This window comes from Salvelinus namaycush, chromosome 6 (assembly GCF_016432855.1).
Source record: "Salvelinus namaycush isolate Seneca chromosome 6, SaNama_1.0, whole genome shotgun sequence".
NCBI classification, from domain to species: domain Eukaryota; kingdom Metazoa; phylum Chordata; class Actinopteri; order Salmoniformes; family Salmonidae; genus Salvelinus; species Salvelinus namaycush.
In genome coordinates this window covers 34576608-34704185 of record NC_052312.1, presented here as the reverse complement: position 1 = coordinate 34704185, position 127578 = coordinate 34576608, and the positions used below count along the sequence as shown (strand labels likewise).

At 44.4% G+C, this 127578-nt stretch overlaps 8 protein-coding genes and 1 non-coding gene across 14 annotated transcripts; 5 read left to right on the top strand and 4 right to left on the bottom strand.

Moving 5' to 3' along the window:
- Window positions 1-8116: 8116 nt before the first annotated feature.
- On the top strand, window positions 8117-9847 carry LOC120049348 (electron transfer flavoprotein regulatory factor 1-like). 2 transcript variants are annotated; one of them, XM_038995603.1, is made up of 3 exons: window positions 8117-8423; window positions 8801-8872; window positions 9042-9847. In XM_038995603.1, the coding sequence occupies exons 2-3, from the start codon at window positions 8828-8830 to the stop codon at window positions 9285-9287; spliced, it is 291 nt and encodes a 96-aa protein (XP_038851531.1). In that variant the 5' UTR covers window positions 8117-8423; window positions 8801-8827; the 3' UTR covers window positions 9288-9847. The 2 variants fall into 2 exon arrangements, with proteins under 2 accessions (XP_038851531.1, XP_038851530.1); XM_038995602.1 differs by having other exon boundaries at window positions 8119-8423; window positions 8798-8872.
- Window positions 9848-10447: 600 nt separating this feature from the next.
- Window positions 10448-12044, top strand: LOC120049346 (electron transfer flavoprotein regulatory factor 1). 5 transcript variants are annotated; one of them, XM_038995598.1, is made up of 3 exons: window positions 10448-10573; window positions 10984-11060; window positions 11213-12044. In XM_038995598.1, the coding sequence occupies exons 2-3, from the start codon at window positions 11016-11018 to the stop codon at window positions 11444-11446; spliced, it is 279 nt and encodes a 92-aa protein (XP_038851526.1). In that variant the 5' UTR covers window positions 10448-10573; window positions 10984-11015; the 3' UTR covers window positions 11447-12044. The 5 variants fall into 5 exon arrangements, with proteins under 5 accessions (XP_038851526.1, XP_038851529.1, XP_038851527.1 ...); XM_038995601.1 differs by having other exon boundaries at window positions 10453-10573; window positions 10987-11060; XM_038995599.1 differs by having other exon boundaries at window positions 10469-10824; window positions 10987-11060.
- Window positions 12045-13927: 1883 nt separating this feature from the next.
- On the bottom strand, window positions 13928-21199 carry slc5a8 (solute carrier family 5 member 8). The gene is made up of 15 exons (XM_038995331.1): window positions 20849-21199; window positions 20215-20280; window positions 20046-20097; window positions 19855-19922; window positions 19525-19679; window positions 18350-18490; window positions 16482-16611; window positions 15885-15973; window positions 15492-15601; window positions 15254-15321; window positions 15072-15158; window positions 14742-14956; window positions 14418-14521; window positions 14232-14320; window positions 13928-13954 (listed from the first exon to the last, which is right to left on the bottom strand). The coding sequence occupies exons 1-15, from the start codon at window positions 21197-21199 to the stop codon at window positions 13928-13930; spliced, it is 1752 nt and encodes a 583-aa protein (XP_038851259.1).
- Window positions 21200-22057: 858 nt separating this feature from the next.
- Window positions 22058-45413, top strand: utp20 (UTP20 small subunit processome component). Its single transcript, XM_038995330.1, has 58 exons — window positions 22058-22199; window positions 22501-22581; window positions 22690-22756; window positions 22891-23023; window positions 23268-23456; window positions 23606-23687; window positions 23770-23907; window positions 24057-24212; window positions 24452-24607; window positions 24872-25084; window positions 25271-25679; window positions 25827-25932; window positions 26159-26309; window positions 26416-26475; window positions 26646-26813; window positions 26954-27030; window positions 27141-27220; window positions 27309-27567; window positions 27773-27937; window positions 28053-28143; window positions 29964-30049; window positions 30769-30894; window positions 31048-31214; window positions 31452-31660; window positions 32652-32875; window positions 33087-33325; window positions 33608-33752; window positions 34204-34291; window positions 34699-34842; window positions 35021-35074; window positions 35171-35323; window positions 35659-35814; window positions 35899-36039; window positions 36282-36419; window positions 36533-36672; window positions 36756-36844; window positions 36953-37335; window positions 37451-37590; window positions 37729-37885; window positions 38609-38707; window positions 39019-39186; window positions 39346-39512; window positions 39612-39756; window positions 39974-40090; window positions 40176-40346; window positions 40936-41067; window positions 41279-41389; window positions 41550-41629; window positions 41720-41789; window positions 42007-42189; window positions 42354-42485; window positions 42624-42756; window positions 43130-43335; window positions 43569-43640; window positions 43758-44048; window positions 44174-44300; window positions 44570-44715; window positions 45085-45413. Exons 1-58 carry the CDS (start codon window positions 22149-22151, stop codon window positions 45235-45237), a joined length of 8514 nt encoding a protein of 2837 aa, XP_038851258.1. The 5' UTR covers window positions 22058-22148; the 3' UTR covers window positions 45238-45413.
- On the top strand, window positions 42848-42975 carry LOC120050185. The gene has a single exon (XR_005477186.1). It is a non-coding gene; the product is annotated as a small nucleolar RNA ACA64 (small nucleolar RNA).
- A 58-nt stretch (window positions 45414-45471) lies between the features above and the next one.
- LOC120049906 (ADP-ribosylation factor-like protein 1) lies at window positions 45472-50583 on the bottom strand. The gene is made up of 6 exons (XM_038996401.1): window positions 50496-50583; window positions 47875-48012; window positions 47564-47645; window positions 46954-47065; window positions 46610-46788; window positions 45472-46359 (listed from the first exon to the last, which is right to left on the bottom strand). Exons 1-6 carry the CDS (start codon window positions 50497-50499, stop codon window positions 46329-46331), a joined length of 546 nt encoding a protein of 181 aa, XP_038852329.1. The 5' UTR covers window positions 50500-50583; the 3' UTR covers window positions 45472-46328.
- Window positions 49821-60241, top strand: LOC120049905 (DENN domain-containing protein 11-like). Its single transcript, XM_038996399.1, has 10 exons — window positions 49821-49944; window positions 51145-51569; window positions 52353-52452; window positions 52870-53028; window positions 55074-55230; window positions 55373-55511; window positions 55724-55855; window positions 56159-56309; window positions 56416-56484; window positions 56666-60241. Exons 2-10 carry the CDS (start codon window positions 51179-51181, stop codon window positions 56859-56861), a joined length of 1494 nt encoding a protein of 497 aa, XP_038852327.1. The 5' UTR covers window positions 49821-49944; window positions 51145-51178; the 3' UTR covers window positions 56862-60241.
- Window positions 60242-71437: 11196 nt separating this feature from the next.
- LOC120049083 (FYVE, RhoGEF and PH domain-containing protein 4-like) lies at window positions 71438-78130 on the bottom strand. The gene is made up of 12 exons (XM_038995329.1): window positions 78019-78130; window positions 74909-75762; window positions 74646-74791; window positions 74238-74394; window positions 73918-74056; window positions 73616-73674; window positions 73258-73404; window positions 72560-72744; window positions 72422-72452; window positions 72241-72318; window positions 71838-71963; window positions 71438-71653 (listed from the first exon to the last, which is right to left on the bottom strand). Exons 1-12 carry the CDS (start codon window positions 78128-78130, stop codon window positions 71438-71440), a joined length of 2250 nt encoding a protein of 749 aa, XP_038851257.1.
- Window positions 78131-80586: 2456 nt separating this feature from the next.
- Window positions 80587-110127, bottom strand: LOC120049082 (protein bicaudal D homolog 1-like). Its single transcript, XM_038995328.1, has 10 exons — window positions 109912-110127; window positions 90987-91199; window positions 90457-90609; window positions 89790-90270; window positions 86799-87826; window positions 86322-86516; window positions 85872-86023; window positions 85389-85599; window positions 81162-81247; window positions 80587-80713 (listed from the first exon to the last, which is right to left on the bottom strand). The coding sequence occupies exons 1-10, from the start codon at window positions 110125-110127 to the stop codon at window positions 80587-80589; spliced, it is 2862 nt and encodes a 953-aa protein (XP_038851256.1).
- Between the last annotated feature and the right edge of the window lie 17451 nt (window positions 110128-127578).

Genomic DNA, 127578 nt, shown 5'->3' with positions numbered 1-127578 from the left:
TATGGAGGAGATGGAGCATGACATTGTGAGTTCTTGCCGTGATGGTGAGCAGGGCAGAGTCCTGGCCCAGTGGTCTGAGCTCCCAGCTGTGGAACGGCATGTTGGCATACGAGTCCTGTAGCAGCGTGAAGGCGTAGAACGAGTCCATCTTGAACGAGATCTTCCGCTCTGCCTCGTCGTACGTCTCACTGATGCAGTCTGTCTTCCAGTGCTGACCTAACGCACAGCTCTGCAAAGAGCTCTTAATGATGGCGGCATATTCAATGAACTGATCAAAACTAACCAAGCGCTCCAGGACAGGTTGTCTACAGAAATAAAGGAACTTAAAAATCAAGAAATTCAACCAAGACAAAAAAAGACAAGGCCGAGGACAAAGTCTACTTCTGGAGAAACCCTGACAAAAGAGGTCCTGCTCCTCCTCTCCATGACAGACGCAGGAGGGATGCCGCTTCCTTCTATCCACTCCTGTGACCAACGCTCTACAACCAGCGCCTCATCCACTTCCAGTACCAGTTTCTTATCCAACGAGAGATTGGGTTGAAGGAAGGGCGGGGGTGGCCGCAGGCACGCGCACCGACGAGATGCCGCACCGGACGGGGTAAGAAGGAACGACTACCAGAGGCAGAGGGGACGGTCCCAGAACCCGCGGGTCTGAGTGTCTTTAATTTATCAAGCAAGATATTGAGCCCTGCCCATGTCTCCTTGCTTAATAAAGGGGTATATTTTATGCCTGCAATGATTTTGATGTTAAGGTAGACATGTATACGTTTTTATTTTTTTTAGAAACATCCATTTAAGGGAATACTTTATCGCCCCCTAATCGTTATATTTCTACTGAACAAGTAGGTTGCTCACCTGCACATACTCCGACTCCTTTCAGAAGCACGATTTATTTTGTACCTCCAGCCAATCGCATTCACTCTATTGATACATATTGCAGACTTGTTGAAAAAGATGTTGCTCATCCCCTTAAGAATAAACAGGAGTACATATCTTTCGAAAATGTACATAAGAATGAAAAACAAGCTTTGATACCTCAGGTCCGATACCTCAGACCTTACCCGCCCTGCTGATAAGAGTGGGTCAGTTGTACTCATGGATAGGACAGTTTATGTAAATGAGTGTCATAGACAACTGTTTGACAACACATTTTACAAGAAACTCAGAAGTGACCCCACTGCCCAATTTCAGAACACGATCTTTACTGTCCTAGATGGGTATTTAAGTTCTGGTCAGATAACGAAAAAAGAACACGACTTTTTGGCTATTCAACACCCTAAAATTGAAAAAAAGAAAATTAATGGAGAGGGGGTACAAAAATGGTCAGATTAATACTGCCATTGAGAAAATTCAAAACGAGACATGACCTTTTAAGGTCAGTCTCGCAAAAAGAAGCATACTTGCGTTCTAACTACCCGCTATTCAAAGCGCTCTGAACAAATTAAGGAAATCATTAACAAACATTGGCACATTCTAAATCCGATGATAGTATCGGTAATGTGTTTTCGGACCCTCCTTTGGTCATACTCTCGCGGGGCAGAAATCTCAGAGATCAATTGGTACACTCAGATTTTTTTATTTTATTAACAACAAATCAATTCAGGAAGTACATGTGGGAACACAAGTATATATAAATAATATACAAAGGACAATTGTACACAAGGACCTTAAGGGACATACATACACTTAACTCTAACAGCTTTTTTGTTAGAGTATTTAATTGTCTTAAAATACAGTTCAATTTATTTTTGTAAGGTAAGAAAATGTGGTGTTTTGTTTGTAAATTTACATATGTGAATATGAAATTTGGCCAAAAGAATAATGAAATTAATTACATAAAAATGTTTCAGCTTATTTCTATCGTAAGTAAAGAATCCAAGCAGTACATCTCTCCACAATAGTGTAAGATCTTCGTAAATGTGTTCAGTTATAAACCTACTGATGTCTTGCCACAGTTTTCTTACATGTATACAATGCCAAAAAAGATGTAACACTGTTTCTGGGTGGTCATTACAAAATTAGCAATTTGAGTTGATGTTTTCCTTAAACTTCTTCATATAGTGGTTGGCAGGATAATATTTATGAATAATTTTAAAGGAAACTTCCTTAATTTTGTTAACAAGTAGGTATGTGTGTGGCAACATCCAAACTTTTTTCCCAACAGATATTATCAATAAATCCATTCCAATAAGGCATGACATAAGGTATAGATACAACATCCTGCTGAAACAAGGTTCGTATCGCTCTGTTGTTGAAAGGACCAAAAGAGAAACAAATCTTTCCTACTGATGAGTCAACAGGGTCAACGGAAGGTAGGTTCTGAGGGTCAGGTCTTGACACGTTCCTGAATAATAAAGCAACACCTGAGGGAATGGCATCTAAAACAATTGCAAAATCTTTAGGTGTTACAGGGACCTTGTAAAGTGATAAGAATTCCTTATAACTAAGTAAAATACACTCTGCATTTACTAGTTGGCTCACCAATAGGATATTATTTCAGAACCAATATTCTAAAAACAAAAAGGTATTTTTATACAATATATCCCGATTATTCCATGTATAATGTCTGTGTGGAGAAAAATGATACTTATAAATTAAGGACCATGCCAAGAAAACTTTCTGCTTTTCATCAGCAGGTTTCACTGGAAATTTGTCAATATTATAATTGCAAACCAACATGAAGTTAAGGCCACCAAAAGTAGAGAAGACATGAGGAATAAAATTCCACATAGAAGTGGGTCTTCTTAGGAATTGTTTTATCCAATTGATCTTAAAAGCCCACCATTCTCATAAGTGTTCATTACAACAGTTTTCCTAATGTAATGGGTACGGTTTCTCCACAGAAAGTTGAAAAGCATCTGGTCTATCTCCTTGCTTATTTTACTGTCAAGATATAAAGATAGAGCGCCATATGTTAGTCGAGAGATACCTTCAGCCTTGGTTATTAGGACTCTACCTTTTAAAGATAAGTCCCTCTGAAGCCATTGATTTAGTTTCTTCTGTTTTTTTTTAATAAGAGGGTTAAAATTTAGTAAGACTCTAGACTTCTGATCCTTTGTAATGGTTATGCCTAAATATGTAAGTTCTTCTTATACTGGAATACCATAATATGGTGTCACACAATCTGACAGCCATGAGTTCACATTTATTAATGTTAAGATATAGACCAGACGCTTTGGAAAAGGATTGTATCACATTGATCATATGGGAATTTGGTTAGCATCTTTCAGAAAAAGTGTAGTATCGTCAATAATTTCTTTACCGGCTATGGAAATACCTTGTACAGGACTATTATTTAAAGAATTTGCAAGAAGTTGGGTGATTAATAAAAACAGGTACGGAGAGATAGGACAACCTTGCCTAATTCCTCTCTTTAACTCAGATCTAGGTGAGGTGCCATATGTCAATTTGATAGAGCTGTTACCATTTGTATAGAGAGTCTAATAGCCTTACAGAAGAAATCCCCAAAGCCAAGTCTCTCAAGGGAGTGGGAGAGGAATACTGTGTCAAATGCTTTATAAAAATCAAAAAATCTAAATGTAAAATTCCTTCTTTAGACTTGAGAAATTTCACTCTACAAATAACACTATACATAAGTTAAACATTGATGGTGTTATTACAGATGACCCAAAAATATTGTAGCCTTTTTTACAGAAAACTGTATAGCTCTACGTACTGTCAGGAATCCACAGATATGTTTTTTGACTCACTGAATAATGTTCACTCTATCAGTGGTATAGAATCTAAACAGTGTGATGAACCCATCAAAGTTGAAGAGATTATAGAGTCTATCAAACATCTAAAGAACAATAAATCACCAGGTGTTGATGGAATTACATCAGAATTTTACTAATTATTTTCTGAACAAGTAGCTCCCTTCCTATTTGAAGTATTTTTAGAGAGTATTAAAAACAATGTTCTCCCTCCTACAAAGAGTCAGGGGTTAATAACACTGATACCTAAGCCTAAAAAAGAAGTGCTGCTCATCGATAACTGGTGTCCAATTTGTGTTCTTAATAATGACTATAAGATATTAGCCTTACTACTTGCAAAAATATGGATGCAATCATTGATGAAACACAGTATGGCTTTATGAGGAACAGACATATTTCTAACAATATCAGACTAGTATTAGACATACTTGACTACTCAGACCTAATAACCGAGGATAGCTTCATATTATTTTTAGATTTTTATCAACTCTGATTTACCACCCCAAGATATCCCTGCACAACATCTATTTGCGCCCCTACTGAATGGCACTTATAAATGTAGATCCTTTAAACACCCCCAAACAGGGAAACCGATCCCAATCAAAGGTGTTATCACGTGCTCCACTAAGGCAGTTATTTATCTTAACTTGTCCTTGTGGTAAAAATTATGTGGGTAAAACAAAGCGCAAATTAAAAGTACGAATTTCGTAGCACCATTAGGTGCAAAAACTCAACTTGCCCAGTTGCGGCCCACTTTTTGGAAGCAAACCCCTCGATTCGTCTCTACGTTATATTGGCATCGAACATGTCAACCTCCCTAGGAGAGGGCTGACCTCGATAATTTATCGTTAAAACGAGAGGCTGCCTGGATATTTAATTTAAAGACCCTTGCTCCCTTCGGTCTCAACGTAGACTTTGATCTGATGCCATTCTTGTGATTATTGTGATTTTGCTGTTGTAAATGTTTGTAGGTTTATGTAGCCAAATTGTATCTATGATCGTACGCTATCCATTTGTTTTTTGTATGCTATTTTAATATATGAGAATTAACCAATGATATCAGGCCACACCTGGCCATGATTACAGACACCTGTGTGTCTTTTGACACTATATAAATGAGTCACCCCGCAGTGTTTGTCATTATACCCTGATGAAGACAGCTTGTCTGTCAACATTGGACCTGACGTTTTTGCATCTGGGCTCCTAGGGTGTGCGGCTCTCCTTTATTTTTCAACTGTTCCACTCTGCTAGCCAGCACCTCGCCTAAATAGGTATGCGTTTCCTTCCTCTCTAGATTATTCTGACCTATTGATTGACATATAATTTTAGACATCATGGCTCTCAATAATGTAGAATAGGGAATCATGTCAACTCCACTCATTTTTATCTGTAAGTTCTGTACTTTTTGTGAAGAGTGCCTCCCACAAGGTAGGAACTACATTCAGATTCTGGGATATGTTAAAATACATGTATTTAACAGTATCACTATCAGTCCCTGTCAATGTGGGGCCCGTCCAGTTCTCCTCCAGGTGTCTCTCACCTTCAGGGTCCCAGCGGGCCACCTGTGGGTCCTCCAGGAACAGGACAGAGTCAGGCAGAGTGACTGTGACCCCTACAGGGGAACAGGTCAGGACCCCACTGTCCTCCAGCTTCATGGAGGCGGAGCCCTGGATCTGGGACTGCTCCGTGGGGTAAGGGAACGGCTGCAGCCCTGTGTCCAACAGCTGGGGGTTGGGGCGAGAGACCCATATGTTAACTTAGAGAAATAAAGGCAGAAGTGATTCTTACTTTCCTTAAGGTTATCTAGTCCCCTTGATTAATGCATCATATCGAACAACTTCAAAGAGTAGTTTACACATTCAGTAACCCACAGAAGGGGTGCCCAATGACAGTCCATGGAGTACATTACACTGAGCGGTAGGAAGGGAAACTGCACTTTCTGAACTATACTGAACATAAATATAAACCCAACCCATGTATGCACGTGTTTGAGAGGATCATAACTACAATGTACTGTATCTTATTGTGCTTTCAAGGGAAATATCTGGGAAATACAAGGTCAAATCATGACATCGGTGAGCTTCAGAAAAGCTGAAGTATGCAAAGTATGCGCTCTAGAAATAGGCCTGAGTTCCCGACATGGAATTCCGAGTGGGATCACAGTTCAAAACGATTTTTCCAAGTTGGAGGTCGTTTTTTTTTCAGTTGTCTTGAATGCACTGAAGTCTGAAGGCGGATTTTCTGAGTTCCCAGTTGTTTTGAATGGAACAATACATCGGATGCATATTGTCTCACGTCAGATCAGATGGCGTCACGGAGAGTGATGCTCCTCGTGCTATCTGACGTAAGACATTGGCCCTGTTCGAGAGGATCAAAACCGTATCATAGGTAAACTGTGACTGACACTGATCTACAAATAATAATGAGTAGTTACTTATGATGAAAGGTGACTTGTAGATCAGTCAGTCGGCAGTCAACTGCAGTTGTTTTGGTGCTCTCAAACACGGTCAATGACATAGGGTCTCCACCCACTCACCCATTTTACAAAGATAAGTATGATCGTTCAGTGGGCTCTTTCACATTTTATTGACATTATATCCCAAAACTCGGATTTCGTAACCAAATACATCTGGTAATAAGCACTGAGCTTTGTTGACATAGCAGTGCATGTTTCTAGTAACATCTTTTGAAGATTTTACATTTTGCGGTCGTCGTCCTCAAAATTGTTTCCGCAGGTCTCTAAAAGCAAAATTAGGATGACACGAGCTGAATTAAATGTAAAAGGCTTTGAAAATAACTTGGTATACGCTCAGTTGACATTTCACAGAGATATGCTTGTTTTTGTGAGAAATCTTTGAAAAAGAACAGGTGTAAAAACGGCTAGCTGGACCCGTCTGAGCAGTTGGCTGAAGATGCCCTCACCCGCTAGTAACTTAAGCTGACTCTAATTTGGTCAGACCTACTACAGGCGGTCGGCAAGAACCGGGCAGATGTGTCCATATCCTTAGTTTTATTTTCTAGTTCACCACCACACATTAGCGCACATAGAAACACAAGATCACTTCTTATTGCAGATGCATGCACAAACACTTCTAGAAAACACACTGAAAACTTGGTCCTCATCAGCTAAAGATGACAACCACTTTGAGCTAGAGTGGGAGTGGGAGAGGCCGGAGTCCAAATGTCCATTCGTGCACACCGGTTGGCTGAAACCAGGAGTCCGTGATAGACAGCTGATAAGGGAAGAAATCACCTAATAGACTACCACAGTATGAATCATAATACCCATAAAAGCTAGCAGTCAAACAGGGAAATGGTTCCAATCGTTTTTCCACCATTCAGTTTTCCCATAGAGGATTTTTGAAACACTTCAAATAAGGGCCGTGTTTCATGTAGAAGTACCCTGGTGTGACGTTTTGATAACTGTGTAAGCCTCTAGGTCAAATGTACCCATGATACAATACCGTTTTATGCTCTTGAACAGGGCCACTGACTGACTCTACAAATAATAATGGGCACGTTCGGCCGATCACGTTTGTCAAGTCGCTGACCAAAGCGTGTTGCAGTATGGGGGGGAAATGTGTCCGACTTGCGCCTACATGTCGACTGCATGAACTTTACAAAAATCATGTTGATCATGACGTTTTGACTGCAAGTTTCTGCAGTTGCTCTTCACCAACTTCATCCTGCAGCCACCACCTGCATTGTGGGAGGCTACTGTACATTGTTAACCAATCATTAGTTGTTTTTTTACTCATGCAAAAGTAACCAAATACATAATTGAAACAGGAATCAACTTTACTGTGAGTAATGTATACAGTGGACAAACTAATGTGATGTTTGAGGCCCCCGCACTAATTGATTGTACAATGTACACACATACGATTTCAGTTTGTAAGTGTATGATATGGGGTTTGAAGACATGTTCATTTCGACATTATAAAGAAAAACATATAAACAATGGCAACACTGTTATATTAATATCAGAGTTATTTGAAAACCAGATTGGTGTCTGACTTCCGCTGTCATAGATGCACCTCCCCCGACATCACTCATCGACTTTCCTTTACAGTCGGTTGCTTTAGCCTTACCACTCAAACGCGCCCAATGAGTAGTTTTTTTTTTTGAATGCGTAGAACTACTGATGCAAGGTTCTTTGTAGATCAGTCATGCTGCAATAATGTGCTAGTTGGAACTAAGAAACTCTAAAATGTCCGACTTGCTAACAAGTTGTAGTAATACACGTGCCGCATTCAACGAATCATCAAGTCGGAAATGTTCGAGTTTCCTAGTTTCGACTAGCATGTGAACGGGCATCAGACGGCAGTTGCCTGCACTGTCGGTTGCCTGCAACATCGAACAAGCCCAACGTCTAATAGTCGGAACATGTCACTCCTATGCGACGCTCGTCCCTCAACCAGCTATAAGCGTGTCATGGCTAGAAAGAATCCAACTTTTGTCAAATTAATAAAAAAAAGAAAAGAAAATTAAATGTCATTTTAGTTCATCCTAACCCGTTTTCTAACCGTATCCTGACCTGCTGCGTAAATTATCCTAAACTGCTATGAAAAGTCAAATCTGATGTTAATTTGACAAAAGCTGGATCCCTTCTAGCCGTGACACTGGAATCGACGCATTGTTTGACGTAATGCTCCCATGTAGCCAGTTTTCAGCAAGATAGATAGCGTTCAGCACTGCGAGGATTTATCGGTAAGGGAGCCTAGATACAATGTAATGAAAGCTAAATTATATCGTGTGAATAAATCACAAAGCTAATTAATGTTTTTATAACCGAGGGTGTTTAGCCAATTACGTTACTATTAGGTAGCTAATCATTCGCTTTACCAGAGCTTTGCTACCTAGCCGCAGACTTTGTACTGTTACCTAAACTACCTGCTATGTGAACCAAGGTAAAATAAGCTAAAATGCACTATGCATGACACATAGCTAGCTAAAGATTGTAAGCTCACGGTATATGTGATGTGACAATCAGACATAAGCATATTTATTTGAGCTGTTTTACATCATTAGCTGCTGAATAGTAATTCACCTGTTGTATCTTCTGTTCTTTTCTTCCATCCCAGTAGTGAAGGCTGATAGTCTCAGGCAGTGACATGGCAAACCCTTTAAGGAGAGAGGTTAGACAGCTGTACAAGAATGTAAGAATGTAACACTGGCTGACTGCTGTCAATGCACCCAAGCTTTTTTGTTACCCACACTTACTTCCAATATAAGATTTGCCACTCATGCAATCTTTTGCTATCTGTCCTAAACAATCCCCAAAGCACTGGGATTATCACTGGTAACCTGCCCTCCTTCCACTGACAGCTACTGTATCTGGGACGGGAATACCCCCAAGGAGCAGACTACTTCAGGGAGCGTCTGAACAGTGCCTTTATGAAGAACAAAGATGTCACAGACCCTAAGGAGATCAGAAAGCTTGTCGACTGTGGAGAGGCTGTGATTAAGGAACTGGGGACCCTGTACTATCTGAGGGAATATAGAGCCATGAAAAAGCGTTTCTACGAAGAAGAATTGTTAGGCCTGCTGAATGTAGGCAGACCGACAGACTGATAGCCCAGATGTTTGGCAACTGAATCTTCAGTATGCCGGTTCCATGAATTGAGGACATTTTGGGTTGTTTAACTTGGTCCCTCAAAAATAATGATTTCACCTCATTTTAACATGCTGTCATAAAGAGCACATGTTTAACTTTGTAAAAACTTATTTTTCCATGTCAAGGGCTGAAATAAAACTAATGACTAGTAAGTGCTATTAAAGTAACAGGTTTGAAGTTTATCTTAAACCTTCCATAAATCCCCTTTCGATAGGGAATTGGAACTTGTGAGCAACAGGAAGGGGGATTTGAATGCAATCTTCACAAAAATGTTTAATGTTTTAAAAATATTTCTAACCCATCTATGGGTTGACATGTTATGCTCGATGCGCTCTGATTGAATGAAATGAGAAGTTCTAGAGTACCCTCTTCCTTTTGTCTTCTCTCACCTATTCTTTCTGAAGTTGCTCCTTTTCAGACTTGATGAGCTTGCCTCCTTTCTTTTTGGCAGACTTGAACCAAATCAACAATTCAACTTGATGAACATAAATGTGATCATAAACAAATGTGCAAGCTACTGTATGCTTGTAATTTGTGGGCATTGGAAAAGTGAGTAAAAGTAAAGAACATATCTACAAACTAGACTCGGGTTGCTTGGGAGAAATTGAAACATGTTATATTCAATTTAGCTAGCTAGGCTTTAATCTACTAGATCTAATATCTCTCATGAATCTAATGTAGAGAGAGATATGCTATTAATAACAAAGTTAACTTTGCATCATTGGGTAGCTTACAAGGAAAGAACATAGAGAATAGAAAGTTAGGAGATATAGTATTTAGTTGTAGCAAGATAAGGCTGAAAGAACCAAACACAGACTTGCAGCACGCTTCCAGTAAAAAGGAAGCTGATTTGCAGTCACTTGCTCACCTTGAGTCCTAGCTAGCTAACTGGTAATCTAATTTACTCTGGCTAGTAACTTATGCAACTAGCTACTTGGCTTGTAAACATATCAACCTAACCACAATATTAATTTTCTAACTGGTTAGCTTGCTATATAAGTAATGAAATAACATTTGTTGGAAAACTGGTTACTATCTTCTCTTGGTGGGATATCTTTCAACTCTTTTCGCGTCCAAGTTACCATGGAAATGCCACCGTACGCACGCACGCGCAGTAGGTCAATGTTTTGGTTTGCGACATGTGAAAGGGTTTACGGCGTTGTTTATGAACTCCCGGAGGGCAAAGTAACCAGCTATCGACACTACTTAATTGCAAGGATTTATTTATAAGGGACTTTATAATGTAATGGAATCTTGATTATATCGTGTGAATTAATCACAATGGATGTTTTTATAACAGAGGGTGTTTAGCTACAGCCAAGATTCTTGTGCTGGGAGACAACGTAACTTTTATCCCAGCACAAAGACAATTATTGGTTAAATTGCAGCTGCCAATTATCTAGCCACCTAGCTAATCATTCGCTTTGCGACCTAGTCGCATTTTGGCCCTTTTGCACTGTTAACTAACCTACCTGCAAAGTGAACCAACGTAAGGTAAAATGTATGCATGACACAGCTAAGATTGTGAGGCTAGGCTCACAGGATATGTGATAGCAATCAGACATATGCACATTTCTGAGCTGTTGTTTTACATAATCAGCTGCTGTATGCTAAATCACCAGTTGTATGTTCTGTACGTTTCTTCCATCCCAGTAGTGAAGGCTGCTACGGTCTCAGGCAGTGACATGGCCAACCCTCTGAGGAGTGAGGTTAGACAGCTGTACAAGAACGTAAGTTAAACGCTGACTGCTGTCAATGCACCCAACCGTTGTTGTTACCACACGCCAGATTTGCTTCCAGTCATGCAATATTTAGCTATCTTTCCAAAACAATCCCCAAAGCCTGGAATTATAATTGGTAACCGGTCTTCTTCCATTGACAGCTCCTGTTTTTGGGACGGGAATACCCCAAAGGAGCAGACTACTTCAGGGAACGTCTGAAGAGAGCCTTTATGAAGAACAAAGATGTCACAGACCCTAAGGAGATCAAAAAGCTAGTTGACCGGGGGGAATTTGTGATAAAGGAACTGGAGGCCCTGTACTATCTGAGGAAGTACAGAGCCATGAAGAAGCGTTACTACGAAGAAGAATTGTCCGCCGTGCTGAATATAGGCTGACCGATAGATTGATAGCCTAGATATTTGGCAGTTAAATCTTCAGTATGCAAGTTTTAGTTTAGCCGTCCATGAACACGAGTGTTATTAGCAACACAAACATCCTTAGACACAAATGTTAGCTATGTATTACAGATAAAAGTAACATTTCTATTTTACTTAAGTCAGTTAAGAACAAATTCTTATTTACAATGACGTAGGAACAGTGGGGTAACTGCCTTGTTCAGGGGCAGCACGACAGATTTTTACCTTGTCAGCTCGGGGATTCGATCTTGCAGCCCCTTGGTTGCAATCTTTCGTTTACTAGTCCCACGCTCTAACTACTAGGCTACCTGCCACCCCAAATGAGCTACACTTGCCTCTCTTACCCACCTCGAGCTGTGGAATGACATCCACCAAATGACTACATGCAGTTCAAATGCCTAGAGTTCTCTCGTGTACTAAATCGTAAATAATACATTATAGAATGTGTTGATTACTTGTAGAATGTAATTTAATGATATAAGTATAAATATGACACAGCTATTTTGAATTAATATTATTTTTTAAATGTACAACACTGATAGCACTATGTTTTTAATAAATGGGAAACATAAGTCAAGTCAAAGATATTTCATTATAACAATCCTAACTCTACTTGTCTTTTCAAGTTGATGTGATGTAGGCTACATACAGTGCCTTCAGAAAGTATTCACACCCCTTCCACATTTTGTTATGTTACAGCCTGAATTTAAAATGTATTACATTTAGATTTTGGGTCACTTGCCTACACAAAATACCCCATAATGTCAAAATGGAATTATATTTTTTGAAATTGTAACAAATTAATTAAAAATGAAAAGCTGTCATGTCTTGAGTCAATAAGTATTCAACCCCTTTGTTATGGCAAGCCTAAATAAGTTGAGTAAAAATTTGCTTAACAAGTCACATAAGTTGCATGGATTCTGTGTGCAATAATAGTGTTTAACATTGTTTTTTTATGACTACCTCATCTACGTACCCCACACATACAATTATCTGTAAGGTCCCTCAGTCCAGCAGTGAATTTCAAACACCGATTCAACCACAAAGACCAGGGAGGTCTTCCAATTCCTTGTAAAGAAGGGCACCTATTGGTAGATGGGTAAACATAAAAAATCTGACATTGAATATCCCTTTGAGCATGGGGAAGTTATTAATTACACTTTGGACGGTGTATCAATACACCCAGTCACTACAAAGATACAGGTGTCCTTCCTAACACAGTTGCCGGAGAGGAAGGAAACTGCTCAGGGATTTCACCATGAGGCCAATGGTGACTAAAACAGTTACAGAATTTAATGGCTGTGATAAGAGAAAACTGAGGATGGATCAACAACATTGTAGTTATTCCACAATACTAACCTAATTGACAGAGTGAAAAGAAGGAAGCCTGTACAGAATACAAATATTCCTAAACATCCTGTTTACAACAAGGTGCTTAAGTAATACTGCAAAAAATGTGGCACAGCAATTCACTTTTTGTCCTGAATACAAAGAGTTATGTTTGGGGCAAATCCAATACGTTACTGAGTACCACTCTCCATATTTTCAAGCATAGTGGTGGCTGCAACATGTTATGCATATGTTGTATGTAATCGGTAAAGACTGGGGAGTTTTTCAGGATAAAAAATAATTGGCACAGGGAAAATCCTAGAGGAAAACCTGGTTCAGTCTGCTTTCCACCAGACACTGGGAGATTAATTCACCTTTCAGCGGGAGTGGCGCAGTGGTCTAAGGCACTGCATTTCAGCGCTTGAAGCGTCACTACAGCTTGAGGCGTCACTACAGACGGCGTCACTGGTTCAAATTTAGGCTGTATCACAACTGGCTGTGATTGGGAGTCCCATAGGGTGGAGCACATTTGGCCCAGCATTGTCCAGGTTTGGCTGGTGTAGGCAGTCATTGTAAATAAGAATTTGTTTTTAACTGACTTGCCTAGTTAAATAAAATACATTTTTTACAATTAAAACAAGGCCAAATCTACACTGGAGTTGCTTACCAAGAAGACTGTGAATGTTTTGACTTAAATCTGCTTCAAAATATGTGGCAAGACTTGAAAATGGTTGTCTAGCAATGATCAACAACCAATTTGACAGAGCTTGAAGAATTGTAAAATATTGGCAAATATTGAACAATCCAGATGTGCAAAGCTCTAAGAGACACACAGCTGTAAAGACACACAGCTGTAATCACTGCCAAAGGTGTTTCTAAAATGTATTGACTCAGAGGTGTGAAAACTTATGTAAATTAGATATTTCTGTATTTCATTTTCAATCAATTTGCTAACTTTTCTAAAAACAAGTTTTCACTTTGTCATTATGGGGTATTGTGTGTAGATGGGTGAGAATAGTTTTTTTAAATTCAGGCTGTAACACAACAAAATGTGGAATAATACTTTCTGAGGACACTGTATATAGAAATATGAGGATATAGATGAGATATTGATACAATCTGTAAGGACATTCATGAGTCACGTGAAAAACAGCGGCACTGGGGAGGGAGAAGTATGAGAAGAAAGAGCAACTGTTAAGTCATGTTTTTATCAGTATGTTATGTAGGAAGACTGCTCTTTCTGAAATCCAACTCGTGGACATTGCAGAAGCCGGGGTTATTGTTTCCCAATTTGTTCTCTCTGGTTTTTGTGAGGTCCAGCTCTCCTGCTCTTCTCATGGCCTAGGTATGGATGAAAGCTAAATTAATACCGGATAGTGGTTGAAAGAGAGAGAACGTCGTGGAGGTTATTTATTGAAACACTCAAATCACTTACCCTTTCTTTAAAGAGCTTGTAAAAGCAAAATAACATTGTATCTTCTTTCATCAAAGTCACCCTTGGTTCCAAATTCAACTTCATACCCCCTGGAAAGAGACACGTTTTAGTGTAAAAGAAAAACATGTTAATTAGATACAACATGTAATATGGTAAGAAGCAACACTACCATTTGGGGAAGAGTACCTGAAAGTAGACTGACCACCAGTCCAACAGCCAGTGTTGTAAGTGTCCCAATAGGACTGAAGTAGAGATAGGACAGGGAGTACCAGTTATCAGCCAGGAAGGGTCTGTAGAGGAGACAAACATAGTGGCATCCAACAGTTATAATGTTGCATATATTGTTTACAGCTGATGCAGTTCGCTATTCTAACATGACAAAATTATTCCTGTTCTACAGTACATTTCTAACTGAATATTTGTTTCAACTGTGCCCATAACAATATACTTGTTCCCTTCAGCAAAAGTGTGTCCTGTCCTTAACCAAAGATACTGAAGCCCACAACGTACCTCTCTGCTGTATTTTGCTGTAGTACTGTAGTGTATAGGCTTGGTTCTGTTGGGGATGCGGTCCAGTTGAACGCATCGGCTGCGGTTGTGAAGTTACAGCCATGTGTGGTCAGACCCAGAGGCCTGCTCTGCTTTGGTAGAGGAGGGTAAAACTGGGCCCCTATCCCCACCCACAGAGACATAACCACCCCAGAGAGCAGACCAGCCAAGCCCCCCTGCAGCACAGAACACACAGAAATAACACATCAACACTTCAACATAAACATTCAGAGAGGTTAGCTAACAGTTAGATGCTTATAATCCTGCTTTTGTTAAAGAGACTGTACTGACTGTGGCATTGGCGTATGGACAGAGGATCCCCAGCGAGAAGAGACCCAGTAAAGGCCCTCCGATGATCCCAAAGATACTGATAGCTGCCTACAGGAGGAAACAGAGACATATTTTAGAGTTGCGAACCTCAAGACAACATATTTTTTTGTAGAAAGACATACACCTTTTGTTGTATCGCATACCTGCAGCAGACTTCCCATGAGTGAGGCTATGCCAGCCATTCCAATACAGAGAGCCCCATACAGAAAGCCTAGAATGGAGCATAGGGATAGCAGTTAAAATCATGATAAATCATGGTTTATTCATTTCTAATATCAGCAAGAATATATCAATAAGAAGATAAATATATCATCAAACATGAATATAGCTCTCTGAGTTCTGTGGTAAATGCAAAGACACCTATTGATATTATACACTCACTGAGGCCTTTAGAGGTCCAGGACAGGTGTTTCTCTGACATGTGTGTGTATGGCTTGATCAGGTCTTCAATAGTCACGGCAGCCAGAGCATTGACACTGGACGATACCGTGCTGTGGACAAGAGAGAGCAAATATAATGCCATTATTTACCTAGAAATATAACAGTGTGTGTGAGTGCTGTGTAAATAGTAATCTTTGTGTCCCACCATAGGCTGCGAGAGTAAATATTTAGTCATAGTCGTGATATTATGAACCATGAGATATTGCATACAGTACAAATAGTAACAAAAGGGTACTTAATCTAGTGTGTATATAACATAATGTAACATACTGACATAATCAAACGTAAGATCAAGTTTGACATACAGTATAAGTACTAGATGGGAATAGTAACCTTAGGGTCCCACTGTAGGCTGCAGCCACAAACAATCCTGGCAGTCCAGGGTAGTCTCTCAGGATGTCCATCACCATATATGGCATCAGCTGTACAGAGAAAGAGGGCGTGGTCAGTAGTCAGTGTCTCTCTGAGTGGTAGCACTGGGTTTTGGTTATTTGAGATATTTTCCTGGGAACAATCTGGATGTGTGGCCGATGAGGGGGGGGGGGGACTGTTTTCCCACAAAAAATAGTTTAAGGTGGTTACACTTAGTGGCGGTGAATGTTATCAGTTTAAACAAATATTTTAGAAAATATATCCGTAAAGTGACAGTCTGGCAGAATAGTAATATTGACTGTGCCTGGTATTTATGTAGGTTAGCTTTTTTCTTCATGAGTCTTGTTCTGGAGGCAGCTTTGCAGAGGGTTCGCTAACAGACACAGCCACAAAATCTGTCATAAAATCTCAACCCTAACATTCACCTTAATATACCTAACCCTAACCTGGCCCATCTATCAGAAATCGCTCAGTTCTGCCTCCAGGACAAGACTCATTCCAATAAACGTCAACCTGCGGTCCTTATTAAAGTGTTATTTCCTGGTTTGTGTCCTCAACCTGATCTGGAGCAGACACCATGCCTGCTGTCCAGGGGTCACAGTGCTTGTAGACGGAGTACAGACACAGCCCCGCAAACACAGAACACAGCATGATGATCCACAGTCCTAATAAGTTAATGTAGAGAGACCTGGGAAGAGAATACAGAGAGAGAGAAAGAAGAGTGACAGAAAGAGGGGAAAGAGAGAGAAAGGAGAGAGCGAAAGAGAGAGAGAACGGGGAGGGGGAGAGCCAGAGTTTGTGTTATCAGAAGGACGAGTAGGTTGCACTTCCCCATCGTTTGTCAGTGCAATTTTGGCGGCCAACTATCAGAAAAAGGGGTTTATCTAATGTTCCTTTGTTAGATTTTTAGCTCATCTTGCTCTGGCTACTATTAGTTGTTGATCTTGTTGTTGTTGATGTACATAACTGAGGGAGAGAGAGCCCACATTTTCAGGGTTGTTTGATGAATAAGACTGTTGGGTCCCAAATGTAAGAGGACTCCCATGGTGTTTACATATTTGCAGAAATCCATTCAGGAGTATTTTGTGGCTTTTGGCGAATGCGTTCTAGCTAACAATCTAAAGTTGCGCTGTTGCAACTGCCTGTAAACACCAGTGGTGTAAAGTACTTAAGTGAAAATACTTTAAATTACTACTTAAGTCGTTTTTGGGGGTATCAGTACTTTACTATTTATATTTTTGACAACTTTATATTTTACTTCACTACATTTCTAAAGAAAGAATGTACTTTTATTACCATACATTTTCCCTCACGCGCAAAAAACTTGTTACATTTGGAATGCTTAGCAGGACAGAAAAATGGTCCAATACACATCCCTGGTCATCCCTACTGCCTCTGATCTGGCGGACTCACTAAACACAAATTCTTTTTTGGTAAATTATGTGTGTTGGAGTGTGCCCCTAGCTATCACTAAATTTTAAAAAAAAACAAGAAAATCGCACCATCTGGTTTACTTTTGATACTTAAGTATATTTAAAACCAAATACTTTCAGACTTTTACTCAAATGGCTTGTTTGTATAAAGCCTTACTGTAGCTCTGCTTTGCTATAGCGCACCGGTCTGTTCTAGACTTGGAGTCTTGGACGAGACAGATGTTTTTATTCGATTCTATTTACTGCAGTGTCTATTAATAGTCAAAATGCTCGCCCACTTTCCCACTCTATATTATAATTTTTTCACTTTTTACCCCTAATTGGTAGTTACAGTCTTGTCCCATCGCTGCAACTCCCTTACGGACTCGGGAGAGGCGAAGGTTGACAGCCACGCGTCCTCCGAAACACGGCTTCTTGACACACTGCTCGCTTACCCGGAAGCCAGCCGCAATGTGTCAGCGGAAACACCGTCCAGCTGGTCACAGAAGTCAGCTTGTAGGCGCCCGGCCAGCCACAAGGAGTCGCTAGAGTGCGATGGGACAAGGAAATCCCAGCTGGACAAACCCTCCCCTAACCTGGATGATGCTGGGCCAATTGTGCGCCGCCTCATAAGTCTCCCGGTCAAGGCCGGCTGTGACACAGCCTGGGATCGAACCAGGGTCTGTAGTGACGCCTCAAGCATTGCGAAGTAGTGTCTTAGACCGCTGCGCCACTCGGGAGGCCCCACTCTTTATTTCTATAGAATTTTCACAAATGCCTTAGTATACGTGATTTCCAAACATTCTAAGAATTTATCAATGTTAAAATGACCATATCTAAGTGCTCGCTTGCCAGATAATTTTTTGTGTCATGTTCTTCCTGGGGGTGTAGATGAACACATTTGAATAAGATTTCATGTTGCTAAAGTGCTGTCACTTCCACTATTAACACTGGGGCAAACAGGAAATAGATCTTCATGCTCTACTCTATCCTTCCAGGAAGATGATGACTCACATTTTGGCCTGAGTCATGGATTTGCAAGAGATGTATCTCTGCACCTGGGCTTGGTTGATCCCATAGATACTGGTCCAGACAAATGTGCCTCCAATTGTGATTGTCCAGAAGGTGTGCCTCCTCAGTGGACTAGCATCAAAGCTATAAAGGAGAGACAGAGACAGAGACAGAGACAGAGACAGAGACAGAGACAGAGACAGAGACAGAGACAGAGACAGAGACAGAGACAGAGACAGAGACAGAGACAGAGAGACAGAGAGAGAGAGAGAGAGAGAGAGAGAGAGAGAGAGAGAGAGAGAGAGATTCATTACGCCCTTTTGCAATGTCTTTTATTTTGTGCCAACATACTGCACAATGTCCAGGTGCAGACTCTTCTCCTGCTCTTTTACATCTATGATCTACATTTTTTATTTATTTTATTTATTTCACCTTTATTTAACCAGGTAGGCAAATTGAGAACACGTTCTCATTTACAATTGCGACCTGGCCAAGATAAAGCAAAGCAGTTCGACACATACAACAACACATAGTTACACATGGAGTAAAACAAACATACAGTCAATAATACATTGAAAAATAAGTCTATATACAATATGAGCAAGTGAGGTGAGATAAGGGAGGTGAAGGCAAACAAAATATATATATAAACAAATAAAAATATAAAAAGGCCATGGTGGCGAAGTAAATACAATATAGCAAGTAAAAAATAAAAATAAAAGTAGAGATAGTAGAGATAGAAAAAGTAGAGATAGAAATAATGGGGTGCAAAGGAGCAAAATAAATAAATAAATAAATACAGTAGGTAAAGAGGTAGTTGTTTGGGCTAAATTATAGATGGGCTATGTACAGGTGCAGTAATCTATGAGCTGCTCTGACAGCTGGTGCTTAAAGCTAGTGAGGGAGATAAGTGTTTCCAGTTTCAGAGATTTTTGTAGTTCGTTCCAGTCATTGGCAGCAGAGAACTGTAAGGAGAGGCGGCCAAAGGAAGAATTGGTTTTGGGGGTGACCAGAGAGATATACCTGCTGGAGCGCGTGCTACAGGTAGGTGCTGCTATGGTGACCAGCGAGCTGAGATAAGGGGGGACTTTACCTAGCAGGGTCTTGTAGATGACCTGGAGCCAGTGGGTTTGGCGACGAGTATGAAGCGAGGGCCATGACAATGACAATCTACTCACTCCCAGAAGTTGAGTCGTCCTCCGAACTCTGCGTGGTTGAGGATGTTGGAGACTCCTCCCTGCAGGACCACGGCTCTGATGATGACAGACAGGAAGCCTGCCACCATGATGCCCACCTGGAACACATCCGTCCACACCACCGCCTTCAGACCGCCCTGTCACAATACACACCACAGCCGTGTTACATACATGGTTTAAAGGTCACCACAAAGGTCACCACAGTGCTACACAAATCATGTCTCAACCTAACCTCCATCCGTATTTCCCTTACATCAGGGGATAAATGGTGTTTATAGCATTATTTATTGACATCACTGCCATGTCCAGTACCATAGTGCAGTAAAAGGTGCAAACCACTCCTGTTGAAATGACAGCACCCCAGAGATCCATCCCAGTCACTAGAGAGAGGAGGAAAAAGAGAGAGAGCGGGACGTCATTTAGCAGAGGAGTGGTTTCAAGTGCACTCAATGCCGATGGGGCATGAAATGAAATTCTTTCATGACTTTTAGAGACTACTGCACCTTGGTTTAATGCCAGAGCTGGAGCATAAATGACTATTCCCGTGTAGAGTATCTGGGAGACAGAGAGACATAACATGTGGCTCTTATAATCATCCGTAGCACAAGGTTTGTTCTCATGTTCATGTAATTCATGATATGAGGGGTGGGAGTGTTGTGATAAGGTACTCACAGTCTGAACAATGAACATCACTGTCCCTAACAGACGGGTGGCTCTGTTGAACCGTATCTCCAGATACTGCAGAATGATGACAATGAGGAGAAAAAAGAAATATGACACTTTTCTGTTACATTTCCCATGGACAGGACAGTGACATGAATTAATGTGTGAAGCCCAAAAGACAAAGCAAAGAGTATAGTCAGTAAGAGGATGAGATGACAAGACTGTGCCAGGATTGTTTCAGTCAGCTAATGAAGATAAAACACTGACTCATATTTTAGCTGTTTGAATCATAATCATAATCTAATCATCAGCCTCTCAACAAGACTAAGGAATGGACATGTGCAGCGATATTAAGTAACGGAACGGTGACTACTATGATTACTATACCTGAAACAGCAATCTGTTTGTTTTATAGAAAAATTACACAATTAGGTCAGCATTTTATTTCCTGAATAGATTGCATTTGTCAATTGGTCACTTTTGAACAAAACGTTGTGACCCCCAAGATATTTATTTCAGGGATTTAGAATTGCTTAGAATTTGCATTGCAATTAATCTGGATAACATCTACCAAACATGTTATACTATTTCTGTTGAATAGAATAGAACACAAATCAACTCAACAGGGTGGATCGATTCTAACCTCATAGGTACTTGTGATGCCCAGCCTGTAGAAGACAGGGAGGAAGACCTCTGAGCTGACCACCACCACCAGCACATAGGAGAGGCTGAAGAGGCCGTAGCTTGCCCCGTATCGGTACACCTCGGCTGGGGTGGCCAGCACTGTGATAGCCGACATGAAGCTGGCAGTCAGGGACAGAGCCACAGGTACGGCTGTCATACTCTGGCCCCCCATCAGAAACTCTCTGGTGCTGCTCTGGCCCTTTCCGGCGATGGCATAGTACACCCCGATGGCTGCAGACACCAGCAGCATCAGAGCAAAGACAGCATAGTCCGCAGCGACAAAGGATCCAATCACTGGAGAGACTGCCATTGTAGTCTTCTGATTGTGAGGTATAGGTGACTGTACTCAATAGAATTGTCCTATTCCACAACTTGTAGTCCCTTGTGGTTTCTGTTATTGGAATGCAATGAACAGCAGATAATTCTTTTTTCTCTATGAAATCTATGATAGCTCACAGTAGGCTGCTGTGTTTTCAGAAAAAGTGGTGTCCTTGTCCATATGTCCTTGTCTCAAAGACATTACTAGCAGGTAGCAGTGAGCACACCTCCACCTCTCCACAAAATCAAGAGCTGGGATTGTTCTGTTGGCTGAACCAATAAGTACCCCTGTCATCAGCCCTACCCCCTGGGTGGCTGGTACAGACTGACACACACAGAGGCATGCGTTCACACACACACAAGCATGCACACACACTTCTGAAAATTGTTGAACCACAGAGAAAATATTCTAACATATCTTTATACTAACATGTCCAGTCCAGTATAATGTGTCTAGTGTCCAGTATGTCATGTCCACTAGTTAGTACATGTATGGACCACAGGAGGTTGGTGGCACCTTAATTGGGGAGGACGGGCTCGTGTTAATAGCTGGAGCAGCATAGGTGGAATGGTAGCAATACATCCATGTGTTTGATGCCATTCCATTTGCTCTGTTCCACCCATCATTATGAGCCGTCCTCCCCTCAGCAGCCGCCACTGGTATGGACACTGTATGGACACTGACTGAGCTGTAATTGAGAAACAAAAGTATCCAGGAAGTAATCCTTGAAGTTGTTGCAAAACTACGCCCCCTTCTGTGTCTTCTCACCACGTGGAAAAGCAAAACGTTCCCATGATGCTTCATCCAATATGGCTGCGCCCGGGCACAAGGCATGTGTGTAAACACAGTTAGTCTATACATTGTCGTTTTCATACAAATTTGAAACGTGGATTACATATATTTTTTTTTAACATACATCAGAAAAATAGACACGTCAAAAATGAAGATCAAATCCAAGTCGTCGTATCATAAATCTGAGAACACATTCAGGGTGAGTGTTGTTGGGAATCTGTGTAGCACAGTTGTTAGCATAGCTAGCGACGACTGCTTAGCTATTGAATTGAAAATAACTAAATATTTGTGAATATGCATAGCTATCTCTCATGCCTGGTTTTCATAATGTCTGAACAGTTTCAAATTAAACATGTTTTCCCATTGCTACGATTAATGAACCAACAAGCGTAGCTGCTTGAATATGTTAAATATCACATGTAGCCTAGCTAGCGAGTCATTTTATTACTGTAACGTTAGTACACAACAGAAAGTAGCTAACTCGATCGTTTGCTTTACAGTTTCTCACGTTTGCTGAAAGGCTTGCCAATGTCAATATCGATGTCATCCATCGCATTGACAGAACTGGAAGTTATGATGAGGTATGCGTTCCCTGTTAGACTGCAGATCCCCTATTAAACTTGTTTAAAATTACGTTTTTGTCGTTGTTAATATCATTCCATGGCATGTAACACTGTTTTCCGTTGTAGGACGTCGACACTTACTTTTCAGAAGGACTGACAAAATGGAGGGACCTGAATTTGACAGAGCATTTCAGTAAGTACATAACTCGTCACACCAAGGAGCTTCACTACTACTATCACATCTGGCCCAATACATGTCCTTGTCAAGCTTCCAAACATGTCCCCATGAGCAGAACCCAGTGACTAATCTAAAAACCTGTTCCTCAGCCACCTTCCTGAGGGAGGTGTCCAACAAGAGCCAGTCCTTCAACCTTCTGGTGTTCCATCAGAGCTCTATCGTGGAGAGCCTGAAGACTCACCTTAGTACCAAGAGCAGCCTTGCCTGCCAGCCTCTACTGGAGTATGTACCTGAGATTACTGTGTGTGTGTGTGTACCTGAGATTACTGTGTGAGGCTGAGGAGGAAGATACAAACTATGAATAGGAATATGTTCTGTAGAATGTTCCCTAAATTTGCCAATAAATAGTGCACACAAGCTTCATATCATGTGGAAACAAATGTCATGGTTGTTCTTCATTGGCAAGCTTGTTGCTTGCAGTGTGTGTGTGCTGCAAATCACAACTTCTTCCTCCGTTATGCATCAGCCTGGTGGTCCAGCTGGCTAGGGACCTCCAGATGGATTTCTACCCCCACTTCCCTGACTTCTTCGTCCTCATCACCTCTCTCCTGGAGACCCAGGACACCGAGATACTGGAGTGGGCCTTCACCTGCCTCTCCTACCTCTACAAGTACCTCTGGAGACTCATGGTCAAGGACATGACCAAGATGTACAGGTGAGACTGGGCCTTAGGCCTACCTGGCTGCAGTAGGAGTAGACAGACGGTGCTAGAAGCTCCAGCGGTATTGTTGTTATCGTCTCCTATCTATGTCATATTGGCATATATTACATCGGTGTTTACTTATCTCTCCTTCTCCCCTACAGCTTGTACAGTACACTGTTGGCACACAAGAAGGAACACATACGAAAGTTTGCGGCAGAGAGTTTTTCTTTTCTGATGAGAAAGGTGTGTTGTGGTCTTACCTAGTTTGACATCCAGTGGCGATGAAATCAGATCTCGTTGAATAAATTGTATTGATACCCGCCAGGTGCCAGATCTTGACGCCCTTCTCAACCACATGTTCCTGGACCTGGAGGAGCACCCTGGGAAGGCAGTGGGGGTGGGACAGCTGCTGTTTGAGATGTGTAAAGGAGTCCGCAACATGTTCCACTCCTGCGCTGGCACGGTGAGTTCATTAGGTTATACAGTAGGAAATAGGAGATTAGACTCTTTGCGAAAAAGGTTAACAAAGTGGAGTCTTATGCATGTATATTCAGTTGAAAGATATTTCATTCACAACCCTTTTCTGTTGTATCCTTCTTCCCTCTCCTCCAGGCCCTCCCAATTGCTCTGAGGAAGCTTGGACCAAGTGCTGACCAGGAAGTATCTCTACCCTGGGATGCTGTCAGAGATGCACTGGATCAAATGGCCCAGGCAGCAGCCAATCACGTAGAGAAAGAGCACTTCCTGGTTCTGTGGGAGTCTCTACAGGTTACGGAGCATTTTTACCTCACAACTGGTTCTGCATAGTGCCAATGTAAACTCTTTGTAGGTCTGTGTGGCTGAATGATGGGTTGTCTTGTCTGTCTCAAGGCCTGTGTGACAGATGGGTTGTTGTCATCTGTCTGTCGGATTATTTGAGTGCTACTGTTCATTATCCTGGTCCAGGGCTGTTTAACTGTGACTGAAGACGTGTCCCGTGTTTTAATCATGTTTTTGTCTTTCTCTAGACGTGTGTGAGTGAGACCCTGCGGAACCTGAATAAGACAGATGTTGATGAGAAGGGTCAGGCCTCCGAGCACTTGGAGCGTCTGCTCTTCATCCTCCATACCCTGGTGGGACACCGCAACGGAGCCAAGATCACCAAGCCAGACGCTGTCTGTCAGGTAGGGCATGAATAAGTAAAACTAAGAATAAGCATAGAGTTTGTTCTGTGTTCAGATGCTGTGTGTATCTCTGTATGTATTTGACAGTCTCCATTTATACGGTATACATTTCAGAAGAAAAAATCAAATCAAAAAAGAAGAATACTTTGTGTCCATTTAATTTTCAGATCACACTTTTGCCTGAACCCAGTTTGGTTTCAAATCTGACTGTTGGTATCATGTGTATTGATTCCTCTGTTTTTGTCCTTCTCTGTGCCTCTGTAGGCAGTTCATGAGTTGCTCCAGACCCCAGCCCTGCCAGGACCCTGCTGTAGGCTCGTGCTACAGATCATCTCCTCTCTACTGCTGGGGGAGAATGTCTCCCTGCCTAACACCCTCACACAGGACACTGTCATAAAGGTGTTCAGCAGTGGGATGGACCAGGGCCTGATACTGGAGTTCACTAAGGAGATGTTCACCATGAAACGGTTTGAACAGGTACATCGACTAATCTTATCAATACACCAGGCAATTTCATCCTAGCTGACTCCGGGCAGAGTAAGCTTCCTTCACTGGACGTAGATAACATAATCTCTCTCTCCTTTCTGCCACTCCATACGTCTCTCTCTCTCTCTCCATCTCTCCTCACCCCTCCCTCTTCTCTCTCTCTCGCTCTCTCTCCAGTTCTTCCTGCCCAGCCTGCTACAGTACCTAGAGGGGTTTTTCTCCAGTCTAGACTCTGTGTCTCGTCACTCTGCCATGGAGGTGCTGGTCAGTCTCATCCTGGCTAAAGCCCCGCCCCCTACAGACGGCTCCATGGCCTTCGAGACCTACCCCCTGGTCTTCACCGGAAAGACCCCCGGTAAGGAGCCAGGTGATGGGACAGAGAAGGTGTCAGTACCAGAGTTGATCCTCTCTCTGATCAGCCTACCGCAGGACCCGACCCAGACCATCACTGACCTGTCCCTGCCCTGGGCAGCCCTGGTCCTCCTGCCCCACCTCAGACCACTGGCAGCAGATTGTGTCGTTCCCAGTCTGACAGCCCTCCTCAATCGCCTGCTACTGAATGTGGAGAGTGAAGCGCTGGGGAAAGGTATGGGCTACCCTTGTTTGCTCTTATCTGATATACAGATGAATGTTGTGTTCCATTCCAATGCACATATTCTAGCTCCTAACCATCCCTCCAGTAGTAACCCAGGAGCTGGTCAAATAAAGATCTCTCCCCTTTTCTGTCCTCCAGGCGGTCTGTTTGTGGCCAGGCAGGCCCTCAGCTCCCTGCTCAGTCTGAATGGATCTGCTGAGGTTCTCTCCCTGGTGCCAGTGGAGCGGGTCAAGCCCATCATCCAGTAAGTACTAAAAGTAGAGAAATATCAACAGCTCTTAGAGACTAGTTCCCATTTAGTGGGAATAACTGCTGTGACCAGAGATAAAGCTTTGGATTGGTACAGTAAATCTGTGTGAGTTTGTTGGTGCCATTTAATGTTTGGTTATATAATCTGGTAACTGGTTTTGTTCTCGTAATTGGTGCACTTTGACCCTGATCAACTTCCTGTGTTTGTGTGTGTGTCACAGGAAGTTCCCTACAGACATGTCGGCTCTGTTGCTAGGAGACCTCTACTACACCCGGCTGTCAGTCAACGGATGCTCCGAGCACCTATCCCACGGTGCACTGCTCGACCTGCACCAGATGCTGCACGTCAACCTATCCTCCAACAGCTCCAAAGTATGGAAGTAGATTTAATTATTTGTTTAGATTGAATTATTTTGGGTACTTTGTTAGTTGTGTTTAAACTGTGACCTAACCCTCTTCACCATGCTTCCTCCCTCAGATCCGCTTGCTGTCACTGAGGATTCTGACCCACTTTGAGGCTGAGCTCAAACCGTCAGAGGTTGGTACAGAACAACCAAATGATGTCTTGTAAATTGATAATTGTGACTTTATTTGCTCAAGTTAATTGAATTTGTTCACATGGCAGAAGGTAATTGAGAGAACTTTCCATTTTGAGCCTAAATGGACAATAATAACACATTTGAACTCTGATTCTCTCTGTGTTCTCAGAGTGAGGAGAGTGTGGAGGTCCAGCCTGTGTTTGCAGTGTGTTTTCAGGCTGAGTTGGTCCCTGCCTCCGTGCAGGACTACAGAGAGAAGCTGCTGCACCTCCGGAAGCTCAGACATGACCTGGTAGAGAGATCACTACCCCGGGGGCCACAAGGGACCTTCCAACAGGTACCTAGAACATCAAACTTAGATTTGGAACCTAAAACGTAGATATGGGAACCTAGATTTCGAACAGGCTTGGGACCTTTGATTAACGTTTGATTATCTTAGTGGATGATTAAGTTACGTTCTGCATCTTCCATTTGCAGGTGCCTCTACGCTATCTTATTTCCATGCTGTTCATCAACTTCAAACCCCTGTGGGACCCAGTCATTGAACTCATAGTGTAAGAGCACACAACCACAATAAATCTAAAGGAACATACTCTGACTTTTTAACCCCCCCCCCCCCAATAACGCAGTTCATCTCTTCCTCGTGTTGTGTCTCTCTCTCCAGGACCCATGCCAGAGGAATGGACAACAAAGACTTCTGGAAGGTCTACCATGAGCAGCTGGAGTTGGTGGCAGGTCTTGCTGGTGAGTGCGTGCTCATTTGTGATCTGTTTTTTTAATGAGCCATTTGTGTCAATGTATAAAACGATCAAGAAAATGTTCTGTCCAACAGAAAAGGAGCTGCGTGAAGGCGACGATGATGATGATGAAGATGGCGGCTCGGTGCTGCAAGGGGAGCCGGGCTGTGATGTCATCGAGAGCGGGGACGTGGGGGTGCTGTTCCTGCAGCGTCTGAAGATGACCTCTGACCCCAGCGAGAGGACAGACTTCACTAACTTCAGGGGCCTGCTGTGGAGGGCCATGGCTCTGGTCCCCGAACGCGTAGAACCACGCAGCAGGGAGCTCAGTCCACTGCTGCTACGATTCATCAGGTTCGTCCTAAACTACACCCTACACACGACTAGATACTGCAGCCTTACACACCACTGCCCTCCTACGGAGAGGAACCTCAGGTCTTTTCATTTTGAGGAGGAGGCGAGGAGACAAGACACAATACATCTAGGAAAGGCTTTTGAGAAAGAGCACCATTGTCCACTCTTAACTGACCCTATGCCCCTCCCCTCTCATGATTGGCAGGAATGAGTTCTACCCAGCTGACCTGCTGGTGGCGCCTACTCAGGACCTGAGGAAGAGGAGCAGTCTTGCTGCCATGGAGGCTAGCATGACGGAAGAGGAGGACGGGGAGGAAGAGGAGAAGGCTAGACCAGAGAGGAAGATGCCACCAAAAAGAGCAGCAGCCAAGTAAGAGATGATCACGTTGATCACATTTTATTTTTGTTCCACAATACATTTCCAGTGCTATTTTTTTTTTAAAGCAAATATAGCATTTTCTAAAGACAATTAATTTCTTTCCCAGGCAACTCATCGCTCACCTGAATGTGTTTGCCAAGTTCACCAACCCTCGCTCTCTGTACCTGGAGAATAGCCTCAATGAGCTGTATACTCAGGTAAACTTACCTCTCTCACCTATCATCATCAAATCTAATTGTATTTGTCACATGCACCGAGTACAACAGGTGTAGACATTCCAGTGAAATGCTTACTTACAAGCCCTTAATCAACAATGCTTTAAGACGTTTTATGAAAAATAAGTGTTGAGTAAAAGAAATTGGAAAATGAAAGTAACAAATAAGTTAATGGCAGCAGTTAAATAACAATAGCTAGGCTATATACAGGGGGTAACGGTACAGAGTCAATGTGCGGGGTCACCGGTTAGTCGAGGTAATATGTACATGTAGGTAGAGTTAAAGTGACTATGCATAGATAATAAACAAAGAGTTGCAGCAGCGTAAAAGAGGGGTCTGGGTAGCCCTTTGATTAGCTGTTCAGGAGTCTAATTGCTTGGGGCTTTTGGACCTAGACTTGGCGCTCCTGTACCGCTTGCTGTGCAGTAGCAGAAAGAACAGTCTATGACTAGGGTGGCTGGAGTCTTTGACAATTTTTAGGGCCTTCCTCTGACACCGCCTGGTATAGAAGTCCTGGATGGCAGGAAGCTTGGCCCCAGTGATGTACTGGGCAGCACACACTACCCTCTGTAGTGCCTTGCGGTCAGAGGCCGAGCAATTGTCATACCAGGCAGTGAGGCAACTAGTCAGGATGCTCTCGATGGTGCAGCTGTAGAACCTTTTGAGGATCTGAGGACCCATGTCAAATCTTTTCAATCTCTTGAGGACGAATAGGCTTTGTTGTGCCCCCTTCACGACTGTCTTAGTGTGTTTGGTCCATGATAGTTTGTTGGTGATGTGGACACCAAGGAACTTGAAGCTCTCAACCTGCTCCACTACAGCCCCGGGGATGGGGGTGTGCTCGGTTCTCTTTTTCCTGTAGTCCACAAACATCTCCTTTGTCTTGATCACGTTGAGGGAGAGGTTGTTGTCCTGGCACCACACGGCCAGGTCTCTGACCTCCTCCCTATAGGCTGTCCCGTTGTTGTCGCTGATCAGGCCTACCAATGTTGTCATCTGCAAACTTGATGATGGTGTTGGAGTCGTGCCTGGCCATGCAGTCCTGAGTGAACAGGGAGTACAGGAGGGGACTGAGCACGCACCCCTGGGCGGCCCCCATGTTGAGGTTCAGCGTGGCGGATGTGTTGTCAGGAAGTCCAGGATCCAGCTGCAGAGGGAGGTGTTTAGTCCCAGGGTCCTTAGCTTTGTAATGAGCTCTGAGGGCACTATGGTGTTGAACACTGAGCTGTATTCAATGAACAGCATTCTCACGTAGGTGTTCCTTTTGTCCAGGTGGGAAAGGGAAGTGTGGAGTGCAATAGAGATTGCGTCATCTTTGGATCTGTTGGTGTGGTATGCAAATTGGAGTGTGTCTAGGGTGTCTGGGATGATGGTGTTGATGTGAGCCATGACCAGCCTTTCAAAGCACAGCATGGCTACAGACGTGAGTGCTACGGGTCGGTAGTCATTTAGGCAGGTTACCTTGGTATTCTCGGGCACAGGGACTATGGTGGTCTGCTTGAAACATGTAGGTATTACAGGCTCGGCCACGGACAGGTTGAAAATGTCAGTTGGTCAGCGCATGCTCGGAGTACACTTCCTGGTAATCGGTCCCTGCGGCCTTGGGAATGTTGATCTGTTTAAAGGTCTTACTCACATCGGCTACTCACATCAATTCACTCTCACTATATGCCTATTTACCCTGCATTAACTGTATACTCAATTAAACATACTTATCTGACCCGTTATCTGCCTATCTACCTAAACAGCAAGTAGTCTCTGTCAGTGTACTGCTATCAGTGTGTGACTGTGTGTCTGTTCAGTTGCTGTGTCACCAGGACCAGCAGATCCAGAGGGCAGCATTGGAGTGTGTTCTGACCTACAAAGACCCCAACGTCCTCCCCTACAAGTAAGTTTGCTCTCTGGCTCGTTTCCGAACGACACTGTCGCGCGACGTCTCGTCTTATCTCTTGTTGTAACATACCTTCAGTCCTTTTACAGTCTGCCAGGCATAGAACGTACTTTCCAAAAGTCCCCATTTAACATTTTTGTTCAGATGATCGGAGTAAGAGTAAGGGATACTGTAATAACCGTTATGGACTCCCGGTCTCTCAATGGGAGTCATTGTTACCAGTGCTGATAGAGATCAGAGACATCACTGGCCCTCTCCGGTTCCACTGAGCAGGAATGTTAACCTCCACCCAGAACCACAGATCTGACGGGAGTTCCTCTATTCACTTCCCTTATTAAACTATCCGTTTACTAACCATCTAACGGCACTGAAAACAGAATGATGGAAGGAAATCAGAGTTGTTCTGTTATTTCATTTCCCATAATGTACCACTGATCTAGTTCACAGAATCAGCCTGGAGACCCTGTGTAGACCCTGTCAACAACATTGCTCTGGTGCCTCTTTGAAGCTGTACAGGCCGATAGGCTTAAAGTTGCTAAAATATCTTGATTCAGTATCTGGTGGCAGGCCATTTGATACACTGTCTTTCTGTGTTTGATGTGATATAGTAATACAATGTCTTCATCTGATGTCTTTTTCTGTCTCTGAAATGTCTTGTGCTTTTGTACCTAATGTCCTGTGCTATTGAATGTCTTTGACGTGACTGTTGTGTTCAGGGAGAATCTGGAGAGGCTGCTGGATGACAAACACTTCAAGGACGAGATCGTCCACTTCAACATCTCAGAGGAGCAGGCCGTGGTGGACGCCTCGCACAGGGCCCAGCTTATCCCGCTGCTTATGAGGTGTGTGTGTGTGCAGTTACTCTCGTTTGTTATTATTCGTGTGTGTGTGTCACATCTTCAAGTGAACTTAAACTTGTGGCCTATTTATGTGTCACCTTTACCACTCCAATATAACCAACCCATCCCCCCCCTCCTCTCCTCTAACCTCTGTAGGGTTCTGTTTGGGCGGATGCGCAGTAAGACTGGCAGTAAGTTCCAGGGCAAGTCTGGCGCCGTGCAGCGTTCCTCCATCGTGCTGAGGTTCCTGGCAGGATGCCAGTCTGAGGAGCTGGGCATGTTCATTGACCTCCTGCTGGAGCCCGTCCGCCACCACGGACAAGGTAGGGCGCCCTCCGCCATGTGATATGCAACCTGTATGGGAGCAGAGTGTTTCTCGTCTTATTCCTCACTGAATGGCTCTGTTGCCCTCTGTCTCATTGGTCTATTCGGCCATTATGTTGTAGCTTTAGCCTAGTTGTGTGTGTGTGTGTGGACTTGTGTTTGTTTTAAAAGTGTGACATACGAACACTTAGAACTCCTTTCTCTCTCTCTTTTTTTCTCCCCCTCCCTCTCTCCAGGTCTGTGTCTAGCTGCAGTAGACAAGGCGATAGCCGAGACGGACCCCTCTGCCGTCCTTCCTCTGGGTCGGCAGCACAGCCTGCTGAACATAGTCAACACAGTCATCAGTAAACTGGGCCACCTCATCCACACACACCTGTCCAAGGTGCTGCAGATCCTACTGTGTGTCACCGCCTCTGTCTCCACCATCCTCAACCAGAGAGAACAGGTATATACACAGCCGGAGGGTCTCACTGTCTCACATAAGCTAAGTAGCCTAGTGGTTAGAGCGTTGGACTAGTAACCGAAAGGTTGCAAGTTCAAATCCCCGAGCTGACAAGGTACAAATCTGTCGTTCTGCCCCTGAACAGGCAGTTAACCCACTGTTCCTAGGCCGTCATTGAAAATAAGAATTTGTTCTTAACTGACTTGCCTCGTTAAATAAAGGTAAAATAAAAAATAAATGTAACAAGAGGCTGCTGGATGAGTAGGAGTGCTGATTTACGTTCAGTTTTGCCTTTTTAGATCACAATTAATATGATTATTTCTACAGGGGGCAACCTGATCCTAGATCAGCACTCCTACTCAGAGAAGCTTGATAATAAGCTCCTGGGTTCTATGCATAGTCACTTTAACTCTACCTACATGTACATATTACCTCGACTAACCTGTGCCCCCGCACATTGACTCTGTACTCGTACCCCCTGTATATAGGCTCGCAATTGTTATTTTACTGCTGCTCTTTAATTATTTTTATTTTTTACTTAACACTTATTTTTCTTTAAACTGCATTGTTGGTTAAGGGCTTGTAAGTAAGCAATTCAATATTGTATTCGGGCGCATGTGACCATTTTTTTTTGATTTGATGTCTCTTGAGAAAAACGTTTAGTAAAGTTTCAAGTCAGTAACTCTGGTCTTGGGCAGGAGCTGCAGTGTAGCCATTGTAGCAGTATGCCGCAGCTCACCCTCTGAGACCTATACTAGAACAGGAGGCTCAGAGAGGCCTGCCCTGGCAGTTGCAGGTGTGAGCATGTATAAAGCATGTTGATGTTCATGTATGATACTGCACACAAACATGAGTTTTTAGGACAAGTCAGTAACTCCTTAAAGTTGTTTTGTTACCTCTTGTTTTTTTTAATAATCTTTGCAGGTGAAAGGCTAAAAATAGATAAACAGGTTTTAAAAACTCCTCAATGTTTTTTTTCTCTCTCTCTGCCCAGTTAAAGGCAGGCTGTATCGCTCCTCTGAAGAACCTGAGGCGCCTGGGGGTCCTGAGGATCCAGGACTTCTTTGATGGCTTCGACTCGTACAGCTTCACCCCAGATGAGCTAGATGCCGTCTTCCAGGCTATCGTCTGGCCCCAGGTCTGCCGTCTGGCAACAGAGAGCCCCTACTCCCCCACCCCCCTCCTCAAACTCATCCACGTCTGGAGCAAGAATGCCAGGTAAGCTTATCAAACAGTCTTTGTGTTGAGACTTCAGCTACACTAAGGCCAAGTCCTTTCACAATGAGATCACTATATTAATGGGAGAATGTTTCTGGCAACAGTCCCGTTTCCAGTATGGAACTAGGAGGAATTTGCCATGACCCAGTGGTAGGTGACAGATTCAACCCGCCTGAAAGTGGCCACCTTCTTTCCTCTCCTCCTCTCTCAGGTACTTCCCCCTCCTGGCCAAGCTGAAGTCCGGTCACCCGGAGTGTGACGTCCTCCTCAACGTGTTCGCCCTGCTCTCCGCCAAGAATGTCTCCACCCAGACCGTTGCCATGGTGATGGACATCGCCGAGTCCTTGGTGGCCACGAAGGACCTTCTGGTTTCGGAGGGTGAGGAGGCGGAGCTGAGCGTCAACGGCAGTGTGTTCCCCCAGCCACCAGAGGGAGCCTACGTCTCTTCGGGTGAGGCCTATGGACAACGTATAGAATACGCAAATGCAATGTTTACAGGGCCACTGCTAGAATATGCAAATGCTACTAATAAAAGTAAATACTAAACAGTATAACGATGGACCAGACTATGGACCAAAACTATGGGCTCTAGTCGGTATAAGCAAATGCAAAATGGGTTGTATACAAAGTTTAACGTTTGTAATAAATACAAAAATCCTTGTAATAATAGCAAATGCAAAGCGTGCACATTGATAAAAGTGCAGAAATGAATGGTTTGTTTGTGTTGTTCAGAGCATCTGACCCAGGGTGCCAGGCTGCTCCTGCCTCACATCTCCACCCTGCTACAGTACCTCAGTGGCATCGTACGCAACTCTGTCAGACTCAAGAAGAAGAAGTTTAGATCCCAGGTGGCCAAGGAGCTCAGAATCCTCTCAAAGTAAGTCCTTCGCTCCTCACATCCTTCTGCGTCCTGTATGAAGCGTTGACCACTGTGCTGTGGTGACGTTCTGACTTTGTGATCATTGTAGACCAGGGCTCTCCAACCCTGTTCCTGGAGAGCTACTGTACCGTCCTGGAGGCTTTCACTCCAACCCCAGTTGTTTACTAAGCTGACTCCGCTTATCAACCACCTAGTTATTAGAATCAGATGTGCTAGATTATGTTTGGAGCGAAAACCTACAGGACTGCAGCTCTCCAGGAACAGGGTTGGAGAGCCCCGTTGTAGACAGTCGAATATCTCTAATGCCAACTGATCGTAGATGGCGTATTCTAGCCTCTGCTCTTTGTGATCTTATCACAGCTCTCCTTCTCAGGTTTACGGTCGTTGTATGGTGATGATGATAGTTATGGTTTCTACAGGCTAATGTGATGATCTCTCTCCTCTCCAGGCTCAGCAGGTTTGTGAGTGATAAGGACCAGAGCTCAGTGCTCATCCGCCTGCTGCTGCCATACCTCCAGAAGGGCCGCAACCCACAGGTACAACAACGTGTTACTGTTCTAGTGATATGTTAAGTCTGTGTTGTGGTTATTTGTTTATGCGTTCGTGCCGTATTGGATTGTTCGAAGGTAACGTCATGCCAGGTTGCGTAATGTTACGGTTGTGATACGTTATGCCATGGTATGTGTTACATGAGCTCCCACTCATTATTGATATGTCATTTCCTTGCGTTGTGGTAGGTTATATGTTATAACGTTACACTCATGAGTATTTGCCGTGTAGCTCAGTTGGTAGAGCACAGCTCTTGCAGCGCCAGGGTTGCCGGTTCGATTCCCACCGGGGACCGGTACGAAAATGTGTGCACTCACGACTGTAAGTTCGTCTGGATAAGAGCGTCTGCTGAATGACTCGAATGTAAATGTATTTCCCTTCCCTTGTTTTTCAGGAGACCGAGATTGACATCCTGGCTACAGTCCAGAACCTGCTGAGACAGTGTTCTAATCCCGCCTCCTTCCTCAAGCCTATCAGTCGACTGTTCTCCATCCTCCACAACAAGCTGCCCAGGCAGGCCCTCACCTCCGTCTTCCAGGTAGGACCTCAAGCCCCCGTAGCCTGACTCTGGATGTGTGTGTGTGTTCTGTTGCGCTCGCTCATTTTCACATCTTTAGCTGCTGAAGCCGGGCCTTACATGCTTCCCGCTACTCATATCTAGTGGTCCGTATGATGTGAATAGCAGAACGTTTACCTGTGTTACTGTCTCCCAACAGACTCTGGGAGAACTGGATAGGGGACTGAAGTACATCACAGATACAGCTGCTAAGGTAAGGCTCGAAAAACCACACACACACAGGACCAAACAACCCGTGTTTATCACACACACAGCCATGTATAACCATCGGCCCTTTCTCTCCCTCCAGTTGAATGCGTTTGACAGTCGTCACCTGGACGAGGTGTACTTCGACGTGCGTCTCACAGCCTTCCAGGAGGCCACCAGGAGGATCAACGACATGGACACGCTGGATATGAACTTCATCTACACCATGATGCACAACTGTTTCGCCTCCTTCGAGGTGAGACCCAACACACGCACGAGCAAACACACAGGAGAGATCAGACACTACAGATGGGGGTTGCGCTGCAGTCTGGTGTCTTGACTATTGCGTCGACTTTGGTAGTATTTTGGAACGCTCCCGTCTTATCTTAGATGTCAATAAATGTATCCGTATGTAGCTTTTGACAAAACATTTGTGTCGCATATTGCTTAACATGTGTCCGTGCATGTCTGTGATTTTTGCTCTTGATTTATTTGACGAGTTGTGGAAATAATTGAATCTTCAAAGGAATATTAACAGCATTGTAATTCGTCCATTCATTAAATTCAACCTTCTTCCTTCCTGTGTTGTAGATTGGAGACATGTCCCTGGCAGACAACGCCACCTTGTGTCTGTCTGCTGTCCTTACACGTCTGGCTGCAGTGGGTCGTGGAGAGGAGGACTACAAGGAGATAGTACAGTACACCATACTGGACGCAGTCAGGAAAGGACTGAGGAGCAAGACTGAGGTTAGTACACACACACACGCAGACACACACACACACACACACTAAAGTGAACTTGGGTCCAGTGTGTGTCTCCTGTGTTCTCAGAGTGTGCAGCAGGACTACACCACAGTGCTGGCGTGTCTGGTGAAGACCTTCCCCACCCGTAGAGACTTCAGAGATCTGGTGCAGCTCACCGACTACAACGACCCCGAGTCTGACTTCTTTGAACACATGAAGCACATCCAGGTAAGACTTCAGTCACTGTTCCAATATTCACACCGGCACACTCCATGGATTGTAGCAACGTGTTGGGCGTGCGTTCTAAGTGGTATGCTGGTATAGATTTCGGAACATAGGAGTTGTCCCTGGGAAAATGCACCGTTTCAACTGGTTTCGGGGCAACTTGGATTGTAGCCGTACAGCCGGCGCCCTTCAAATGAGTCAGGACGCGTGGCGTTCAGCCCAGTGCTTAATGTTGTGTCTCTCAGATCCACCGTAGAGGTCGCGCTCTGAGGAAGTTCGCCAAGCAGCTGACGGAGGGTACGGTTGTGATGTCATCACGTTCCCTCCAGACCTACATCATGCCCTACGCCATGACTGCCCTCTTCGACGAGAAGATGCTCAAGGTCAGTTACACAACACACTGAATAATGTTGTCCTTCATTCTGGTGTGTGTGTGTGTGTGTGTGTGTGTAGCCTGTGTGTGTGTGTAACCTGTGTGTTTCTCTCTGTCCTGCAGAACGAGGGTATGACGTCAGCCTCAGTAGAGGTGATAGGAGCAGTGTGTAGGAGACTGACCTGGTCTAAATACCTCTACTACCTTAAACACTTTGTTCACATACTGCAGACTGGACAGGCTGAACAGAAACTGGCTGTCAGGTAGGTGTCTGTGTGTATCAGAGGGTGATATACATGTTTGTTTTCCAGTAGCACTGTTGTCTCATACCTGTGTCCATCCACAGTCTGTTGGTGACTGTTCTGGAGGCGTTCCACTTTGACAATGACACTCTGGAGAGAGAAATGGAGGCCGCTAAGACCAGGGCCAAACAGGGTGAGTGAACAGACTGGATATCGGTGACCAAGAGGTCCCAATGAAGTAGATTATGATTTCCGTCCCAAGCGTGTGATATATTGATCGATGTTGCCTCTTTCTGTTTAGTTGTGAGCACTGTCGTTGATGAAGAAGGTGACGAGGAAGAGGTGGCAGCTGTCGAATCAGAGGAGAGTGACACTGAGGAAGCCATGGAAACTGAAACTGAAACCGACACGAAAACAACCACCATAGACACGGCCGAGGTTGTTACTATGGAAACGGGCGCCGCTGAGACCGTTGAGGGTGTTGCTATGGAAACGAACACCACAGAATCTACAGCGGAGCCTAAAGCTGTTCCGGTGAGGAAGCCGAACCCCTCCACTAGAGCCCCTGCGGCTCCCAGTGGATTACCCCAGAGCAAAGCAGAGCTGGAGGCCCTCATCACCTCTATCCATGCCACTGTTCAAAATGCTGTCCTGCCCAGGCTACACAAGTGTCTGACCGCCAAGGTACACACACGCTCAAACACACACCAGTTGTACTCGCTGTCAGGGATCTTTTGGAATGTGTCACCAATGCATGTTTAGTATTGTCGCAGAGTGATGACATCGTGTGTGTGTGTAGGTGAAGCGAGATGAGGAGTGCAAGGCGGTAAGGTCTAAGGACGTGAAGGAGGAGGAGGTGGCCAGAGTTCCTATAGCCTTCGCCATGGTCAAACTGATGCAGACACTACCCACGACTGTCATGGACGTCAACCTGCCTGGGTATGTATACCCAGTTAATGTAAACAATGTGGCACACCCTGTACATGTGGCTGTATCGCGTGTGTGTCGGTGTGTGCGTCCGTGTCTCTGGGAGTGTGTGTGTGCGCAGTATATAATAAACACTGTGTGTGTTGACAGCATCCTGATGAAGATGTGTGTGCTGCTGAGGAATCGTTTCCAGGAGATCAGAGACGTGGCTCGTAACACCCTGATTAAGATCGTCGAGACTCTGGGGGTCAAATACCTGCAGTACCTACTGAAGGAGATGAAGTCCATTCTGGTTAAGGGCTACCAGGTGAACACTACAGCTGAATAGGTTCCTCTGTCTTGTCGTACAGATGGACCTAAGCACTGGTCTCAGACCTTGGGTACGGGGTACGGGGCCCAGGTATGCGTCCCAAATGGCCTCTGGTCAAGTAGGGCACTACAAATGGAATAGGGTGCTATTTGGGAGGCTACTCCAAGACTACTGTTACGGTGCCTAGTGAAAGTCTAAAAAGGGGATAGCTTTATTTTTCAGTGGGATAATTACATACATTTTTATGCCAAAGACACACCAGAATGGGTTTCCTGTAGGTGTTGAGTGGTCCAGTCTCAGTTCTAACTTAAATTTATTTGGATGTCAGAGAAAAGGTCATTGCTGTTCATAAATGATTTCCAACCAAATTTACTGAGCAAGTTTGACAAAAACAATGGATATATGTTGCCCTAAGAGTTGAATGATTTATACTTGTACTGCCTGTCGAAGCTGCTTCCACCAAGTATAAACTCTGGGGTGTGAACATATATGCAATTAAGACGTTAGATAAAAAATAAACTTTCTAAATGTGGAGAGGGTTGTGTAGATCGGTAGGGAAAAAAATCTAATGTCGTCCATTTTTTATTGTTTTACACTACCGACTGTGTATGATTTTGAGACTGAGACTCCATCTCTGTCTGTGTAAATGTATTCAATCATTAAGTGAATTATTCTAAATGATCTGACTTTGTTTTGATCCACTGACTCTCTCTCGCTCAGGTCCATGTGTTGACGTTCACCGTGTACCAGCTCCTGTCTCACCTCGCCCCTATCCTGAAGCCTGGAGACTTGGACCACTGCATGGGCATGCTAATAGATGTAACGATTCTAACCTATACATGTCCATTTGTGTGTGTGTTTGTATGTTTATGCAGGTTTGTGTGTTTGTCCGTGCGTGTTTGTGCCCATATATATATATGTATGTGTATATGTATATATGTGTCTATATATGTATGTGTATATATGTGTGTGTGTGTGTGTGTGTGTGTGTATATATATATATATATATATGTGTGTGTGTGTATATATATATGTGTGTCACTGTGCATAATCCATTTTGATACACAAACTAGCCAGCTCTCCTTTCACACGTCTCATACATCCACCATTGTTCCACTCCTCTCCTGTAGATCTTCAACAACGAGCTGTTTGGTGCAGTGGCTGAGGAGAAGGAGGTGAAGGGGATCGTCTCTAAGCTGATGGAGGCTCGCCACAGTAAGAGTATGGACTCCTATGAGTTCCTGGGCCAGTACTCTGGCAAGGACAGAGTCATACAACTCATACTGCCAATGAAAGATGTAAGTATCACTTAGATGTGTCTGAAATTCCTCAGATAGCAGGGACATCAACAGATTACTCTGCAAACGGTGTGTATGTGACTTTATTTATCTCTCGCTCTCTGTCTCTCTCTCTCTCTGTCTCCACCTCTCTCTCTCTGTGTCTCTGTCTGTCTCTAGATCCTGGAGAACACAGCCAATCTGAAGACAGCCCGTCGTGCCCATGCAGTGTTGAAGAGGATAGTGTCAGGTCTACTGGTGAACCAAGCCATGGACCATCAGGCTATACTACTGCTCAGCCACGGCCTGGTCTCAGAGAGTCTGCCCCTCGTCACCAAGCGGAACAAGTATGTACAAACTCACACTGCATGCATGCTCCCTTCTCCTTGCTCTGTCTCACTGAGTCTCACGCAAATATTTGACGTTGTGTCTATATTTGTGTGTAGGGACAAAAAGCCCCAGGCGCCCCCGGACCCTCGCCTGCCTCCTCCCAGCTGTCTCCTCTTGCCCCCCACCCCAAAGAGAGGAGGACTTAAAGCCCTCGTCAGCAGCCGCACCAACATGCACATCCTAGTGGACACTGGACTCCGGGTAAACCAACCGAGCTACCCTCCCTAAAACTTTCTCACAGGCTTATACACAGTTTGACTAGAAGATGAAATAGTGTTTTGCGGCAGGCAGGCATTAAGATAAACAACGGACCAGTCCCGTGAACAGATAGTAACCCATGGCTGAATAGTGGTTTACTGTTCATTCATCTGTGGTCAGTTGAATGTTGGTTGACTGTTGTCGCTCCTTCTCTGTCTAGCTGCTCCATATGAGTCTGAAGAAGTCCAAGGTTAACTCCTCTGAGGCCTCTGCTCTTGAGATGCTGGATCCCTTCTTTGCTCTGCTACTAGACTGTCTCAACTCCATGCACGTCAAGGTCAGTAGTGTGTGTGTGTGTGTGTGTGTGTTGAGAAGTGTGTGTGTCTGTATCTGAGTGTATTTCTCTCTCTCCGTGCCTCCAGGTGATAACAGAGGCTCTCTTAGCTTTTACGTTCCTGTTGCGGTTCCCCCTGCCAGCTGTAGAGCAGAATGCAGGCCAGCTCACTAAGCAGCTGTTTGTCCTGCTCAAAGACTACTCCAAGGCTGGCGCTGCCCGCGGAGAGAACTTCCAACTCGTCCAGAACTGCTTCAAGGTAGCACAAGTGTTTGTTTCTATCCTGGAAATGGTTGAATGAATACATTTTAATATAGTATCAATTATAAACGGGGCCGTTCGTGCCCTGGATTCTGATTGACTGAAAGCCGTGGTATATGAGACATTGTAAACTGGGTGGTTCAATCCATGAATGCTGATTGGCTGACAGCCGGGGTATAACAAAACTTCTTTTTACTGCTCTAATTACGTTGTTAACCAGTTTATAATACCACTGCTAAGGACTGTGTCCAGGCACTCCGGGTTGCGTCGTGCTTAAGAACAGCCCTTAGCCGTGGTATATTGGCCATATACCACACCCCCTCAGGCCTTATTGCTTAAATATACCACGGGTATGACGACTTGTTTACTGTTCTAATTATGTTGGTGACCAGTTTATAATAGCAATAAGGCCTTCCGGGCACACACACCCACCCCCCCCCCCCCCCCCCCCCCCCCCCCAAGGTGCCTTATTGCTTAAATAAAATATAAACAGTACATTCATTCCGCAATGCAAAAACATGCCATGTTTTAATGATTTGAAATGTGGCTATGACAAATAATTGAATGATCCTTCTTTTCGCTGTCAGTCCATCACCATCCTAGTAAAGACCACGAAGGCACACAAGATAACTGAGACGCAGCTGCAAGTGCTGCTGGGATACGCCGAGGAGGACATTTATGACCAGTCACGTCAGGCGACAGCCTTCGGTCTGCTAAAGGTAGCCGTCGCCCTCCCCTCTCCACCTGTCCAAATCTAGGAGAGAGATGGAGTTGAAGACCATACTTTATTGCTACTGCTAATGCATCAGACCCCAACATTTTCTATACCTTTATTTAACCAGACATATAGATGTATTTGCATTCAAAGTGTATAATGAAATTCTTCATCTGTCCTCCTCTGTACTGTATCCTCTCTATCTTCCCCTACAGGCCATCCTGTCCAGGAAGCTGGTAGTACCAGAGATGGAAGAGCTGATGAAGAAAGTGGCCAAGCTGTCTGTTACCGGGCAGAACGGCATGATCAGGGTCCAGTGCAGACATGTACGGTTTTGTTTCTTTTTATATTCATTTTTAAACCTGTATATTACCATTTGCATTTTATTTTTGAGGGTGCCTTGTTAAAACAGTGATTTAACTGTGCTTAATTAAGGCAACACATTTTTGCATTTTTAGATTCTTATTTGAGTTTTTTCACCTGTAGATTTACCAGAAGTATATCCTGGATTATCCTCTGGGGAAGAAACTCAGATCACATCTGGACTTCATCGTGGCCCAGCTCAGGTAGGATATATTTGTGTTTAAAGGGATTCGTTATTTTAGATGTAAGTCTAAAAGTTTGTAACTTTTGATACTAATCTCTCTCTGTGTTAGTTATGAGTTTGACACAGGAAGAGAGGCTGCTCTGGAGATGATGGCCTATATCTTCCAGACCTTCCCTCAGGTATCCACAACAATCCTCCTGACACACACATCCCATAAGTTAGAGTTGCAGTAACTCTGGTCGCTTTCTATACCCACTGTTCCTGGTAGAAGTCGCCTATAGAAACAGATCCCACATGCTAACCATTAGAGGGAATAAACTCAAAACTGACCTTAGATCAGTCCTTTGGGACAACCTAATTCTACTCCTGTGTGTAACTGATTCGTCTCTGTCCTAGAACCTGCTGCTGCAGCACAGTGGGTTGTTCTTCGTCCCTCTGGCACTGGCCATGGTGAACGATGACTCGGCTCGCTGTAAGAAGATGGCCGCCGTGGCCATCAAATCACTGCTGAGTCAACTGGACCAGCAACACCAGAACACCCTGTTCACCCTGGTCAACGCTTGGCTGTCTGGAGACAAGGTATGGACGCACACACACACATTAGTCTTGTCTTTCTCTACGGGTCTAATAAAGCAATGTAAATGACTGATGAAGTGCAAATAAAGGAAAGGAGGGAAATCCACTTTAGACTATTGAGATGCACCCCATGTCCTCCTGCTGTAACCTCTGACCCCTACCCCCAGGTGTCTCTGCGTCGTCTGGGGGCCCAGGTGTGTGGCCTGTTTGTGGAGGTAGAGGGGGTTCAGTTTGGCCGCCGTTTAGATGCCCTGCTGCCCCTCATCGAGAAAGAGATTCACCCCGACAACTTTGAAGACGTGAGTCGAACATGAACTATTTTATCTAAACTATGTGAACAGTTACACTTTCGAAAGCATTACCTAAGCATTTTGTATTTGATTGACTATTTTCTATAGCCTGTGCTAACAGCTGCTCTATATCTGTGTGTCTGTCAGATTGAGGAGGAGCAGGATGAGAAGGCAGCAGACAGACTGCTGTTCAGCTACCTCACCCTGGTCACCAAACTCACCAAGGACTGTAGCCTACTGGAGCTCAGCAAGCCTCAAGACACACTCACTAACATCCTGGGTAAGACACTACTACCTCTAGCCTGGATCCACGTCTGTTTGTGCGGTCTTGCCATGTCGTAGATCAAACATCACGTATCTATCAGATGGGCCCAGTCTGAAAATCACCTCCGGCATCTCCGTTGTCTGGGGTGAGATAAATAGGCCTACAGTACTGTGGTATGTTAAGCTTATTGCCTGCTCTGTATAGCAGTGTGATTAAACCCATGTGCCGACACGTTTTCCCCTGAAATGTCTCTCTTGTTCTATGGGTTGATGATAAAGTCTAGAACCTATAGATCTACATCAATTCATCGATCGTTGAATGTAATATTTTACCCTCTTAACTGCTGACTTCCCCTTTGTGTAACGGAGCAATGCGTTCCCCCCACCAGGTCATGTTGAGACCCACCTGCGTTACCCTCACTGTTGGGTGTGGTTGACCGCCTCTCAACTGTTTGGTCAGCTGTTTGCTGCCCACCGGCCAGACCAGCTGGTTGCCCGCTGGAGAGAGGAGACCACAGAGAAGGGCAGTGCCAACAACACCACCGCACCAGAACCTGTGGCGACCACGTTCCTTACTACCAACCTAGACAAGAAGGTGAGACGGGTCTGAACATCACTTAACCAAAGATGCAGACCGATGACTTGACCTGCTTAGAGTGACCAAGGTCAAACGTGTCATCTAGATGGGCGGAACAGGGAGAACAACTTTTTGGGGGTTTGAATAACTGAATGCGTTGTATTGTAAACAAGGGTGTGACTCAAGTGATGTTTAGCGATACTGATTTATGTGTCTTTTACCTGGCGTCCCCCTCTCCTTCCCTCCACCAGATGAGAGAGTTGGTCCTGACTTTCTGTCACCAGCTCCAGTCGAAGTACCTGGACACGTCAACGGGAGAACAGGTAAGGACGGCGATATTACACTGATGATGTTGCAAACAGACTATTTAAGTCTGAGGTGTCACCCGTCAGGCAGTAGTTCGATTGACAGGTTGGATGGTCTCGTCTGCCGTTCCCCAGGTGATCAAGAACCTGCTGTTCGTCGCCAAGGTGATTTACCTGATCTCACCTGAGTCTGAAATCACACCTGCCCGGGAAGTAGAGGAGGAAGAAGAGATGGAGAACGGAGGAGAGAGGGAGAACAATGGAGAGGATGACGAAGGAGAGAAAGGTGATGGAGAAAAAGAGGAAGAGAAGCAGGAAGAGGAGGATGAGAAGGATGATCGTCCTCCATCCTTACTGTGGATGATGAAGAAGCTGTCTCTAATGGCTAAGAGGGAAGCTGCAGACACGCCCAAGATACCCCTCAAGGTACACACAAACACGTGGTCCTTTTATATATTTTCCCAACACCACTGCTTATTTACTGATGGTGAGTTGATGAATACCTGCAATAAATGTTTGTATTGTTATTTGTCGTTTCTCTCCCCCCATAGAGAACATGTGTGTTTAAGTTCCTGGGGGCTATAGCTGTGGACCTGGGTAAAGACAGGCTGGGTCCTTACCTCACCACCATCATCGCTCCTCTCTACAGAGAACTGGACAGCACCTATGCAGACCAAGGTAGCGTACTGTAATACTGTCCTCATCATTTAATAACAGCTACGAGGATCAACACAACACTGTCATCTTCCTCTCCCTTTCACCACTCCTCAAATTCATAACTAGGCTCTCTCTGGCCTTTCAGTTTTCTCCCTGTTCTGTGTGCTTATTGTCTGACTGCTCTCTCTTGTTATTCTGTGTAGTTCTCTTCCGACTGATCCCTCTGTAGGTGTTGGTCACAGAGATGCATAAAATGAGTGCTCTATTTAATGAGACGTTTTACTCCCCAGACCCTACCCTGAAAAACCTGTCCCAGGAGCTGATAGAGCTGTTGAAGAAGCAGGTGGGGCTGCAGACCTTCTCCCTGGCCTTCTCAGCCGTTCAGAAGTATGCCTCACAGAGGAGGGCCAACCGCAAGAAACACAAGGCTATACAGGTTTGTACTCTATGGCAGGGGTTCTCAAACAGAACACAATTCGAGTTGAGATAAAAATAGCATACATTCGGACTTTGGCAGTGCTCGTTAACTGCAATTCTACAGATTGTCATGTGGCAGACTTTTTTTTTAATAGAAAAGGTATTGTTGAAAAATATAACATTGGTGGATACCAATATCCCTGTTACCCACAAATTGTAGATTAATATTACACCCTGAACTTATTCCTCAGATATAATTAATCTGTATTTACATGTTTTGACAACCTGCAATCTTTGAGCTAGTGATACAATACATCAGACACTGTTTATCATAATGGTAGGGTAATGTTGGATACCAAGCATCTCACCTTTTACTCTTCTCTCTCAGGCGGTGGCTAACCCTGACATCGCAGCCAGGAAGAAGCTGAAGAAACACAAGAACAAGATCGAGGCCAAGAAGAGGAAGATTGAGTTCCTGAGGCCTGGCTACAAAGCCAAGAGACAGAGGAACTCACTCAAGGACTTGGCGATGGTGAAATGATGTTATTATCCATTATATAGCAAGGATGGATGAGAAGACCAGGCAATCATGTCCTGCTTAATGCAGGAGCTGACAGTCGCAAGCCACCTCTGTATGTATTCTCAGTCAAGGATTTGATATGCTTGTGCAGTTAAATGTAACTTTTTTAATTAAAAATAAGTGCTACTTTCTTTGAACAGTTGAATATTGCTTATCTTGGGTGGGATGAAAGTAATTTGATGACAGGTTTCTATACTCAGTGTGAAATCAGTTTTATTGAGGGTTGTCTTGACTGTACAAGCTCCTATAAATATGCAATAAAAGTTGTAGCATACAAATTAAGCGGTTAGTGTTCAACAACTGGCTAGTGGCATTTACACAACCTGATTATTAAAGTTTGAGCATTCCAATGAAAAGGCCTAAACTAACAACCTCAAACTTTAATTACACACCCAACAGAAGTTTTAGAAAAGGAGGGGGAAAAAGACATGATTCAGCATGAGTAGTACAATACAAAAACAGCACCAGCTGCAGTAACATCGCCATAAGTCAGTCTGTCATCGCTCAGGTCCTCTTCCTTGAAGGGGCCAGTCAGTTCTTTACCACTGAGAATTGAGCCTGAGCCAACACCAACCCCCCTAGCCCTTGGGTGTTTACAGGTCAGAAGGAGCTGGAAGGGTTCACCAAAAATGTCAGAAGCTCCACAACAGATACTGTATCATTTAATTACGTGTGAACCCATCACCACATTATCTGGTTCCCTTCAGATCTGCAAACACCGGGGCTATTGGCTGGGGTGATAACATTATTTTGGGACCAGGTAGTATACCATATTGCAGCCTCTCTATCCCAGACAGGAAGGCATGGTGAAGGCTTCAGGGCTGTTTTCAGCAGGGCACAACTTTGTGGAACCTTCATAGAAATGTGTTGTGTAGAACAAACACGTGTGACACGTAGAGTAAGGAATCACGTCAGCTCTATTCATGACATTTCTATCTTGAACGTGCCCCTGGAAGGAGTGCAGTCACTGGTCCTCCTGAGCGGTCCAATCAGGAAATATTTTATACAGGAGGTCAGGAGTATTTACAGAGAACAAGAGGTGTGGGCTGTCTTTACTGCCTGCTCTTCAGGGCTTCTACCAACCTATGGAGAGAGGGAAAGAGAGCAAACATTGTTTGCAATGTCAACTGAGAAGGGGGGTGACACGAGGAAAGGACACCTCTCTTCTACCTATTAATATGCTATGTGGTTATTTCACCCACTGGTTGACAGCCTGTTCTAGACAATGAGAACTCACTGAGGTTAAATGCAAGTATAATAAAATCGTTGTTGAAAAAAAAAAAAAAAAGCTTCTGCTACATGACTATAATGTCAACCAAAAGCAAACCCTCACCACTCCATGGCCTCGTCCAGGCCCGTGCCCTTGGTGGCGGAGGTCTTGAAGATCTGCCACTTCCGGTCTTTGAGGGCGGGGAGGCCCAGGGAGTTGGCCACCTCAGCCGGGGTCATGGCCTGCGCCATGTCCTGCTTGTTAGCGAACACCACCAGGATGGCTTTCTTCAACTCCTCTTCCTGAAGAGACAAACACAGAGAGAGAGAGAGTCAGTCAGTCATATGGAGAAAATTCATTGAGCATTACTATTTGCCCAAATTTGCCCTCCAGAGCACCTCAAACAATGGTCATTACACCTGCACTCTTATCAATGCAATGAATGCAGGCCTATCCACATGACCTACCTCCAGCATGGCGACAAGCTCTGACTTAGAGATGCCCATCCTGTCTCTGTCACTGCTGTCCACCACGTAGATGACAGCATCTGTGTTGGAGTAATAACAACGCCAGTATGGCCTGGGAGAGAGATACAAGGGTTTGAAGGAGAGACACGAAGGTTAGAGGGAGAGCGAAGGGCAGAGCCAAGTAGGCCAAACCCTCTAAATTGTAAAGAGGTGTGGCACAATAATGTATGGAAAGTTGTGCTGTCTTGAGGAAGCTTCTGTCTACCTTTTAAAATTCAACAATGTCTATGTGTGTATACACCACTACTACTCTCTGTTGTCATCTACGCATAGTCACTTTAAGAACTACCTACATGTACATACTACCTCAACTAACCGGTGCCCCCCACACATTGACTCTATCGGTACCCCCCCCTGTATATAGTCTCACTATTGTTATTTTACTGCTGCTCTCTAATTACTTATCCATATTTTTTGGAAACTGCATTGTTGGTTAGGGGGCTCGTAAGTAAGCATTTCACTAAGGTCTACTACACCTGTTGTATTCGGTGCATGTGACTAGTAACATTTGATAAACAGGAAACACTTGTTGTGATATTCATATAATTACCTAATACTCGTCTGTCCACCAAGATCCCACACCTGGAACTTCAGGTTTTTGTACGTAACCGTCTCCACGTTGAAGCCGATTGCTGTACAACACAATCAGCACAATGGCAGAGATTTAAAAACCTTGAGCACACATGGCAAAGAAAGGAATGCACTTTAACCGGCTCTCTCTTTTACATTGCCTACAAACACGTGGGAAGACCAATTCAACTCATTGGGGAGCACACTAACATTAATTGATTTCCCATGCATGCACCTGGGCAACAGATAGCGTGAGCAGTGTTTCGAAGTAGAAAGAAAAGAGTTACGTACTTGGAATGGTGGTGACCACCTCTCCGACCTGCAGGCGGTAAAGGATGGTAGTTTTACCGGCTCCGTCCAACCCCAGGATCAGGATCCTCATCTCTCTGGTGCCAAACAGGCCAGAGAAGAGACTGGAAAACCACCCACCTACAGCACATGGACATGAGAGGAGTTAGACAGACAATCAGTGGTAGTACAGACGTTAACTACATTTGGCCCCTATCGATAAAGGTATCTTCTTCCCGGCTGACTTTTGTCAAGAGCTCTGACGCTTGGTCGAAATGTTAACATGCTGTCAGGTTTTGGAAAGTTACGCATCTTTCTGGCCGTGTGGGAACACTAACACGTTACAGCGCTTGTTTACGATAGACAGACATACGCATCTTTCTGGCCGTGTGGGAACACTAACCCTACATTAACACGTTACAGCGCTTGTTTACGAAAGACAGACATAAGACAGAGGTAACCACCGGTGTTAATTATCAATCTAGCGCTCCGAAAACCTGAGCGTAACTGGGGTGGAAGTGTAGTTCTCGTCAACTCGAGGCACACACCGTAAGTGTATCTTTATTTAAAATATTATTTCCTCGCTGATATGAAAGATAAGGGCCATATGTTCAGAAAAGCATTCAGGAAGCGATGATTGATGTTTCTTGTACAGTGTCGGAATTGTAGATCACACGGCCAGCCGTGGGTTAAGCGAACCCGCTAAAAACCATATGGAGAGAAAGGTATTCCAGAGTGCCATCAACGGGACTGTGCCGAACAGTTGAGATAATGACGTCTTTGACGCTCCCTCAGTTTCCAGAAGGGATGCAGGTGGCAGGACGTACAGTACCAGTCAAAAGTTTGGACACACCTACTCATTCAAGGGTTTTTCTTTATTTTTTACCATTTCCTACATTGTAGAATAATGGTGAAAACATCAAAACCACAAAATAACACATATGGACTCATGTAGTAACTAAAAAAAATAAGTGAACAAATATTTAATATTTGAGATTCTACAAAGTAGCCACCCTTTGCCTTGATGACAGCTTTGCACACTTCGCATTCTCTCAACCAGCTTCATGAGGTAGTAAGCGGAAGCGTGTGTGACTCGTCTTGGGGTTCAACCTCTGCTTTTCTCTCCGGAGCAGGGACCGATCAAAGAAGTGATCAGTGGGGTAGCGTTGAGTGTAGAGGTGGACCAAATGAAAAATAATATCCTGGCGTTTGAGACGCCGGCCGTTTGGTGAGACGTAGACCCGGAGGCAAAGGTGAGACTGAGAATACCCCGGCGAGACTGAGAATACCCCGCCTGTCTTGTTGAGCGTTGACACAGAATTTATACCTGACAAGGTCAGGTTTGCTATTCTGTGAGGGCCTATGTTCTGAACCCGCTACGGTGCTTCAGGTGCCAAGGATTCAGACATGTTGCAGCAGTGAGTATAAGGGTGATCCCATGATGTGAGAGAAGTGTCTGAGGGAGTGTACATTTGGGATAGAGAAAGCACTGCGTGTCAACTGTGGGAGCGCCCATGCAGCTGTGGATCCCAATTGCCCTGTGAGACAGGTTGAGATTGCCAGTGGGGCAGAAAGTTTCCTATGCTGAGGCAGTGAAGGGAGTAGATGATAGCCCTAGAGTGAGCGATTCGACTGGGAGAGAGAACCAGAGAGAGAATGGGTTTTAGTAAGTTAGGATTTATTGCATTTACAGACTTGGTAGTTGCAGCTGCAGATAAATATTTTGGGGTGAGAGATTTTAGTGTAGAACCTCTGAAGTTTTGAGGGAAGGGCCTGGTGTCAGATCGTTTACGGCCAAAGTAGTTGGATGGTGTGGTGTTTTTGGGGGGTTGGGGATAGTGTATAGGTGCAGGGTTAGATGGTGGTGCAATTTAAGATTTCCCCCTTCACCTTTTTTGTCTGAGTGAACAAAATGTGCAATCCGCACTCCGAACTGCAGCAATACGCAGCACAGCGTCTAGTCTGCCCGAAATTCACACAGAACAATAAGCTTTTCCAGAGCTAGTGCTAACGTTAGTAATGCTACTGTAGCGATTGAGGGGAACAGTTGAACCAGGGCCTGAACCAGCAGGGGTAAGCACACTAGCTAATGACTATATTAGCGAGCTAGTGTCTTTGGCTATTTCCTGTTCTGTCTGTGCTATAAAAGGTCCAGACCCATTGGTAGACGATGTCACATTCTGCTTTTTACCATTAAAAAGCTAGTCGAATAGATAACTATTGATTAACGTTAGTCAACTAATTATTGGGCTATTTGACGCTGTAACGTTAGCTGGACTACAAGTACTCAGCATGTTGGCACAGGGAGTTAGCAGTACAGCTAACGTTAGCTAGAATGTATGGCTAGACTGTCAGTATTTATGAACCACGACTACAATTAATGACTCAGACACCTTAGAGGAATTTAATAGCTTCATCAACTTAATAACATAGTAGCTGTACGCGAGACAATTATTAATACGTATATGTTTGTTAGCTATCTATTTATGTTATATAGCAAGTGGCCCAGTTGCATGGTGCGTAGCAGGAGCTGGCAGAATAGCCTGAATTTCTACATAAAACACAACCGTGCGAATTCCTATTATAGTTCTCAAAGAGATTAAAAATATATTTTAAAAACGTACCCATTCTGAAGACACTGAACCCTTGATCAACGACGTTGTAGATCTCGACACGGCACCGCTTCCGTAGCTGTTGGAAATCAGTGACGTGTCGCAGGAAAACGTCATTAATGGTATTCCGGTTTCATTGTCCGTACATTAAACGTCAGACAAATATTTTGAAATGTTAAATAGTTCAAACACAATTGCAAGAAACGATAAATATGATGTGTTTAATAGAAAATTATCCCCTTAGTATTTAGTTGTGAGTTTCGATAGAAAAATACTATATTGAATGTGCGTTGATTCGGAACTAGAGATCTACAATGAGCTGTATTCGAGATGCCAACGTTTCAAATCGTTTTTCATGAGGAGCTGCCAATAGCACGTATAATATTGTGGAATCTTGAACGCACTCCAAAAGAACGGAAGAATAATTTATGTACACTCTTATTATACCTAAGTGGATGTACATCATTGGATGGCCCTATGCAAAAGGAGCAGGCTATGATACACAAATTAGACAGCTTGTGTTTCAACGGAATCAATCAATTTAACATTTGCAATTGTGAGTATAGATTTATTTCAACCAACGCGTAGCTAATGCATTACGAATGGGCTCTCCGCTCCGTGTCTGTACACGATTCTGTTCTCCTGCATCCCTTCGTCACAGAGTCAAGCCCGGGGTCGCCGATAGCTGAGCCGCAATGGTGGAGAAGTCCGACCGGGCACCGCTACTGGACTGGGAGGAGGTTCCTCCGGCGGAGAAGCCTGTTCCCACACCAGAACAGGAGAAGGACGTCAAGGGGCCGAGCCCTGCCAATAGTCGGGCGTTGGGATGCACTGCGCCGGGGATAGGGTGGAGCACCAGTCCGGGGGGTCCTGGGTTTTTAACATCAGCGGTCTCTAGCATAGACACATCCCTCTCATCCAGAAGCACGATCCCCATCCCTGCGGAATGGGATGCTCAGTGTCCCGACAAGGATGACCATACCCCGGCCTCAGGACAAGGAGAGGTGCCGCCCGATAACATGGTGAAATGGGAGGAAAAGGATCCGATCGTGGCCGTGTTTGTGGTGACATTTGATACAAGATCAGGTGAGTCGAGTCGAGGACCTCGGATCTTTTTTCGTGCTGTGCTTCCGCCTAGAGAAGCAGCTGCATGGTCACACCCATCAATTTGTAACATCTATAGGCCTATAGCATCCATGCATATAATAATTATTTTATTGTTCATTATAGGCCTACTGGTTATTATTTGCAGAAATTGCATCAGAGAGCTTGGGATGGATTCATTTGAACTAGGCCAGATAATTGATGTCCCCAACCATTGGCTGCAATGGTCATAATGTGGTATTCGCCTACGCCTTGAGGATGCTCTTCAACACAAAGACCTCTATATTTTTACTCAGGAACCCCAAAGTCACAGGGGATGTGTGAATTCTCTATGACCACACCCTAAAGGCAACTCCTGTCATTCACCTCGGGAATATCAGAGAGGTATAAGCCATAGTAGGCTAGATATACACATCTATTGATAATGTCTGACCACCGGCTTTACAACCAATGAGTTGTTATGTATGTAGTCTTGAGACTGTCTGGGACTATACATTCTTAATGAGTGAGTAGGAGAGAGAGGGAGTCAGCCTGTGGATTTCACTGCAGATTGAATTACTTTAATCAATGAGGGCATTGACTTCATTTGGTAATGATGGCCTATTCCAAATAGTTTGAGGCCTATGTTTGGTTGGTTGATCTACATGCAGGTTTGCACATTTGTGAAAACGTTCACATTTTAGGACAGTTGTTGTGGTAACCATAGCTACAGTATTGCCTAATTTCACTCCAGTTTATGTGTGTGTGCGTGTGTTTACTGTTTAGGTAACATGTTAGAGTGGTGTCTGCCAGGGGACATGAACCTGGAGGGAGTAGAGTTCAAGGCTATGGCCAGCGGCTCCCACAGAGTCTCCAGCGACTTTATGTAAGTACACCCGGCTGCATCTCAATCATATAAACTTGAATCCTTAATTTTTTTAACCTATCCTGAGTGCATATCAATAGTATAAAGTGGCATCCTTTCTTTGTATCCAATCCTGGATGCATCTCAGTAGTCTAATAGGCTTCCTGTCCTCGTGTCCTTTATTTAAACTAATTTGAAATGGGGGAACGCTACCAGGCATCAGCCTTCTGCCCTGTTATTTAATAGCAAAGCTGATGAAGGAAAGCATACAAGTGAAGGCGAGGAAGACCTTTTAGACTGAACATTTAGATGCACCCCCTGTGCCTCCTTGACAGGACAGCAAAACTTGAGAACTGATGGTCAGCAGAAAAATCGGCCAACTGGCAGGGCAGTATGTTCCCTTGGCTCAACTCATGGTCCTCTCTCTGGCCCCCACAGATACTTCCGTAAGGGCGGGTACTTTGGCCTGGCGTGCTTTGCCAACATGGTGGTGGATAGTGTGGTGGAGAGGGGGGCAAGAATGAAGTCTGTGGGTATCCTGTCAACCTCTTACACCCTGCTGTACCGATACATGAGCTTCCTGGAACACCAAGTCAGGTAGAACCTGTTTAAGTTATGTTATCTATCGATAATATAAATTATCTCTGTTTTTTGTTCTCTGTCTTTCTCTCTTTTTTTGGTCGCTGCTCTTTCCCCTCACTCTCTCTTTTTCTGTCACTGGATCTCTCTCTTTGTACTCTCTCTTTCACTCACCCTCTGCCCTCTCTCCCCCTCTCCCAGTCTGTCTCTGGATCTCTCTTTCTCTGTTTCTTGTACTCTATATCCCCCATGCTCTCTTTAACTCTCTCTCACTTTCTGTCACTCTCTGTATCCTCTCTCATGCCAGTCTCTCTTTATCTTCCCTCAAGTCACAGTCGTCTCCCTGGTGTTTATAATTATCTCATGCATTAAACATGGTGTGTAAGAGAGGTGTCACACTGCAATCTGTCACATATCCTGCTCAACAAGATAGGCTGAGTCTGAAATTGGCACCCTATTCCCTATATAGTGCACTACTTTTGACCAGAGTCAAAAGTTGTGCTGGCACCCTCTGGTCAAAAGTATTGTACTAATAGGTAATAGGGTGTCATTTTGGACACAGACATAATGTAGTTTCCAGATAGCCCTTTCTCTTTTTTGCTCTTCCTCTCACTTCCTCTTTTTAGCCACCCACGAGTGTAAATGTAATTCCTATTCATCTCTTCTGTTGCATAGTTATCACATGTTATGGTTAAACATTGGCATTTTTGTAGCTGCTTACAGAAGTGTATGAGTTCACTAAAAGCCTATGGGATCCAATAAGGTGGTATACCTTATTATACCAACTCATCAAGCTTTGATTATTTGAATCAGCTGTATAGTGCTAGGGCAAAAAACAGAATGTTCACCCTGGGGGACCCCAGGACCGAGTTTTGGAAACCCTGGTTTAGATGGTACAATGATTCTCTACACTATACTTGCTTGTTTTGTCACAGAAACTGAAATTAAGCGAACTATTAGAATTTTAGCAACCAGAAAATAGCAGAGCGATTTCTGCATAGGACATCTTTAATAAAAAGGAATATTTTTATTTGCAGTAAGTAAACTTAACATGATGAACAGGACTGACATTTACTCTCATGGGTGGCCAATAAGAGGTATCTGAAAGCTACGCCCCTGATAAACCACGCCTCCTGAAAATAACCAAAGGATTACATTAAAAAAGACCCAGCTGCTAGGTCAACCCAGCATAGAGTAAAAATAATCAATTGATGGTTAAATTAACCCATATTTGGGTAATCCCAATTTGTTGGTCTATTGATGCAACCCAACTGGCTGGGTCAAAATAACCCAACATATGTTCCGTCCATTATTTAACCAGCTCTGGCTCACCAAATAACCAACATTGGGTTGTTTTTAGCCCATCATTTTTAGTGTGAGTAGCATGCTCATCTGTTATTTCAAGGACACTACTGTTGCATTGATAGGCCAGGATGAATCCTAACATGAGGCCTACTCTGCATGCATAACTCACATTTTCAGTCGTCGATGTTATACACACAGATTGCCATTTAGATGTCAACCCTTAGTAGAGTTGAAGAGAGAATGCTGACGATGTTAGCATAGCTCGAAGTGGAAGTTGCCCCTAACAACAGATCTAGGATCAGATTACCATACTCCCAATAATTTATCATTAGGGGGGGATGGAAACAACTGTTCCTGTATCAGTGTTGAGGAGCAACTTCTACCTGCTCTGTTATTATAGGGTGACAAGGAGAGATCCCACTATGGTAATCTTCCCCCAGACACATAAACAGACCCATTCCTAGACAGATACACAATGACTTTACATTAGATAGCTACAAATGAACCCAAATCTTGGATTACCACTGATTAATCTTGGGTTAAATGGACCATATTTTGGGATTAACCCTTCAGAGGTGATATTAGAGCCCCCTGATGTGAATCCCAATCCCATTCTCATTCTTTCTGTCTGCCTGTCTTTTCCTGTCCATCTCAGGCCCTTGCTCGAATATAATTACCTGCATGCATTCTGCTTACATTGCCTGTATTACTTTCAATTTGTGTGTGTGTGTACATGTGTGTGTGTGTGTCTGATCCAGGCTCCAGTTGAAAACTCCTGGCCAGTACTCTCCTCTGGAGGCGTTCTTTGAGGATAAGAGATCAGTGCTGCCCCCCGATGGGGAGAGTGTGGTTACTGCATGTCCTGGCAGTCCCTGGGGAGCAGCACTCAACCACTGTATGCACCCTGAGATGAAGGTGAGAGGTTGTGGTTTACTATTACGGGAATATGAAATGGTATTTCAGGTGGTAGGATTCTCTGTGTGTGTTATAGTACTGCTAGTATTGATGGTGGTGGTGGTGATGATGATGATGACAGTAGCTCTCCTCCTCCCTCCAGATCACCCACCCAGCTGGCTGCATGTCTCAGTTCATCCAGTTCTTTGGGGAGCAGATCATGGTCCTGTGGAAGTTAGCTCTGCTGAGGAGACGTATCCTCATCTTCTCTCCTCCACCTGTGGGCGTGGTCTGTTATAGAGGTGAGGGGGAGCACTAACACATGCACACGCACAGACACACACACATTGCACTGATACGGGCGCAAGCACAGACACAGACATACACAGTAACTTCTCAGTTGCGTTTGTTTTCTTCATGCTCAAAAGAACACAATGCTACTCACCTATGTACTCTTAAACATACACTTTTATACACATTTTAATTAACTTTCTCTATTTCCTGTCCTCCCTAGTGTACTGCTGCTGTTGCCTGGCCAACGTGTCCATCCCGGGGGTGGGTGTGGCCGTGCCAGAGTTCCGCCCCTTCTTCTATGTCAACGTGGCAGACATCGATACCCTGGATACGGAACTGTCCTACGTAGCATGTGAGTGTCTGGAGTCAGGAAATAGGGCATCTACATAGTCTTATGTAGATTCATCTTCCATTCATCTGCACTGTTCTGAAAACTGAAGATGGGTGAAAGCAATATGATGGATGCATTGTAGGGTCTTGCTATCACTTCTACAACCGGTCTATTTCTTTCACATCTATGAGAGACAGAGCGGAATACACTTGAGACTTTTTCAATACAACTGAGGGGCGTGTGTGTGTGTGTGTGTGTGTGTGTGTGTGTGTGTGTGTGTGTGTGTGTGTGTGTGTGTGTGTGTGTGTGTGTGTGTGTGTGTAGGCACCACAGAGAAGATCTTTGAGGAGAAGCGGGACCTGTACGACGTCTATGTAGATAACCAGAATGTGAGGACGACCAGAGAGAGTCTGAAGCCTTTACTGCGGCTCAGCGCTGCAGACCGAGAGAAGTACCGCAAACTCACTGAACAGAGGTACATTACAGTCTGCAAAACAACCTGAGGGGGAGAATGTTGTTCATGTTATCGTCTTGTAGTCGATACAGAGGTGATGATAATAATGATAACATGGTGTTTCCAGGCAGATGCTGTTATATTCTCAGGAGGAGAATGGAGACTGTGTGTCCAGTGAAGAGGACCACTTCATTCTGTCAGTATATTACACCAGGATCCAGTCTACAACTGGCGTTTATAAAGAACCCTTCAAAATTATATATATATATATTTTTTTACACTTAAGCAGTTTATTTCTATATATAAACAAAATAAAATGTCCACAAAAACATTGTTTTAAAAAATAAGTATTTCTCATTTTTTCCCTACCATTGTAGGTTTTTCCTGGAGCAGAATAACCGTATCTTCCAGACGCTGAGTGAGGTGGCAGGGAGACCTGAGCCCATCCTAACCCAGGAGAGTGTGAGGGCCATGGGGCTAGACCCTCACGGAGACAGGCTCTTCCTGCTCCACCTGCTGGAGACATACGGCTATGACAGCCTCCTGGTCACCGAGCACCCTTGCTGCAGCTGAGGCCTGGGTGGCACACTGACTGACCTACAGGATCCTGCACACTCAGACACACAGACTCAATGCAGACAGTCTGGAGTCTGGACTGAGAGGTCACAATACTTTGGCAAGGCTGAGACAAGGGCCTGTATTCATAAAGCGTCCCAGTTGGGAGTGCTTATCTCAGATCCGTTTAGTCTTTTAGAGGTCATTGAATAAGACGTACATGGACAGGGGGGACCTGATCCTAGATCAACATTCTGAGATGCTTTATAAATAAGGGAGACCCTCAGGTCAAAAAAGCAAATGAATGGAGAGACCCACTGAACAAGAAAAGACTAATGGAATTTGGTTCTTGGTACTGTCCTATGACATTCATGGGTGCTCAATCTGGATTGTTAACCATCGCCTTCCTGCCTGTCAATAAAATGTACAGTACAGAGGAATGTCATTCATGTCTATCCCCAACCCTCTTTTTCTGGATGAGTGGAGCCAACCAGAAACATCCTGGAACTCTGGAGATTCGGTGCCTATGAGCAGAACTTACCAAGGAAGTCATGCTTAGGTTTCCTTATGTTTTCAAATGGGGAGTCAAATCTAAAGTCTGTGGTGATGTCCTCAAACTGAGGGAGGATTTGTCACTTCTCTTAATAGGACATCTATTTATTTATGTTTTTGAGAGAAGAAATCACCAAACTTTTGTCTGTAAATAGAAAGGGATCTGTAGAATGTGTTTTGTTATGAAATGATCCCATTAAGTCACTACTAAGCCCAAAACCACTGTGGTCAGCATTGTATAGAAATGGCCATCAACACCATCCATAATCATGATACTACAGGCCTGATACTAAGGGCCCGATTCAATCCGTAGCGCTGAAGATCCACGCTACAGTGTGATATACATTTAAAGGCAATGTTTACGCGTTCATGGAGACTGCATTCACGGTAAACGCTGCATATGTCAACTCATTCGGAAATGACCTTTACATTTCAGTCACGCAACTTCCGTGATACGGACTGAATCGAGCCCTACGTACACAACACTAGTTCACATGTGGATTTGGTTTCTGGTGAAAGAGGGGTCAGGACTCACCAGCACACTTTCTTATGACGTCCAACATAGAAATGTAACAACTTTATATGACTTTAAAAATGTACTTTTAATCACAGCCATTTGACCAAGAGGTTTTGGGCTCAAATTTAAACGTATGCTTGTGGTGTTTCCTCAATTCTCTGTCAAATATACGAAGAGTGAAAAATGTGAATGAGCTGTTGGCTCAATGGTTATATCCTATCCTTCAGACCAAGAGGTTGTAGGTTAAAACTTAATTTCTTATACTGTTGTGTACGTTTCAGCAACTCTCGATGTCGAACATACAGAGTATGGTATCAAATGTGATGGAGGTGGTGGTGCAGTGGTTCAATTACTGCCGTGAGACCAAGAGGTTCTAGCTTCGAACCTCATCTTACTCAGCTATTGTGTACGTTTCCGCAACTCTCATTGTCAAACATACAAAAGAGAAGGCTTAAACAATGTGATGGTGGTGGTTCAATGTCTACCTCGAAGCTTAGAGGTTGTGGGTTCAAAACAAAGTGTTGCCGCAGCTCTCGATGTCAAACATACGAAGGGAATGGTAACAAAAAATACTGTCTCCATTTCTGTTGAGGTTTAACATTGTTTTTTGGTTTGCGCCTCTGCAATTCTGAATGTCAGAAATTCGAAGAAAAGCAGATGTACAGTAATGGACCAGCGGAGGCTGCTGAGGGGAGGACGGCTCATAATAACGGCTGGAATGGAGTAAATGGAATGGTATCAAACACATGGAAACAATGTATTTAATACCATTCCATTTATTCTGCTCCAACCATTACCACGAGCTTGTCCTCCCCAGTTAAGGTTCCACCAAGCGTTGGGCCAGTTACCGAATGGTCGCTGGTTTGAAGCCCAGAGCCGAATAGGTGAAAAATCTGTTAATGTGCCTGTGAGCAAGGCACTTAACCCCAAGAGCGTCTGCTAAATTACAAAGAATGTTGAAAAAAAATTGTCTGGCTTTTTTTTAGTGATGCTCCTTATTGATTCATCAGAACTGTTCACGTTAGAAATCATGACATTATTTACAGTGCTCCCTTCACATAGGGAAGAGCAGGAAGCCACTAAAGGTGTTGTAGTTATCAGAATTGTAAAAGAGCCCCCAGCCCGAGGGGAGATGCATGTAGATCGCATCCCCCTCCACCAGCTCTAGAGAATGCATTAGACAAGAACAGAAGATCTCCATGGGTACCGTATTGGTCATTTAGCAGAACACTTTTGTCATTGTGGTAAAGATGAACGGCGATGTGAGGTAATCCATTGCAGTGAATCTGATGTACTAGACTCCCTCTTACTGGCGGTGTGAAGATACCTGCATCAGAGGAGAGGGAGGGATCAGCATTGTCCGTTTCTCAGAAGCCCTGTTTACACCTGGTTCTAACATGCGGCCTTTGTACTGATGTTGTCCACATTCTGATTTTGCCCACATTTTTAAACAAGTGTAGACGATTAAAAGACGCATTGTGATGTGACTGTGATCAAATCTTAAAGTGTAAAAAGAGAAGATCAGGACACATGTTTACAGCAGGTATATACAGGGCTAGAGAAACTGTTGGTAATGCTGGATTCAGTGTGTGTTGATTTGTGTGGTTAGTAGGCTACCTGTAGTTGGGTTGTAGGCCTTGCTGATGTTGGTGAAGACTTCTCTGTAGAAGTGTGGTGTCACTATTGGCACTTATTATTGAAAGATAAATAAAGCCCATGAAAGCTTACATTATTCTGCTAAGAAGCTAAACAAAAAAACATTCTCCAACAGCCACCCAACCTCCTCGGGTTACAAACAAGTGCAGCCCTTTGGACTGGAAAACAACTCATTTTCTGTATCGGTTATACCTGCCTTCTCTCTCTCCAACACTTCCACCTCCCTCTCACTGACAGTCTGGCCTCCAATGCTTTGATTGCCGGAAAGGATACATTAGTAAACTTAACATTTGTTAAACCTACCTTAAGTATAATGTTTTTTACATAGTTTAATTACCTGTTGCCACTCACTGCCTGTCACGCTGGTCTCCAGGGCTAAAATAATATGAAAGGAAACAAACTAAAAAATAATATGAGAAATACCCAATAAAATAAACTGCCTATAAAAAACAAATGAGAAACAGTTTTTGGCCAACTGACTTGAACCTGCATTCTTTCTCTTCAGCTCCTCCTCACTGGCATTCAGTATGGCACTCATGGCTGGAATTATGGTCAGGAATTCTCAAAAGCCGCTCAATTCCGCTCTATTCAATCCGTATCGCGGAAGTTCAGCGCTACAGGGTGATTGAAAGGCAATGTTCTCACATTAGCGGGGACTGCATTTGCCGGCTCAATCGGAAATTATCTTTACATTTCTATAGCGCAATCTGTAAGGCTTCAGCAATACAGATTGAATAGAGCCACAGATCTTTCACGAACCGATATAATAATGAACCAAATTAACTTCCAATCTTATACAGAATGCACATTACCTGAATTTTCGGTCTTCAGCTCCTATACCTCCTCACTGGCACTTAGTCTGACCCCCATGGCTGGAATTATGGAGAAAAACAACAGTGCTCAAAACTGTTGAACCAAACTCATAGCGAACCAATTGAACATCCGCAGTGAACCAAATTAACATCCTTAGGCCTACACATACAGTAGCCTATATCCCACTGAGCAAAAACTGGTTGAATCAATATTGTTGTTTCCACGTCATTTCAACCAAACAAATCAATGTGATGACGTTGAATTAATTAACGTGGAAAACTGATTGTATTTGGAAAAAATAATCTACGTAAGGAAATTTTGTCTTTTTTTCAACCAAATTTTCACCTAAATCCAATGACATGGTGAATTTTTTGATTGATTTCACGATAAATTCACATTACTTGACAACTCAACCAAATGTAAATCACAACTAGACATTAAACTGACGTCTGTCCCCAGTGAGATCTGTATCTTTATTTGGTTCCTCGTGACAACAGTTAATCTTCCTGTGGTCCAGAAACACAACAAAACATACACTACAGACGTAACACTTTACAACTTACAATGAAAGACTGTAGTAGACAAACATTTAGCAAGTAGACATTAAAATACCTAACAGGTTACACATTCAACAAACACACAGGGATCTGTATCGGTCAGTCCTTTACCTGTATTATCAGTTTTCAGCTCCCCTACCTCCCTCTAACTGGCACTCAATCTGGCACCAACGGATGGAATAAAAATACAATTCAAATAAACACTCAAAAGCTGTTGTCCTCCACTGAACCAATATCATAATGAAACAAATTCCATATTTATACATACAGTGCATTCAGAAATTATTCTAAAATTGATTAAATAAAACATTGAAATCCCTTATTTACATAAGTATTCAGACCCTTTGCTATGAGACTCAAAATTGAGCTCAGGTGCATTCTGTTTCCATTGATCATCCTTCAGATGTTTCTACAACTCCATTGGAATCCACCTGTGGTAAATTCAAATGATTGGACATGATTTGGAAAGGCATATACCTGTCTACATAAGGTCCCACAGTTGACAGTGCACGTCAGAGAAAAAACCAAGCCATGAAGTTGAAGTAATTGTCTGTAGAGCTCCGAGACAGGATTGTGTCAAGGCACAGATCTGGGGAAGGATACCAAAACATTTCTGCAGCATTGAAGGTCCACAAGAACACAGTGGTCTCCATCATCCTTAAATGGAAGACGTTTAGAACCAAGACTCTTCCCAGAGCTGACCACCCGGCCAAACTGAGCAATCGGGGGAGAAGGGCCTTGGTCAGAGTGACCAAGAACCCGATGGTCACTCTGACAGAGCTCAAGAGTTCCTCTGTGAAGATGGGAGAACTTTCCAGACGGACAACCATCTCTGCAGCACTCCACCAATCAGGCCTTTATGGTAGAGTGGCCAGGCGGAAGGCACTCCTCAGTAAAAGGCCCATGACAGCCCACTTGGAGTTTGTCAAAAGGCACCTAAAGGACTCTCAGACCATGAGAAACAAGATTGTCTGGTCTGATGAAACAAAAATTGAACTCTTTGGCCTGGATGCCAAGCGTCATGTCAGGATAGAGGGAAAGATGAATGGAGCAATGTACAGAGAGATCCTTGATAAAAACCTGCTCTAGAGTGCTCAGGACCTCAAACTGGGGCGAAGGTTCACCTTCTAACAGGACAATGGCCCTAAGCACACAGCCAAAACAACGCAGGAGTGGCTTCGGGACAAGTCTCTGAAAGTTCTTGAGTGGCCCAGCCAGAGCCCGGACTCGAACATCTCTGGAGAGACCTGAAAATAGCTGTGCAGCGATGCTCCCCATCCAACCTGACAGAGCTTGAGAGGATCTGCAGAGAAGAATGGGAGAAACGCCCCAAATACAGGTTGTAGCATCATACCCAAGAAGACTCAAGGCTGTAATCGCTGCCAAAGGTGCTTCAAAAAAATACTGAGCAAAGCATCTGAATACTTGTGTAAATGTGAAATTTCAAATGTTTTATTATTTATAAATTTGCAAAAAATTCAAAAAACCTGTTTTTGCTTTGTCATTATGGGGTATTGTCTGTAGATTGATGAAAACAAATCCCTTTTAAAATAAGGTTGTAACATAACAACATGTGTAAAAAGTCAAGGGGTCTGAATACTTTTCAAATGCACTGTACCTGCATTCTTCCTCTCCAGTCTGGCTTCTATGTTCCTCATCTTCACCACGATGGTTCCCGGGTTGTGCACCATGTTTCTCAGCTGCTTCAGGTCATCCCAGATGTCAGCGGTGGTGGTGATCTGACTGCTAGTGCTTGTGGGTTGTGTCTGTAGCTTCAATCTCTTGGCTTTCAATCAAACTCTCTGCCCCCTCCACACTCTCCCTGAGCCCATGCCCCAGAAAAACACCCCTCAAACACACACAACTACAAAATGTAGTCAGGCAATGTAGGAGAAATGTAACGTGTTTGTGACGTAACAGGAGAGAAATATAACATGATGAACTAAAAATCATTTTAAGGTGACGCAGGGAAAAGGTGTGAGAGAACTGAACCTGTATGTGGACACCCCTTCAAATAGGTGGATTCGGCTATTTCAGCCCCACCCGTTGCTGACGGGTGTATCAAATCGAGCAGGCGGCCAAGCAATCTCCATAGACAAACATTGGCAGTAGAATAGCCTTACTGAAGAGCTCAGTGACTTTCAACGAATCAAATGAAATGTTATTGTTCACATACACATGGTTAGCAGATGTTAATGCGAGTGTAGCGAAATGTCTGTGCTTCTAGTTCCGACAGTGCATTAATATCTAACAAGTAATCTAACAATTCCCCAACAACTACCCGATACACAAATCTAAAGGGGTGAATGAGAATATGTACATACAAATATATGGATGAACAATGGCCGAGCGGCATAGGCATGGTGCAATACATGGTATAAAATACAGTATATACTGTACATATGATATGAGTAATGTAAGATATGTAAACATTATTAAAGTGGCATTATTTAAAGTGCCATTGTTTAAAGTGACTAGTGATCCATTTGTTAGTGGCCAGTGATTGGGTCTCCATGTAGGCAGGAGCCTCTCTGAGTTAGTGATTGCTGTTTAGCAGTCTGATGGCCTTGAGATAGAAGCTGTTTTTTAGTCTCTCAGTCCCAGCTTTGATGCACCCGTACTGACCTCGCCTTATGCATGGTAACAGTGTGAACAGGCAGTGGCTCGGGTGGTTGATGTCCTTGATGATCTTTTTGGCCTTCCTGTGACATCGTGTCATGTAGGTGTCATGGAGGGCAGGTAGTTTGCCCCCCGGTGATGCGTTGTGCAGACCGCACCACCCTCTGGAGAGCCTTGCGGTTGAGGGCGGTACAGTTGCCGTACCAGGCTGTGATACAGGCCGACAGGATGCTCTCGATTGTGCATCTGTAAAAGTGTGTCAGGTTTTTGGGTGACAAGCCAAATTTCTTCAGCCTCCTGAGGTTGAAGAGGTGCTGTTTGTCTGTGATGTGTATGCCGAGGAACTTAACACTTTCCACCTTCTCCACTGCTGTCCCTTTGATGTGGATAGGGGGGTGCTCCCTCTGCTGTTTCCTGAAGTCCACAATCATCTCCTTTGTTTTGTTGATGTTGAGTGAGAGGTTGTTTTCCTGACACCACACTCCGAGGTGCCCTCACCTCCTCCCTGTAGGCTGTCTTGTTTTTGTTGGTCATCAAGCCCACTACTGTTGTCTGAAATTTGATGATTGAGTTGGAGGCATGCATGGCCACACAGTCATGGGTAAACAGGGAGTACAGGAGGGGGCTGAGCATGCACCCTTGTGGGGCTCCAGTGTTGAGGGTCAGCGAAGTGGAGATGTTGTTTCCTACCTTCACCATGGGGGCGACCCATCAGAAAGTCCAGGACCCAATTGCACAGGGCGGGGTTGAGACCCAGGGCCTCCAGCTTGATGATGAGCTTGGAGGGTACTATGGTGTTGAATGTTGAGCTGTAGTCAATGAACAGCATTCTTACATAGGTATTCCTCTTGTCCAGATGGGATAGGGCAGTGTGCAGTCTGATGACGATTGCATTGTCTGTGGACCTGTTGGGGTGGTATGCAAACTGAAGTGGGTCTAGGGTGGCCGGTAAGATGGAGGTGATATTCCTTGACTAGTCTCTCAGAGCACTTCATGATGACAGAAGTGAGTGCTACGGGGAGGTAGTCATTTAGTTCAGTTATCTTTGCCTAATGGGTACAGGAACAATGGCGGCCATCTCGAAGCATGTGGGGACAGCAGACTGGGATAGGGAGCCATTGAATATGTCCGTAAACACACCAGCCAGCTGGTCTGCGCATGCTCTGAGGACACGGCTAGGGATGTCGTCTGGGCCAGCAGCCCTGCGAGGGTTAACACATTTAAATGTTTTACTCACGTCGGCCACGGAGAAGGGAGGATGCAGTCCTTGTTAGCGGGCCGCGACGGTGGCACGGTATTATCCTCAAATGATGACTCCTTGCTGTCCCCAGTCCACCTGGCCGTGCTGCTGCTCCAGTTTCAACTGTTCTGCCTGCGGCTATGGAACCCTGACCTGTTCACCGGACGTGCTACCTGTCCCAGACCTGCTGTTTTCAACTCTCTAGAGACCGCAGGAGCGGTAGAGATACTCTTAATGATCGGCTATGAAAAGCCAACTGACATTTACTCCTGAGGTGCTGACTTGCTGCACCCTCGACAACTACTGTGATTATTATTATTTGACCATGCTGGTCATTTATGAACATTTGAACATCTTGGCCATGTTCTGTTATAATCTCCACCCGGCACAGCCAGAAGAGGACTGGCCACCCCTCGTAGCCTGGTTCCTCTCTAGGTTTCTTCCTAGGTTTTGGCCTTTCTAGGGAGTTTTTCCTAGCCACCGTGCTTCTACACCTGCATTGCTTGCTGTTTGGGGTTTTAGGCTGGGTTTCTGTACAGCACTTTGAGATATCAGCTGATGTAAGAAGGGCTATATAAATAATTTTGATTTGATTTGAAAGCTGGTAAAGAAGGTGTTAAGTTTGTCTGGAAGCGTGACATCGGTGTCCGTGACATGGCTGGTTTTCTTTTTGTAATCCGTGATTTCGTGTCTGAGCCGTTGAATTGCGACTCCACTTTGTCCCTGTACTGGCATTTCGCTTGTTTGATTGCCTTGCGGAGGTATAGCTACACTGTTTATATTCAGCCATATTCCAAGACCTCTTTCCATGGTTAAATGCGGTGGTTCGTGCTTTCAGTTTTCTGTGAATGCCGCCATCCATCCACGATTTCTGGTTAGGGTAGGTTTTAATAGTCACAGTGGGTACAACATCTCCAATGCACTTCCTTATAAACTCACTCACCGAGTCAGCGTATAGATCGATGTTGTTCTCTGAGTTTGACCGGAACATATCCCAGTTCAGGTGATCAAAGCAATCTTGAAGCGTGGATTCCGATTGGTCAGACCAGCGTTGAATGGTTCTAGTCACTGGTACATCCTGTTTGAGTTTCTGCCTATAAGACGGTAGGAGCAAGATGGCGTCGTGGTCGGATATGCCGAAGGGAGGGCGGGGAGGGCTTTGTATGCATCTCGAAAGTTAGAGTAGCAGTGATCGAGCAAATACCCTCCGCGAGTACTGCAATCACCATGCTGATAGAATTTAGGTAGCCTTGTCCTCAAATTTGCTTTGTTAAAATCCCCAGCTACAATAAATGCAGCCTCAGGATATATGGTTTCCAGTTTATATAGAGTCCAGTGAAGATCCTTGAGGGCTGTCGTGGTGTCTGCTTGAGGGGGAATGTACACAGCTGTGACGATAACTGACGAGAATTCTCTTGGGAGGTAATATGGCCGGCATTTGATTGTAAGGAATTCTATGTCGGGTGAGCAGAAGGACTTGAGTTCCTGTATGTTGTTATGATTACACCATGAGTCGTAAATCATGAAGCATACACCCACGCCCTTCCTCTTCCCAGAGAGGTTTTTATCTCTGTCAGCGCGATGTATGGAGAAGCTCGGTGGCTGAACCGATTCCAACAACATATCCCGAGAGAACCATGTTTCCGTGAAACAGAGAATGTTACAATCTCTGATGTCTCTCTGGATGGAAACCCCTGCTCGAATTTCATCTACCTTGTTCTCAAGAGACTGGACATTGGTGAATAGTATAATCGGGAGCGGTGGGCGATGTGCATGTCTACAGAGCCTGACCAGGAGGCCACTCCGTCTGCCCCTTCTACAGTGTAGTTGTTTTGGGTCGGCTTCTGGGATTAGATCCATTGTCCTGGGTGGTAGTCCAAACAGAGGATCTGCTTCGGGAAAGTCGTATTCCTGGTCGTAATGTTGGTAAGTTGACGTCGCTCTTATATCCAATTGTTCTTCCTGGCTGGAACTTAAGAGTTCCTCGGGCAACAATGTAAGAAATAATACATTAAAAAACAAAATACTGAATAGTTTCCTAAGGACTCGAAATGAGGCGACCATCTCTGTCGGCGCGATCTTGCTAAACATGGTACCTTCATAGGATGCCACCTTTCCAACAAGTCAGTTCGTCAAATTTCTGCCCTGCTAGAGCTGCCCGTGAACTGTAAGTGCTGTTATTGTGAAATGGAAACTTCTAGGAGCAACAACGGCTCAGCTGCGAAGTGGTAGGTCACACAAGCTCACAGAACCGGACCGACAAGTGCTGAAGCGCGTAAAGATCGTCTGTCCTCGGTTGCAACACTCACTACCGAGTTCCAAACTGCCTCTGGAAGCAACCCCAGCACAAAAACTGTTCGTCGGGAGCTTCATGAAATGTGTTTCCATGGCCCGAGCAAGCCTAAGATCACCATGTGCAATGCCAAGCGTCGGCTGGAGTGGTGTAAAGCTTGCTGCCATTGGACTCTGGAGCAGTAGAAATGTGTTCTCTGGACTGATGAATCACGCTTCACCATCTGGCAGTCCGATGGACGAATCTGGGTTTGGCGGATGCCAGGAGAAAGCTACCTGCACAAATGCATAGTGCCAACTGTAAAGTTTGGTGGAGGAGGAATAATGGTCTGGGTCTGTTTTTCCATCGTTCGGGCTAGACCCCTTAGTTCCAGTGAAGGGAAATCTTAACACTACAGCATACAATGACATTCTAGACGATTCTGGGCTTCCAACTTTCTGGCAACAGTTTGGGGAAGGACCTTTCCTGTTTTTAGCATGACAATGCCCCTGTGCATAAAGCAAGGTCTATACAGAAATGTTTTGTCGAGATCTGTGTGGAAGAACTTGACTGGCCTGCACAGAGCCCTGACCTCAACCCCATTGAACACCTTTGGGATATATTGGAACACTGACTGTGAGCCAAGCATTATCACCCAACATCAGTGCCCGACCTCACTAATGCTCTTGTGGCTGAGTGGAAGCCATTTCCCGCAGCAATGGTCTAACATCTAGTGGAAAGCCTTCCCAGAAGAGTGGAGAGGCTGTTATAGCAGCAAAGGGGAGGGACCTACTCCATATTAACACCCATGATTTGTAATGAGATGTTTGACAAGCAGGTGTCCACATACTTTTGGTCATGTAGTGTATATAGTGGAAGGTCTCCATCTCCATAAAACGTGTAGAACTTCTCCATAGGAATATATTTACTTAAAGAGATGCTCCTGTACTTTGGTGAAATAATTTTTAAACCTCCCACTTTGAGCTGGATGTATTCAATGGAAAGGGAAAGGGGGATACCTAGTCAGTTGTCCAACTGAATATATTCAATAAATCCCTAGATTGAAAGTGACTTTTCTTGAAGCTGTGTTGCACCACTTCCCTATATTTCCCCCTACATGGGCCAGCCTCCTGGCAATGCAAGTTCTTGCCAATGAGCTTCAGCCTTTCATATTTGAGCTAGCAAGAGGCCTGCCCAGCGTTATCCAATGATGTCGCAGGGCGGGCCCAACGGCTAAGTGGCCACAGCAGAGAAAGGGTGTATTCTATTATTATCAACTGGCGAGGCACCGGTATATGGCCCCTTACATCATTGGGCGACAGCGGGGAGGGAGGAGCGCCCTTCTCAAATGGAACAGTAATCTGCTCTGTCATTTTGTCGACAAGGCAGCATGGTGCATCTCTTTTCGATAAACGAAATGTTAGAATTTTCCAAAAATGTCTCATTGGGAAGGCAGTGGGCTTAGAAAAGTGCACCTGGCTCAAACCCGGGAGGCAGCGCGGTTCCAAATAGAAGGCAATCAACTTCCAGCGGATGCAAAACATACCTACACGGGCGCCCGGGCGAGATTAATCAAGAGAGCAATGACGTGGTGCACATACAGTTGAAGTCGGAAGTTTACATACACCTTAGCCAAATACATTTAAACTCAGTTTTTAACAATTCCTGACATTTAATCCTAGTAAAAATTCCCTGTTTTAGGTCAGTTAGGATTACCACTTAATTTTAAGAATGTGAAATGTCAGAATAATAGTAGAGAGAATGATTTATTTCAGCTTTTATTTCCTTTATCACATTCCCAGCGGGTCAGAAGTTTACATACACTCAATGAGTATTTGGTAGCATTGCCTTTAAATTGCTTAACTTGGGTCAAACGTTTCGGGTAGCCTTCCACAAGTTTCCCACAATAAGTTGGGTGAATTTTGGCCCATTCCTCCTGACAGAGCTGGTATAACTGAGTCAGGTTTGTAGGACTCCTTGCTCGCACATGCTTTTCAAATCTGTCTTCAAATGTTCTATAGCATTGAGGTCAGGGCTTTGTGATGGCCACTCCAATACCTTGACTTTGTTGTCCTTAAGCCATTTTGCCACAACTTTGGAAGTATGCTTGGGGTCATTGTCCATTTGGAAGACCCATTTGCGACCAAGCTTTAACTTGACTGATGTCTTGAGATGTTGCTTCAATATATCCACATAATTTTCCATCCTCATGATGCCATCTATTTTGTGAAATGCATCAGTCCCTCCTGCAGCAAAGAACCCCCACAACATGATGCTGCCACCCCCGTGCTTCACGGTTGGGATGGTGTTCTTCAGCTTGCAAGCATCCCCCTTTTTCCTCCAAACATAACGATGGTCATTATGGCCAAACAGTTCTATTTTTGTTTCATCTGACCAGAAGAAATTTCTCCAAAAAGTATGATCTTTGTCCCCATGTGCAGTTGCAAACCATAGTCTGGCTTTTTTATGGCGGTTTTGGAGCAGTGGCTTCTTCCTTGCTGAGCGGCCTTTCAGGTTATGTCGATATAGGACTCGTTTTACTGTGGATATAGATACTTTTGTACCCGTTTCCTCCAGTATCTTCACAAGGTCCTTTGCTGTTGTTCTGGGATGATTTGCACTTTTCACACCAAAGTACGTTCATCTCTAGGAGCCAGACCGCGTCTCCTTCCTGAGTGGTATGACGGCTGCTTGGTCCCATGGTGTTAATACTTGTGTAATATTGTTTGTACAGATGAACGTGGTACCTTCAGGCATTTGGAAATTGCTCCCAAGGATGAACCAGACTTGTGGAGGTCTACCATTTTTTTCCCTGAGGTCCTGGCTGATTTCTTTTGATTTTCCCATGATGTCAAGTAAAGAGGCACTGAGTTTGAAGGTAGACCTTGAAATACATCCACAGGTACACCTCCAATTGACTCAAATTATGTCAATTATCCTATCGGAAGCTTCTAAATCCATGCCATGTTCTGGAATTTTCCAAGCTATTTAAAGGCACAGTCAACTTAGTGTATGTAAACTTCTGACCCACTGGAATTGTGATACAGTGAATTATAAGTGAAATAATCTGTCTGTAAACAATTGTTGGAAAAATGACTTGTGTCATGCACAAAGTAGATGTTCTAACCGACTTGCCAAAACTATAGTTTGTTAACAAGAAATTTGTGGAGTGGTTGAAAGACGAGTTTTAATGACTCCAACCTAAGTGTATGTAAACTTCCGACTTCAACTGTACCTGCACATGTGATGGACCATTGTTGGGTCATGAGTGCTACTTTCAGAACTACTGGCAAAAAAAGTACAGGGGAATCTCTTTAATAACACATACTGCTAACATAAGAAACTTAACTGATAAGTTTCAAACTTTTCTAATCCAATAAACACCTTGCTTCACTTTTGAACAAGTTTAACTTTATTTTTTCAAAAGGTATATCATTTCAAATACAAACTATAAGGTTACTTGATTTTCTGATCCAGATAGGGAATAGCCAGAATACTCATACATTGCATCTCTTGAGTTTTTATACAAAATACATCTCATTACGGTATACAGAGCTCCAAAAGTACTAGGACAGTGACATTTTTGGTCATTTTGGCTCTGCACTTTGGATTTCAAATGATACAATGACTATGAGATTAAAGTGTAGACTGTCAGCTTTAATGGAGGGTATTTTCATCCAACATTTAGAAAGTGCAGCACCTTTTGTATATAGTCCTCCCCATTTTAGGGGACCAAAAGTATTGGGACAAATTCACTTATCTGTATTAGCATTAATGTAGAAGTGTTTAGAAACATATTATATGCTTATTTACAATACAAGTGACCCCAAAACTACACAATACATTATTTACCATACATTTCTATTGGGAACAAAATCTGAAACACAACCAAAACAAACAGCAAATGCATCCAACAAGGTTGTAGAGTCACAAGCTTGATGTCATCATACTTTGTACTACTTTAATACCCATAAGTGAATTTGTCCCAACACTTTTGGTCCCCTAAAATGGGGGGGACTATGTACAAAAAGTGCTGTAATTTCTAAACATGTCACCCGTCTGCACTTTAACATTGTCACTGTCCAAATACTTTTGGGGCTCACTATCTCATTAAGGCCATAACACTGAACACAAGTACAGACACTTGGGGATAGTGTGTGAACACTGAGGCTGTTCAAGCGAGCCTCCTCACTGTCATTGACAGCCACCCCGTTTCTATTGGCGACACTCCCATAACCATTATCAGTGACACTTCCGTTGCCATTGATGAAAGCCCCCTTGCCATTGCCAACCATGGCGTTGTCATCCCATTAACCACCATCCCATTTTCATTGACAACCGCCGTCACCTGTCCCCCGCAAGGGGACCCTAGACAAGGCCTTCAGATCCTGGGGAAAGGGTAGGGATGGAAATGGGGCGGTGGGGTGTGGAACCTCTAGAATGCCCCCCCTCCTTGCCCTCTCCCCTCTCCTCTCTGTTGGCCCGGAGGATCAGGGCGGCGTGGCAGTCTAGACACACCCTGTTCACCTTGTTGCCATCGTACTCTAGAGTTACTTTGTTGTCTGAACACCTCCAACACACCACCTGACAAACAGGTGGAGACACAGGAAGTCATGGTCATATCTGTCTGGTTATGTTAGAAAGAATGGAAGTAAACGGAGCGTGAATGCCATTTCAACTAATCATAACCTTAGCCCAGCCTTAGGTAAAGTGAATGTGTGCATCTGTGTGTGTTTATGCCCATGTATCCATGTGTGTGTTAACTCACACAGCCACAGGCTCTGCAGTGGTGTCTCCATCGGGTGAGGGCGTTGAAGGGTTCGCTACACTTCATACACATGGTCACCTCACTGTCCCTGATCCATCGAGGGGCACGCCGACCCAGCTCCTCCGTCTGTTCACACACACAGAGGCGAAGACACACACACACACACAAAATCAGTTTGTCTCGCCAAGTTGTTTTTCGACCCGTACATGCAAGAGGATCTCAAATGAGTTGCTTCTTCTTCCCCTTTGCTAAATGATCAGTTTCCCGCCACACCCATTTGCCTGTGATTTATCCCTCTATATGAATACAGCGAGCATACTGTACAGATGGAGAAACACACACAAAAGAATGGAAGAAAACATTCTATCGGTCTCTGTTTTGCACAAAAATAAGGGATCCTTACAGATACCTCTACTTCTTTAGAAGCTGACTTAAAAGTCTCATTCTTCTGCCGGAAAACATCAATGGTGTCCTGAAAAGCCTGAAAGTACAAGGCACGTCAGACCATGTGTACTCCCCCTATATACTCATTATGTGCCATTGGTCATTTAAACGGGTTTCAAAATATGACAAAGCACTGTTACCTTTATCCAGTCCTCTTCGTCTTGTTCAGAGCTAGAAAGACCACGCCACATGTTAACATTGATACAAAATATATACATCCATCCAAGACCTTCAGGTGAGTTATATTATTGTGACACCCCCCCCCCCCCCCCCCTCACCTGGCCTGTAGGTCCAGGGTCCTCTCCAGGGTCCTCTCTTTGCCAGATACCTGGAAGGTGTGGGGATGGTGTTCGTTGGTGGTGCGCTGCACTGTCATGCCCTCCACGTCAATCCGTGTCCTCACGGTGAACCGCTGCCCCCCCAGGCTGAACCGAGGAGTGCAGCACAGCAGCATGTTGTTTAACTGGATGGACAGCACGGGGAGGGAGAGGCAAGAAAGACATGAGGGTTTTAAGTATGCGCCACAAGAGTCTCCTGAATGCCCCGTTAATGCAGGAGTGTCAAACTCATTCCACGGAGGGCAGAATGTCTGCGGGTTTTTGTTTTTTTCCTTTCAATTAAGACCTAGACAACCAGGTGAGGGAGTTCCTTACTAATTGGTGACCTTAATTCATCAAGCACAAGGGTGGAGCGAAAACCCACCCTCCGTGGAATGAGTTTGACATGTGTGGGTTAAATGGATGTTCAGTGGTTCCTAGTCAGTGAAATGCAAGATTCTGACGAAATAGAGATGATTTAATTTCAAATTATACATAGCAGAAAATCATGTCTGTTCTACACTATACATTTCTAGAGCAACATGATGTAATGTTGCGTCCTCCTAAACGCCATAAGGTCTCCATTGGGAAAGAGGTGGTCTGACCTCAATGGGACTTCCTGGTAAAATAAAGGTTAAAATACTGTGAGCTGGTCTAACCAGGAAGAGGTATCTCTCCATGGCGGAGTGCCTGGCAGGCAGCATCAGGATGCGTCCCTCCCGGATGAACTCATTGGAGGGGTTCATCACGTCCTCCTCCTCCCCCCCCAACATCTCGTAGATCTCCAGCAGCTTCTTCAGATTCTCCTAGAGGACAACACAGCAGAGCGGAGGATGTTAGACAACAAAGCAGATCACAAACTTCTGTTCCAACCGATTGCAAAATAACAAAGTACAGGATGGTAACAGTAGTAACATTTTACTCACTATGCCTAAAGAGAAATGGTCTCTAGATATACTGTACTGACAATTGTTATCTGCAGTAAGTAGAGGATTAGCATATTAGTTCTGCACGTACTGATTGGCGGATGGCGCTGTTGGAGTGCGTTGCTGCCATGGAGATGACCTGCAGAGACTCTGAAGGCAGACAAAGAGAACAACACCTTTTTATTTTTTTAGGATAGCAAGACCACAAAACCTAATCTATTATGGTTTCTGTGACAGTTCCTCAGACTTGTAGTAACTGTGATGACACTGCGTGAGTCTTCGCTTGCGATGAGGACTACCTGATCTCTGTTACAGTAAGAGTGAGGCCAGCCTTTGTGGATCTACTGTATGTTGGACTATGTCTATGCTACAGTAAGGCAGGTGTCAACTCACTCTCTGCATGACTGTGGTCCGAGTCATCATCAGGCAGTCTCTTGAGGTAGTCTCTCAGCAGCATCTCATAACGAGGTAGTCTCTGGACCGGCTCCAACATGTGGTGCTGCAGGGTCAGACTACCACACACCTCCTGACTCTGGAAGATAACAGAAAATCAACAACAGGGCAAGACCGACTAAATGTTTCCACCACTGCAAAGTCAGCAGCTATTGATTTCCATTGGGTGAATGGTGCTATGAAGATGAAGAGAATGAATAAAGATATTCAGGTAAAGTGTGAACAGAGATTTACTTGGTGTCCCTGCCAGGCCAACGTACCTGTATATCCTGTATGACGTTCCTGAATGGTGCGGACCTCTCCGTCCAGACTCTAAGCAGCTCCATGGCGTGGTCGAAGCTCATCACGTACTCAGCATACATCCTGAGGAAGGGAGCATGCTGCTGCATGACATCACCCAGACGAGGGCTCACAGACCTGTGTGGTCAAGGGTCGGAGATCAAAGGTCAAGAAAATGATTATTTAATCACTGTTTAGATAGGATGCTAGCGATTTAAAGTAGGAATGTTAAAACCACTGTGGTCTTTGTGAGGCTAGACGAATTACATAAAATATAACCGTATTTTCATTTAATAACAAGGTTCCAATCCAATCACGTCCTTCAGTTCCATTGTAAATAATTACTTCATGTACTTCAATTGCAACATCATCTATTTGGGTTGTCTCACCATTGGCCCATGTGCGTCTCCAGGTCTGGCAGTAGGAACTGGCTGTGGAAGGTGTGGATGGAGGAGATGTTGGAGAAGATGGTCCTCACCACATCTACAGGGAACAAGCCTTTACCGGCTTCCTGAGTCAGCCGTGCATAGAACACCTGCACACACACACACGCAGTGTTAAAACACTGCTAATTAATACATACCGATCAAGTCATGTGGCGATAACCACAGTGGATGAACAGAAACAGTGAAGTTGACAGTGACACACTGACCTGGTCTAGCAGGTGAAGGCGAGCAACGTAGGCTCTCTCTGTGAGCAGAAGCTCGTTGGCAATCTTATACAGCTTCTGTTCAGTGGAGTCCTGCACCCTCACCTCCTCACTCCCTCTCTCCATCTTCTTCTCATCTGTAGAGCTCTCCTGAAGCTTGGCCTCCTCAGTCCCAGTCTCAGTTCTGTGAGAGGGGGACAGGTCCACGTTGAGCCCTGTATCCACCTTCCCTCCGTCTCCTACATGGCCATCGACCAGTACAGCGTTCCTCATCAGGTCCAAACCATTCATATTTATGGGAGAGATTTCCCTCGCTCTGCCCTCCCTATGAGCCACTACTACTGCCCTGTCTGGACTGTGTCTGTGAGCATCCAGTCCTGTGTGAGAGCTGTCGGTAGACCCACTGTCTGGGTCTCTAGGCTGGTCCAGGCTTATAGAGGTGGTGGTATGTGTTGGGCTGCTGTTAGCTGATCTGAGCACAGACTGGTTTTCCTCAAGGTGAATGAGGTCAGGCAAGCTGCAGGGTGATCCTGCCATGTGTCCATGTCTCTTCATCTTGGCCCCAGGGCTTCTCAGCTGGTTCAGCCTGGATCCTGCTCCCTTCCCTGTGGACTGAGATCCTAGTTTGGAGCGCTTTCCTGGGCTGTGGACACGTAGTCCCTTTCCTGGGCTCTGGGTCCCTTTTGGTACCCCCTTCACTTGGCTGTGGCTTGGCCTGGTCCCATGACACTTTCCTGGGCTGTGGACCGTTAGCCCCCTAGCTCGGGGTCCTGATCCCTTCCCTGTGAGTAGAGCTCCTTCTGGCCCCTTGGCAGGGCTCTCCCCAGGGCTCTGGAGATGGGCAGGTTTAGGAGACACTGGAGACAGGGAGGGAGAAGCTGAGTAAGGGATCTATCCCAGCCTGGTTCCAGAACAAAAATATAAAACTCAACATGTAAAGTGTTCGTCCCATGTTTCATGAGCTGAAATAAGCAATTGACTAATTACTTCATATGAACTGTAACTCAGTAAAATCTTAGAAATTGCTGCAAGTTGCGTTTATATTTTTGTTCAGTGTATTTGTGCTGTCTTGTTAACTCCTATTGGCATGACAATGACCATAGAAGTTGGCAAAACAGCACAAACAGATTTAGGACCAGGCTACATTTATCTTGCAGTGCAGTCTACTGGGCATTATTTTAACACTGCATTTTAAACCAACCACACTCCCCTCAGTCCCCGTACTGTGCTTTGTGGTTTGAGTAGGGATTTCTTAGCAGGGCTCTTTCCATTGACCTCCTCTCCAATTGTGGTAATGGTGCTCCCACAGCTACAGTACTATACACAGAGCCACATGTACTGCTGCTCAGTACTGAGGGAGAGCGAGAGATCTAGTTAGAGTGAGAATGGACACCTGCCATAGTGACATACAGTAAGGATATGAGGAAGTTAACATACTTTGAACAGTCCATTCTCTGATGGCATACTTATTAGGCCGTCATTGTAAATTAGAATTTGGTCTTAACTGACTTGCCTTGTTAAATAAAGGTTCAATTTAAATGAATCTGTAATCGACACCCCTGTGACTTATTGGTTGGAGGGGCAATCTGTGTTTGCTACATCCATTTTTGGGGTTTTGAGATTGGTGATGTGTGCCCATTGATTCTTGAATAATGTAACTTGCAGATGCCTCATGAGCTTGGTTCAACCGTCTTAACCAGACGGAACCCAAAATGGAGGCTTGTTTTGCCCCGTTGTTTGTGAACAATGTACTTGCAAACAAACACTGTAGCCTCAAAAAAATGGTTAAAACTATATCGTTTTGGTCTAGTGGATGGTCAGTCTTTGCATCCATAGCGCGGTCTATGAATGTGAGTGGTTGTATTTCTCCACCCCGATTCTCCAGCGGTTTACAGGAACATTAGCACGGTGGCTGCTTTGTTGTTGTTTGAATTGCAGATTGCCCATTTAACAGTTCCATCAATAACTCAGAGTATTTGGTTAGCATCTTACATAGGTTGAATCTTCAACCTTTTATTTGAATTGTTTTTCACCCTTCTGACCTAGGACCTACCGTCTCCATCTTATTACTGGGGGAAATAACAAAACGTGAGACTATTGTCCAGTGAGGAGATGTTGATGAGAAATACAGTTCTCCACAGACAAACTGTACATCGGCATCCGAGGGTAAGTAAATCACTGTAACATATTATACCAGTCAGCTGTGCTCAGTCAATGCCTTGGCAGACATCACAGACACTATGTTATGGCTTCAGAACTACATAGACTAGGTCTAGAGAGCCACAGGCAGAATCCAGTCAGATTTGTGCAGGTGAAAGAAGGAGATTTCAGTGTAGCTCAACTTCAGTAATCCGAAGAGCTGAGCCCAGCTGCTGACAATTTGCACACAAACACACAATACCCAGAACATTGTTAACAAACACAACTAGTGTTGTTATGTTGTCAGGACACAGCCTCCAGGGCATGCCAGTGGTAGATTAGCATAACCAGTGAAACTACTGACATGTTCCTCTTCTGCCTTAGACATGGCTGAGTTCACCCACTTCAATGCACATGAGAGTCACACACAAAAAAAAAAGTGTAGGGTAATTCAACCACTAATAATACATTGCCTGAGTAGTTTACAATTAGAGAATAACACAGTGGATTATTTTGTAAAGAATAGGCGCTAATAGCTGTGGCCATGACTGAAAGCACTCAGCTAGAGGGGCTAAATAGGAGACACTGGGGCCGTGACTACTGTGCAGGGTTGACCAGACCGTTCCTACAGCATTAGTTCGGGCTCTCCAATGACATGTAAACCTCGTCCATGTCAACACACCACACCAGTGTTTGCCTCTCTCTGGTCAGAATGTCTATCTAAAGATAACTTGGCTGTGGGCATCTTCACCGTTTCCTCAAAATATGACTTCGGGTCAGAAGCCACAGAAGATCCATCTCCACTATTCTGCTCAAAATGAGTTAAATCCATCATAACATGCATTACAAAAAAACACATCCTAGGCTATAGTAGGATACATTTGAAATCTGTGCAGTGAGTTATATTTGCGCTGACGCGCTCACTCAACGTTTCCAAAAGTTTCCAAACACAACTGCAGTTTGAGAAGGCTGACCTTCAGTCTCCCACGGTATTCCCTTCGACTTTCTCCTCACCGCCGTCCGCCTAAACTCCTCCGTCTCACGAGGAGTGGTCTTCACACTCTCCCCCAGGTCACCGTCAAACATGGTAATATGATTTATAAAAATAACTTTTATACCACTTATTGTTCCCTTGAGCGTGAATAATGATCGGATTCGAGGCGCGTAGTCCACGAACGCCGGATGGCTTTACGCAGGTAATTACCGAGCTGCTCATTCAACAAAAACGTAAATAAGCGTACCACATTCCAAAAGTCCAATACCGATTTCCACATGCCATGAATCTCCATCAGTGGAATCGAATCCCGATAGATCTTAACAATGGCACAAAAACCGCCCCCGTTTTATAAACCCTCCGCCCCCCTGTGAGCCTTTGGTAGAGGAAACTCCCAATACTGTAGGCCATTTTCCCAAAGGTGTTGATGGTAAAGTTTTACAAAAAGATACACAAATGTTTAGCAGTCCCCTATAAGATTAGGGGGAATTTATTGTATTTTGAAATGTAGGATTTACATGGTTTAATATGCAATAAAAATGATTTGAAGATACCATACATTTATATATTGCTGTCTGAATGTTTAATGTTTTTTATTGAGGTGTCGAGTAGTGTTGAAATTGTGCAAACCACGTTCAGTGCTTCATCTTTGTGCCCCGTCTACTAAACACTCTCCAGGTCTAGGAAAAGTAGCTAGTAACATTCATCATTTTCTCCATAGCTTACCGTATGTCCAGTTGGCCTATGTACAACTTCAATGGTCTTTGAACCATCTGATAAGTTTAAAGAAAACTTCATACACATGAGCAATACATATGGTGGGGAAAATAGACAGAGCGAACCACAGTGTTACAACATACAGAATACTCCTGATATCCTCATGATTGAGGAGGCATTGTGACTGCTAACTGCGCCATCCGCTAAACAGATGCGGGAGACAAATGTCGTTTGAACGCGTTCAATTGTGAAACTGACTAGATATCCCCTTTCCCTTACTCTCGCCCTTGGGCTCCAACGCCAGTTTGCTCTCCCAAACTAATGCCTAGGGTTTTAGCTCTGTGGGTTAATACAGTCTCTGGCTGGTTACACAAAACCCCTCCCCTCTCCTTCATCTGCTTCGTGTGATGTCTGAGAAGCCTAGTGCGATCTTTGGCAGTTTGTTACATGGTTTCCAGTTGCAATAGATGTAGGGAATGGAGCAGATAGGACAGCATTCACCAGAATAACACAAAAGGATGACAAAACCCAACGTTTTTGAAACCTTACTGTAGTTAGCAACCACAGGTCTGGTCAGGGATCCTGTAGAAACAGAATGTTCAGTCTAAAGCGAGGTTGAGGTGTGTGAATTCATCCCATTTTGCCACGCCTCTGAGCTGTGACTGAGTGGACGTTTTATATAGATGGTTAAAAGTAGCTGGGTGGTGGTTTGAGAAAAGCTCCAAATTGGTATTTCTAGGTTAGCATACATAGCATCATGGTTGAATACAGTACAGCATAAACTGCCAACTACCTCTACTATTACTACAACTACAGTGCTACTAGTACTACTATTCTATAGCGAAATCTGTCTACACGCCGATCCAGCATGGTTACTTCCATATACAGGATGTAGAAAACAAGAGGCAATCTTGGATAGAGATCTACTTTCAACATCATTATTTAACCCAGTGGGGTTAACAGTCGATCACAACTAGTATTGGAATGCATTGGTCAGTTTGTGCTTGTAAATCAGGAGGTTGATTGAGGCCTTCAGAGAAACAGGTTGACCAAAAGCACATTCCAAATGGCACCCTATTCCCTATGTAGTGCACTACTTTGGGGATTATTGGTGTCATTTGGGACGCAAGTGCTGTTTCAACATAGATACTGTAGAACCAAGGAAGGATGATAACGGTACAAACACTGTCAGCTTTTACAATGTTTGGAAATCTCTTATCCTGTAAAACACATTCAAAGTGCAATAGAAACATTTATATATACACACCGTAGGGTGCGTGCGAGCAAAGTGCATTTTAAAGAAATTCCATAGAATATAAAAAACAAGCTACGATCTTGGTGAGGGGTGGGGACAAGCAATGAATCCAATCCAAAAAGAGCAGAAAAATGACTCAAACAATCTGGGTTTGCGAAAGCTAATACCTTTTACATGCATTTCAAATACACAGTTATGGCTTTGCCCTCTGCCACCTTGGCGTTCACTACATACTGTATGGTACCATTAATGATTGTACAGCTAGCTATACATTCAGCAAAAACCCAACAGTTGTCCACCTCTTGAACCCAACAAAATGATCATCACTGGTCGTAACATAAAAGTATGTTTCAACAACCCCCAAAACACCATAGACAAATACATGATGAATAATGACTAATAGCTAGCGCGGTAGTAAAGATGGCTGCATGTCGCTCTTTTCTCCCACAGACCCTCAGTCAGACAGTCTCTTATAAGTCTTTGTGAGTGTCGTCCTTCTCTTCCACAGTGAGAGGCACTGCTCTGGCTCTGCCCTGCAGAGTCCTGTAATGGGGTCAGGGTGTAGTAGTCCCAGGGTTATAGAGGACCAGGGGGACAAGGCGGCTGGGCGAGCCAAAGGAGAGGCACTCGTGGAGGACTGCTGCTGTAGCTGCTCAGGGGGCAGTGAGCTCGGTACTCCCGGATAGCCGACACAATGCTACGTCTGGGAGGAGCATGACCAGAGACAACCAGAAGACAAGAGGAAGAGGAGAGGAGATAACAGGAGATACACTGTACCTGACAAAGATCTCAGACATCTACCTCAATCACTCACAGACAAAAGGACGTATCAATGAGGATTTAATAACAGACTCATTTATAGTGTTCATGGTAGGTCAAGAAAGGCGTAAAAAACACACACACACCCAAAACACACAGGATTGATTTCCTGATGCTGTACCCTGGCTATACTGTACAAGCAAAATGACATGGAATAATTAACATATACTGTAAACATATGCAACGTTTCAGTCCCATGTAGAGTTTTAGCCTGGTTCCAGATCTGTTTGTGCTCTTGCCAACTCATTGTTTCTTTGTGGCATGACAATGAGTGAGGAGTTGGGATGATAGCACAAACAGACTGGCACTAAATTCTGGTCTAAATCGTTTACCTGCTGGCTTGGGAGGCCTTCTCCCACCTTAGCTGTGAGGAGACTGGCGGCACTGTGGCAGCAGACTTCTGACGATCTATGAGAGACTGACAGATTAGATGGAGAGACAGTACTGTAGAGAGGTGACAGGGATGGGGAGCAGGGGACATCACAGATGATCATATCCAAGGGGGAAAATACAGACTACTTACCAAGAAAATCACCCCAGTGTCAGCGTTTTCAAGAAGTACATTTCGTTTTTTTTTTTTTTATTCTGCGAGAATGTTCCTATTCTTAAATATTCCCAAACGCCTAACAACTCATGTATTTAATATATTGTACTGTTCAATGGAATGTACGCGTACAGTATGCTATGATTAACCCGTGTGCTCGTGCAATAACTGAGCAGACTGTGTAAAGTAGGCCTATGCATATCTGAGTGGAACACACGACAGCTACTTCATGAAACTGAGATCGTAAGGAATTCCTCCCTAGAACACACGAGAGAGATGCTCAAGGCCACTCAAAACAGAAAAGACGACGACACACAAAATACAGGTCGTTTATACATGATATTTACAGTATATACGAAGAGTATGAACATAGCACTGTACACAGCATACAGCTTTCCAATACTCTGTGTTATATACACATGCATATAAAGTGCTCAAAAGCTAACAGGCTGACAATCAGTGGTAACTATTAACAGTCTGCCTGGAAATGGATATGGCATTAGCACAGGCAAGGATGTTTAGATTGACAATGTTCCACATTATGAAAGACTCCTGAAACAGAGAGCAGAAGAGGAAAATGGCATTCACTGTATTCACATAGAGGGAGAAATCACAGGCCAATAGATGCGGTGGGAAACAAATAAATCGGAAAGGAGGTAAAAACCGCATTTGACAGGATTAAAATCCTCTTGCATGTACGGATGGAATTATGATGTAGCGGGACCGAAAACAGAAATGAGTTTGGTGAGCATGTGATGTGTGTGTGTGTGTGTGTGTGTGTGTGTGTGTGTGTGTGTGTGTATATTGGAGAGTGCGAGTCGGGCGGAACGAGGAGGGTTTCACAGAGAGGAGGTCACACTGGTTTCCTTTCTTGAGAAGCTAAGACAGCGACCCCTAGCATCTATTTGATATTTGACAATCCTTCACTTTTTATTCCCTTATTGCAGAAAAGATCTATATCCAGCTAATTTACCCTACGATGGAAAATCTTCCATATTATAACCTACACTATACTACAACTACAAAGGTGTTCTGCTCAAAGTAACAGGCATACAGTGTTGTGTCAAGGCAGGTAGATGGTGCAGATGCAGAAACTGGAGTGTAGGACAGACTCAGTCAAGTAATTGCTAACGTGATGAAGGGTAATACATCAAACAGAGTAATACAAACTCCATGTATAAAAACGGGAAGGTCACTGAGGTGGTTCCCACGCCAAATCTAGTGTTCATTGTGTTTCTGTACAGTCACCATGAGATGACTATTGGAGAAAAACATTCAACCAGCTCAATCAGCCCAACAATGAGTGCAAGAACAGTGAGTATTTCTGATACGAAAAATATGTAAATGTTCACCTAACGTTGTCAACAAAGTAGCTGAGAGGAGTCCTGTCAAATGCGTTTTTTTTTCTCCATATTGCCTGTTATAACAACGTGTTGGGGTATATGTAGATCACTTGAACCAAATGGAGACTGGGATTGAGTATAGACACACAGTGTTGTTGTGGTACTCTGGGCTCCAGACTTGGGACTGATGGGGGAGGGGGAGACTGGACTGGGTCAATACTAGAGAGGGGAGTCAAAACAGGGAGAGACTAAGGAAACTTTTCTGACCAGCATCCCATTGACAGCCCAACTAGCCAAAATCTATAACTGACCCTTAACCAAACTCATAACCTTAACGTCATTTTAACCAATTCAAAAATGAAATATCGGTTTGCACGTCAGCCACGTCCCCTTAGTTCTTCCCGTCAAAACCAAACTGTGCATGGATTGGGCCAAAGTTGGCAAAGGCTATTCACTGGCCAACACCCAGTAGCAGTGTATCCCTCATCAAGAGCACTGTTTACAGACACTTACGCTGATCATCTGGCAAGGCTTTGTTATTGTCCATTCTAACCTATTGGATAGGGTCAAAAAAACAATATGAAAACTGTTGTTGTTGGCATGATCAGGTTGTACTGATCAGGTACTGTAGTTGTTAAGGCACACACATACACAGGTGACACACTCACGTGTGCAGAACCTGTGGAATCCCATCTATGCATCATACAGTAGCTCTACACTAACTAACCCATAGCCTAAATGTCATTCAAATGTTGGTCTATATTTCTATAACAGCGTAAGGATAATTCTGGTTAACAACACATCCTTGTTGAACCCCAGTTGAAAAGTGTGTGTGTCAGCTTCCCTGAGTTTGGTGGTAAGTGAGTTTTCTATCGGTTACATTCATCCATCTATGCTGCTGTGTTCCTCTGGAGTTACCCTCCGAGGCACTAGGGGTGCTACGTAGCCACAGCTCACTGTCTGTCTCGCCGACTGATATGAAACCCAGAATCACCCATCTCGCTCTGTCTCATAATGCTAACATTAAAACCATCATGGTGTGCTCATTCCAGGTCATTTATGTTACAGGTTTAATATGATATTCAACCTCGACGAAAGTCTTCAGTCTAAGTTCTGAATATACAGTGATATTACAAACTGCCATTGGGTGGTGCTAGACTCTAAATATGTGCCAGGTTTACACAGCAGATGTGAGGATGACTGCAATAACATTGTGAGGACAGTGTGTACAGAGCTGTGAGTAATAACTGAACAATTAAAAATAGCAAACAATCCATAATCATTGATCTGTCTTATCCAATACTTGCTTTGAATGACATTTGGTTACAGTATCTGTGATTTTCATTAAAAACAGAGAGAGCGAATAACACTGTCAAGTGGTTGATCTGTGGAGACCTCAGTCCAACATGTGAACAAATTCCATCAAATTGTCCAGTTAACCTAAACGTCCTTCTCATCCGTCTTTCCAAACAGCGGTAAGGTCCTGCACACATATTCACTTGCTTGTGTGGATGGTGATTTGATTTAAAGGGCAAGACCAAAACTACTGTGTATGTATAGTCTGTAAAGTGTCCTGTCTCTCCTGTAGTTTAGACCGATCAACAGTCTGTGAATAAGAGGAAGGCAGGGCCACTTGTGCTCCATGTTGTGTTAAATCCCTGAGCAGAGTCAGTCTGAACATTCACGCCGATACAGAGCCACATCCACATGCTGCATCGAGGCCAGAGGCTTAGGCACAAGAAACAGGAAACCAGTCTGTCCTCCTCTCTGTGAGCCCCACCCACTCTCCCAGGGGCTGATGGGAAATGTAGTTTTGCATCATTAAAGCGGCTGATGGGATTTGTAGCAGTGTCAGTGAGGATGTTGATGGGAATTGTAGCTTAGTGTCTGCGAAGGGGCCGATGGAATCTGTAGTTCTGTTTAGAGAGGGGACTCATGGGATTTGTAGTGTTGTCAGTGAGGAGGTTAATGGGAACTGTGGTTTAGTGTCAGTGAGGGGGCCGATGGGAACCGTAGTACCTAGGGTAGAGTGGACTGTAGCTGCTGGTGAGACTATATGAAGTGTGGGGGGTGTACGAAGAGGGTGGGGTATATGATGAAGGAGAGTAATGAGCAGATGAAGGGGTATAGGAACTGGAGGGGGTATAAAGGGAGGAAGGGGTGTAAGAAGAGTGGGTATAAAGGGCTGAGGTACGCGTCAGGTTGGTAAGGGGGCGAGTTTGAGGGGAGCTCCATGTCAACCGGCGAGACCCCAGTATGGGAGAACGGTAGGGGGAGGAGGGGGCCGAGCCAGGCTGAGCACCCCTGCTAGGAGACGGCCGTGAGTCTGAGGAGTAATGCCTGGAGAGCCCAGTACTGCTACGTTCTAAACTAAAACTATTGGAGTCGAGACTGAAACTGTGGGAGTCGACCTCTAACGTCCGGACACCCAGTGCCCACTGGGAGTGAGCCAGCCTGTGGGGAGTGGATGGGGGGGTCCAGGAGGAGGAGGGCGCCTCCAGGGAGGGGGGGCTGCCTGGTACTTTGGGGCCTGAGGGGGCCGTGGAGGGGCTGACGGGGTGTCTATGATGTGACGTAGGGGAGCTCAGAGCTAGGGCGTCTGTAGTAGCAGAGGTCAGGCTTAAGGTGGCGCCAGCGCCGGTGGTGGGGCTGGAGGGAGGAGCAGGACTTACTTTGGGGGTGCTGCTCTTCATGCGGGCCACCTTGCCGCCGCGGGTGCGGTGCGACTGCTCCTGGTCGAAGGCTAGGTCCTCCAGACGCTGGGTCAGGGCTAGTTTCTGCTGGATGGCCATCCGCAGGAGGGAGTTGAGCGTCTTCTTCTCGTCCTCCGCCGCAGCCAGCTGCCTCTGCATCTCGTCCAGCTGAGTCACATACTCGTCACACCTGAGAAGTTTCAAGGAGAGGGGTTGGGTGCTTGCAAAAAACAAAAGTTTTGGTTACACAGTGTAGGTGGAGATGGGTTCAGAAGAAATAACGCGATCAGAAGAAGTAGAGAAGAATGAAGAGATCCGGGGAGAAATAGTAAAGGTCGGATGTAGAACTAGTCTATCCCTTTAACAATCTATCCCTGGTCCTTGGTCTCTCACCTGGTGAACAGTAAGGATTCAATAAAAGAAAGCGAGATGAAGGGATGGAGGGAGGAGGGAAATATTCACCTGGTGGCGAACATGGCTCTGAGCGATGAGAAGGTGGCAGCGTCCTCCTTCAGGGCCTTCAGTTCGTTCCTCAGCTTCATCATGGTGTCTGTCACCATGTGCTTCTCATTCTCATACTTACTCTTCAGGTTGGCCAGGGCATTCTCTGCAGTCTGCAAGAACAAGGGAACAGGGACATTTCTTTCACCTTTATTTAAACAGAAAGTCCCATTGAAAATTCAAAACGAGGACATTAGTGTGACTGTGACAGCAGTCTCTATATACTCTATATATCCTAATGGCTACTGTAGCCTGGTAGCCTTGTGAGAACCATCTACAGTTTTTGGAGATTTCTTGTGACCAGCCTCAAAGTAGATTCTAGCAAGGCCGTGTTAGACAGCGAATGACCAGCGTGATGCTTAATCCAAGTCCATAGGTATCCATATCTCGGATACCATATCCATGTCTGACCTGTTTGTTCGCTTTGAGCACCAGTCTGAGGGTAGCGATCTGTTCTCTCTTGGTGCTGAGCAGGGACTTGAGCTTCAGTATCTCCTCCATACAGGCCTCTTTGTCCTTGTCAAACAGTGGGGCCAGTTCCCTGGCTGCAGCCCTCTGTCTGGACAGCTGCAGTGACCGGTCCACTGCCCTCTGGAGGTGCCTCACCTACAGCATGTTCATCAAGGGAGATGGTTAGCGAACATTAGCTGATGTTGTCAGTCAGATACACTGACATCTGTGTCTGTTAGCTTCATGATGACCATTTGGAAGGTTAAAGGTGACACCTGGCATACAAACTGTGATAAACTGTTTCAGGTTTGAACTGCCAATGAAATCAAAAGGTGTAATGATATATGCTTGCTAGTAAATGTGTTACGAATAGTGAAACTATATTCTGTTCGCGTATGGCAAATACACAGTTTGACATGTTTATTCAAATGGAGTCACCTGCTCTCTGATGATGGCGTTGAGGTTATAGATGTTCATGGGTTCCCTACGCAGGTCTCCAGCTGGCTCTACCGCAGGCGACGATGATGATGAGGAAGATGAGGAAGAGGCACTGATGCTGGGGGAGCCCGTAGGAGGGGTGCGGGGTACAGGACTGTCTCTGTCCCTCCCCCCGTCCCGGCCTCCCTCTCCTGACAACCGCTCTTTGGATGGGGATTCCGAGGGGCTGCGAGACTCCGCCGTGGACGACGAGGTTGCAGCGGCAACGGCTGCGAGCCGCCGGGCAAGGCGGGGCGTGAGTAGAACGCGGGTGTCGTCACCCTTGAGCGAGGCACTGATACCCCTTAGTCCTCTGCCGTGTCTGTAGTAGTCTAGCATCACCCGGTTGGGCGTCTCGTTGTTACAGAGGCAGACGTGGTGGTAAAGTTGAGCCAGCTCCTCGCTGAAGGTGACCAGTTCGTCCTGTGCTGCGTTGAGCGCCCCCTGGCTCTCGCTGGCCATGTTCTTGGCTGTTCTCAGCTCCGTCTCCAGGCCCCCCACCTTCTCCCTACCTTCCCGGCAGCTCCTCTCCAGCCTCCCCACCTGCTGCTCCAGAGATCTGTGCTGGGCCTCTCCGCGCGTCCTCTCCTCCACCCCGCCCTCCACACACTGGTTGTACCTCTCTCTCAGCGACTTCAGCTCAGCCTTTAGCTCGACCACCTCGGTTACAGCCACCCTGTATTTACACTGGAGGATCTCCAGACCCGGGGTCTGGTGGCAGAATGCCTGACCCCTGCTGTGTATTAATCCCTTCTCTTTCTCCTCTTCCTCTTCTCCCTGCTCCATCAGGGCCTCTCGATTGAGGTGGGCCTCCTGGTCGTGCTGGGCCTCCTGGGCGAGATGGGCTTCCCGGTGCAGGTGCCTGAGGGCGGTGACTCTCTCGCTGAGGCGGAGGGCCCTCTCGTGCTGCTCGTTCAGGGCACCCTGTGTATGCTGCAGCTGCGTCTGACACTCTTGCAGGCTGATCAACAGCCCTGTTTTCTCCCGCTCTGCCTATGAACACACACAAACAGCTATTTTCAGCCTATTGTTAAACTAGTCGCTTTCTTTATCATCTCCAGCCCCATAACCTTAAATAAACTGCATCATTTCCCTGCACACTCAGCACAGTCCACCTCTTCCCTTAGCCCCCCCCCTGCTGAAAAAAACAGCACAGACAAGCATAGGCTTGTCACTCTGATTTGTTGGTGCCTTCGTTGTGCTTTTGTGGTGACCAGCCTTCGCTGTGTTTTTGCTGGTGACCAACCTTCGCTGTGTTTTGGACACAGTGACCTGCATGAGCTGGTCACCAGCAAAACCAGTATCATGTCATATCATGCTGGATTTAAAAGTGATGTTTAATTTCTATTGGAATTCAGCCAGTGTGGGGATATCCAATAATTGTAACTTTTCTTCACCCACAATATGCATTCAGAATGACTGTCAGGGGCAGAAAGAAGAATAAATTACCCAAATTATCTAAACTGGAGCAATAAGTCCAACTAACAGATTGTATTAGTTTAGAAAAAATGTATGTTATTTATCTTTGTGTAGCATAAGATTAATTAATCAATCAATGTACATGCAAAAACACAACAAACAAGAGAGATATTGAGACAAACAATTTAAAAAATCTACTGCAATAGAGCATGCTGGGAAATGTAATAATGATGGGCATGGTCAGGGTAGCTAGACCAGCTGGAGCATGCTAGACCAGCATGGACCAGCCTGGTAACCAGCATGGACCAGCTTGGTAACCAGCATGGACCAGCCTGGTAACCAGCATGGACCAGCTTGGTAACCAGCATGGACCAGCTTGGTAACCAGCATGGACCAGCTTGGTAACCAGCATACCAATATCACCAGCATAAACTGGTATGTGTCCAAAACACAGCAAAGGCTGGTCACCAGCAAAACCATTCTAGTAAACCTCCATACCCAACTAGACCATGCTGGACAGACTATGTTGACCAGCTAGACCATGCTTGTCAGACCAGCTTGACCAGCACTAACCAGCATAGACCAGCAAATACCAGCATGGACCAGCTTGAAATGTACGCTGGTCTATGCTGTTTTTTTCAGCAGGGCCTAAACACCGCACACTAGAGGGAACAGTAAACCTTGCACACTACTGAGGGTGAATCAATAGTCTAGTGTGTCAGTGAGGATATAAATAAGCCTTTCCTCCAGTCCAGGCAATCGGAGCGAGGCTGAGGGAATGTGTGGGGAGATGCAGTTTCACCTACAGGGACTGCAGTAAATGGTTGGGCACACATCAAACCCCACACACATCCTACTGCATCTTCATCTCACTGGCCCACTGGGCTGGAGGAAACTACGGAAGAGAAGACACCCACTATGAAACAAAATGGCGGCCATTTTGATTAGAGTCCATGTAACAGCCAGTGGTCCAGTAACGGCTGATCCCACAGCTTCTCACTGGTGCTACAACACTTTATTTGACTGCTGGGATAACCTTTATTATTTATAGTCTTCAGAGGCAGAGAAAGGGAGAGGCAGGCCGAGAGAGAGAAAGGGAGAGGCAGGCCGAGAGAGAGAGAGAGAGAGAGAGAGAGAGAGAGAGAGAGAGAGAGAGGCAGGCCGAGAGAGAGAGGCAGGCCGAGAGAGAGAGAGAGAGAGAGAGAGAGAGAGAGAGAGAGAGAGAGAGGTGTATGCAGTGAGGTTATGTCAGCAGTCTCTTACTCTGAATAATTCAACACTTATTCCTACATCTACAATATGAGGGGATATAGACGTGTTCATTTGTACGGCATCGGTGTGTTCACTTTGTAATATTGTTTATGTCTACATTCATGAGTTAGAATGAGAATGTTTGTTTGCCACAGTGTTCTGATATCCTCCTGTGTGTCATTGTTACACGCTTTATAACACTGAGAAATCTGAGCACCAAACTCTAGAGGCTCCCGAAACTCCACTCTACTCATTCAAACTGAGTGAACTGTACTTCTCCACCCACCTGTAGCAGCTGCTGCTTGAGCTTCTGTATCTCTGTCAGGTTCATCTCACTGAACAGATCCGACACCATCCCCTCTCCTTTCCTCCCCGCTCCCCGACACTCTCCATTGGCCCTGGGCAGCGATCCAGTCCCCGTCCCAGTTCCTGACCCTCCATGTAGATGCCCGTTACATCTGCCCAGCTCCTCTGAGTTGGGCGACAGGGCGGAGACAGGCGTAGCCGTGCCACTAGGTGGAGCTGAGGTGAAAGTGAGGTGGGCGCTGCCCGTGTATTGGACGTCACACAGGCTGAGGTGGTGGACCAGCTCCTTGCGGAGGTGCTTCTTCTGCTCCCGCTCGCTCTTCAGGGAGTCCAGGGCCTCCTCTAGCTGGGCCTCGGAGATGTCTTTGAGACGTAAGGCGTCTTCTAACTGGCTGTTCAGCAGCTCGGTCTCCTCCTCCAGAACCTTGATCTCATGCTTTAACCCCTCGTACTCCACCTGAGGGAGGGAGGGAAGGAGGGAGGGAAGGAGGGAGGGAGTGGAAAGGGGGAGGGTAGGAAGAGGTAAGCAGAGAGGGAGAGGCATAATGTGGTGTTAGGGATGGGGACACAGTGTGTGTGTGTGTGTGTGTGTGTGTGTGTGTGTGCAACCGCATGCGTGTGCATGTACTGTGTGTTCTCTCACCTGGTTCTGTTTGAGAGTGGACACTAGTTTCTGCAGGGTGATGTTCTCCTCCTCCAGCTCAGTGTAGTCCTGTAGGAGTCGAGCCTCTCTGAACTTATACTCCCTGATCTCCTCTCTCATCCGGCTCCGCTGCAGCTCCAACATCTCATTACTCTACAGGACAGACACAAACACCAGGGTTTAGTTAACACACACAACCCTGGCTACTATCAAATACACAAGACCTGTGGTTATTATCACAAAACAACACTGGACTGGTTTACTATCAAACACAACAAGGATTTACTGTAAAGCATTTTGTCACAAATGTTGACGTGAAAAGGACTTAGCCTAGGATATCCTAAATATGTTTTATTGATTGACCGATTGGCATTGATAGGGATATACAAGCCACACATACTAAATTGTGTTTAAGATCAAATAGTGGGCCCACCACCACCAATAACTGTGCATACATGTATATAGTAAGTAGCCACTGCTCTGAGTCTCCTCTAAACCCCACCCCCGACCTCTAACCCCTGGTGCCTCACCTCTCTGAGCTCCTGCAGCAGGGTACTGAGGTGTTCGTTGTCGGCCTGCGTGTTGACTGTGACGGCCCGGCTCTGTTTGAGCTCTGACTGGATCCCCAGCAGGCGACTCGTGTAGTATGCCTCCTTAGTGGCTGACTCCTGCAAGAGGTTCTCCTCGTTGGTCTCCCCGTCCGCAGCCACCTTGCGCTGGGTGGAGAAGGTCTGGCCAAACGCCTGGGCAGAGGCAGAGGAGGGGCGAGAGAGAAGTTATGACGTTTCAGTAGCATAGCCTTTTGTTTTGTCCTGGTTATGTAAATGTTATTTTCTGACTCCTATAAAACATACATGGAGAGGTAAAGAGCAATCACCATCTGAAACTGTTCCGTCGCCTAGCACACACACACACACACACACACACACACACACACACACACACACACACACACACACACACACACACACACACACACACACACACACACACACACACACACACACACACACACACACACACACACACACCAATCAATACACAGCTCAGCAAGAGGCTGAGAGGAAGAACATCATAGAGTAGGAACATCTATTTGCGGTGCAGAGCGACGGTGAACTCAAGGGAAGGAGGGATAAAACAAAGACTGTTGGGGGAAGTAGAGAAACGGAGAGAGGCAAAGAATCCTGCTCTCCTCTGAGCTTCTAGCAACGGAACACAGACGAATGACAAAGCACAGTTGACTCACTTTTCAGTGTGGAAGCACTTTAAATGACGTGGCGCTGAACCTAAACGGAACCTAAATATAATGACCATGTAAATACATAGGATTAAGTGCGCTTTAACGTAAAGTCGGACAAGAGGGAAGACAATCGTAATATTCCCTACAGGCCCACTGAATAAGTACAGTCTACAGAAACAGCCATGCAGGGACTCCACAGTGGACTACCACAGGCTATTCATCACTCTCCTATTAGTTCAGCTTCAGCGGTGCGATTCAGACTCACGGTTCCACACTGTAATAGAGTAATGAGTTTGCACGGAGACGTATTTGTGTCAACTAACAGATTCAGCATAATTAAACATGAGAACTATTGGAGATACTGAGGAACGTTTGGATGCTGTGTAGTTTATGACTGTTATATGTTCTGTTCTGAAGCAGTTTGCAACTGAAAAGGGACGAGACCTTTCCTCCGGCGTTTGAAGATTTAAAGGTCATGTGTGGTTTGATGATACACTGCCCTTCATCTGCCAAAACACACACACGTGTGCACGCTCGCACACACACACACACACACACACACACACAATCATTCACTCTGTCAGATGTCACTATATGCCAGCGTTTTAGGAAAGGTGTCCTTTAATAAAGAGAGCACATCAAATTTCAGCTTACAAAAAGATGGATTTCCAAAACGCAAGTACAGTACACAGTAAAGTGAAATACAGTGCCTATATTACCCATGGCAAGCAACTGGTCTACCAATCTATGGTCAAAGAGGTGGGTCATACCTGTATACATGCACGAGGAATAACTTACACTATGACCGCATACATCAAGCTAAAAGCCACATTAAATCATAGTTGTCTTTTTCTACACCTCTACGGGTTGAGTAAATGTCATCCTGAAAGAAACAATGTCCCCCTCCAATGTCATTACAATGGCATCAACTCTTATCGCAGCCACTCACTTTAAGTGGAGAAGAGAAGCTGAGGGGGTATCCCAAATGGCACCCTATTCCCTATATAGTGCACTACTTTTGACCAGAGCCATATGGGCTCCATATAGGAAATAGGGTGCCATTTGGGATGCCTACCCTAACGCTGGTCATCCAATTTCCTCTGACAGTAGAGTAGAACATTCTCCCCGCTTGACTAGAGACAGATGGGGCGTTACAGAGCAGAGCAGAACAAGCCACGGTGCCACCAAGCCTTTTTATTTGCTGCAAATCCCAATATGTAGCCTCTCTCGAGGCACTCTCTGCCTGGCTAGGACAGACATTGTCCTAGTGCGGCTATGTCTCTGCATGGCTAGGACAGACATTGTCCTAGTGCGGCTATGTCTCTGCCTGGCTAGGACAGACATTGTCCTCGTGCGGCTATGTCTCTGCCTGGCTAGGACAGACATTGTCCTAGTGCGGCTATGTCTCTGCCTGGCTAGGACAGACATTGTCCTAGTGCGGCTATGTCTCTGCCTGGCTAGGACAGACATTGTCCTAGTGCGGCTATGTCTCTGCCTGGCTAGGACAGACATTGTCCTAGTGCGGCTATGTCTCTGCCTGGCTAGGACAGACATTGTCCTAGTGCGGCTATGTCTCTGCCTGGCTAGGACAGACCTTGTCCCAGTGCGGCTATGTCTCTGCCTGGCTAGGACAGACATTGTCCTAGTGCGGCTATGTCTCTGCCTGGCTAGGACAGACATTGTCCTAGTGCGGCTATGTCTCTGCCTGGCTAGGACAGACATTGTCCCAGTGCGGCTATGTCTCTGCCTGGCTAGGACAGACCTTGTCCCAGTGCGGCTATGTCTCTGCCTGGCTAGGACAGACCTTGTCCCAGTGCGGCTATGTCTCTGCATGGCTAGGACAGACATTGTCCTAGTGCGGCTATGTCTCTGCATGGCTAGGACAGACATTGTCCTAGTGCGGCTATGTCTCTGCCTGGCTAGGACAGACATTGTCCCAGTGCGGCTATGTCTCTGCCTGGCTAGGACAGACCTTGTCCCAGTGCGGCTATGTCTCTGCATGGCTAGGACAGACATTGTCCTAGTGCGGCTATGTCTCTGCCTGGCTAGGACAGACATTGTCCCAGTGCGGCTATGTCTCTGCATGGCTAGGACAGACATTGTCCTAGTGCGGCTATGTCTCTGCATGGCTAGGACAGACATTGTCCTAGTGCGGCTATGTCTCTGCCTGGCTAGGACAGACATTGTCCTAGTGCGGCTATGTCTCTGCCTGGCTAGGACAGACATGATCCTAGTGCGGCTATGTCTCTGTCTGGCTATTCCTGCTTTTTGATGTCAGGAAGTGGTGAGAGGAGATGTCTCAGTATATTATTCCTCAGAGGAGAGGACACTTTCTCTGCTCCTTCTGAAGATAAACAAATGACATCATTTACAGGAAGAGGGTGAGTCAGCAGACGTACTGCTAGGATGCTCTAGTCAGGGAGAAGCACAGAGAGGCTTTAGGGCTTTAGTCTAGAGAGGTATTAAGAGCACATGGGAGGGTTTAGGGCTGTAGTCTAGAGAGGTATTAAGAGCACATGGGAGGGTTTAGGGCTGTAGTCTAGAGAGGTATTAAGAGCACATGGGAGGGTTTAGGGCTGTAGTCTAGAGAGGTATTAAGAGCACATGGGAGGGTTTAGGGCTGTAGTCTAGAGAGGTATTAAGAGCACATGGAGGGTTTAGGGCTGTAGTCTAGAGAGGTATTAAGAGCACATGGAGGGTTTAGGGCTGTAGTCTAGAGAGGTATTAAGAGCACATGGAGGGTTTAGGGCTGTAGTCTAGAGAGGTATTAAGAGCACATGGGAGGGTTTAGGGCTGTAGTCTAGAGAGGTATTAAGAGCACATGGAGGGTTTAGGGCTCTTTCCAACAGACAAACACAGACACACTCAGGGATGCCTGGTCAAGCAGTCAAACACAGTCTATGGTCTTCATCCAAAGATGGTGGTTGGTGTTAACAGTAGTGATGGAATGATCAAACCGCAGCTGCTGGTTCTGAAGTCCGCCCCTCTACAAGGTGGGCCCGGTTGAAAACATGGCGGTTCAAACCCGCAGGTTGGTATTGGTTTCCACAGAGAGGCAGACTGTCTGAGACGTAATCTGATGTCATCCCCTGTGCTTTCTCTCTTCTCCGTCTTCTTCTCTCTCTCTCTCTCTCTCGCTCTCCTTCCCTCACTCTCTCTCTCTCTCGGTTTTAGGTTTGTCCTCGTCTCAGAGAGAGAGAGAGTGTGAGAGAGAGAGTGTGAGAGAGTGTGTGGGAGAGAGTGTGCAAGAGAGAGAGAGAGAGAAGAGAAGAGAGAGAGAGAGAGAGTGAGAGAGAAGAGAGAGAGTGTGAGAGAGAGAGAGAGAGGAGAGAAAGCACAGGGGACATCAGATTACATCATATCACCATGTAAGTGATATTAGCCTCTCAATATATTGATGATCAACCAGTCGTTTCCTGGAATCTCCAATATGACAAAGTAAATAATACCACAGACAATAACAGACTTGTGGCGTCTGAGGTGTGTGTGTGTCATTATAACATTGCTACAGTAAACTGGGTCTGTTTAAGTCCCCTTCTTCACTCCAGTTCTCATTACAGACAGATAGATGTTCGAGTCATTCAGAGATCTTTAACTAGTTACACTCACTCGTTGTCCGGGTGTTACATAGAAATCTGTGCCCCAAGAAATCTGTGCCACTCACTCATATAGTCCTACAGTATCTTCAGGCATCACTAAAAAATCTGTTACACTGTTTTGTGTCCTACTTTCAGAGAGACATCCTGCTGACACAGTACCTTAGGGCCACCTCCGTCACCCACTCAACTTCGAAAAATAAAATACTACCTTTATTGGCCCAATAGTTACATCATTAAAAGCCAGACCTTCATTTCATTTGAACGTACCTAGAAAGTTAAAACTAAGCCCCCTCCTCGTCCACTGTACATAGAAGCCCCTGATGCCCCCACAGTCCCCCAGAGGGTTCAGCAGCCCCCATATACTGTACATGCTCCAGTGTGAGCCGAGCCCGCCCCAGCAGCACAGCTCTGGTGTCCGTACCCCCTCCCCCCCCATGTTTCCTGGTCTTCCACATTGACATGTGTATCTGCCCCAACAGGTAGTTTACTAGGCAGTCCCTTTCCCTGTTGGCTACGTTATACCTAGACCCTCCAACGTATAGGTCCAGAGTCAGCCCCAACCCTAGCCCTGTACACCACCCACCCAGGACAGAAAAAAAGACAACCAGCCTGGAACAAGAAAAAAAACTGTCTCCTCCTCCCAACAGAAGACCCCCCCCCCACCGATGGCTCAAGGTACGACACGTATCTGTTCGTAGTGATAACCCCGTGAATTATCCTCCACTGTAGATCAACAGTACGCTTTTTCTATCAGAGGCGTATACAGGGAGCGCAAACATCCTCTCAGAGAATAGCCAGGTCCCAAATCCCCCCGGCCACCATGTTGCCCTCAGCCCATCCTCAGCCCGGAGTCTTGAACTACAGGAACATTCCCTCACCCTCCTAGTGTTCCCCCGACGGTCCCGTCTCTGCTTAATCCCCAGCATCTCTCTAAACAAGCACGGCAGTGCAGAATGGACTCCCTCCAACACCTGCTGCAGCAGCCTGGCGGACTTTATGGAGGAATCGTCCACCATGTCACACGCTGGCAGAGGTCAGCACTCTGATCTGGATCAGTGTGTTGTGAAAATGTTGCTCCTCCATTATCCATGCTCCTGGCTTTGAAACATTTCTGTGAACACCCAAAGCACAGGAAGCTGTCACTCTGGACCCAGTGTCCACCAGGCCTCGGCCCCCCTCATGCAAACGGAGGTGTAACGCTCCAAGAAAGAGAGAGAGAATTTTTGTCATTTAGCGGACACTCTGATCCAGAGCGACTCACAGTAGTGAGTGCATATGTAGCACATGGGGATGTGTGACACGTACTCCTCAGCCTTAAGGTGTCCCGTTTGCGTCGCCTCCTCAGCTAGCTTTTTAGGTGGCGCGATCAGCTAAGACGCTTGAAGGAAGAAAAGAAAAAAAGACGCTTGAGGGAGGATGGTCACGTGTGTTTGTGAGACAGAGGTCCCGGGTTGGAGCCAGATATGGGCCAAATCGCAAGGACGTGTTACTCGCTAAGTAAGCAGCGCAAAATCCTTTACACATAGATTTCCAGCATTGGAAAATTCCAGTAATCGAACCTACAACCCTGGCGTTGCTAGCGCCATGCGCTACCAACTGAGCCACACGGGACTGGACCACGGAGACTGACTACGAGACCACACCCTGCGGGAGGGAGCCACCAGACGGCGACAGAGAAAGAGACAGACTGTCTGCTCCTCTGACAGAGGCCCTCTCAGTCTTTATTATCTCATAGGATACCACCGTCTGCAGAGAGGATGGCAGGGAAAGTAGCTTTGTTAATTACTATAATAACAGACTATTTTACTTTCTCCCAACCTCTCTCTCTTTCCCTCACGGCCAGCCTGACAGAGAAGAATGGGAGAGATATTAGCATTTTGAAATTGGTTCTTGCACTTTGCCTGTTATACAGTCCCCCTCTATCTCCCTCCCTCTTCCATTTCGCTTTATCTCTCCTTTTTCCCTCTCCTTTGTGTCTTTAGACAACTACTCTAAGAGACCAGTAATGGGCCGTACCTCTGAGTTTCTCACACTGTCCCTCCCTGTAGAGCTAGCCAGTGTTGTGGACTGCCAGTGCCAAGGATTCACATAGCTTTCTGCTGAGGTATCAACAGACCAAACAACACACATCAACCAAAGCGGTCGAATGAAAGTGACCCATACGCTTTATTTGATCTGTGTTACATAATTGGACACTCACATACACACAGCAGTATTCAGCAACCATTCTCACAGACAGGCGTTTCCCAAGACAATAGACGGATTCACCATACTGCCCTGTCTCTCTACCCTTCTTCCCTCTTCGGTTCTCTTTATAATGGATAGACAGTACCCTTTCCCCGTCCCCTCTCCCTCAGGCGGACTCATCTGACACACTCATTAACAGGGGTGATGTCATCATTAGCAGCTCTTTGAGCTCACACAGGGCCATGCTCTGGCACAGTGACACCCTGTTAAACTCTCCATTTCACACCATCTTGGATCGGTCAGGAGCCATCTGACCCGTGCCAGACTAATACAGCACCTGTGGAGAGAAACACTGGTCTACAGCCCTGGACACACACACTCCTGTTAGATACACAGCCCCTCTTCTACCCCCTAGTATGTACAATGCAGGATTTCATTCCAGCCCAGCTCTAAAACACACCCGATTCAACTACTGTAACTAAGGTCTTGATGATTATGGAATGCTTGAATCGTGGTGCTGGGCTAGAACAAATACCTGCACCTCCTATAACTCTCCCAGGACAAGGGTTGGTGACCACAGCTGTCATATCTTAGCGTCACCACACTAAACTCACAGCATGGGGCCCAGTTCGATCGATATGAAGGACATATCACTGTTAGTTAATTTACTTTTTTCCTGCCTGGTTGGTCGATTACACAGTGACAGTGGAGGACCTCTGGACTGGAGTAATCAGTCTATAGCTGAACCCCCCCTCTGGGCGACAGGAGGTGGGCTGGAGGGAGTGGAGTGGAGTGGTGATTCAAGGACAATTCATTCTGTAGACATTGCACTGTACATGTAACTGCCAAAATAAAATGAACCACTTGAGTAAATAGGGTGCCATTTGTATGCAGCCCAGCTACAGTAGCTGTTGAAGAAAACAGTTAGCCTACTGTTAAGGGATTTCATCCACTCTGGGGTTTGAAAGGTCTGTGAGACTTTAGCCATTCAGTCAAAGTAGGCCTCACTTATTTGTTTGCCCACAGTGAATCCACAATAAACTGAAAAGTTTCAGCTGACATACTACAGTAAGTGTGAAGAAGTACTTTAGTATTTCAGATCATTCTGCACAATAGCAGCATGATCAGATGAGGGATAGATTCCCAGCCAACTACACTATACCCCACCGTGGGAAAGACATAATGCATTTGGGTACCCAAGTGTGGCTAATGGTGTTTCCTAATAGATCTAAGCCATTCTCCTTGATCTGAGAGTCAATGATAGACCGTCAGTAGCTATACCATAACTCACACTAATGCCTTAGTATAGACATGCAGACATGGATCCATTTGCTTCCTGTCAAGGTAAGGTCCAGGTAGCAGTGGCTCTCGGACACTGATCTAGGATCAGCTTACCATCCCACACATTCTACAATTAACCATTAGGCCTTAGAACACAAAACTGACCTGGGATCAGCGTCTGGGGACAACTTGATTATATACAGTTCATAATAGAGTTGTCAAGCTAGAGAAGGATACATCCCATTGGTTGTTTGTGTATGACATCATGGGAGTTGAGGGTTGGGTTGGGCGCTTCTGCTTTTAGCCTGACAGCAGTGCTAATGCACACTGAATTTTTCATATTTAAAAAAAAATCTAACACAAAACCTTTCCCCCTACTTCCCCTTTAACAGCCCTTGCTTCCAACATGTGACAATAAAACCTTTCCCGTTTTAAACCCCCTTCACAAGGGTCACACATTGATCATTCAGTTATTATTTTTTTTTTTTTCACCTTTATTTAACCAGGTAGGCCAGTTGAGACCAAGTTCTCATTTACAACTGCGACCTGGCCAAGATAGAGCAAAGCAGTGCAACAAAAACAACACAGAGTTACACAAAAACAAACGTACAGTCAATAACACAATAGAAAAGAAAAATAGAAAAATCGATGTAAAATGTGTGCAAATGTAGAAGAGTAGGGACGTAAGGCAATAAATAGGCCATAGAGGCGAAATAATGACAATTTAGCATGAATACTGGAGTGATAGATGTGCAGATGATGATGTGCAAGTAGAGATACTAGGGTGCAAAAGAGAAAGAAGGTAAGTAATAATATGGGGATGAGGTAGTTGGGTGTGCTATTTACAGATTGGCTGTGTACAGGTACAGTGATTGGTAAGCTGCTCTGACAGCTGATGCTTAAAGTTAGAGAGGGAGATATAAGACTCCAGCTTCAGATATTTTTGCAATTCGTTCCAGAGAACTGGAAGGAAAGGTGGCCAAAGGAAGTGTTGGCTTTGGGGATGACCAGTGCAATATACCTGCTGGAGCGAGTGCTACGGGTGGGTGTTGCTATGTTGACCAGTGAGCTGAGATAAGGCGGGGCTTTACCTAGCAAAGACTTATAGATGACCTGGAGCCAGTGGGTTTGGCGACGGATATGTAGTGAGGGCCAGCCAACGAGAGCATACAGGTCGCAGTGGTGGGTGGTATAAGGGGCTTTGGTGACAAAACGGATGGCACTGTGATAAACTACATCCAGTTTTCTGAGTAGAGTGTTGGGGCATATTTTGTGAATGACATCGTCGAAGTCAAGGATCGGTAGGATAGTCAGTTTTACCAGGGTATGTTTGGCAGCATGAGTGAATGAGGCTTTGTTGCGAAATAGGAAGCCGATTCTAGAATTCATTTTGGATTGGAGATGCTTAATGCGAGTCTGGAAGGAGAGTTTACAGTCTAACCAGACACCTAGGTATTTGTAGTTATCCACATATTCTAACTCAGAACCGTCCAGAGTAGTGATGCTAGTCGGGCGGGGGGGTGCGGGCAGCAATCGGTTGAAGAGCATGCACTTAGTTTTACTAGCATTTAAAAGCAGTTGGAGGCCACGGAAGGAGTGTTGTATGGCGTTGAAGCTCGTTTGGAGGTTTGTTAGCACAGTGTCCAATGAAGGGCCAGATGTATACAGAATGGTGTCGTCTGCGTAGAGGTGGATCAGAGAATCATCAGCAGCAAGAGCGACATCATTGATATATACAGAGAAAAGAGTCGGCCCGAGAATTTAACCCTGTGGCACCCCCATAGAGATTGCCAGAGGTCCGGACAACAGGTCCTCCAATTTGACACACTGAACTCTATCTGAGAAGTAGTTGATGAACCAGGCGAGGCAGTCATTTGAGAAGCCAAGGCTGTTGAGTCTGCCGATAATAATGTGGTGATTGACAGAGTCGAAAGCCTTGGGCAGGTCGATGAAGACGGCTGCAGTACTGTCTTTTATCGATGGCGGTTATGATATCGTTTAAGACCTTGAGCGTGGCTGAGGTGCACCCATGGCCAGCTCGGAAACCAGATTGCATAATGGAGAAGGTATGGTGGGATTCGAAATGGTCGGTGATCTGTTTATTAACTTGGCTTTCGAAGATTTTAGAAAGGCAGGGCAGGATGGATATAGGTCTATTACAGTTTGGGTCTAGAGTGTCTCCTCCTTTGAAGAGGGGGATGACCGCGGCAGCTTTTCAATCTTTGGGGATCTCAGACGATACGAAAGAGAGGTTGAATAGGCTAGTAATAGGGGTTGCAACAATTTCGGTGGATAATTTTAGAAAGAGAGAGTCCAGATTGTCTAGCCCAGCTGATTTGTAGGGATCCAGATTTTGCAGCTCTTCCAGAACATCAGCTGTCTGGATTTGGGTGAAGGAGAAGCAGGGGGAGGGGGGGGGGGGGGGGGGGGGGTTGGGCAAGTTGCTGCAGGGGGTGCTGAGATGTTGGCCGGGGCAGGGGTAGCCAGGTGGAAAGCATGGCCAGCCGTAGAAAAATGCTTATTGAAATGATCGATTATCGTAGATTTATCGGTGGTGACAGTGTTTCCTATCCTCAGTGCAGTGGGCAGCTGGGAGGAGGTGCTCTTATTCTCCATGGACTTTACAGTGTCCCAAAACTTTTTGGAATTAGTGCTACAGGAAGCAAATTTCTGTTTGAAAAAGCTAGCCTTAGCTTTCCTAACTGACTGAGTATATTGGCTCCTGACTTCCTTGAAAAGTTGCATATCGCAGGGGCTATTCGATGCTAATGCAGAACGCCACAGGATGTTTTTGTGTTGGTCAAGGGCAGTCAAGTCTGGGGTGAACCAAGGGCTATATCTGTTCTTAGTTCTACATTTTTTGAATGGGGCATGCTTATTTAAGATGGAGAGGAAAGCACTTTTGAAGAGCAACCAGGCATCCTCTACTGACGGAATGAGGTCAATATCCTTCCAGGATACCCGGGCCAGGTCGATTAGAAAGGCCTGCTCGCTGAAGTTTTTTATTCTTAATGCAAGAAGAGACAAGTAGCGAGACAATGCACTCCAATAAGCTCATTACACTATCACTGATAGCCTAGGGTTTATTGAACAATATAAAGACCATTGGACCATGTTATAGGATGGCGAGACGGATGGATTTAGGAAAATGTTGATGGTGAGAATATAGTCGATAACACAGCAGTACTCTAATTGGGTTAGGGCCACAAAGGTGTGTGTGTGTGTAATATGTATAGCAGAGAGGAATACGGGGCAGATTTAGATACAGGTGTGTGTATGTAGCATGATGTAATATGTGTGTAATGTATAGCTATAGAGTGAGGGAGGCTTTACAGGCTTAGATAAAGGAATGTATAGCAGAGAGGTGTAGATTGACCTGTCAATTGTAGATAGCCTGTTATTACTCCACCCAGCTCCTCCCAGACACTGGTGCACTTTACACAGGAAATGGAAAATGCTCACTTCAAGGACTCTTAACAGTTACTGATATTCCTTAAACACTTCTCTCCCTCTCTCTCTCCCTCCCTCCCTGGCCTTATACTCTCTCCCTCTCCATTTGAGATTGCATTTGCTAAGTGAAGTAGCTCTGTAAACATACAGCACAGTACATATACAGGGAGCTCCAAAAGTGTTGGGATAGTGAAACATTTTAAGTTATTTTGGCTCTGTACTCCAGCACTTTGGAATTGAAATTATACAAGTGCAGACTGTCAGTTATTGGGACAAATGCACTTAAATATGTATTAAAGTAGTACAAAGTTAAGTATTTGGTCCCATATTCCTAGCACACAATGACTATATCAAGCTTGTGACTACAAATTTGTTGGATGCATTTGCTGTTTGTTTTGGTTGTGTTTCATTTCTATTGGGCACAAAATAATCTGAATGGTAAATAATGTATTTTGTCATCTTGGAGTCACTTATACTGTAGAATATGTTTCTAAACACTTCTACATTAATGTGGATGTTACCATGACTACAGATAGTCCTGAATGAATCATGAATAATGATGAGTGAGAAAGTTATAGGCATGTCCCCACAAAAATGCTAACCTCCCCTGTTATTGTAATGGTGAGAGGTTAGCATGTCTTGGGGGTATGATATTTGTGCGTCTGTAACTTTCTTACTCATCATTATTCACGATTAATTCAGGACTGTCTGTAATCATGGTAGCATTAGTGACGATTTTAGCATGTAAATATTGGTGGGGCAAAAAAAATAAATGTGGGTTGCATGCCAGCAGAGCCACAACACAACACTAAACAATACATGAATTGCACTATAACGGTGACAAACGGTGCCCACAAACTGTTAGGGCCTACATAAAGCTGTCCCAACAGCAGAGTCCCAACAGCAGTCCCAATACCTTACCACTGCTACAGTTCATTCAGCCTCATTTACTGCCCTTAAAAAAACATAGCTGATATGGCTGACTTGCTTAAACAAATGTGGATTCTACTGACAATTGAGATGTACACACTATGGCATAAGGAGACGACAAGCGGATAAGAAGCAATCCATCATTTTGATTAAGACATTAATGAGCGAGAGACGACGGACATAGTCAATATAACTATTTGTTCAGCACTTTTGAAATGTACAGCGACATAATTCAGAACATGGGCTGTTCTTACATATAAACAGACAATGAAAGCTCTTACAATATTCGATTATTACATTTCTCTAAAACAGGTTATAGGCAAACAAGCATACACCGGCCACGAACGATGTGTTTACAATACCGCGTTGGTGAAAATAGACCAAATTATTAAGGTGAGGTAAATGGGCTACGAACAGCGTACTACACAACATACACTTAGTATTACTTTAGCTACAGTATACATATCTCTCTGGCATCCTATAAAATGTATGAAGCAGCACAAGACATTGTTGGACGTTGTGATGTGATTGAACAGGAAAGTGGTGAGGCGGTCCTTCATTGGCAAATTTTGTCATCAAAGAGAAAGATGCTGAACTTACGATTCCGAGTTGAATGACTGTTCAAAACGTATTATCCCAGTCGTAGCTCGTTTTTTCCCCAAGTTCCCTTGAACTCACAGTTAGCCACTGATTCCTTCCCAAACCCCTCACTGTTGAATTTGCGATTTCCAACTTGTTGTGTAATGTTTATGTCCAATGGCCGATCAGCACCGAGACGTTTATCTCTAATTTCTCTTCATATGACAAGGACTGAAAAAGATTTGATTGTCACTTGATTCATGGTGATGACTGCTAGCTAAGACTTTGGAAGTATGATGTTGACATGATCAGTCCAATCAAAGCTACTGTAGATATAACGCGATTTGATGTCATTCTTTCTGTAACCAATGACCTTGAGCCTTCTTGGACGGGCACTTCTAATATTAACTCTATGGCAGAACCCAAGGGGCAAAATTTTTCGCGCTCTAACCTTGAATTCGGGATGACGTAATGTCCCATGAGTGACAGAAAACTGAGCCAATCATGACAGAAAACAGAGCCAATCAGGCGCAACGCTCTGTATTTTCTGCCGGCTTGCCCCACCACCACAGAAAGCACTGAGCTAGGCTGAAACACCTGCATTTTGGAGCTGCCTTACTACAGGAAACAAAAAAGAGACCATGTTTGTATGCGGCTTTATTAACTCAATTACATATATATATATATATTTTTTTACATTGTTTGCAAACTGATATTTGACACGTATTAATGCCAAAATAATAGGCAAAACAGGCAAGCCCCCCAACACTTTTTTACCTAAAAGTGTTGGGCTCAAAACAGGTGGGGCTCTGCCCTGAATAACGGGTCACCACTGGGTAGCATCCACATGAATGTAGAAGTGTTTAGAAACATACTATGTTCTTATTTACAATAAAAGCGACTCCAAAATGACACAAAACATAATTTCCCATTCATTTCTACTGAACACAAAATAATCTGAAATTAAAGCTGACAGTCTACACTTCAACCTCATAGTAATTGTATCATTTCAAAGTGCTGGAGTACAGAGTCAAAACAAAAAAATTGTCACTGTCCCAATACTTTTGGAGCTCACTGTACTACATAGTACTATAGCCTACTCTTTGAAAACCACTTCCAATGAACAAATGAATGCACCATTTCCTGGATGGAGTGAGTGTACGTTATGTTCCCAAAGCAAATAAATAACATGAGTGGAGACTAAATATACCTCCCTTCAAAACGAATCTAATGGGCTACTGTGGAGCAAGCTGATTAACATTAAGTAGTGAGTAGATCTTTATTGCCAAGGCTGGTCCTTCTGGGTCATATCCTGCTTTTAACCAATGGCTATTAGATTATATTATACCAGGACTCAATTACCTAATGTTTTACAATCCGAAGAGCAGAAGACAGACTATGTCATTGTAGGTTAATGTCTGAATTAGAAAATGGTGGTTTAAATGCAGGCTTCAATTTGGCTAAGGGAAATATCTAGCATAACCACTTGGCACCTGGACATTCTCTTGAAGAAAGATATTATACATCGCAAATGTGTTATTATATATGGTCATTTTATCAATTGAACCTTTGTAATTAGAAATGTCCATTCCATTGATTAACTAATCAATCTGTGACTCATTCTGTACCACGACCACCACCAAAAGTGATCTTTTCCCTTTGCTTTTTCATGAGCATCCTTTCATCAAACCTGCTGATAGCAATTAGTGATGAAAGGTTTGCAGACCCAATAGTGCTTAGATACACTGACTCCTGCTACCTGTACACTGAGGAGACCTTGTGAGGTAATTGAGTTGATAATAACCAATCAGGCTTGTACATTCCCATGAAATAAATCTGACAGTCTAGCACAACACTACCATGATGAAAGCAGAGCATGCTATGATGAATCATTTATGACAGAGTCTCTCTTTTGCCCTTTCATCCAGGAAAGCTCAGAGAAGGAACACGGTGGTCATGGTGGACTGTTTCCAGTAAAGCTCAGAGAAGGTACACGGTGGTCATGGTGGACTGTTTCCAGTAAAGCTCACAGAGGGAAAACGGTGGTCATGGTGGACTGTTTCCAGTAAAGCTCAGAGAGGGAACACGGTGGTCATGGTGGACTGTTTCCAGTAAAGCTCAGAGAGGGAACACGGTGGTCATGGTGGACTGTTTCCAGTAAAGCTCACAGAGGGAACACGGTGGTCACGGTGGACTGTTTCCAGTAAAGCTCACAGAGGGAACACGGTGGTCATGGTGGACTGTTTCCAGTAAAGCTCAGAGAAGGAACACGGTGGTCATGGTGGACTGTTTCCAGTAAAGCTCAGAGAGGGAACACGGTGGTCATGGTGGACTGTTTCCAGTAAAGCTCACAGAGGGAACACGGTGGTCATGGTGGACTGTTTCCAGTAAAGCTCAGAGAAGGAACACGGTGGTCATGGTGGACTGTTTCCAGTAAAGCTCAGAGAGGGAACACGGTGGTCATGGTGGACTGTTTCCAGTAAAGCTCACAGAGGAAACACGGTGGTCACGGTGGACTGTTTCCAGTAAAGCTCACAGAGGGAACACGGTGGTCACGGGGACTGTTTCCAGTAAAGCTCACAGAGGGAACACGGTGGTCACGGTGGACTGTTTCCAGTAAAGCTCACAGAGGGAACACGGTGGTCACGGTGGACTGTTTCCAGTAAAGCTCAGAGAGGGAACACGGTGGTCACAGTGGACTGTTTCCAGTAAAGCTCACAGAGGGAACACGGTGGTCATGGTGGACTGTTTCCAGTAAAGCTCACAGAGGGAACACGGTGGTCATGGTGGACTGTTTCCAGTAAAGCTCACAGAGGGAACACAGGTCATGGTGGACTGTTTCCAGTAAAGCTCACAGAGGGAACACGGTGGTCATGGTGGACTGTTTCCAGTAAAGCTCACAGAGGGAACACGGTGGTCATGGTGGACTGTTTCCAGTAAAGCTCAGAGAAGGAACACGTGGTCATGGTGGACTGTTTCCAGTAAAGCTCAGAGAAGGAACACGGTGGTCATGGTGGACTGTTTCCAGTAAAGCTCAGAGAAGGAACACGGTGGTCATGGTGGACTGTTTCCAGTAAAGCTCAGAGAAGGAACACGGTGGACTGTTTCCAGTAAAGCTCAGAGAGGGAACACGGTGGTCATGGTGGACTGTTTCCAGTAAAGCTCAGAGAGGGAACACGGTGGTCATGGTGGACTGTTTCAAGTAAAGCTCAGAGTGGGAACACGGTGGTCATGGTGGACTGTTTCCAGCATGCATGTCTGTGCTAAAGTAGCTTTCCTTCTAAACTGAACCTGGTCTAAATGAGCAATGAGGAACAGAGTAGTCCAGCTCACAACACATCAAGGAAAACCTATAGAAGTGGTTGTTTGATACTTCCAATTTTAGCAGGTACTAACCCTGCATACTGCCATACGTCCCAAGTATAACTCTGCACCCCAAAGCCAACTGTCAGTCCCAATAAACCAATCAAAGTTTCAGTTTACGAAGTGACAGTTCATTCAGTTACTTCAGGTCCTAGGGAAGCTGATGAGGCAATTCTAGCTACGATGAGCTTTTCCCTGCTACACAAACTGGACCAGACCACCGTGTGAAAGACTACTACCCACAGGACTAGTAAAGGTAGGAAATCTACCTGTTCTCAAAGTGGTAAGGAAAACCTCTTATTACAGCGACGTGAGATAACTGTCAACAAACGGTCCAATCTAGAGAGATCATTCTGCGATCAGTTGAGCCCTTTCACCAGTAGCAGCGGTATGCCTGAGAAACCTAGTGATCGATAGGAGTTAATTGAGATGAAATTAGGTATTGAGCTGACTCTGATGGAAACCTAGACCAGATGAAAACTTTCTCCAAGGATCAGTGGCCATGGCCAAGGGGGAGAGAGGAGGAGAGGAGAGGGGGAGAGGGTGGAGAGGAGCAGAGAGAAATAGAGAGAGAACTGGGGGTGGTGTAGCAAATGGGGATGTGTGAAACTTACTCCTCAGCCTGAAGTGTCCCCACTTGCACCAGTGAATATATAGCTTTTCAGCAAGCAGTGTGACGTCCTTCACAGTATCACAGAAAACAGAATGAGGGGGGGGGGGGGGGGGGGGGGGGGAGAAGGGGAGATAGAGAGAGTGGAAGACGGGGTACTACAGCAAATGCTGAGCTGATTGACATCTAAATACACATGGTTTAAACTGACCTGAGATGTCTTAAAATGGCCTCACTGTGTGGCGTTATTGTTGCCATGCATACGACATATACAGAGTGGACAGGACAAGTCACAGGCATGCCTTCATTGTTGGCTGCCTACACCACGTCCAAACCAATCTAATAGCACTCCAGAATGTATGCCACACACACACACACACACACACACACGCACACGCACATGCACACACACGCACACACGCACACACAGACCTTCAGTTACTGTAAATGCATTATCAGCTGCCTACAGACACACCCATCTGTATTATAGCTAACAAACCAGTGAATGAATATTGCCATAGGGTTCCATACGGCAAAGAAAATACTGTTTGTTGCAGATTGACAGAGTATTTGTAAAAAATGTATTACACCTTGGCACAGCGTAGCTAATTAGCATGAATTGATTATTGAAATGAACAGGAATAAATGACTAACCATGGTAGTGAAGAACAGACTTGGGTTAAAATACTATTAAAATATCCCAATTACTTTTACATATATTTGAGGGTATTCAAAAATATATATTTTTCTTTGAAAAGAAAAGTAATTTTAATATATTTGGAAATACTCTTGGAAAGTATTTAAAAAATGTAAATACAGTACACTGACTCAAATACACTCTCATGCATTTACCCAGGTATTTGAAATGAGTATTTGGTCGACTATTTGGTTTATACAAAAAAGAAAAAGTACTTGTTTTGGGCTGTGTATTTGGAAATACTCAAATACTCAGATTTTTAAAAACTTTTACACCAGATACTCATATACAAATGTATTTGAACCCAGGTCTGATGGAGAAATATGTATTATGATTATATGTAGTGTAAAGGTGAAAAGGCTTGCTTTGATTAGACCAGTAATATAGCATTCTGGTTAAATCAAGTTCCATCAGGCTTGATGATGCCCTTGATTTGCTTTGTAACGTTGTTTTGTTTTGATATCAAACTCTAGTGAATTTGCAAATACTAACTGATTTACTGTGAAGCACGTGCTCACTGGGAACAATCAGAGAAAAAGATGTGGGGAAGAAGAGAGACGGACACCAATTCTGAACAGAGAACAAAGGAGAGAGAGAGAGAGAGAGAGAGAGAGAGAGAGAGAGAGAGAGAGAGAGAGAGAGAGAGAGAGAGAGAGAGAGAGAGAGAGAGAGAGAGAGAGAAAAAAATATGAGAACAGAGGACAGGGAGAAAAGTGAGAGAGAGAGAGAGAGAGTAACAGAGGATAGGAGAGAGAGCACTGTCCTCCTCCAATTATTTTAGAGAGGTGTGACTCTTAGAGTAGGACATAACTAACCCAAATGTGGGTGTGCCACTTAGCACTTAGTGAGTCTGCCAGTCAGATAGGGAATTGTGTACTAGAGTGGTACTAAGTACTGTATAACTTACACAATGTTCCACAGAACTACTTTTTGAATAGACGGATAACACTTCCCCCCATAGGCGTTCAAGTGTATTGCAGAATTCAGTATCTCTTTAAAAATCTGTTAAAATAGGCATGCAAAAGCTGTTTGACACATAATTAACAACCATAGTTTACATCCATCTACACACACAAAGTAGCCTACCACAGCAAACATATGATATTCCATTGCACCAAAATGCGCATCATTAGCACACCTTGGAAAGCCCATACCTGCGCGTCAGACTTGCGCATAGCATCAAGTTACTACGCTACTCCCTGCTCGGACAACAAAGACCTCTCCGTCCCCTCCCAGTTCTCTGCTGAGGCCTGTGTATCTCTGACAGACTCAGACCCGTGGTGTGGTGTCTGACTGGTGCCAACTTCTGTGGATGGGGGGATCTTGCTGACATCACCCATTCATTGGAAGGGATGTAGCCTACCCGCCTGGGGGGTAGAAGGAAGTTGGATTTGGAGGCTAACTAATAAATGCATGTTTACGAATACATTTCCAGGAAGCACTGAACTTATATCACATGCGCCAATGTTTATGGTTAACTTAGGGTGTTATTTAATAGCGTGTTTTAAGTGGTTGATACCTCTTGTAGCTGCTCCAGCTCCTGTCGGAGCCCCTCTTGCTCGGCCTCTAGATCCGAATATTGCTGCTTCAGGGTCTGGTTCTCCTCCAGAACCACCAGACCGCACTCCGCAGCCCGGATCTTCTCCCGGTTCGCCTCCGCCAGCTCACGGGTCAAACGCTCCACCTCTGCCCGGCACTGTTCCACCGTCTCCCCGCATCTTCCTCCAGCAGCCATCGCTCTCCCTCTCTTCCCCTTCTCTCCTCTTCTCCTCGCCCCTGCGTCGGATGGGCAGAGAAGCGGAGGAAGAAAAGAAAACAGATGTAGCCTACCGGACAACAATCCCCACACCTCCGTTGGAAGGAATCAGACGAGGAGTTTAAAAACGCATGAAAAGGGCGTTAACATCCCCGGAGCGAAATGATTGTGAACGAGAGATGAATCCCTCCATAGCTGATGTGTTGAATTAAACGGTTTCCCCTCTAGGCGTAGTAGGGTCCAGCATCACCCTTTTCCTCTTCTTTTTTTGCTTATTCATCGGGATGCGGACGCCATCTCTCTCTATTGCCATGAAGCAGCGGCAAGGTACACACAACTCTCGCCCATCCTTCTGCTGCCTATGGCTGTGACGTCGACCGTTCACCCGCACATCTCTCTCTCTGCTGTACCGTATGAATACTGCTCGTCACGCTGGGTTGGTCCACAGACAAGGAGGACCATGTTTATGTTGACGATGACATCTGTTGCTTTTACACCCTTTCTACACCGTTGGTGATCACGGTTATTAATAAACTAATGTGGCAAGAAAGCTATAGGCCTAATCATTTGTTTTATACCATCCCCCTACAACAGGGGTTCCCAATCCTTTTCACCCAAGGACTCCTGATATATCCCTATATATAGTCCCTATACAGTGCCTTCGGAAAGTATTCAGACCCCTTTACTTTTTCCACATTTTGTTATGTTACAGCATTAAACTAAAATGGATTAAATAAAAACAATGAATCAGTAATCTACACACAATACCCCAATGACAAAGCAAAAACATGTGTTTAGAAATGTTTGCAAATGTATTAAAAAAATAAAATGATTTACATAATTATTCAGACCCTTTGCTATGACACTCAAAATTGAGCTCAGGTGCATCCTGTTTCATTTGATCATCCTTCAGATGTTTCTACAACTTGATTGGAGTCCACCTGTGGTAAATTCAATTGATTGGACATGATTTGGAAAGGCACACACCTGTCTATATAAGGTCCCACCCACAGTTGACAGCGCATGTGAGAGCAAAAACCAAGCCATGAGTTTGAAGGAATTGTCTGTAGAGCTCCGAGACAGGATTGTGTCAAGGCACAGATCTGGGGAAGGGTACCAAAAAATGTCTGCATGATTGAAGGTCCCCAAGAACAGAGTGGCCTCTGTCATTCTTAAATGGAAGAAGTTTGGAACCACCAAGACTCTTCCTAGAGCTTGCCGCCCAGCCAAACTGAGCAATCGAGAGAGAATGGCCTTGGTCAGGGAGGTGACCAAGAACCCGATGGTCACTCTGACAGAGCTCTAGAGTTCCTCTGTGGAGATGGGAGAACATTCCAGAAGGACAAACGTCTCTGCAGCACTCCACCAATCAGGCCTTTATGGTAGAGCGGCCAGACGGAAGCCACTCCTCAGTAAAAGGCATATGACAGTCCGCTTGGAGTTTGCCAATAGGCACCTAAGAAATCTCTGACCATGAGAAACACGATTCTGATGAAACCAAGATTAAACTCTTTGGCGTGAATGCCAAGTGTCACATTTGGAGGAAACATGACACCATCCCTACAGTGAGGCATGGTGGTGGCAGCATCATGCTGTGTGGATGTTTTTCAGCGGCAGGGACTGGGAGACTAGTCAGGATCGAGGGAATGATGAACAGAGCAAAGTACAGAGAGATCCTTGATGAAAACCTGCTCCAGAGCGCTCAGGGCCTCAGACTGGGGACAAGATTCACCTTCCAACAGGACAGCGACCCTAAGCACACAGCTAAGACAACGCAGGAGTGGCTTCGGGACAAGTCTCTTAATGTCCTTGAGTGGCCCAGCCAGTGCCTGGACTTGAACCCGATCGAACATCTCTGGAGAGACCTGAAAATAGCAGTGCAGCAACACTCCCCATCCAACCTGATAGAGCTTGAGAGGATCTGCAGAGAAGAATGGGAGAAACTCCCCAAATACAGGTGTGCCAAGCTTGTAGCGTCATACCCAAGAAGTTTCGAGGCTGTAGTAATCGCTGCCAAAGGTGCTTCAACAAAGTATTGAGTAAAGGGTCTGAATACTTATGTAAATGTAATATTTCATTTTTTTATTTATATTTTTCGGGTATAACATTCATTAACCTGTTTATCATTATGGGGTATTGTGTGTAGATTGAGGAGGAGGAAAAAAACGATTTAATTGTAAAGTCAAGGGGTCTGAATACTTTCCGAAGGCACTGTATATGGTCCCTATTGGGACCCCTGGTATATTTTAGTCTATATCCTAAGTTGTCAACTGCAATGCCCCTATGATGTTCATTTATAAGTGGCTCCAGATAGGCCACTAATACAAATCATAGTGAGAAAGATGACAGGAAACAATATCATGTTTGAGCCAGGAGAGGAAACGAAAGTGGAGATAGCATCTCTACAGTAGCTTATTCTAAGTCCTACAGCACCACCACCTGTTCAAACCAGGAACACAGCAATAAGGTCTCACAGCTGCGATAACCTTATTGAACCACAGGAGGACACACATGCCAAGCTCATCAAAATATATGTCCAATTTATTTTAAAATATGAGTTTGAATGATCCATCTTTGTAATGTTTATCAGCTTTCAGTAGCCTACTTCAGTCCATTAGCTATTTTTATTGTTTCCTGATATACATTTGAAAATTAAGTGATATAGCAACAAGCACATCTTATTTAAAAATAAATCAATACATTAATATATTATATATATAATATATTAATGTATTGATATATTATATATATATAATATATATATATATAATATATTAATGTATTGATTTACAAGCACATCTTATTTAAAAATAAATCAATACATTAATATATTATATATATATATATATATATATATATATATATATATATATAATATATATATATATATAATATATTAATGTATTGATTTACAAGCACATCTTATTTAAAAATAAATCAATACATTAATATATTATATATATATATATATATAATATATATATATATATAATATATTAATGTATTGATTTATTTTTAAATAAGATGTGCTTGTTGCTATATCACTTAATTTTCAAATGTATATCAGGAAACAATAAAAATAGCTAATGGACTGAAGTAGGCTACTGAAAGCTGATAAACATTACAAAGATGAATCATTCAAACTCATATTTTAAAATAAATTGGACATATATTTTGATGAGCTTGGCATGTGTGTCCTCTATATATATATATATATATATATATATATATATATATATATATATACAGTGTACCACTCACTGTTCACACCATAATAAACCAGTTATACAGAACTGTAAAATAAAAATGAAATGTTCCTCCATTTGGAATGCATGACTTTGATCTTTGGATGTTGGTTAAAGCTCAGCACTTCAGGCATTTCAGAAACACACCAAACAAATTCTTGGAAAATTCAATAACACCCACAGAAATCTGCCAGCCTTTGGCCAAACTGGTGTGTGTGTGTTCTAACGTTAGCCTGTGGACGGAGACACATCTTAGCTCGTCTGATAAGACTGTTATAACACAGGGTTCACCCGAATGCTAAGCGCCTGAAAATACAGATAAGAGGGGGTCAAAAGTTCAGCAGAGGGAAGAAATGTTGTTGAGTCAAAGCAAGTGCGCCTTCGTAAATAGGCTACAGCTTTTTCTAACCTGGTCAGGTGAAGGATGGAACAAACCACCTCAGTGAAATATTTCAATCAGGGTTCCTCAACACCAGCCCTGAGGCCTCACAGCACAGGGCTGCACCTGTTGACTCCAGCCCATTCATTGACTCTGACACACCCGATTCAATTCAATTCAACTAATCATCAAGCCATTGACCAGTTGTTTCCCTAGGACTGGAGTTGAGAAACTTTTAGAGTGGCTTGCGAAAGTTTGGAGGTTTTGTATAATTTGATTTACACAACATGCCTACCACTTTGAAGATGCAAAATATTTTTCATTGTGAAACAAACAAGAAATAAGACCAAAAAAACAGAACTTGAGCGTGCATAACTATTCACCCCCCAAAGTCAATACTTTGTAGAGCCACCTTTTGCAGCAATTACATCTGCAAGTCTCTTGGGGTATGTCTCTATAAGCTTGGCACATCTAGCCACTGGGATTTTTGCCCATTCTTCAAGGTAAAACTGCTCCAGTACCTTCAAGTTGGATGGGTTCTGCTGGTGTACAGCAATCTTTAAGTCATACCACAAATTTCTCAATTGGATTGAGGTCTGGGCTTTGACTAGGCTATTCCAAGACATTTAAATGTTCCCCTTAAACCACTCGAGTGTTGCTTTAGCAGTATGCTTAGGGTCATTGTCCTGCTGGAAGGTGAACCTCTGTCCCAGTCTCATGGGGTGGCAGCGTAGCCTAGTGGTTAGAGCGGTGGACTAGCAACCAAAAGGTTGCAAGTTCAAATCCCCGAGCTGACAAGGTATAAATCTGTCAAGGCAGTTAACCCATTGTTCCAAGCCTGTCATTGAAAATAAGAGTTTGTTCTTAATTGACTTGCCTAGTTAAAAAAAAGGGGTCACAGACCACTTTTCCATTATTACATTTTTTTTGTATTTTTTGAAACAAGTAATTTTTTCCATTTCACTTCACCAATTTGGACTATTTTGTGTAAGTCGGAATGAAATCCAAATAAAAATCAATTTAAATTACAGGTTGTAATGCAACAAAATTGGAAAAACACCAAGAGGGATGAATACTTTTGCATGGCACTGTAGATGATCATGTGTTCAGTTGGGATGACATTTCCAGAACTTGCAGTTAAAAACATAATTCTCAGAGATCTACTGATCTACTCTATTTCTGTCTGCAACACTGAAACATTGAACCATCTTACACAATTGTTTTATGATGACTCTATACCTGGTAGTGTGTGTGTGTGTGTCTCAGATGATGACTGTACACATGCCCTGCCCTCAGATTCACCCCAGGTGAATTAAGATAAGGTAGTACCATATATGTAGAGTGCAATAAATCAATTGAGTAATAATCTGAAATCTCAACACAGTATCCCTTTTATAGGCCCCATATCATCTGAAATAACCCTCTCTCTCTCTCTCTCCCTCTCTCTCTCTCTTTATTTCTCTCTCTCTCTCCCTATCTTTCTTTCTCCCAAACTCTGGCACCGTATGTGTGGGCTACATGTAGTTTATTGAGATTCTACTATAAATACCTCATGATAATATATAATGGTTTCCTTGGCAATCGTCACCCATAAATGTTCATTGTTTAAAGACTCCAGAACATTGTCCTATTAATCATATCATATCACATAAACTACTTTACCTTTTGAGAGGACTACTCAGATTCAAGGAACTATATGGTTGACTCTGGAAATGACGTAATACTGATGATGATGACTGAGTCAGAGTGTTTCTCAGAATCCCAGAGAACCCAGGATCAGTCTGGGACATGTGTCTCCAACTCTCCCACTCTGGTCCTGGAGAGCTACTAGGTGTTTCATTCCAGCCCTACAATAACACACCTGATTCAGCTAATCATGCTCAGACTGAAGACCTTTATTTACGATACTTTGTATGAAATGAATGAAAATAGCCGATTTCTGAATGAGTAGAATTGTTTTACGTACAGAAAACACATATGTACAGGGACAGACATATTTGACATACAAGACATCCGGTGTGTGTGTCTGTCAGCTGAGTGTGTGTCCAGGTATGGTGTGTGTCATTGGGGTCAACTAGGACTGGGCTGGGAGGGGAAGCAGGTAGGGCTCAGAGTAGGGTACCAGGGCTGGGTGGAGCTTGGGCAGGAAGTTCAGGTAAACACCAATGGGATGGTAGGGTGGCCTGGAGATGAAGAGCTTGTGCTGTAGTGGGTGTGGCCTGGTTTGGACTGACCTCTCTAGCACCTCTAGCTGGACCGAGGTGAATGTGGTTCGTACCCGCCGACTGCTGCTCCGTGACACTACTCCAAACAAAACATACACACACACACACACACACACACACACACACACACACACACACACACACACACACACACACACACACACACACACACACACACACACACATACACACACACAATTTATTCCTTTCGAAATGGAAAGCAGATATTTAGCAAACTCTGTAAATGTGTTTGGCCGTTTAGCTAAATATGGCACTTAAAGTCTACAGTATTTACAGGTAACTATCCAAATACAATTAGACCTTGACAGTTACAGAAACGGTTATGACAGGAAATAAGTTATTATTTGTGCACTAAATATACAGGGGGTAACACATTTGCGGAACATTTTTGTCCTTAGGTGAAGGTTAAAACAACCCATAGCTATAGTGTATGTCTCAAGTGTATTTCTAATCATAATTGTTTTTGTTTATTGTCTTTTTTTTAATGTTCCTCCAGAATGGAATTTGCAGTAATCCAATTCCCCCAAGCGGCTTTTCAGAAAAGACGGAGCGTTGAGCGTTTATGGATCACGAACAAGACATTTTTCAACATCAACATCAAAGCACCACCATATAAAAGGGTAGAAAAAAAAGCACGAAACCATAAAACAACCTCTGACTCTTGCCTCTGCAGTGACTGAGCTTAAGTACACCGGAGAGTATAGAAACACTTAGCCAGAACAACCTTAAACCTTCTTCAAATAAAATATAAAGCACCCTTTCCTCATTCAACACTGTTACAATGCCATTTACTCACTCTGTTTCCAAACTCTGAGTTAAACTCTACAGTTTAGAAGGCTGTAGCACAAGAAACACAATCTACACTATTGAACACATAATGTCCTTATCTATTGATCTTGCTTCATTCAAATGAGTTTCCCACTTGTATTTTGGGAATTCAAGTTTTCTACTGCTACTAATAAGGTCATTTATCAGATACTTTGATCAAAACCGCAGCATACAGTTAATCAAATCCACAGCGTGCTCCAACAAACCGAGCCTTTGGAACCACTGACTAAACACACCTGGGCATCTGTTGACTTTAGGCTCTTGCTCAGCGGTGGTCTTCACACACACAGACCCCGTCTCTCCCGCCATGCCCCCCCTCTCCTCCTCTCCTCCGCCCCCCCTCTCCTCCCCATCCAGACACGGTGTTCTCCTCAGGATCCGCTCGATGGAGTGAGACAACACCTTGGGGGGACACACACTCTGGAGTCTGTCTCTGTGAGCCTCCATGGTGCACTGACATATCCTGCACCACCGGCCTATCTGGTTCCCCTCCACTGACTTCCAGTCTCCTCCGTAGAGGGTGACCCAGCCTGCTAATCAGAGCTCTGTAGACGGGGTACAACTGTCTCCTTGTTGCACCTCCTGGTTCCCTCACTGGTTGTCTGTAGTCTAGAATTCAGACTTGCTTCTCTCTGTGTCTCTCGCTCTCTCTCTCTCTCTCTCTCTCTCTCTCTCTCTCTCTCTCTCTCTCTCTCTCTCTCTCTCACTCTCTCGCTGTCTTGTTCTATCGCTCTTTTCTTCTCGGTCTCTCTCTTCCTCCCTTTGTATCTGTATACCTCCTTCTGTCTGTTTCTCTATGTCTCTTTCTGTCCAGCCTGTTCTCTCGCCGTAGGTCGATTTCTGTCTGTCTATCTTCCTTCCTAGTCTCTCTACCTCTCTGTCATGTAACTCCTATCAGGTGTCATAACTGTGTCCCCAGGTAAAGACAGATAGGGTCTGTAGGCTAATACAGTGGATCATTAGGATCAATAGAAGGAGGAGCAGGTTTACTGTGTAACTCACACACTGCCATAAACTCCTTTACCTTGACAGCTGACTGTTCTCATTCAATGTCGAGAAACGTTGAAGATGATCATTTGATCATTTAAGACTCAGGAGTGTAGCTAAGCTATAAAGGGTAGCATTCTGTTTCTGCTCGGGCAGAATTCTTTGTTGTTGACATGCCACAAAGTTGGCTACAGCAGAAAGAGATTTAGCAACCAGAGTTAAGCCAGCTAAACCTCTTTGCCAAACTCATAAACATCCCCGGAATGATATTCCATTTTCCGAGGTGTCCTTGTGTTTAATTGCAAAATGAGTCAAAATGAATGATACCTCATAATGAGGATGGGGCTACTAGAAAAGGCCAGAAAAGATCAATGTGTTCATTGATCATCGTAGCGTTTTGGCTCATGTGTTTACGTGTTGTGTTGGTTTACGATGCGCAATTAGCTAACTTAATAACACTATCTATCTACGGAAGAGTTGGTGGCCTTTTGGTGAACTCTGGCTGCGTATCAATAGTCTAAATTGGCTTCCTCTCCTCCTCTCCTCATCTTCTCTCATTCCTTTGCACCCATATGGAAGATTTGTTCTGTTTGGGGCGAACACCTGATAGGTAAACATTGTTATGCTGCTTTCGTCTATTCTGTCTCCTTCAATGCATACGAAGGGGAGAAGGGGAGACGAGGAGAGGAAGCCAATTTAGACTTTTGAGATGCACCCTCTATCCAGTGATAGGCTCTGCAGTTAGGACCTGATTTAGGTGGGGTTTTATAGCACCTCCATGTGGTCATTAGAAAGAAAGTCACTGTTTATGGAGCACTTCTAACACAATTAAAATGAGTTCTACTCTGTCTCTTGTATCCATAAGTCAACACTACAACAGACGTCCAGGAAATGACGTTACTATTCATGTTGGGCTCCCGAGTGGCGCAGCGGTCTAAGGCACCGCATCTCAGTGCTAAAGGCATCACTACAGACACCCTGATTTGATTCCAGGCTGTATCACAACCGTCCGTGATTGGGAGTCCCATAGGGCGGCGCACAATTGGCCCAGCGTCATCCGGGTTTGGCAGGTGTAGGCCGTCATTGTAAATAAGAATTTGTTCTTAACCGACTTGCCTAGTTAAATAAAGGTTAAATAAATAAAAAATGTTACACAGAGCTGATTCCCAGAACCCCACAGGAACTTTGGGAGCTACTTCCTACTTAGGGACTCAGTCTGGAAACACAGAATAAAGTAGAGAGAGGAAAGAGAAAAGTTGTTTTGGGAAAAGCAATGTGGGAAGTGTATTCATATATATTTCAGAGAGAGAGTGGAGGGGGGAGTATTTATTCTGTTAAGGATGCATGGGGGTGTGTGTGTGTGTCTGTGTGTGTGTGTGTCTGTGTGTGTGTGTGTGTGTGTGTGTGTCTGTGTGTCTGTGTGTGTGTGTGTGTGTGTGTGTGTGTGTGTGTGTGTGTGTGTGTGTGTGTGTGTGTGTGTGTGTGTGTGTGTGTGTGTGTGTGCGATACATCTAAAATTCTGGGTGGATATTTTGGAGAGAAAGATGGTCCTGAATAACAATTGTGTTCTTACAATTACTGCACCTCTAGATGGCAGCCTTATACACCAAACCACCATAGCTCACTCCAACTACACTCGGAGAGGCAGTGTCCACTGTGCTAAAACAGAGAAGAGAGAGAGAGAGAGAGAGAGAGAGAGAGAGAGAGAATGTCATTAATCACTTGGACTAGTCGGGACAGGAGGGAACATCTTTAGCAGAAGCTTATCATCTGTGCTCCTCTCTCTCTCTCTCTCTCTCTCTCTCTCTCTCTCTCTCTCTCTCTCTCTCTCTCTCTCTCTCTCTCTCTCTCTCTCTCTCTCTCTCTCTCTCTCTCTCTCAATTAAATGCAATTAAATTCAAGGGATATATTGGCATGGGAAACATATTTTAACATTGCCAAAGCAAATGAAGTACAAAAGTTAAATAAACAATAAAAAATGATCAGTAAACATTACACTCACAAAAGTTCCAAAAGAATAAAGACATTACTTGTTAGATATTACTGAACTGTCAAAACTAGAAGCACAAGCATTTCGCTACACTCACATTGACATCTGCCAACCATGTGTATGTGACAAATCAAATTTGATTTGATTTTGACATTTCATACATGATCCCACATTCTCCATTTGTCCTCACTGTTACATCATCATCCAGGTTTATCTGACCAGGCAAACTAATCAATGCAGAAAGGAGCAGATGTCCTATCACCAGGCCCACAGATTCACAAATAGATTGCATTGGCCTAGTGAGGCTGTACAGGCTTCTCAAGGGAGTTCTCTCTTTCTCAACCCTTCTGTCCCTTGTTTAAGGAGAGATAGATAGCACAGTGAATGAGGGACTCTCTCTCATCTCTTAGTCTCTCTCTCCTTTCCCTCCGTGTAGTAGATATAATCATTGTGAATAGTGCGTAGTAGTTGGATGATAATGGGTGAGGCCAGAGAGAGAGAGAGAGAGAAATAAAGAGAGAAAGAGGTTAGAGGAGTAGAGTACTTGTGTTATCATATGATACTGTCTTACAGGGGGAAGAGAGAGAGAGAGCAAACTGGTCTCAGAGCAAAACGTATTATATTTTTGTCAAATCCATGCCACTCCATTTAGTATGCTATGTTACTTTACATTAGGTTAAATGACATTGGCCTACAAATGTAATTGCAGTCACACAATATATTACGAATTGTAGGACGTAGTGTATCGTACATCTTGATTGCACCAGTTTGCTTTGACCTGTTTAGTGATATATTACATTCGACTGCTTTATTATGATATGCTACATTCGACTTCTTAAGTATGATATGCTACAATAGGTTAGGGGCTAAGGTTAGGGTTAGGAGACGTATTAGCTAACATGCTAAGGAGTTGCATAGTAGCTAAAAAGTAGTAAGTAGTTGCAAAGTTGCTAATTAGCTAAAATGCAAAAGTTGTCCGTGATGAGATTCAAACATGCAACCTTTGGGTTTGTAACAGTAGACGTCATATGCAACCAACCACCCTCCAACCACCCTTTTTTAGTCTTTGCCTTAAGTATCCTACTGTCTTATGTAACCATACCAAACATAACATATCAAACTAAAGCAGTCGAACGTAATAGATTATACTAAAAGGATAAAATATTGAAACCTATCATAAAGTAACATATCACACTAAATGGAGTGGTATGATTTTTGTCAAATATAATACGTTTTGCTCTGAGACAAGGCTGGAGAAGGAGAGCAGGGTAATGCACTCTCATCTTATTAAAGTCTTCTCCAGACACCGGCCCGCTCTGCGCCAGAGAGTGTCTTCTATGATGGTGCTAAAACCCCTGTGTGTTTGTCCGTGTTATGGCATTTGTGCAGCGAAATCTTAAGTTCTGCAATAATTATGAGACTTTGGAGCATTCAGTTGTATCTCGACACAGGTGACAGACAGTGCAGACAGTGCAACATAGTGTGTTTTACAGTTCTTCCCAATTGTTTACACACTAAAACTGGCCCATGAGGCACAATGACCCAAACCTGTAACTCATTTGGCTGAACCATACAGCCAATCTGCAGTACTACTGGCACATGTTTTGCTTTACACTCAGATTGCAATTCTATAACAAACATTTGGCAAAACACAACACACAATTCTCTACCTTTGGCACAACCTTCACAACTAAAATATCTTGTGTTCAAATGAAAAGGAACACTGTTCAACAAGCCAGGCTCAATTACCAATTCATCACTTTCACTTTTCACGTGCAAACACTAAATGTGTAAATGTTCACTTTGCAATCAGACCTTTGGTATGGATACAAAGGCCACAGGTGAGTACTCCTGTGTTTGGACAATATAAGCAAACTTGGCAGAGAGAGGTAGAGGTAGAGGTGGAGGTAGAGGTAGAGGTAGAGGTAGAGGTAGAGGTAGAGGTAGAGGTAGAGGTAGAGGTGGAGGTGGAGGTGGAGGTGGAGGTGGAGGTGGAGGTGGAGGTAGAGGTAGAGGTAGAGGTAGAGGTAGAGGTGGAGGTGGAGGTGGAGGGGGAGGAAGACCAAGAACAAGGAGAGTAATCTCTGATGAAAATCGGGCGACTGTGGTGGACCTTGTGGTCAACCATGCTTTGACCTTGAGAGAGACTGGGCAGAGAGTGCAGCCCAATCGGAGCAGCTTCACCATAGCATCCATCATCTGGACGTTCCATGATGAGAACAGGTCCAATGTCTGCAGTACATACCCATCTACTACTTTTATTACTTGACAATAGTACAACGCAAAGCACAGTAAAGACTGTAGATTCCAATACATACTGTAAGGGGAAACTGTATGTACTGTATAACATTGGGAGCTATACGACTTTGTAACATGTTTATCTTGTATACTGTATTTCTGTAGTGTTTACTGTACTGGATGCTATTTTGTTTTTGTCGAACGCGTCTATTTACAGAACAACAGATTATTGAAAACACTGCCGTCTTCCATAACATCAGAGTGAGCTTATAACCATCCTTAAGAAACACTGTCTTCGGAGGAAGCAGATCCACAGAGACCCATTTGAAATGAATTCCCAAAGAGCGAAGGATAAACGGTACGATATGTGCAAGTAGGTAATGTACTAGTATTACTCTCTTGAAACTTTAGAGACTCATTGATGTTGCCAGTGAACTTTACTACACAGCAATTACAGTATTTACTGTCATTTCAGAGAATCATGGAGTTGGATGCAAGTCCCATTCCCTAGGAACTATGATTCATAGATGAGGCTGGATTCAATTTAGCACAGATGAGGAGGAGAGGAAGGAACATCATTGGTCAACGCGCCATCATTGAGGTACCTGGCCAGCGCGGGGGAAATGCCACCATATGCGCAGCTATGCGCCACAATGGGGTCCTCCCCCGCCATGCCACCCTTGGACCATACAACACTGCCCATTTCTTTAATTTCCTGAACACCTTACATGACAATATTTTTCAGCCAGAGCAAAGAGAGCCAGGTGATCCTGAGTATCAAATGTATGTTCTAATTTGAGACAACGGGCTGCTCAGGTCCACAACTGGTTCCATGACCATCCCAGGTTTACTGGTTTACATCTCCCACCATATTCCCCATTTCTCAACCCCATTAAGGAGTTGTTTTTAGCATGGCGTGGAAGGTGTATGATCACAAACCCCATGAACATATGGCCCATCTCCAGGCAATGGCCTGTGGTGACGTTCCAGCAGACTCCTGTCAGGGGTGGATGCGTCATGCCAGAAGATATTTCGCCCGCTGTCTGGCCAAGGAGAATATCGCCTGTGATGTTGATGAAAAACTGTGGCTGGACCTAAACAACAGACATGACTGATTTTGTTTTCGCAATGGAGTATTTGTTTCTTGATTTATGATTTAGATTTTACTGTATTTCGACAGTTATTTGTTTCTATTCCGTACAGTTCACCTGACATACAGTACAGTATAGGCCTGTTTTTTGCCCTTTGCATATGCAACATATATTTACTGTATTTTCGCAATCTTACAGTATGCTGTTTGACATGTACTGAGTCATGTTGAAATATAAAACCACATTTTTAAAATGTGTGTTCTTTTCTTGTTTGAGTACACACAAACAATATACAGTATAACAAGAACATCTTAGTCTTTACACTGAAATAGGTTCTCATATTAGTGTTTTGAACATGTCACATTAGTGCGATCTCGGGTTGTCACTAAGTTAGATTAATTTGATGTGTGTGGGTGTCTCATTTGTAGGCAGAGTTCTATTTTTGAGCAGGGAGTACATGATTTTGATTGCTGTGTTTCATTTTGCAAGAGGTCTGTGGGGTTTGGGGAAATTGGCTAACTGTTTTGTATTTTGTGTTTAGAGTTTTGGCTACATGAGATGTAGCTTCAGCAAACTTGTGTTAACAATTGGGAAAACTGTAATACATTATTTGTTGACGTGGTTATATTTAGCATAGTTTTACTTAAAAAGGATCACTTTTACCATTTTTATTTTTATGAAATTCACTGAGGAGGACGGTCCCTTCCTCCTCTGAGGAGCCTCCACTGCTCAATTGGGGACTTGGGATTCGAAGAGAGAAAGAGAGACAGAAAGAGATGGAAAGAGAGAGAGAGAGAAAGATAGAGGGGTGTAGAGAGAGAGAGCTATAGAGAAAGAGAAATAGGTGTAGAGAGAGAGAGAGACTTAGCGAGTGAGAGAGATGCAGACAGTCAGTGAGTTGGAACCAGAGTCAGGGATTAGCTGTACTGTAAGGCCCACATAGGACTGAGCTCAGTCCTCGACTCATCTCATCAAATCCAACACACACACATCGGACGTGCACGCACACACATCCCATGCCATGTGCATACCAATGTTGGGGAATAGTGAACTTCATGTACTGTAGTTCAACTAGTAGCAAGATGGCGCCGACAGAGAGGGTCGCCTCGCTTCTAGTCCTTAGGAAACTATACAATATTTTGTTTTTTAATGTATTATTTCTTGCATTGTTAGCCCAGGAAATTACATACATACTTATTACATACAGCCGGGAAGAACTATTGGATATCAGAGCGACGTCAACTTACCAACATTACGACCCGGAATACAACTTTCCCGAAGCGGATCCTTTGTTCGCACCACCACCCAGGGCATGTGATCTGATTCCAGAGGCCGACCCAAAACAACGTCGCCGCAGAAGAGGTAGACGAAGCGGGCTCCTGGTCAGACTTTGGAGGCGTGCACACCACCCACTGCTTCCGAGTATATTACTCGACAATGTCCAGTCTCTAGATAACAAGGTAGACAAAATTAGTGCACGGGTTGCTTTCCAGAGAGATATCAGGGATTGTAACATACTCTGTGTCATGGAAACATGGCTCTCTCGGGATATGTTGTTGGAGTCGGTACAGCCGACAGAAATAAACATCTCTCTGAGAAGAAGAAGGGTGGGGGGTATGCTTCATGATTAACGACTCATGGTGTAATCGTAACAACATACAGGAACTCAAGTCCTTTTGTTCACCTGACCTAGAATTAATCACAATCAAATCCCAAAATATTATCGCCCATGAGAATTCTTGTTGGTTATTGTCACAGCCGTGTATATCCCCCCCTCAAGCCGATACCACGACGCGGCCTTCAAGGAACTTCACTGGACTCTATGCAAACTGGAAACCATATATCCTGAGGCTGCATTTATTGTAGCTGGGGATTTTAACAAAGCAAATTTGAGAACAAGGCTACCTAAATTCTATCAGCATATTGATTGTAGCACTCGTCCAGGCAATACACTGGATCACTGCTACTCTAACTTCTGCGATGCATACAAGGCCCTCCCCCGCCCTCCCTTCGGCAAATCTGACCATGACTTCACAACGAAAACCCTCACATACTTTTACAGATGCACAATTGAGAGCATCCTGTCGGGGTGTGTCACCGCCTGGTATGGCAACTGCACTGCCCACAACCGCAAGGCTCTCCAGAGGGTGGTGCGGTCTGCACAACGCATCACCGGGGACAAACTACCTGCCCTCCAGGACACCTACAGCACCCAATGTCACAGGAAGGCCAAAAAGATCATCAAGGACAACAACCACCCGAGCCATTGCCTGTTCACCCCGTTACCATCCAGAAGGCAAGGTCAGTACAGGTGCATCAAAGCTGGGACTGAAAGACTGAAAAACAGCTTCTATCTCAAGGCCATTAGACTGTTAAACAGCCATCACTAACACAGAGATGCTGCTGCCTACATACAGACTTGATATCATTGGCCACTTTAATAAATGGATCAGTAGTCACTTTAATAATGCCACTTTAATAATGTTTACATATCTTGCATTTCTCATCTCATATGTATATATTGTATTTTATACCATCTATTGCATCTTGCCTATGCTGCTCGGTCATCGCTCATCCATATATTTATATGTATATATTCTTATTCCATCCCTTTACTTAGATGTGTGTGTGTTAGTTAGTTGTTGTGGAATTGTTAGATTACTTGTGTCATGACGTTGGCCTGGGGGTAGGTTTATGACAGTCATAAATACCTCTCTCCCCCCCCCCCCCCCCGTTCCTCTCCCTACTCTACATCAGAAGTTGGGGGGAAATGAACTATATTCTGGTAATCCGACCAAGTGAACATATGCGGTGGTACTTAAGGTATATTATGTCAGTTCGGTTGCCCTCTGACACATTCTCATCAATGATAGAATGACATAAACTCTACTGTGGAAAGTCTAAACATCAGAGGTATCGGATTCACATGGAATTGTTGTTTAATTCAAATGTATGAATATGAAATTATTTGTGAAGAGATGAAATGTAATTTTAGCTTCCAAATGAGAGATTTGGGTTTTCATAAGTTTGGGCCTCTGCTCAACCAGTGGCCCGCCCCTGTGAAGAGACATGGGTTATAAACTTTTCAGACACCCCTCTCCCTCCACTATATAAGCCATTGACGAAGATTTAACCTTCTGTTCCGAGGATATGAGGGTGACGATCCCATGTCAGAATGGTTCAGGTAATAACTACAGAACGAAATCAACCTCAGCATGAGCTTTGGTTGCGACTGGTATGAACTTTGAAATCTTATTCACTACAGAAGTGATACCTGTAACTGACAGTTAGACTTACAGGTTATGTCGTTGTTTTGTGTTTGAATTGTGTAACTGACAGTTAGACTTACAGGTTATGTCGTTGTTTTGTGTTTGAATTGTTTACGTGTCCGCTGTGCGGGGAAATGATAAGACAAGCGGAACTACGTAGCTAATAACTGTTGTAACGGGGATCCTTATTGTAGCAACACACTTTTGGAGGGAAGGCAATCCCGCGCTGTGTTAGCTAAGTTTTCATGTCATCGGGTGTAGTTCATAAAGTTTGAAGCGTATATGTTAGGATGGTAACGTTATAATAATTAAGGATGAAGCGTGAATTCATGCCAGGAATAATAAGTGTGAAGTTTGATTTCCTCCCTTCTGTAATAAGCAGCCAATGAGGTATTTTTCCTTTATTCATGTGTTTAATCTAATAGTGTTATAGTGCCGGCTAAACTGTTTATGTATGTAAGCACTTCAGAGTTATACCAAGCTAATAAGTCACTCGTAAGATAAGGTTGTAAGAGTGTGCTTAACTGTATTTTTCATTTACTTTATAGTTCTCACGGAAGGTGATAATTCTGACTAAATCTACAGAATAAAGCCGCCAGTTAAAATCAAGGAACGGTTGTGCTCGTGGTTACTGGAGGGAGCTACAATACCTCCTAGCCGTTGAGTTAGCAACAGCTGCTACAAACGCAGGTTAGGAAGGACAGTCAGAGTATCCCGTCTACTACACAACGACGTTACTACAACGTATCCAGTGACCACCAGAGACATTCTTCAAAAGACAGAGGACTCGGTTTGGCAACACGGTCTTCCATCTACCACCAACCTACTGAAGTGCAGCTCAGAGTAAATATTTATTGCATTTTCCTTTTCCAAATGGGCGGTAATTTAGAATGCATAAGATACTGTATTTACGATAGCACAGCTTCGCCTCTGATCCAGTGTAACGTCCTGACCAGAGTTCTTATGTGTTTTGCTTGTTTAGTGTTGGTCAGGACGTGAGCTGGGTGGGAATTCTATGTTGTGTGTCTAGTTCGTCTGTTTCTGTGTCCAGCCTAATATGGTTCTCAATCAGAGGCAGCTGTCAATCGTTGTCCCTGATTGAGAATCATATATAGGTGGCTTATTTTGTGTTGGGGATTGTGGGTGGTTGTTTCCTG

Bases quoted from the DNA above. Each gene is read 5' to 3' on its own strand.
- LOC120049348 (XM_038995603.1), top strand. From the start codon at position 8,828: ATGGCAAACCCTTTAAGGAGAGAGGTTAGACAGCTGTACAAGAAT. The intron at 8,873-9,041 runs GTAAGAATGTAA...TTCCACTGACAG, and splicing joins TTAGACAGCTGTACAAGAAT to CTACTGTATCTGGGACGGGA.
- LOC120049346 (XM_038995598.1), top strand. From the start codon at position 11,016: ATGGCCAACCCTCTGAGGAGTGAGGTTAGACAGCTGTACAAGAAC. The intron at 11,061-11,212 runs GTAAGTTAAACG...TTCCATTGACAG, and splicing joins TTAGACAGCTGTACAAGAAC to CTCCTGTTTTTGGGACGGGA.
- slc5a8 (XM_038995331.1), bottom strand. From the start codon at position 21,199: ATGGCAGTCTCTCCAGTGATTGGATCCTTTGTCGCTGCGGACTATGCT. The intron at 16,612-18,349 runs GTGAGTCATCAT...TTCTCTTCCCAG, and splicing joins TCCATGACTCAGGCCAAAAT to GTCTCTCTACATTAACTTAT. The intron at 15,602-15,884 runs GTTACTATTCCC...TCTTGTCCACAG, and splicing joins GCCTACAGTGGGACCCTAAG to CACGGTATCGTCCAGTGTCA.
- utp20 (XM_038995330.1), top strand. From the start codon at position 22,149: ATGAAGATCAAATCCAAGTCGTCGTATCATAAATCTGAGAACACATTC. The intron at 36,420-36,532 runs GTCAGTTACACA...TCTGTCCTGCAG, and splicing joins TCGACGAGAAGATGCTCAAG to AACGAGGGTATGACGTCAGC. The intron at 39,513-39,611 runs GTATGTACAAAC...ATTTGTGTGTAG, and splicing joins CTCGTCACCAAGCGGAACAA to GGACAAAAAGCCCCAGGCGC.
- LOC120049906 (XM_038996401.1), bottom strand. The intron at 46,789-46,953 runs GTAGGTCATGTG...TTGTCTCTTCAG, and splicing joins AGCTTGTCGCCATGCTGGAG to GAAGAGGAGTTGAAGAAAGC. The intron at 46,360-46,609 runs GTGAGGGTTTGC...CTCTCTCCATAG, and splicing joins CTGGACGAGGCCATGGAGTG to GTTGGTAGAAGCCCTGAAGA.
- LOC120049905 (XM_038996399.1), top strand. From the start codon at position 51,179: ATGGTGGAGAAGTCCGACCGGGCACCGCTACTGGACTGGGAGGAGGTT. The intron at 55,231-55,372 runs GTGAGAGGTTGT...TCCTCCCTCCAG, and splicing joins GTATGCACCCTGAGATGAAG to ATCACCCACCCAGCTGGCTG. The intron at 55,512-55,723 runs GTGAGGGGGAGC...TGTCCTCCCTAG, and splicing joins GGGCGTGGTCTGTTATAGAG to TGTACTGCTGCTGTTGCCTG.
- LOC120049083 (XM_038995329.1), bottom strand. From the start codon at position 78,130: ATGTTTGACGGTGACCTGGGGGAGAGTGTGAAGACCACTCCTCGTGAG. The intron at 74,395-74,645 runs GTGAGACAACCC...TTGACCACACAG, and splicing joins GAGACGCACATGGGCCAATG to GTCTGTGAGCCCTCGTCTGG. The intron at 71,964-72,240 runs GTAAGGATCCCT...GTGTGTGAACAG, and splicing joins CTAAAGAAGTAGAGGTATCT to ACGGAGGAGCTGGGTCGGCG.
- LOC120049082 (XM_038995328.1), bottom strand. From the start codon at position 110,127: ATGGCTGCTGGAGGAAGATGCGGGGAGACGGTGGAACAGTGCCGGGCA. The intron at 91,200-109,911 runs GTATCAACCACT...GCCTCTGCCCAG, and splicing joins AGCTGGAGCAGCTACAAGAG to GCGTTTGGCCAGACCTTCTC. The intron at 87,827-89,789 runs GTGGAGAAGTAC...GTTCATAGGCAG, and splicing joins GCAGCAGCTGCTACAGGTGG to AGCGGGAGAAAACAGGGCTG.